Raw genomic sequence first — 139050 nt, 5'->3', positions numbered from 1 at the left:
ACATAAAGGAGGTGCAAATATGGGCTTGCCCCTTGCAAGATGTAGATGCAAATGTAAAAACATTCTACATGAAGTTATGCAATATTAACTGTGGGTAGAGTATGAAAAGTTAAGGATGTATATTCTAATCTCTACGGCTATCATTAAAAAATAATGCAAAGAGGGACACCTGGTTAAGCATCCAACTCTTGACTTCACCTCTGGTCATGTTCTCAGGTTTGTGAGATGGATCCCAACATTAGGTTCTGTGCTGAGTGCAAAACCTGCTTCAGATTCTCTCTTTCCTCTCCCTCTACCCCTCCTTCCCCTGTTCACACACTTGCATGCTCTATCTCTCTCTGAAAAAAATAATAATCAATAAAAATTATTAAGTAATGCAAAGAAGTATGGGTTTAAAAATCAACAGGAAAACATTTTTTTTTTTTTTTTTGGAAAACATTTTTTAAATGTGTGACTCTTGATCTCGAGTCCATGAGTTCAAGCCCCAGATAGGGTGTAGAGATTATTTAAATAAATAAGACTTAAAAAAAAAAAACCCTCCAATAATCCAAACACCAAGAAGTAAGAAGGGAGAAGCAAAGAAACAATGGCAAAAACAAGTAAAAAACAGAGAAACCAAATAGAACAGAATATGACAAAACGTGTGAGCACAAATCTAACTCTATCTGTATTTACATTAAATATTAATGTAATAAACACTTGAATTAAAAGCCAGAGACCATCAGGGGCAGCTGGGTGGCTCCGTCAGTTGAGTGTCTGACTCTTGATCTCGGCTGAGGTCTCGATCTCAGGGTCATGAGTTCAAACCCCATATTGGGCTCCACAGTGAGCATGGAGCCTATTTAAAAAAAAAAAAAAAAAAAAGGACAGAGAGCATCAGAATCAGTTGGGGACAGAAAAAAAGATGAAACTGTATGCTGTCCTCAAGACTCCCAATATGCTACCAGTGACAGAGTAAATGGACACCAAAAATATGCGACACACAAATAATAAAAGTCAGAGCATGACTCTATTAATCTCAGATAAAATAGGCTCTGAGACTAAAAGTTTATCAGAGACAAACATTGCATAAGAACTGCTCTCATTTCTTGCGCTCCTACTATGTGCCAGGCCCACTACGCAGAGCTTCCCTTTACATAGCAAGCCTGTGAGGCAGATACTCATTTCTGTCCCTGTCTCGTAGTTGAGAAAACTTTTTAACTTATCGAAGATGACACAAGGTAAACCCAGACTGCTGCACACCAGAGCCTTAATTCTCGGCCACCTTGCTGTCTGTGCCGTGGAGCCAGTGAGGGGCTGCCTGGGCACCGCCCTCAGCCAGAAGAGAATCCTTGGCTCCCCTCCTCAGAATAACCTGCTTCCTCCCAGGCCCGCCCATCTCCGACATGGTGCCAACATCCCACGGCTCGGACCTTGCAGCCATCCTTAACCCTCTTATGTGGCACCTGTGAGCCGCCAGCAAGTCCTGCTGGCTGCACCCCCGAGTTAGGATCTACATCTGACCGCTTCTCACCACCTCCACACGCCCGACTCCCTGCAGCCACTCCTGCCCTCCCCGCAGTCACCCTCCACCCAGCAGCCCCTGACTTTTAAAAGGCATGAATCCACCCCCCCTTCCTACCCCCCACTAGAAGCCCTTTAACAGCTTCTCATCACACTGAACAAAATCCTTTCCTCCGACCCTGTCTGACGAGCTCCTCCGACACCTCTCTGTACCTCTACTTTCCCCTCCCCCTCTAATTCGCTCTCTCCTACCACAAGCTTGCTCCTGTCTCAGGACCTTTGCATAGACTGTTTCCTCCTCTTGGATCGTTTTCTGGCCGGATCCTCCCACAAACATTGAGGCCTCAACTCCAATGTCACCTCCTCAGAGGGGCTCTCCCTGGCCACCCTGGCTGAGGCATCCTCTCCATCCCACCATCACATAAACCCCCTTTTTAAAACTGTTGTCATAGTCCCTCAGTACCTAGATGACTTATTTCTTTGTGCAACTTTCACAATGAACAAGCGCAGCTCGAGATATCCTCATAAATTGTATCATTTTTGTCACCCATTGTCTGCGAGAATGGATTCAGTGGTGCCGTTTTTCACCCTGGGTGAAAACTTGGACAGACCCTGTGACTTTCTGGTCATCTCATGTGACCAGATACCAGATCCTCCTGCCTATACTTCAAGCACCAGGACCCATGTAATAGTCAAACTCTGGCCTTGGTTGCACGCGAAGCTTCACACCCCTTCGCCCTGAGTCCGCTGCAGGTGGGGAGTCCGCACCCTTGAAGCGGGTCTTCCTCTCCCGCCTCTTTCCTACCTGTGTGGCCTCATCTCCTCCTACACCTGCCCACCGGGCTCTGCCCTCCAGGGTAGGGATGCAGGGAGGAGAGCGAAGAGCAAACCGTCCTCACTGGCCTGGTAGCCCAGCCCCACTGCCCCGTTGGACAGACAGAGGTTTGACCTGATTGTCCCCAGTGGCCCTTTGGAGCCGCCCCTGCCTCCCTGCCTCCGATTGCCGGGGGTCTAACCTGAGGTTCTTCTGCAGAGGGTCCATTTATCTCCATCCTAAGCAGGGGCTCCTTCCTCAGGAAGGCCCAGCGCCCCCCTAGGCTCTTCCTTAGGAAGCCTGTGTGCTACCTCCTGCCCAGGTAGCCTTCTGCTCCGGACGTGAAATGGCCCAGCCTGGCTCCTGCATGTGGTGCTCACTGCTGTCTAGCTCCCAGGACACACTCCACAGGACAAGCCCGGAAGCACGGTCTGCACTCAGATCAGGCGGGGCTGGAGCTCCACTGTGACAACCTTCACTCCCCTGGGCTGGGCTTCTCTTCCGGACTTCTGTCTCCACTCGCCACCCGGTTGCTCCTGGAGTGCTTTCCCAAAAAAACCCCATCGTGTTTATCCTTGCTTTGGGGCCAAGGGCACGAGTGTGAAACCAAAGGGGGAGGACATTGCTCCCCAGCACAGTAGCCACTTGCCACACGCGGCTGTTGGTCTTTGTGTGTAGGTTATTTAAAAATATCTATAAAACTGGTAATTCAGCTCCCAGCTGCACTGGTGCAGGCACCCAGTAGGCCCGCGTGGCCGGTCACTACCATGTTAGAGACAAGAGAGCATTTTCATTAACAGAAGGTTCCATGGCACGGTGCTTGTCCAGCGCTCAGGAAAGAGGCAGGGCTGGGGGTCTATAGGAGGAGGACGAGGCATAAGAGCAGCCCGGCCCCCCATGTGTGCCTCGAGGCCCCGCTGTGTCTGGCCGTGCTCCCTGCGGCCCGTCCAGAGAGCACAGGTGTCCAGAAGTCCGATCCCAGCCACAGCACGCCTGCCTCTCCACGGGAGCTTGGAACCCCTGCCTTCCACTGAGATGAAATAGATCACGGGCGATGAGCGAAAACCCAGAAGGAAAGATGTAGAACTTCCCCCTCTGGCCTGTCAGTCTCATTATTAATATAGATGTGGTCTAGGAAGGCAACCTTTTCTCAGTCCTGAGAGCTGATGGAGCGCACGTCCGCGAGCTGACGGCAGCCGCTCTCCCCCCGGCCCGCATCTGCCTCCAGCTGATGCTGGCGCCGGGCACCGGCCACAGCCCCGCTGACGGATGTCACATGGCCTCACGAAGAGGGACAGCGTGCCGGGGTCTCCGCGGTCACTAACCTGCTCGTGGGGCAGCAGTTGGGAGCCCGCCCGGGGCCCGGATCGCAGGCGACCTGGACAGACGTCATGGCTGGGCCACTCAGCAGCTGTGAGGCTGTGGGCAACCTGCTGGACACCTCTGAGACTCAAATACTTCCTCTCTGGTAGGGGGTTCTCGAAAGCCCTGCCTCAGCAAACCCTAGTGTGGGGACTAGATGGGATGACACATGACAGACAAGCCGTTCCACGAGCACAATGTAAGTCCCTCACCGATGGTAGCTGTCACTTGTGTTGCTTCAGTGAAAGAGTGGTCCGTGGGTCCCCCCATCCCCAGGGGCCCCCAGAAGTCCAGGTACAACAATGCTACTCTGAATGAACAAAATTCAACTCCTCTAGGGCATTTCCCCCTAAACAGAAACCTTCTCCGTGGAGGGGGCAATGTGGGGAGAGGACGTGGGTTTGGCATCACACAGCCCATTGCTCTGGGTGGGCCCTCTGGCCTGTGTCCCAGTCCCTTCAGGGATGATCCCAATGCCCCCTGAGCGCAGGGTGAGGGGTCAGTGTGCAAAACACAGGATGGTGCTTCCTTATAGAATTTCTTCAGAGCTTTCCCAAAAGAGGTAACCAGTGGAGAGCTGGCTTTTCGGCAAACTTGCACAAGAACGTCTCCAGGAAGAGCCCCATGGAGGGTGCTCGGCGTCTGCCCTCTACCTGACCAGAGACGACCCGAGGCAGGAAGCCCCTCCAGCCAGAGGGAGCCCCGGCCTCGCGTGGACACGTGTGCCCACGCCGAGCGCAGAGAGCGGGGAAGTGCCGCTCTGTCCCATAGGCCACGGCACAGAAGGATTTGAGATGAGGAGTCCGTGGCGGCTTGAACAGACCTCTCGGACTCTCCCCCCGCCAACAAGGAGCCGCCTTCCTCTCCCCGAGTGGGGCTGGCCGTGGTGACTTCTCCCAGCAGACGGCAAACAGGCCAAGTCTCTGGGGCACAAAAGCCTCACTCTTTCCCTTTGCTGTTTGTCTTGGCTCACTCAGCCTTGGATAAAATGCCACCACATCATAAGGACACTCAAATGATCCCGGGGTGGGGTCCTCGTAACAAGGACCTGAAGCCCCCCGTGCCGCCCTCCGTTGTGTGAGCCACCTTGGAAGCAGAGCCTCCGGCCCAGGCAGCCCCAGATCACGTCCTGTCGGCAGCCTCGTGGGGACCCTGAGCCAGACCCACCCCAACTGTAAGATGATAAATGCCTGTGGTCTCGAGCCGGGAAGCTTGGGAAACATTTGCTCCACAGCTAGATAACTAATAGAGGCCTTCAGTTGACTGAATGAGTGAATGTTGGCTTTTTTCTTACATGTTAACAAGAGATTTAATGTAAAGAGGGGTACAGTGGGTGCTATCAGCTGCCTACAAGTTCCACTGCCCCTTTTCTGTTCCCTAACAAAATCTTAATTTTGTCCAGGTATCTGCCATTCCCAGGCACCTCTGTTCTTGGGGGAAGTTGACTCCTTCCTCGATGTGGTGATTGGCCTAACTAAGCCAGTCAAGGTCATCCCACCGCCCTTGCCACCAGTTGGTTCACTGGTAGCCTCCCATGTATGAGGGGAGCCTGCGAACAAAGCCAATGTGTGGAGGAGGGCAAAGCCAATGGTGCATAACGGAAGCAGAGCCTTGATCACATCATGCCTGAAGCCCTCCTTCTGGCCTTCCCATTGTAGATACCACATGTCTTTTTTCACTTAAGTCTTATTCAGGGTTTCTATTTCTAGGCAGGTTGCTGATTTCTTTCCTTCATTTAAGCAAAGGTTTACTGAGCAACCACTCTGTGCCAAGGTAATGGAGGGTGAGAGGCCAAAGTCATCTCAGCGACCTTGACCACAGTCATGACCAAAATTCATGGCTATGGGGATGACCTAAGACCAGAAACACCCTTATTGCCTAATAAGCCTGTGCTGTGCTGGAGTTGGGGACACAGAGATAAGTGAGCCCCTAAGAGCCCCAAAGAGGAGACTGACAAGTGGCACTAAGGACCTCTGGACCTGAGCACAAACTTTGGAGCCAGACAGGCCTGGGTCCCCCGGTGGCATCCACCACCTGCCAGCATGTGACCCTGAGTGGACAGCCCAGCCCCACCGAACCTCAGTCTTGTCATCCATAGGATGGAGCTGATACTGGGCTCCACCCCAGTGTGACCCTGCGAGAAGTAAATAACCACAATTTAGCCACAAAGGTAGCTGGGGAAGTAAGGATCTGGTCGTAGGGTGTGGAAGCGGGAGGTGGAATCTGCCTCCCACCGAGATTTATAATGTGGGGGACCCTCCAATGTAAGACGAGGTTCAGACTCTGGGCAGTCAAAATATGACACATGTCCACAGCCCCCTGTGAGGACTCAGGAGTTTGGGACAAGAAGCTTGTGCATCTGAAAAATACGTGTTGCGTACCCACTCACGTGGCTAAAATGGAAAGGGTAGACAACAGCAAGTGTCGACGAGAGCATGGAGCAGCTGGGCCTCGCGTACAAGCGCTGAGTGCGAGCAGTACGGCCACTTCGGAGGACGGGGCGGCAGGGTCTGCTGTTTCCAATCCCGGGAACGTGCTCAGGAGAACGGCACACAGAGGTGTCCAGAGGTGCATACGAGGGTCCTCACAGCGGCACCGTGGGTAACGGCTGGACACACCCCACATGCCGCTCGACAGCAGGAAAGAGCTTCTCAACCCTGCACTACCGGCCCTGGGCTGCTCAGCCTCTGCAAGGGGCGCTCTGGGCACTGGAGGGTGTTAGCAGCATCCCTGGCCTCTACCCACTGGATGTGGCAACCAAGATTGACTCCGGATATTGCCCAATGTCCCCTGGGGAGGGATCACCCCCACACCGAGAAGCACTGCTGCCGAACAATGAAAAGCAAGAGGCGGGGTGTGGGGAGCGACGCTGCGGGCAAGCACATGGATAAATCTCAAAGATGTGGAGCAGAAGAAGCCAGACACAGAAAAGGACCCAGACAGCGTGCGGTTCTGCGTATATGAAGTTCAAGATTGGGCAAAACTGGCTGACAATGATTCAGTAGGAACGTGGTTACCCGGGAGGGGTCGCTGCCTGGGAAGGGCGCCAGGGTCTTCCGGGAGGTGGTGGGCGCACAAGCCAAAGCTCATCAAGCCGTACAAATAAAATTAAAGAAGTCTACTCGAGGTTTGTTAGACCTCAATTAGAAAGTAGTTAAAAAAAAAAAAAGTGGCGGCTCTAGCCCTCCGTCTCCTGGGCCACCTCCGCATCCTCGAGTCTGCCCTCCCGCAGGGACTGGCCACCCCACCTGAGAAGGCCCGTCCCTTCACCCCCTCCTGGGCTGTAGCCCCAACTCCTACCCGCTCACAGCAGCCCAGGGCGCCCCCACGTCGGTGCAGCTCCGGGGAACCACAGCTCGGGCTGCGCTTCCCTCCCAGGGGCCCCCACAAGCCCTGTTGAGCCCACATGCCCCCTGGCTCCAGGCCTTCCTCCCTGCAGGGAGGGGGATCCCCATCTTGTCTTCAAGATCCCAGACCAAGCCATCCCGGCATGATCCGGGGTTGGCAGAACCCTGAGCTCCAGCCCAGGGAGGGGGGCGGATGCAAGCAAAGGGGACCCCGAGCCCCAGCAGGGGTCTGGGAAGAATCGGGGTCCTGCCCCACGTGGCAGGGTAACCAGGCCCCACCCACGCTGGGACGGCAAGGCTCCCACCGCTTCTCTGGCCAAAAGACAGAACCACAGGGAGCAGGTGTGAACCGGGGGCCTGGAAAAGCCCGGGTTTACGCTCCCATCCTTCTGCCTGGTAAGGATGGAGACCTGGGTCCCCACTGGGTCGGTAGCATCACTCTAGCCAAAGGCCATTGGCTGAAACAGTCCTAAAGCCCACGGCACCCGAGGGAGGGGACAGATGCCGCGCCTCTCGGTGGGAGCCCCGGCAGAGAATTCAGGAGCGCGTGTTGCAATGTCAACGCCCGTCCCTGGCCGAGCAGCTCGCGGCCCGGCTGGACCACGGACGAGCACCCAGCCCGGCGGAGGGAAGGAGGTAGCTGGGCCTTCAGGGAGGGCAGAGCGGCCTGTGCGGCACGTGCCACCACCGATGTGCAAAGGAAAGAGGCTAGAGATTGACCCCGAGCTTCCGGGTGCTGACAGTCTCTGCCAGGCGAGGTCGCGGAGGACAGCGGCGGGGAGGTGGGGCTGGGGCGCCGTCCCGAGGGCCGACACTCCGTTTGCACTTTCCTTCCTTGTGCGCAACTTGTCTCGGCTGGGTGCCTGTGTCATAGACGCAATATTTATAAAAAACATATATAAATAAATATACATATTGATATTTAATATCAATATTTATAAAAATTAAAAATAAGAGAATAATTAGATTAGCACTTCCGGGGAGAGATGCCAAGACAGTGTCCAAGAGCTCGCTTGCTTTGCTAAGTGGGCACCTATGTGCACGTTGCAACCACATTTGTACACAAAACAAGGTGATACACACCCACCCACGACCTCCCTCCCACAGGTCGGGAGGGATACACAGCAAACTGTAGGGAGGGGCATAGGATCAGGTGGGGTGAGACCTCCTTATTTTTTGCCCCCATGCTTCTGGATTTTTTTTTTTTTTAATTTATGATGAAAGTCTTTGCAAAAATGCTTAAGAAAATGTTTTGGGTAAGAAAACATATATAAACAAGAGGCATCATCATAACAGTGTGATTTGGGCAAAGGGGGAGCCCAGGGCGACAGGAAGCCTGGAAGAGGGCAGCAGAGGTTGCTGGTGGTCAGGGAAGGCTTCCTGGAGGAGGAGGAGGCATCTGAGCTCTCTGAGGATGTCTCTCCTGGAGTCGTGGAGGGAGTGCCCTAGAGGGGACCTCTCTGCTTCCTCTCACCTGCTTCTCTGCCCCCCTGGGAGGACCTGCCTCTCCCTCCCCAGCCAACACCACTGACACCTGCTGGGGCCAAGACAGAATGAAGAAGCCGTTTGACTGCCTGGGGGCTCTTGCTTCACTTTCCTGCCTCCTTTACAATAATACATGCAGATGAATTAATAATCACCACTTTGTGCCAAGTGCTGCTGGAGCACTTTATTTGTCTTAACTTAGAGAGGAGTCCTACCATGATCAAGGTTCCAATTTTACAGGTAAGGAAATGGAGGCACAGAGAGGTCAAGTGACGCGCCCAAGGTCACACAGCCAGCGGCGGAAAGTGGCACGGCCAGGATTTCGACCCCACGCAGATCCGTCCCCTCTCACTGGGCTGCGAGTCCTCCAGGGTGCTCACCCCCACTCCCCCATGGGCCCCAAGTCCTTCCCCCCACTGCACTCCTCTCTCTCCCCTCCTTGCCTCCCCTGCCGCAGGGCTGGCGCTGAAGGTCAGCTGCTTTTTGCCAACAAAGCGCATTTCAGCCGCTCAGGTTCCTGAGGGTGATCCACCTCTCAAGACCTTTAGAATGTATTTATCTAACTAAATCCCTCGGGAGCCCGGCAGGTGGAGGAGCTGGTGTCTAACCACCAGGCGCGGCGGCCCAGCCCATGCAGGCGGGGCGGCCGCATCCCAGGAGCACCCCCCTGCCGGGCAGGAGCACCCAGGTGACCGGAGCACCCTCCATCCCCTCGGAGTCAGGCCCGGCAGCCAGCTGCGTTTCCGGCCAATGAACCTGCCGCTCAGAGCCTCCTTTTAATTAATTCCATGTCTCAGGCGGCCGGAGCACGTGGGCAAACTTCTGTCTGACTTCACTGCGAAGCCCAAGCACATCCCAGTTTGCTTTCTAAGAATAGAAGCGGGAGGTGGGGGAGGGCGGAGGCCGGGATCTAAAAATGAATTTGCAGCCCAGAGCAAAACAACCCTGCGAGGAGAGGGGAGAGAAAGCCGCGCACGCACCGGCCCAGCCCGGCGGGGGCTGTCTGCTGCCCTCCCGGGTGTGAATCACAGACCTGGCAGTCTGCCCAACTGTCTGGCAGGCACGGGGGTGGGGGTGGCGCTGCTCATGTCAGGAGCAGGCAGCTGGGGACGCCCATGGGAGTCTGGATTTTTTTTTTTTTTTTTCTGGGCTGGTTGGTTCTCCCCGGTAGGCAGAAGTGACTCATGGGCTTGCAGGATGGGCTCGGGGGTACGGGAGAGCCCCAGATGTGGCACAAAGTTTTGGGAATTGGGGGCCCGAACGCCTGGTGGGGGCGGTGGGGGGCGAGGTCCTGCCATCAGTGAATCTTTGCCCCCACCAGGTAGGTGACAGAGGTGACAGAAAAGAGGAAGCCCAAGCCCCACCACTCAGGGGGACACTCGGGAATTGATCAAGGTGACACACTTAGCTGCTAGAAATAACAAAATCCGTAAAACAACAAGAAAATAAGGGAGATTTCGCTCAGCCCATCACTGCTTTGTATACTTTACCCAAATGACCGCACTTGAGCCTCACGACAGCCTTGTGCGGCATAAGCCACCTGGTCCCTGTTCTACTGATAAGGAAACTGAGGCCTGGGAGTTTCTCCCCCACCCAAGTTCACACACTCAGAGAGGTGTCCACCAGGGTCAGGACGCAGGTGAGTCACATGCTCAGAGAGGTGTCCAACATGGTTGGGACACAGAGTGGGTCATATGCTCAGAGAGGTGTCCAGCAGGGTCAGGACACGGGCGAGTCACATGCTCAGACAGGTGACCGGCACGGTCGGGACACAGGTGGGGCTCCTGCAAGGCCCAGACCCCCCTCTGCAGCAGCATCTCCCTGACAGCAGCCCCATCTCTGCTTGTCCATCGCAGGCGCAGTGCCATGTAGGCATGGCCTGTGTCACCCGGGACAGGGGTCGGGACAGGTGTAAAGTTAGGAGGGGTCCTTGGACCCAGCAGCAAATAACAGGCTGCACACAGAAGCTTTTCCCCTTTGCTTTCTCTTTCAACCTTTCCAATGAGATCTGTCATGGAGAAAGTCTCCGCGGGTGCTAGTTTGTCCTTAACGCTCACCGCCCCGGCACTCGCTAGTCCCCCTTTTGAGCCAAGAGAGCGGGCAAGCGCCTGCCTAGAAGTCAATAACACCGTTTTGTTCCCTTTGTGTTTATTTTTCCTTCTTTATGGAGAGTGACCCAGATTTTCCTTTTAACATAGTGACATAGAGTTCACTTTTAAGATAAACTCAGTTTTAAAAGTCAGTCGAACCCTTTAGAGACAAATACTGAAATATTTATGGATGAAATGACATGATGTCTAGGATTTGCTTCAAAATAATCTGGAGAGGGGGCAGTGAGTAGAGATAGAGAGGAAACGAGATTGGCCATGAGTCGAAATTTTTTGAAGCTAGCTGATGGCTATTATATTATACGGCATTTATATTATAAAAATATTAATATCATGTATGAGATAAAATTTTATACATTACAAATTGTATATAATGCTATATTAAATTATATATAACATATTACATATTTTCATATATTTAAATATATATAATATATATTTTACATTATATATTATATGATATAGATGTATTGCATTATATTATCCAGATTACTTTTTTAATTTTTAAAAAAATTTTTTTTAATTTTTTTTTAATTTATTTATGATAGTCACACACAGAGAGAGGCAGAGACACAGGCAGAGGGAGAAGCAGGCTCCATGCACCGGGAGCCCGACGTGGGATTTGATCCTGGGTCTCCAGGATCGCGCCCTGGGCCAAAGGCAGGCGCCAAACTGCTGCGCCACCCAGGGATCCCCTTATCCAGATTACTTTTGTTAAAATTCTCCATAATAAAAAGGGTTTTTTTAATGGTATATAAATTTTTTTTTAACTAAGTCATTTTAAAAAAAAATGGTTAGGTAATGGTTAGGTAAGTGGCACCCAGATATGGCAAAAGCCATGACGATGAAGTGCAAATGAGCAAGGCATGCAGAATGCTGGTAGGCAATGTTTCCCACATTTACAAGTTTATTTTCCTCTCTTGAGGAGCCAGGGGAGGTAAAAACCCCTAACCCCATCCAGAACCTCCTCCCTCTGGCTGGAGGTGGGCCCCTGGTGAGGTCGGCGATCTGCCATCATCCTTACAGATCTTGAGAAGGAGGGCGGGAGGGAAGCACTGCCTTTTTATCTTTTGCCTTCAATGATATAAAAGTGCAGTATTGCTAAAATGATTGCCATCTGGAAATCTAAATGCATCAGGAGTGAACAGGCCTGGATCAGGGAAGGGGGGTCTTGCAGGGCCCTGTGCTGGGGTCATTCCCAGGCCATGCTGCAGGCCCCACCCACAGAACCTCATGCTCAGAGGCTGTGAGAACCAGGAGTGGAAGGGCCTGCTGGTCTACCCAGAGCCCAGCACTAGGAAGGCTACACCCCTCGGGGCAGCTAGGGGAGACCCTGAGAGGCTCTGGGTGTTGGCAGTTGGCCAGAAGGGACTTCACAGAGCAGAGTCCCTGAACCCATCAGACAAAGGCATGAGGGGCTTCAAAGTCCCCACCCAGAGTCCCTTCGGGCCTCACACAAGCAGGGCTCCAATTGTAACTTCAAAGCACAGACAGCGAAATGCCCTCCTTCTTGTGGGCATCCATGTATGCATGTGTTCATTCATTAAGTTAATTAACTAACATCTATGAAGCACCTACTGCATACTGGGGATAGTTCTAGAAGCTGAAAATACCAGAAGGATAATGATGCTTCCCTGAGTCCCAACACTGCCAAGTTAGAACACTTTCATTACCTCCACTTGCAGATGAGGAATCTGAGGCACTCATGGAAGAGGGAGGGGAAAGGGTGTAGAGAGAAGAAAACAGGTACACGAACCAAGCAGCTGACCTTTACTGAGCGCCGACTGCATACTGTGCCCTATTCTTTCCTCATGAAGGGGTGCAGTCAGTAGACACCCTGGCTCACTGAACTAGAGGTGGCTGGGGACTTGCCCAAGGTCACCCAGGTGGCAAGCAGCCAGGCAGCAATTCTAACCCGATGGCCGTGGTGGACAGACTCCTGGCCCCTGGGCCACATACAGCATGTGACACATCAGAGAGTTGAGAAGGGCCCTGTCAGGCTCCTGTTATATGATGACCACTTGGTAACCGAGAAAACCAAGACGCAGGAAGAAATGAGCACGACTCTGAAGTTAACCAGTGCCTGCAAACTGCAAACACAGTGGTTTATTTGATCTGTTTTGCCCAACGTGGCAGCTACAAGCCACGTGTGGCTATCTAGCACTTGAGACGTGGCTGGTCCTAAATGTGATACACCATGTGTATCATTACGTGTAAAACCCTGCGTTTCCACAGCTTGACATGAAAAATGAAATGTAAAATATCCCGATGGTAATTTTTTCCTTTGATTACATGTCAGAATGATAATATTTTGGATATAGTCCATTAAACCTAACTTTTAAATACATTGTTAAAATTAATGTCACCTGTTTCTGCTTTTTTCTCGTGGGATTGCTAGAAATTTCTAAATCATATACGGGTCTAAGTCCATTTTATAGATAGGGAAGGAAACTAAGGACCCGCAGGGTGCTGGCGTCACGGGAGTGCGACCCACGCAGTCACACAGGCACTTGGTCCGATGCTACGCTCCTGCTCCTGCCGTCTGGGAATTCTCAACTTGCAAACAAGGGCCCAGGCCTTCGCATTCTGCAGTGGTGCACGCAGAGGAGCCAGACTGCCCACACCGATCCGGGGGAGGGTACCAGCCCGGACGCCGGGCCCCATCTCTGCCCTGTGGGTTTGTGGCTGAGAGCGGCCCACCGGAAGCAGCTGCCAGCGGCCTCTCGAACACAGGACAGCCCCACACCCCCTCTCCCACGTCCTTGGCGGTTCCTCCACCAGGTTCCTCTTTCTGAGAAGCCCGAATGTGCGTGCACATTTCCCCAGCCTTGCTGTTGAGTTTTCCCAAGCCAGGCATAGCCCCTCTGTTCCAGAAGGCTCCTTCTAGCCTTCCGGCCACCTCCTCCCTCATTCCTTGGGTAAAGAGAAGTGGAGAGGCCTAATTGGGGCGTTTATGATAGGCGGGAATATTATTGAGGCACTTAAGAGGTTATTAACACCTTTTATGAACCTCATTGTTTAAAAGCCTACCATGCTTAATCATTTTAGCACCATTAAATCAGTATTAACAACAACCCCGCGACTTGCACTCCAAAATGTCACCATTTGATAACACTCATGAAATGCAGTGCCTTCTGGGCAGAACAGGTGAGCTCCCAGCTTCCCCCACAAACACATGTCCTCAGCTTGGCAGGCCCCCAATTAGAAGGGGGTGAGCCTCCTGCCTGGGGGCTCAGAATCTGCTCCCCAGTCTACTGTCTCCTATCCTTCCACCCATCACTAGAGCAGATCTGGGATCCTGCTCAAGACCTTCCTTGAAAAAATCACCCAAAAGACCCACTTGGAAGAACATGCTGGTAGGTAAGCAGGGCCTGAGATCAGTAGGGTATCTGATGCAATTGTGCAAATAGAAGCACGTTTCTACCTTTCACATGCTTGCCCAACTCCCGAGGCATTTGTCAAGTAAAAAGTGTTGCTTTTCTCCCCACTGACGAACCTCAGTTTTGCTACTTGAAAGCTGTGTGATCTTGGGCAAGTGACTTTACCTCTCTGTGCCTTTATTTTCCCCCTTGTAAAGAGGGCATCAGACTGGCACCTACCTTATTATTGTAAAATTAAGCGAGAGGATCTGCGTATTCAGCACAGTGTGTAGCACCTAGTTAATGTTCAATAAGGTCTATTACCTCTTAAATTCCAGCGGTAACATTATTAGCAGATGGGGGTCTATCCTTGCCGAGTTTGTGCACCTATTAAATGCACCTGCAGGGAGGTTTCTCCAACTTTGTTGTTCATTGTTATTTACAAAACTGAAACCGTCCTATTTATACTATTGTGCATCTCCTCCCCTCTTCTGGTGTTTTCTCATGAGGCAATAAGTCATGGAGAGACTTCTACCTCAGTGTTTATTGATGGAACAAAGTTTTTCTGGAAAGGGTCAAATAATAAATATTTTAGGCTTTGGAGGCCATCTGGTCTCTATTGAACCTACCCAAGTCTGCCATCATAGCTTGAAGGCAGCCATAGACAATAGGCAAACAAATGGCTGTGTTCCAATTTATTTATAAAAACAAGCAGTGGGCCACAGTTGGCCAGAGTGCTTACCTTCCTAGCCTCACCCTTGTGAGTAGGTCCCTGGTACCTCTGTGCAGCGGTACTGTTACTCACCCAGTCCTCTATTACGGGGCATTTAGGTGGTTTGTCAAGTTTGGCTTTTCAGACAATGCTTCCAGGTCTCACACCCAGACCTCTGGGCACCGATGCCAGGGGATGCATTTCTCCCACTGGGATTGCCTGGTGATGGAGGCGGTACCCCGTGAATGTTACCACGTTGTGTTTCGAACACAGGACGCCTACATGGTGCAAAGTGAGGGTAAAAAGGCACTTCGAGGGAATAACTGGTTGTTTTCTGAGCAGAAACAGGAAGGAGTCTAGAAACATGACCTTCTGAAGGTCACTGGGTAAGGTGTGGGGGAGAGAGCAAGTAGGAGCCGTATTTCACAAGCTGGTGCTCAGCCCTGGACTGACGGACACAGCCCCCTCTCGGTCCACTATGACCCAATTCTAACAGTCCTCCATCATCAGTGTGGCCTACGCTGGATCAAGGGACAGAGGCTCAGCAAGAGGATGCAGAGTCATGGCCCACACGAAGTCATGGCCCACACGTGGATTCATATCTCCATATCATTTATTTTAATTTATTTTTAACTGGTTACCAAAATGTAAACATCAGGACTTTTCCCATAGAAATCAGGATTTTGGCTTCTCTTGAACACTTGGAAGGCCAAACGAATGCAGCCCAGTCCCTCAGGCAGGGGTTGGACCATCTGGGTTGGTGTCCCAGCCCCAGGAACTTGAATAAGCTATTTACCTCTTCGTCCTCTGCAACAACACGGTGGTACTTAAAGCACATGCTTCCTCCTTCTCTGGCTCTGGAACAGGCTGCTCCGGGCTCCTGAAACTCAACTGAGGTCTTGCCCAGCTCAGGCCCCACCTGGGCTGGATGCTCTGGCCCTCAGTTCCTTCCCCAAGGAGACTGCTCAACTCATCTCTCTGGTCTCGGCTCAGAGATCTCATCCTTGGGAAGGTCCTCCCAGACCTGCAAACCAAAAGCCTCCCTCATGTCCCATCTCAGACCCTCCTACCCCATCTCAGATCCTCCCCAGTAGTACAAGGATCTGCGGTTGTTTGATATTATTTGTGTGTTTGCTCCATTTCTGTCTCCTCCCCACCCCACCCCTCACTATCTGCAACAGCCTCATTCAGTCTGTGAGGGGACAGAGCCAGGATTTGAACCCAGCCCCTTCCCCCACAGTGGTTTTTTTCCCTCTGCCTGCATATTTCACCTCCCTCTGCTGAGAACGGGGTGACAGTGCCCAGCTCCTAGGCCGTCAAGCATTGGCTGAGTCTGTGAGGTTAGTACAGTGCCCTGTGCAGGGTAGACAGTACATGCGTTAGCTATTTGCTATGTCATCACAATCCTCCACTTCCCAGCGAATACCAAGATCCCCAAAGCACCCTCCTCACAGCAAATCCAAGCTGGATCTCTGGCTTCCCCGTAGGGAGAGCCAGCACCAGTCATAAGCACTTCCAAACTCATGACTCCTCCTAGAAGCCCCAGGAGGCATAGGGGTTATTATCCCCATTTTAGAGGCGAGCAGACTGAGGCACAGAGAGGTTACGAAACACGTTCCAGATAAAACAGCTGGTGAGGCAAAGAGCCATGGAATTCAGGGCCAGCCCTCATGGCTTCATGAGGCACCACCTGCTGGGTACACCTTTTGAGGCACCCATCCCTCCTGTGCCAACTTATCTCAAGGCAAGAATCGGATGATCACACAACGGGCAACGTGCAGGAGAGTTCTCCACAGCATCGTGTGCCAGGGATGAAACCCGGAAACAACCTAAATGTCCATTCACAGGGGATTGCTCGAATAAGGAATGGCGCATCGAGCATGGATGCTCCGCCGCCAGGAGAGATGAGGATAGATCTATATTCATTAGCATGGAAGGCGTGACAGCTACGTGGAGAAAGGCAAGCCACTAAACAGCATTCCTAGTGTGAGTCTATTTTTGCTTCAATATATTGAAATATGTGTGTGTGTATTTTATATATACATATATATGTGTGTGTGTGTATATATATATATATCCCCATGTGTGCAAATATGCATAGAAATGAGGCTAGAAGAAAAGGCATCAAAATGTTAAAAGTAGTGTTTCTGGGCAGTAAGATTCTGGATTCTTTCCACTTTCTGTCTCCTTATAATTTTCTGTTTTCTCTATTTTTTTCCCATGAGCATGTATTGCTTTTATAATTGGGGGCGAGTAGAGATGTAAAAAACGATTTAGCTATTTTCGTTTTGAAAAATGTACAACTTGCTTTCTGTACTTAGAGATAAATCACGGGCACCTCTCTCCATCCTCAGATAGGAGTCGCACCCTCCTCTATTGTTGCTGTGCTTATTCTATGGTATGGGGGCATCGTTACTGAGCCGGCCATTCCTCTAGGGACAGATGTCACTCTGTGCTTCCCTGTGGATGTGGCCACACTGACAGCTGTCACGGCCCTGCTTACAGACTTGCTCTAGACTCTTGCTCTTCCCACTGTCTTTGAAGAAGTGAATGGCCAAAGATCCCACAGCCCCGAGAGAATCGATTCTACCAACAGCCTGAGGGACTCGGAAGCTCGTTTTCTTCCAGCCCCACACCTTGATTTCAGATGAGACCGCAGCCCCAGTCTATACTTTGATTTTGGCCAGCTGAGTCGTGCCTGCCTTCCTGACCCACAGCTATTGTGAGCTACTGAATGTGCGTGTGTGTCTGTGTGTGTGTGTGTTTAAGATTTATTTACTTATTCATTTGAGAGAGAGAGAGAGAGAGAGAAAGTGCACGCATAAGGGGTGGGGTGGGGGGAGAAGCAGAGAGAATCTGGAGCATACACCCCGCTAAGTGCAGAACCGTATGCAGGGCTCGATCCCATGACCCTTAGATCATGACCTGAGCCAAAATCAGGAGTCAGATGCTTAACCTACTGAGCCACCCAGGTGCCCCTGAATGTGTGTTGTTCTAAGCCACTAAGTTTATGGTAATTTGTTGGACGACGATAGACAACTAAAAGAAATGTATTAATTCGTTCATCCAACTCAGCTCTGCTAGATAGGTTTGCTAGATATAGCAGATGAGAATGCAGGATTCCTAGTCAAATTTGGAATGAAGAATGCTTTAGTATAAGTAGGTCTTATGCAATATTGGGGGCATATTTATACCAAGAAATTCTCCATTGTTTACCTGAAATTCAAATTTAACGAGGCATCCTTTATTTTATCTGGCAACCCTACTAGTTGACCTCGCAAAGAAGATATAGAGCAGAGAGCCGAGCACACCTTACCTCTGCCAGAAAGGCCCATACTGCAGACCCAGGGGACACCCCGAAAACAACTCTACAAGGCCAGCTTGGTAAAGACCAGAACCAAATCCCAAGTTCCTCTTTTGTAACCCCAGATTTCCGGCACCATCTCACTAGCCCTAAATTGAAGGGACCCTGCATTTCGGCTCTCCCGGGCCAGCACCACCCGGGACATGCCTCCAGGGTTCCCAGCAAAGGACAGTGGAGGGCTGGAGCTCTTCACACTTCATGCTCTCCTTTCTCATGGAAATAAGCCATCCCTTCCTAACAGATTGGTCCAAGGCCAGAGACTCTGCAGTTCTTGACACCAACTTAACAAAAGTAAGATACAGTCTTATCCCTCAAAGGGGTTATGGTCTAGTGGGAGGCAAGCAGGAAGGAAAGAAGGCAGGAAGGGAGGTGGGGAGGAAGGAAGGAAGGAAGGAAGGAAGGAAGGAAGGAAGGAAGGAAGGAAGGAAGGAAGGAAGGAAGGAAGATCGAGGGAGGCTTAGAGGGAGGAAGGAAGGAATGTCACAATCGTAGTGTTGAGTGAAGAAGCTGGACACACAAACAGGGCGTGCTGTATGATCCTTTCACACAAAGTTCCAGAACCACCAGCTTGAACCATGAGTTGGAAAACAGGGTCCCCTCTGAATGGGACACAGGGGTTTCTGAGGTGCTGGTCATGTCCATTCCTCACTCTGGGTGCTAGTGTGTTCACTCGGTGAGATTTCACTCGTCGGGCCATGTATGATCTGTGCACCTCAATAAATAATCGCTTTGTAAAAAAAATAATAAGATTTATGGACAGGTGAATGGATCAGCAAGCTGGCACATATTCACAAGGAGAAAAGCTGCCCAGAAATAAAAAGCAGTGAACTATTGCTACACACAACAACATGCACAAATCTCAAAATAATTATGTTGAGTGAAAAAAAGCAAGACCAAAAAAAGCACATACTGTATGATTCCATTTATACAAAACTCTAGAAAATGCAAAGTAATCTATAGTGACAGAAGCAGATCCATGGCTGCCTTGGGGGTGGGGGCAGGAGAGAGGTTACCAGGGGGCGCAGGGAAAATTCTAAGGGTGATGGAGAGTGTCCAGTATCGTGATTGCGAGGGTGGTTTCACGAGTGCTGTGCCAAGGTCAAAACGGATCCAACTGTACATCTTAAATATGTGCATGTCACTTCATGTATGTCAACCCCTCAATAAAGCTATTTTTTAAAATGGATGGGATGTGGGGATTAGGGGCAGGAGGAGGCATCAGAGGGACCCACCTGCTGACTCTCAGACCAAGGAAGTGAAGGAGGGGGACCTTGTGTCACGGTCATCGTCTACTGCTTCATGCCACCCCAGGCTCCTGGAAGGCAGGGCTTGTCTGTGTTTGGGTTCCACTGGCCCCTGGTCCTTAGCACAGGGCCAAGCCCCAGGAAGGACCTGTATTCGGCGGGGGGGTGCTCTTTGCCCAGACGAGGGTGGTCTCTGCTAAAGATGTGTGTGGGCTGAGAGGCCTGACCCCACTGCCCACCCCCGGGAGGGGGGCGGGTGTTTGCTCCCGTGCATTTCCTCCATTAAACAGTCACCCAGGGAGACCAGGGCAGAGAACAAAGTCGGGAAGCCTGCCTCACCGGAGCCCCCACAACGTCAAGAAGAACAGCAGCTGGCATTGGCCGGGTCTACCCCACAGGCTGCCACCCTACCTGCCTCTGCTTCTTTGGTGCCCGGACACCCTGACAAGGTCCCTACTGGCAGTGTCCACAACCTACAGGTGAGGAAGCAGGTGTGGTGGTTAAGAACCTGGCTCTAGAGCAGTGGTTCCCAACCCAGAGTGATTTTTGCCCCCGAGATAGGGTTGGCAGCTACCAGATAAATCCACAGCACACCCAGTTAAATTTGAACAAGTAACTTTTTCATATAAGTATGTCCTAAATATCAAATGGACATACTCACACTAAAAATAATTCATTGTTTGCCTAAAATCCAAACATAACGGGACCTGTATTTGATCAGGCAATCCTACCCCCAGCAGGTACGTGGTAATGTCTGGAGACACTTTGGATTGTCACTACAAGGGACCCCGCTACCGGCATCTAGAAGGACGGCCCCCCAGCACGGAGAGTTACCTGGCCCCAGATGTCAATAGTGAGAACTGAGAAATCTTGACTGAGAGCCACATGCCGGGGGCGGGGGAATTGAAGTTCTAGATCTTCCCTGTGGGCCAAGAAGAGGCCGGGGTGGTGGCAGTGGAGACCGAGGCCAGATCAAGCCTCACTTGGGAAGCTCGCAAACGAGAAGCAGAGAGCCAACCACCCCCGGAAAGAACAGGCCCATCGTCGTGTGCCTTGGACACGTGTGTCAGACGGTCGCATTTGTGGGGAGAGGGTGTAAAATGATACACGGGGGTCTAAAGATAAATAAATAACTAGAGAAGCCCGAATTAGCCGTCTGATGGTTTTAGCATGGAGAGTGGGTACAGCTTGCTCCAAGCATCCTGGTTTCCTTGGATACGTTGGCCGAGCATTAGCTGTCTCAGGCCAAAAATAAAAGATTTTCGAGAAAGAAGCCACAGGACGTTGCCGCCGCTGCTACAGCGTTCGCCTGGGCCCCAGGGAGGGACAAGTGCTGGGTTTCCTCCTATTGCCACAAAACGCAGTGGGTCTGAGTTCAAATTTTGACCCGCACCGTCACCCGGCAGGCATTCTAAGGACCTTATTTAACTTGCCCAAGCCCCAGAGAGGTTGCCACCTCTGCTCACCAAAAGGGAAGATGCCCCCGCCTCGTGGGGCGGTACGAGGTGCTGGGCACTCGACAGGTGCCGAGCGGGGTCCGACCCCCGGGAGCGCCTTCCTACGCTGCTTGAGGGGCCGGGCACGGCCTGCCGGGGTGTGGCACATGGAAACATGCTCCTAGGCCCGGCTTGGTTGCTGCCGGCCAGCCAAGGAGGCGCCCCCTGCCCGCACCCCATCCTCCCAAGCCCACCCGGCTGCAGCTGAGGCACACAGGCCGCTGGACAGGCTGCAGCCTCACCTGCCCGCTTCACACATTTCTGCCTCCTCCTGGAGGCCCCCCGAGCCTGAGTCTGTAAGCTGGGGCTCAGTCTCTCCCCGGGACCGGTGGGGGGTGCAGGGGGGTGTTGGTGCTGGTCTCACCAGTGCTCCAATGCTCTGCACACACTCCGGGCTATTAGGATAGCAAAAAGGAGGAGTCACAATTAACAGCCAGCACCTAAGGTAGTGCTCCCAGCCCTGGCCGCCCGTCGGAACCTTCTGGGGGCTCTCACACACACCCATGTCTGGGCAGCATCGGGGACCAGTCAGAACCTGAGGCTGGACCCTGAGCATGTGATTTTTAAAGCTCCCCAGGTGACTCCAAGGTGCAGTCAGGATTAAGACCCATTGTCTAGCCCGGGGGTCAGGCGATTTTTTCTTAAAGGGCGAGAGAAGAAATATTTTGGGTTGGTTGGGCCATAAGGTCTCTCGCAACTATTCACCTCTGCTGGAGCAGGAAAGTCACCACAGACAGTAAGTGAATGATGAGTGTGTCTGTGTTCCAATAAAACTTTATTTATGGACACAGAACTTGAATTTCACATAGTTTTCATGTGCCAAAGGATATTATTCCTTTTGACATTTTTCCGACCACTTAAAAATGTAAATACCACTCTCAGCTCCTGCGCCTTTCAAATATTGGGCTGGATTTGGCCATGAGCTGCATAGTTAGCCACCCCTGGTCTAGAAGACACCATGCTGAATTTTTAACTCCAGTTGTTTCATTGAGCATCTATCATGCACCAGGCACTGGGCCAGATCCCGGGGATGCGGCAGGAGAGACCACAAAGTCTCTTATGTATAAGTAAGAGGGGTCACATTTTCATCTCTTAACAACCCAGGTTGGGGAGTGTCACTGCCACCAGCTATAAGAGGCCCTGTGGCCTCAGAACTGGCCTCCTCACTGACCTGTGTGCCCGGCCCTGGAGGGGATGCTGGCACTGGACACACTGGGAGCACGGTTCAGCTCCTTCCCTCCAGCGGAGGAGGATGGGCCCTGAACCCAGGCCTTGAACTTCTCAGCATTGCCCGAGAAATCATTTTTACTTTTCTACCCACTTTACAGAGGAAACCACTGAGTCCAGAGCCGTGAAGTCATGTGCCTAATGACCTCACCTGGGTGGGTTCCTGAGAGCAGCTCCCACTGAGGGAGCTGAAATGATCATTTCCAAACGAGTGAGGCCATGGTCAGAGCCAGGGAGCCCACACGCTGCCCCCCACCTTGGGGCTGGGCCTACCCCCTCCACCTGCAGCCAGCCCCGAGGTGCCTTTCCAGAGCCCAACACAGACCTCCCTTGTAGTCTTATTTATTTTCAGTGTTGGTACATTTCAATGACAAATCGCACACGTACATCAATATTTTTTGCTTTATTTTGTCGTTGCCAGAAGTATAAGCCCTCTGCTTCTATATTTGTCTCCAGTCTTCCACCCCACGGGCGTTCCTTCTGGGCAAACATACTTGCTCCTCCCTCCCTCTCCATTTCTTGACTCGGGGTCAGTTTGGGGCGTTTCAAAGCCCCCCTCACATGCGTGGGTCCTGGGATTGCACGAGTGCAAAACGAGGAGAGGGCGAAACGATGGCCCATCAAGACTTTCCCCAAAAGTAACCAGACCTGCCTGGAAACGAAGGAGGCCCTGTCCATCTGCCCAGCAGGACAAGAGAAAAGACCCCCAAATATCAATATTTCCAAGTTCACTTCATCCGGCTTCTCGTCAGGGTGGGTCCTTGCCACACCCTGCAGGGCCGGTGAGGCCCACAGAGGTGGAGCCTAGTGGGGTGACCCACCTTCCGTTTGCGGGCTGACTGGTGGCAGAGGGTGTGTGGACACCCCCAGGCCTGGGCCCAAGCTCTAGGGGCACAGATGGCATGACCTTGGCAAGCGCCGCCCACCTGTGCAGAGTTCACGGATGGGCACAACTCGTTTCCGGGGGTGGGAGGAGACCACCCTCCATCAGTAACTTCAAACATGCCAACCGGAAACATCTTGCAAATGACTCTCTGCGACCAGCATCATTTCCTACAAGAAAGAACTCATTAATGCCAGCGAAACGGAAAACATCTCCATCTTTGCAAAAAGTTCACGCCCCTTCCCTGGGGGCCTTTCACAGTGGCCTGATGGCAATGTCACCCTCCCCCCCCCCCCCCCCGCCGCACTGGAGGCAGCGCCAGTCCTGGGTGGACAGTCACCAGGCAAACTTGCTACCTGCACTTCAGTTCTCCCAAGTACTGCCCAGAGCAGTTCAGGGAGCTGACAAGCACGTCCCTAACACCATGGCTCCTCCCAGGTGACACTGGCCACAGGGAGTGGCCGGGATGGTGGGATGACACGGGGTGCACTCAGCTCTCAAGACAGGCTCACAAGCGGCCGTTATCACAGCTGGGGCGATTTGCAGCATCTGTGTTACTATTATTACTGCCGTTGCTGTTGTTGTCATGATCATTACCCCTCCACTCCAGTCCTGTCTTCTGATTCCAAATCCAAGTCCTTTCACTCATGAGTGAGAGCATCAGTTTTAAAATGCCACGGTCTGGATTCGAATCCTGCCTTTACCACCTGGGCCTACGACTTACCCATTCCGGGCATCAGATTCCATGTCTGTACAATGGGGACAACAGTGAGGTCAGAGGATTCTCATAAGGATCTTGTGAAATAATTCAGCCGAAGACCTCAGAACAGCGTTCAGCAAGTAGTGGGAACCAGTCTGAATCACTGTGATTGTCGGAAGCCGCTGGCTGACTGCAGACCCTGCCCCCTTTCCATGCTGCCCCTCTGCCCTCCCGTCCCCCTTCCCCGCCCCCCACCCAAGACTCTGACCCAGTGATTTCAGGACCAGCAGGTCAGAGTGACAGGCTATCCTCGGCCATGAACACAGGGGCGTCGACTTGCTTCCAGGATGGCCCATCAAGACTTTCCCCAAAAGTAACCAGACCTGCCAGGAAACGAAGGAGGCCCTGTCCATCTGCCCAGCAGGACAAGAAAAAAGACCCCCAAATATCAAACCAGGGAAGCAATTTGGCCGCTGGCTGCATCTTTCTAGACGCTGGAGCCTCACCGGACCAACGGGGAAGGCTGGTTCCAGCCAGGGAAGCATATGGGGCCCTCTCAACTTCTTCTTTTTTTTTTTTTTTTTTTTTTTTTTTGCCCTCTCGACTTCTGACACTCGTTTCCTGTCTCCCACACAGGCTATCCCGGTCACTGTGAACCGAGACGACACCAGAGTGCCAAGGTAAATGGTGCTCTACCCTGGGGCGTGATGACCTCCCTATTGGGGAGGAGGGCTCAGTTTGGCTGACACATTCCTTCTCTGTGCTCGGCAAACAAGCCAGACAGGTCCCTGTCTTCACGCAGCTTACAGTTCAGAGAGGCAAAGTTCAGAGCAAGGAAACAAAGACTCACATAGACCCTCACGGCTCTTGCTGGGGACCCAAGGGAAGAAACAGGGTGATGGAGTGGGTCATGGCAGGGGCGGGGGAAAGGCTTCCAAGGGGAGCATTTGTTGAGTCCTGAATGATATGGGGCTGGCACAGGGGACAGCAAGAGCAAAGGCCCTGGGGTGGGGGTGGGGGTGGGGGTGAGGGTCACGTCCAAGGCCATACGGCTTTGGGTACAGAGGAGAAGCAGGAAGAAATCGGGCTGGCCAGGTGGCAGATGGGTTATGGGCAGGCTGTGCAGGGCTCTGGACTTTAGTCAAAAGCAGGGGGAAGTGTTTAAAGATTCCAACTGCCCCTCCCAGTTGACTCCTCACCTGGTTCACCTGGAGGCGTTTGGCTGACAGGACGTCTGGTCTGTCTCAGAGACTCAACCTGAGGCAATCCTGATTTGTTCGTCAGTGGGAGAGAGGTGATCTTCTTGTCCAGGGTCAACAGGTTTGGAATTTCAGGTTGCCTTGTCTGGCTTTGGGCAAGAAGAAAGGTGTGAGATTTGCGATTCGGTCCAGGGTGAGCATCGGTGTTTTGGCTGTTTCCCTGACAACTTCTGCTCCCAGAGCGACGAGCAAAGACTCAGGGGGACTCAGGAGTCCGTTGTCGCAAAGACTCAGGGGGACTCAGGAGTCCGTTGTGATCACTGGACTGTGTGCTCCCTGAGGTCAGGGGCTGCAGCCGCTCTGCTCAAAACCCAACCGGCAGGGGCCCGAACGCTGACTAAACAAGTAGAACGAAGGGATGAATGGTAAAATTCTGGTGGACGCTGCGGCTGTACTTTCTTCAGAGAAAACTTGCATAGTCCTTCCTAGATTCTAAGAAGCAATCAACATGCCATTGATTCAGTAACTTTTCCAGGAAAGGGAGTGAGCCCTGAATTCAATGTGCCTGCCCACTGCGACTTCTGTCCCTGTTTCAGAAACTGAGGACTGTTGACTTCTGGGAACGGGAAGGTATCTGTTTGAGTAGTGTCCCCCTCCCCGCAATTCAGGCCCATCCCCAACCCCAGAATGTGATCATATTTGGAAATGGGGTCTTTCCACGTGTCATTAGTTAAGATGAGGTCACACAGGATTTCAGTGGGCCTTAAATCCAGTGGCTGCTGTCTCTATACGGAGATCATGTGAGGAGAGAGGCAGAGATTGGATGTATACAAGCCAAGGGATGCCAAGGATTGCCAGCAACCCCAGAAGTGGGAGAGTGGCCTGGAGCCCGGAAGGAACCAACCCCGCTGACATCCTGGTGCTGAGCTTCCAGCCTCCTGAGCTCTGACAGCATAACTCTCTGTTGCTCTAAGTTGCCCCAAAGACCAGGAGCAAGGATCTGTGGCTTGACTATGTGTGTGCCCGCCTCACGGTTGCCCACCGTGGCTGCTGAAATCGGGAGCCAGCCGTGCCAGCCAGACATCAGAAAAAGAGAGTTCCAGACCTTCTGCAAATGATCACCTTGGTGGTGTGGACCAGCAGAAATACCTTTCCTCACGGTTCTGGAGGCCAGAAGCCTGAAATCAGTATCCCAGGGCCAAAATCACAGTGTCGGCCACCCTCCTTCCGGAGGCTCCCGCAAAACAGCTGCTGGTGGCTGTCACATGGCTTGGCTTTGTCCAAATCACTCCAGAGTCTGTCTCTGCTGTCACACGGCCTTCTCTGGGTCAACCTCCTTCTGCCTGTGTGATGAGGACATGTGCAGGCCTACCTGGATAATCCAGTAACTTCCTAACTCCAGACCCCCGACTTAATCATATCCATAGCAGGCTCTGCCCCAAGGGCCCAGAAAGGAAAGCAGTGAGTCCTGGGAACCAGAAAAGGTTCACCTAGAATAACTGACACTTCCACTTCCCACCAGGAGGCCCACCTTGCAGGCCATGTCAGTGCTCTCAGGACAGGCCAAGACCGTCAATGAAGAGAGTGGGCAGTGGGGAAACTGAGGCAGGCTACAGCCCAAGTCCTCTCCTAAAGGGGACAGAGCCCACTCGGTTCCCACCTGGGATGGTCTGATCTTTTGATTTACCAGGAAAAGCCAGAAATGAAAATCTTTTAACGTGAAATATCCTCATTATTAAATAAGCAACTAATTTTTAAAATTCGCAGTCCTCTGAAGATCAAGCAAGACACAGCCAACGGGCCACCAGCTCCCAGTGTTTGCGGTGGACAGAGTCTATCAGAATCCAGCCAGCATCTGGAAAGATCTTCTCTGAAGCATATGAGAGGAAGGTCAACAGCTGAGACTTGGGTTCAAATCCATCCTTCACCAGCTGTGGGACCTCAAGCACATTAAAATCTCCAAGTGCCAGTTTCTTTATGTGTAAAATGGGGCCATAAGCCCAACTTCCTCTGGCCACTGGGAAGTGGTTATTAAGATGCTCAGGGCAGGAAGCCCAGAGCACAGGGCCTCCTGAAGTGAATGTGCTGTAAGGGTTGAGCATTATTACTATTGTGTTTCTGAAATGCATTTTTTCATATTTTAATCACTCAGACATTTGGATGCAACCTACCATCAACCACGTAAAATTAACACAATCAAACAACTGTTCTGCTTTTTTCTCCCAAAAGTTGTTTTTCAACAGATTGTTGAAGCTCAGAGAGCTTCCTGTTCAAGGTGTGGAAATATAATGTACATGACGCTCATGTTGGGAAAGGAGATTAATGAAAGATTGGACACTCCGTTCGAGAGAGCACTGTCCGAGAGCAAGCCCCAGAGCCCTGCCCGTGCTGGGTCCGTCCGGGTCGGCATCCTCACCAAGCACTCACGTGAAGTCTGAGAACCCACGCTTGAGAAATTTGCAAGTGACCCCAAGAGGGAGGGGGAGCTCTGGCCTGGGGGGTGAAGAAGGTCCAGGGCCCGAGAAGATCTCTCACCAGCGGTCAGAAAGGGAGAGCAAGTGTGAGTCCTGTCATTTTGGCTTCCTTAGGTGAGTTGCAAAAGTCAAGGGCGACACCCACCAGAAAAGCTGCAATCAAGAGTGGTGACATCAAGAGTGGTGACAGGATGAAACGCTGGGATGGCTCAGAGGACTGCCGGGGGCAGGGGCGGGGGGAAATCGGTAAGAGCCCCCCAATTACTGCCTGGCCATGTCTGCTAGAGCATTCCCATTCCTGCCAGCAAAGCCCGAGCAGGAATGGGTGCACACGTGTGCAGGGAGCACGTACAGACAAGCCCCAGAATGCTCAAGACAGCCCCAGCTGAAGCAGCCAACAGCTGGGGGGAAAAAAAAAAAACAAAATTAACCAGAGAATCGGCAGGAGAATGGCTAAATTGTGGTATGTCATGACTGCTCCAGAGCAATGAAAAGAAACAAACCTCTACCACACTGAGAACGTGTCTCCCAGACTGCACGGCGCGAGAAGTCAGACACGCAAGAGCACACACTGTGATTCTGTCTCTGTGAACTTCGAGAAGAGGCAAAGCAAACCCACAGTGGAAGAAGTCAGAATGGTGGTTACCTCTGCAACAGGGTGGGGGAGGTCGTAGTGGGAAGGAACAGGAAGGAACTTTCTAGAGTGACGGAAATGTTCTCTATCTCAACCTGGGGGGTAGTTACTTAGGTGCACGTGACATAAAAAGTCACCCAGCTATATACTTCAGATTTGTGCACTTTAGAGAGAGATTCTATAACAATAACAAACGGTAAAGCAGGGATAGAGTTAGCGGCTACAGTAGCAGGTGCAAGATAGGATCTTGGGAAGCAGGACTCTCTAGGGGAGTTAGAGATACAGACCAGGTGCTGGGGCCTTTCCTCAGGCCCAGCTGGAAGCTCTCAGGATCTGATCTGCTCCGGGTCAACCGCACCCAGCCATGTGCGCTTCTGGGGGACATCGCAGGCCTGTGGACCACGAGCGGGAGCAGGGCCCCTTCATGGGGTGGGACATGTGTCACATGGGACTCTGGCCTGAGAAGGAGCTCTGAGCTCTGCTGCTGTCGCCTGAACTTACAAATGATTTTTGAACAAGAAGCCCTACATTTCTGGTTTGCTCTGGGCTCCACAAATTATGTAGCAGGTCTCGAATGGGAAGCTGTGACGTTTAGGAGGGGTCCTCACTTTCCGAAGCACTGTTCTATGGAGAGAGAAGCTCATTTATGGTGTCAGGCGCATGAATTGACGAAAGTTCCAGGCGGGCAGGCCTCAGCCTGACATAAGGAAGAGCTTGCTGCCCATGACAGTGGCTCTCGATGACCTAAATCCCGAAGAAGCACCAACAATCTATGAGATGAGCACCTACTTTGTGCCAAGCGTCTTCCATACTTCGTCTGACTCTTTGCAACAACCGGATGAGGAGGGAACTATTGCCATCCCTGTTTTGCAGAGGAGGAAACCGAGGCAGGCTTTTATTGCCAAGCATCCCTCAGCTGGGTTAGCAGTGAGGCTGGGATTTGAATCCAAGTCTGACTGACTCAGAGTTAGCATCCTCCACCAGGGTTTTCAGACACTCCAGCTGAGGGTTGTAGGACATCAGGGGCCAGAGAAGGAGCTTTTGGCTCTGGGAGGGGCTGGACTTTAGGGCTCAAGGTAGAGACTCTGGGATTTTAAACACAGCAAGCAAGGCGAAGGGTGTCCAGAGGGCTCATCTGAGAGCCAGCCCTGAGGACGCTGGTCTTAGGATACCTGGCCCCACCTGAGGGCTTCCTTCCTGGTCAGACCAGGGGATGAGGACACTCAGGTGTGGCTGAGACACGTAAATAAAGCTACCTATGTGTGATGCAGTCAGGAGGCGTGGGAATTGCGCCAATTTAGGCAAAAAAAAAAAAAAGCTTAGAAAAATGTTAAGCATTATGGAGGCAAAACCGAAAACACTTCAGCAGGCCGCCCACAGGTCACCAGCAGGGTTGCTGGTTTAGACCGCCAGCCCGCGGGACAGGTCTGTCCCCGTAGCCCAGCAACAGGGCCTGGCAAGCCCCACGGCAGCTACCCAGCCCCCTACACCTCTGCCCCCCAGAGCTGGGCAGGCAGTGGGTGGCAGGGCCCTTGCTCACTTGGCTGTGCCTCACCCAGCTGGTTCTACTCCCTCCCCTTTCTCTCCCTTCCCAGTAGCAGGGCCTGACTCATGAGGATTGTCTTAAGAAAGAAAGGCTGAGACCTGGATCAATATTGGGATCGTGCACTGGTTGAGACCAAGGCCTCTGGAAACAAGCAGACCTGGTTTGAATCCAGCCACACGATGCCCTAGCCCAGGATCTTAGTTACCGGGCCACCCCGGGCCGCCCTCTCCATGCCTGTAAAACGGGAATGACGATAGTAGCTAACTTGGGTTTTCTGTGAATATTAAATTAGGTGATACATGCAAAATCCCCAGAACGCCTTGCGCATGATAGACATTCACCCCATATTAGCTGTCACTCTTTAGCACAGGGAACAGTCGCATCTCTCAAATTCCAGCGCTGTGCTAAGAACTGGTGCAGACCCTCCACGAGGCACACCTGCCCCTGTCACCTCTTCCCCTGCAGAGCTGGGACAGCGTTAAGGGCCGGGAAGGAGCAGAGCAGTGGGGGCCGTAGGTGAGGCCGCCTGCACACGGTTACACGGAGGGAAGCGTGGGTGCCCCCGCCCCCGCCCCCACCCCCACCTGCACCTAGTAGGTGCTCAGTAAACGTCTGTCACTGGATGCACGTGCCACGGCACCGCACTCTCCCCTGGAAGGCACCTGCTCGCACCCGGGCGCTGGGCGAGGCTGAGCCGTCCCCCCTCCCCCTCCCCCCCGCCGCGGCACCTGCTCCGGGTCCCCCGCCGAGAGGACGCGAGCCCTCCCCCCCCCCCGGGCGCCGCCCCGCCCTCCGCTCACCACGTGGATTTAAACCCCACGCGGTTGGCAGGCTCCTGCCCCCCTCCCGCCATTGGACGAGGCCTCCCGCACTTGCGTCCAATCGAATGGCGGCTCCCGGAATCCGAACTTCGGATTGGCCCGTCCGCTGTGTCATTTCGGGCGGCTCGTGACGCGCCGGCCTGACGCCCCGCCTCCTCCGCGGCCGCACTCCCAGTTAAAGGAGCCGCGGGCGGAAGACGCGAGAGTGGCTTGCGGGAGGTGGGGGTGGGGGGTGGGGGGTGGGGGTGGGGGGTGGGGGGTGGCGGCCCTTGGAAGTAACCTTAAAAAATTTTTTTTTTTTTTAATTAACGTACGTTGTAGAAAATGCAGCAAACAATATACGAGTGAGGTCCATTCCACGCAATCCATTCCACGAAGCTAACCACTGTTACACTGTTCTGGCGTGTATCTTTCCAGTCTTTTTTCTAGTAACACAATTTTATTTATACAAAATTGAGATCGGTTCGGCAGCCTATTTTTAAATGTATTTTATAAAGGACTTTTCAAAAAACCATCAAATCATCTTGGGAGACATTTTTAACTAATGCGTTTTCTTTGATCTTCTTGACCTTACTTAACCAATCCCCTCTTTCCCCCGCCCCTCAATTTAGTTGCATTTTTATTATTAAAAGTGAAGATAGGATCAATATTCTGGTCCATTAATAATCAGAGGCTGAGCATACCTATATCTTAAGGCCTTAATACAGGTTGCAAAATTGTTTTGCATTCCCCCATTCAGTGGATTTGCATTCTAGGAGCCCATTGATGCTAGGAGCCCATTGATGCTAGGAGCTATGGATGCAGCAAAGAAGCAGACAGGTGTAGCCACGCGGTTGCCTCTGGAGCCAGCTGCTGGACACGTGTTCCCAAGTTCCCATATGAGCACAGGGCTCCTTGTGTAGAGGGGAAGGGGCCCTATCTCCAATGCTAGTGGGGGCCTGCAGAGGGAGGGCACAGGGTGTTTTCCAGCTGCCACTCCCTTGTGGGGACTGTCAGGGCCCCCGTGGTGCCCCACAGCGCTTGTCTGGTGTTCTAGAGGCCCTGGGGACATCTGAGCATCTGTTCCCAGAACCAGACATTGAGAACACACAGGGCACAGTCCAGCTGGGGTGAAAGACGCTGAACAAAGCAACTAAAGAGTCATGAGAAATTTCACTGGGGGTAACTTCTCCGAAGGGACAATTCTAGGGTTGGTTTATGTTTTATATGAGACTGCGAGTTGCCAGGGCACAGAGCACGCAGTAATAACACGCTTTTTTCAAGAGCTTATTCCTGCCCGTGCCCCGTGCTGAGTGCCAGCCAGAACGTTTCCCCCTGTTTCATCTTGCCTGTAGCTCTCTGAGCAAGTCTGTTTCTAATCCCCATTTTAAAGATGGGGAAACTGAGGTCAGGATCAGTAATGAACTTTCCCAATCGAGATCAGGAAGTTAGCAGTGGCGATGTGTACTCTCAGTTTTGGGCATGCAGGATTCAATGTTTGGGGAATAATAGGTCAATGAGTAAGTGAGCTCCCCAGAGGGCAAACTCTGTGAAGGCAGCGCCCAGCTTGTCCTGGTCACCATGTGCCCCCAGGGCCTGGTGCTTGGCTCTGGAATAGTCTGTGTGAACTAGGTGTGGGTGCGATGCCCCTCGCTGGACAGACAGCCCTCCCTCACATCCGGCCCCCTTTGCATCAGGTCCCCCTCAAAACCAGCAGCAGAGGCAGCAGCCCAGCTTGGCTCCAAATGCCTTTCACGCCACCGAGAATCACGGTTTTACATTATTAATCACTCCTGACAACAGTAGAATGTATCCCTTCACGAGAACAGAGACACAGAACATTTCTGCTCTGGTGTGTCTGGCCTGGGAAACCAGCTTGAACGACGCACCATTCTTTCTGGAAGTGTTTCAGACAGGAGTTGAACATGTCTGAATGAGCCTGTGAGGGGAAGGTCTGCATATTACGCTATTTACGATAACCAAAGACCCTGCGACCTGAGCCTGGAGTCAGGCTCCCCTGTGCCCTTCACCAGCACCTTGACCCTAGCCAAGTCTTGTCTGGGCCTCAGTTTACCCATCTGCCAGAAGACAGGATTTGGCTCTAATGTGTCTTTCTGTCCTTTCCTTCTATCCTTTCCACTCTTTATCTTCCTGCCTTGGTCCCAAAGCCCTGTCTTCTCTATAGAAACCAGTTTCCTGCTGGAAATAAGAAACAGAATCAGAGGAAAGAGATGTCCCCCTTGGTGGGGGGTGGGGGTGCATCTATGACCAGTTTAGCCAGCTTTCTTTGGCTTGCTGCTGCAGGAGAGCTCAACCATGTGACACACCTAAGCACACATGATACCACCCACAAAACACACATGCACCCACAAACCCACAACACACACACGATGCATACGCACACACATGCGTCTTTATGGTTAAGACCTCTGGCTCTGGCCTGGTACCAGGCAAGTACTTCTTTGTAGATACTGGCCCTGGTTTCTGGCTTCCAGATGCTTGGTTAGAAGTTTGTCATGAGGTGGGCATCCAGAGCACTGACAAGAAGTGTGGGCGTGGGGGGCGGGAGAGAACAGGGGGGAGAGAATTGTCAGAAAGTAGCAAGGGCAGCCCAAGTGTGACTTGCACGTTATTATTAATAATAATAATTATTATTATTGTGGTGCCAGTCATTTCCTCCACAGAGGTTTGCCAATGCCCACTGCAGGCCAGACCCCATCAGACGCGCACTGGGGCCTATCCGGTGACACGCCCACCGAGCTGCCTGTCTACGGTTGCCAATCAAGGGGAGACAGGCCGTGAACAAGGTGTGTGTCCACTGCCGCTGGTCTGTGCTGAGGCCTTGACACACACACCACCCCGCACTGTGAAATACTGTTGTTTCCACCCCCCGCGCAGGGGTGGAGATGCAGGTTCGGCAAGGTGAAACCACCTGCCAAGGTCACCAGTGTGGGATTCTGAGTTGGGTCTTCATCTCCCCTCTCCCCCTTGCCTGGGCTCCCTGCAGAAGGCAGCTGCTCTTTATCCTCCGAGGGGAGATGGAGCTGGGGGAAATTCCAGGAAGCCCAGGGAAGGGTGCTGCCCAAACCCAGCACCCTTCCCAGGCAGACCCAGGTACCACTGAAGGTGGTAAGGATGGAGGAGGGGAGCAGGAAGCACCATCTGCTGAGGTCTGCCTGTGGGTTCCGGGACCCAGGCACCTGCATCCACATCCTGCCCCACCTCACGGGTGGCGCCCTGAGCCTCGGTGCCCCTATCTGTCAAACGGGAATCATATTAGCTGGGACCTCACAGGGCTGCTGTGGGGATCCAGTGAACTCACTGTAGACCTCGATGCATGTTTGTGGAATGATTAAGTGAGTGAATCTGAAGAGTCTAGGACAGGGCCTGGTACACAGTCAGTGTCCAATAAACATTAGGTCTTATTAGTGTTTGGACACAAAAAGAGACCCCCTCCCCCCAAAGTTGAAAAACACAAAGTCCAAAGACGCTAAGCGGGAACGTGGACAGGCTGATTAGGCCACACACATAGGATTTGGGGACAAGCAGACCCAGCTAGAAGGGGTTTCCAAAGGTGGCCAGTTGAGAGGAGAGGTTGTTAACCCACCCCTCTGGCTGCCGAAGCTGCTTCTGCAGAGGCAGACCTGTGCGGCAGGCCTGGTGGCAGGAGGTGAGGGGCAGGGCTGGACCTGCGGAGCAGAGGCTGGGATCTGCCAGCCAGGGCAGGCCCTTTGTTGACTCAGTGGGACACTTTCCACAATGCCCAAGGGACAGAGTCAGGACACGGCCAGCCACCCTCGGCCCAGCCAAAACCCACGCTGGCTTCCCTGGGTTCCCAGCTGGCTGCCAAGGCAGGCCTGGCACCTGAGCAACAACAGGATACGCAGGGCCCCTCGTTCAAAAGTTATTAAGAATTTCAAGATGATGACAGTAGAGGATTCACCCAAGCTTGGGGCCCTTTTGAGGGAGGAGCCCGGGCACCTGCATGGATCACACATTTGTGAAGCTGGCCTTGTACCTAAACCCAGCCAGCAGGGATATGCCACTAGGAGCCAGCCCTCCTTACTGGCATGGATAGGATCTTTTCTCTCTAAAGATCCTCCTGTGGTAGATCCAACCCGTGATCAGGACAGACAGCAGCACTGTACCGTCTGGAGGCCCTGAAAGGCCTGTCTTGGCGGTCACCTGAGGACATATACCCATTTCACAATCCTATGCCCTGTAACCAGGTTGGGAAATGCATCTCAAGCCCCAGACTTCATAGGACTATGAAGATCCCTTTGCTCTTCTTCCCCTCAAGGGTTTTCCTTGGGCACCTGCTGCTCCCGGCCTTGGACTCCCGCCTGCTGTCCCCTCTGCCCAGAGAGGCCACTTCGTGGGCTCCAGCTATAGCCGGACCATGTCCCTTTGTAACATTTCTGGCTTTGAACTCAGTGACCCTCTCAATCATCACCTGGACGTATATGTTTCCATATTCGTTGTCTGTTTCACCTACAAGCAACAGGAGCCCCAGGAGGGAAGAAGGGGTTTGTACCTGGCTCTAGGTAGATGTTCAGTAAATATGAATTGAATAAAATGCCACCTCCTCAAGGGGGCTTTCCTGATCTCCAACCTGGCCTCTAGCTCATCATGACCATTTCTGAAGTGACCTAAGTTTAACTATGGGTTTGTGTGTGAGTCTATAATCTCTCCCGTTCCTGCCCCCTATCCCATGTGACCCATGTGACACCCCCTCCCCATGTCACATGAGGGTGGCTTTTGTTTTGTTTGTTGCCCTGCATCTGGTACCCAGCACAGAGCCTGGCACTGAACAGGAACACAGTATTTGCTGAATGTATGAAGGAAATCTCTTTCCCTGACTTATGGCCTCCCTCCCATGGACTCAAGCTGGTCCAGCAGAGGCGGCCCATCCTCCCGTACCCACACTCCCAGTAGGGGGAGTGCTCCCGCACGCACTGCACCATTCACACCTTGGCTCCCCGGAAAGAATCCGTGGGTCTTCCTATGCCTGGCCTGACTGTGGGCCCTGTTCCTCCTCACTGAATCCCCAGCACTACAGTGCCTGGTACACACAGGGCAGTCAGATTTAGCAAATAAAGATACAGGCATACAGTGAAATTTGAATTTCAGATAAGCAACACACAAATTTTTAGTATAAGTCGATCCCAAATATTGCACAGGATATACTTACACCAAAAATTATTTGTGATCTATCTGAAATTCGCATTTATCTGGCAGCCCTAGGCACACGCAAAGCCTCCCATGAGTGTGGGTTCTCAAGCGTATGCTTCTCCCAAAGCAAGTCTGTCCTTTCCCATTAACCACCTTAGCCAAGGATGCTGTCATTGGGTGAAGCCTTCCTCATTGCCGATCCTCTCATCTGCAAACAGGAGGATAAAATGACGCCAGTTCCTCCCCTCCCCAATATGCCATGAGGATTGCACAACAAGACCACCAGCACATATTCAGCCTCTTACACACTTTCACGGCACTGACTCCTTTATTCGTCACTCACCATCACCCCAGTCAAGGACACCATTAGGGAGGCAGGCCATTTTGCAGAGGAGGTAACTGAGGGGACAGGTGAAAGGACTTGCCAAGGTCACGTGTCCCACCCATCTTTAGAGATGCAGTTGTGGCCACCGTGCCCGACACCCCACTTCAGACCCGCAGCAGAACCAACGTTGGAACCAGGGCACAGACCACGAACCAGTCCCAGGGCCACCGTTCGAGCAGTGATGGCATACTGTAGGTGCTCAGTAAATGTGGCCGGTGCTGTTGTCTCAGGCAGATCAACCAGAGGTCAATGTTGTGGCTAAGGCGGTTTTTTTTTTAATCCATTGAATTCACTGGTTATTTTTGTCTGCTGGTGGTTCAGTCTTGATTGAGTAAATGCTGCTTCATTTCCAAGACAAAGTGCGGGATTTTTCACTGCCAGACAGCCTTGGAGCCTCTGCGAGAGATTTAGAGGGCAGGGGTTGTTCCTGGCATCCTGAGTGCCCAGCAGAAAGGGTCCAAGCTCCTGAGAGTTTGTCGATGGGCTGAAAGAAGGAATAGCTGAAAGGAGGGGCTGTGATGGTGGTCTTCTTTGGCCCAGGAGGTGAGTGGGACCCACCGTCATCCCCAGGCCCAACCTCCATTGTTAGGGTTCCCCAGGCAACCATCAGGACACCCTCCCCCCAGTTTTTCCTCCAAGATGCAGAGGCCAAATTGCAGCAAGACCTCCCTCACCCCAGAGCTGCGGGTGAAATCGATCCCTCCTCAAGTAGGGGCTGAGACTGTCCAGGCATCCAGGCCCTGAGCGCTTCCCCCCTCCTCCTGGTCCCTGGGGTTGGGCACAGCTCTGAGAGCGAGCCTCTCTTCCCAAACAAATCAGGGTCAGAACCTTTGAACCTCCCTCTGTGTGGGCACCTTGGGCTCCTCCTCCGTAAACCCGGAACACTCAGTCACCCCTGAATTTGAATTCCTTCACAGAAAGTGCTCTGTGACAGCAAGGGGCATCCCTGGGACCAGCTGCCCGGAGAGATGTCACCCACTTCCTGGGCCGGCTTTCTCTGAGTTCTACGAATCTCTGGTCTGGTTACAGTCTCTTAAAAGGGAATAATTTTTAAACACCCCTCCCACCCTGCCCAACACGAAAGGAGTCTCTGCTCCTTCCTAAACCCCAGTAATTGCGTGGATATGTGGATATTTAAAGAAGGAGGAAACTATGTGGGGGTGCAGATACCCCCCCCGGGTGGGGGGGGAGCAGCCTTGGATGAGGACCAGGCTCTTGCACTGCGTGGCCCTGAGCAACCAACTCCCCAGGCCAGCTCCCACGTCTGTAGAATGGGGCTCACAACATTCCCGTCTCGGGGAGTAGGTACCAGGTTGAGTTCCTATTTGGCGAGTTTCTGGCACTAGGTAGGCGCTGCCCAAGCGCATGCAAAATAGAGACTGGAGCAGAGGTCCAGGAGGGGCCACACCACATTGTGGAGTCTGGAGGTGTGCCAGGGAGAGGACCTCTGACGTAATAGCTCCGTTCCTTTTTAAACCAGGAGAATGTGTTCTTGTAACACTTGTGTAATTAAAACTTAATGAAATAAAAGGACACCCCCGCACTTCCTCCCCCTCCCCCCGCCCCCCGCCCCCGTCTTTTGAACTCGGGAGGCGCGCCCCCCAGCCGGCGGCCCCTGGGGCAGCAGACGACGGCAGGGGTTTCGCCCCCGGCCCTGCCGGCCGGGTCGCAACTCGAGTCCCAGGACACGTATTTACATGACAAGGGCTCCCGGGCGTTTCTCGGAGCCGTCCGGGGCGTGTCTACACGAATTCCAGCCTTCCCCGGGCGACCTCCTTGGGGTCGGGGTAAAGTGCGCAGCGGGGGGCGCCAGGGGACCAGAGGCCTCGGTGTTAGGTAACGGGTGATGGGGGACCCCCCTCATCTTCTCCAGTTCCCCGTGCCCTGAGTGCAGGGACCTGCTCCGGGAGAGGACAGGCTTCCCCTAAACCTGGGGCGAGGATCCCGGGGACCCAGGACGCACCCGCAGCGCGCGGGGGCGAGGGTGCCGGCGAGCCGCGCTTCCCCGGGCGCCCCGGTCGGGCCACCGGCCCCCAACCGGCCCCAGGAGGGGCGGAGGCGCTGCGCGGCCCCCCGCCCCCCGCCCCGCCGGCCCCGGGTCTACGCGGGCCGCCTCGCTCTGGCCCTTTAAGAGCCCGCCCCCTTCCCCGTCACCCCGCCCCGCGGCCCGGGAAGGGGGTGCGGGGGAACCTCGGCGGGGATTGGCGCAGCGCGCGCCCCCTCCCCGGCCCCCGCGCGGTGGGAACCGGCAGCCCCGTCTAGCGCTGACGTCAGACCGTCTGCCTGCCTCCGACCGCGGTCTCGGAGCGAAACCCGATCTCCTTGGACTTGAATGAGGAGGAGGCGGCGGCGGCGGCGGAGGCGCTCGGCTGCGGGAAGCCAGCGGCGGAGGCTCAGCCCCGGCGGCCGCGCGCGCCCCGGCTGCCGGCCCATTTCCCGGACGCCACCCGCGGGCACTGCCGACGCCCCCGGGGCTGCCGAGGGGCGGCCGGGGGGCGCAGGGGAGCGCGGCCGCGCGCACTGAGCCCCGCGGAGCCCCGGGAACTTGGCGGCGCCCCGAGCCCGGCGAGCCGGTGTGCGCCCTCCCCGCCGCGCGCCTCCTGCATGCGGGGCCCGAGCGCCGGGCGCCGGCCGGAACCCCCCCCGGCCGCCCCCGCGCCCCCCGCGCCCCGCGCCGCGCCGCCGCGCCGTCCATGCACCGCTTGATGGGGGCCAACAGCACCGCCGCCCTCGCCGCCGGGCAGCCCAATGTCTCCTGCACGTGCAACTGCAAACGCTCTTTGTTCCAGAGCATGGAGATCAGTGAGTGACCCCGCGCCCCCCTCCCCGGAGGCCCCGTCGGGCTGGGACCCCGAGGCCGGCCGCAGCCGCAGCCGCAGCCGCGGGCGGGGGCGGGGGCGGGGGCGGGGGCGGGGGCCCGGGCCGTGCGCGCCCCCTCGGGCCGTGCGCCCTGCGCCCGGGGCGCGCCCTCCTGGCTCGCGGCAGCTGGCGGCCGGCCCGGCTTTGTCCCGCGGCGCGGCGAGCCTGGCACGGCCCCCGCTGCCCGCGCCCCGCCCGAGGGGCCTCGGACCCGGGGCCGAGCGGCCGGGAGGGCGGCGGGGCGCGGGGCGCGGGAGGGCCGGGGCGCCCGGGTCCGCGAAGTTTCCATTTTATTTCCCCGAGGGGCAGTCTCGGTGGAGCAATTAGGCCGGCTCTTTATCAACTTTGGCTGGGGGGGGGGGGGGGGGGCGGGGGAGGGGGAGGGGGAGGGGGGGGCGGGCGTGTGAGACGCTGTCTGGCCTGCGGGGTGTCTGGGGCCCCGGGTGTGTGTCTGGAGTGTGCGTGGCGCTTCTGTCTCGGTCTGTGCGAGTGGGTTTCCTCGCGTCTGTGGAGCGTGCGTGTCTGTGTGTCTCTGTCTGGGTCTGGCGCGTCTCCGTGGCTCTCTGTGTCTGTGTGTCTGGGTCGCAGTCTGTCCCGGGCATGTGTAGTCTTCCTGCGCCCCTGCCTGTGGCCCGGTCGGGGTGCCTCTTCGGAGCGTGTGCATCGTTCTGGGGGCTTGGGGACCGTTTGTGCCCAGGTGTCTGGATCCAGGGCTCCGCGCCGGTGGGTCTGGCCCAAGGTGGATCTGGAGTGTGTGTCTCATTGTGTGAGTGTCTGTGTCCCCGACGCACCTATAAATAGCCTCTGTCTGGACAGCTTGGCTCAGCCTGGCTGGGACCGTGGTTACAAATGAGTCAAAGTTTGGGGCTGTCTGTGTTTGGGACCGCCTGGCCCTGAAAGGAGGAGATAGACCGAGGGTGGGGAGGGGGTGTTGGCAGCTTGGCACCAACTCTCCCTGTGCACCCAGAAGTTGAGACAAATAAGCCTCTACTTCCGCCATTCGGACCCCACTCGGGTAGAGGTTGGGTTGGGTGGAGCGCCGTCTACCCTGTACCCCCACCCCCCACCCCCAGCCCATCCTTTGGTGTGTGTGGGGTGGGGGGTCTTACCTCTCTGGGCTTCGGTTTCCCTACCCTCACCCCTAAGCACCGAGGCAAGGGAGCACACAGCCCTCCCCTGCCAGGGCCAGCCTTCTTCCAGCTGGGACCAGGAGCCAGAGGCGGCCACCACTGAGCAGGGCAGTCACTGGGTGACTCATAAGCCAGTTTCCGCAGGCGGCTGCCACAGTGCGTGGCCCCTGAGCCTGTAGAGTGAGGCACAAGAGGTAAAAATAACCCGTGACCGGCCCTGCCGGGGCAGGCAGGCCAGCTTGAGTGGTGGGTCCTTCCATCCGTGAGCGTCCCCTCCCTCCAGCCCCGGGACGGAAAGCCTGCTTGTCCCCAACCACCCCCCACCCCCAGCCCCCAAGCCGCCCTGCGCCAGGCCAGCGAGGTGCCAGGAGAACCTGCCCAGAGCCAGCATGTGCGGAACTGAGTTGCATTAAACCAGATTGCTTCCCAAAGGCCCTTTATGAACTCAGGAGGCTAATGAAATGCACGAGGATATTATTAAAATATGTTCGCACATGTTTGGAGAGAGCCTCGCCGGTGCTAAACGGATTGCTGTTTAAGTACCCGAGGTGCCTCATTTTCCCTCTTCTGTAAAGCTGCCTTAGGGCGCTCCCCACCCCAGGGGTCCCCGCTATTGTGTTGAACCTATGGAATCTGTCTTTAGGAGGACTGGACACAGGCATTTTGCTCTTGTCCTTCCTTTGTGTTCAGGACTTTTTTTTTTAAATTCATTCTTATTCCTGTCCCTCGTTAGGCTCTTCAGCCCTGATGGTATTTTGGCTGACACCAAGGTGTTGTTAAATCCATCGCCTTCAACCCGTGTGCTTCCCCCAGGCGGGCATCTGAGCTGGGCCCTGGAGGTTAGCGCCTGGAACCCTGGCCTGCTCCAGCTGGCCCCAGGGTGGTACATGAGTCACCGTGCACAGTGTATTTTTTACACACGGCCCCCTACTTACTGGAAGAAAGCCCAGGGCAGGAAGGGAAATGATCTTTAAAATGCAGGTATAATGTAACAGTTTGTTACAAGTGCTAATCAGATTTCCCCGAAAGGGTCTGGTGAGGAAGCCTGAAGGCCTGGAGTTTCTTTATACAAAAAAGATGGGGAGGAAAATTTGAAGTGAGGAAGAAAGGCCACATTTCATGTGATACGAGCTGGGGGGTTGTTCGCAAGCAGAACGTCAGAGATGGATTTGGAGCTGGGCTGCGGGGCCTTGTCCAGGTGGCCCTTGGTTGGTTCCTTAAATCGCCTTAGTTTCCTCATCTGAAAAATGAGATCTGGACGGTTGAAATTTAAAAAGCTTACCATCTTTCAAGATGGGGCCTCTGCCCTCCCAAGTCTGGCTGGAGGCTTCCGTGCCAACGGTGGCTCCCCTCCCCCGGAACAGTGCTGGGTCCCTGGGGTGGTGTACAGTTGCCCCAAATCTCAGAGCTGGGTGGAGCCTTGGCCGGCTCAGGCTTTATAGATGAGCCTGAAGGTGGCAATGGGAAGCTTTGCTCCAGCTCTTCCAGCGCACACTGGACCCAAACCCAGGGTTGTTTCTCAGGGAGCGCACGCACTGTCTCTTGGGACTTGGGCCCCACAGTAGGTCCCTCTTGAGCTGGAGGGCTGGAGGATCTCAGCAGTATCCCCATTGCGCTTGGGAGGGCGGGAACTGGGTGATCTCCAAGGAAGCCAGATAGGAGATAATGCCGGCACGCTCCAGGGGCCCCAGTTTTCTCTGAGAGTCAAGGGGTGAGGGACGCTGTCTGATGAGAATTCACTCTTCCCAAGATACCCCACAGAAAAAGAGGCTGTTCTTTAGAAAAGCCAGGGGTCCTGGGGTTAAAAACAGCTGGCTGACACCAGAGCTGACAGTGGGGAGTTGGCCGGGCAACTTTTCAGGAAAGGGCTCCTTCTTGGCATGCCGGTCTCTTGGCGTTCTCTTGACCTCTTCGCAGATCTGTCTCTCTTAGAAATTAGCCCCTGCTTTTCTCTTCCAGCTGCTGCTTGAGGCTTTTGGGGAGGCGGGGGGCAGATGGGTGCTGCCTCTGCCTGGACAGACTGACTTATGTCATATGGCTGTTGGCGCTCGTGCCCCATTTCTGGAGGGCCCTGGGCGGCGCGCCCTGCGCTGGACCCACCCTGGACCCCTGCGGCCAGTATCTCTGGTGGCAGTTTTGCTTCCCGACACTCCAGTGTCACTGAGTCTCTGATTCCTCTTCAAACCCAATTCCAAAGAGATACTCCCAAACACTAGAGACTGAGCTGCAGGAACTCCCAGGATGCCCGGTGCCCCATGTCTCAAATCCGGGGCATTTCACCCATGGCACTAGGACGTCCTTGTTGGGAGGGAGGGGGAGGCTGTGTGCTGTGCTGGATATTTAGCAGCATCCCTGGCCTTTGTCTGCTAGATGACCGTTGGAGCAGGCTTCTGCTTCCCTCTCCACCAAGTTGTAACACCCGTAAATGTCTCCAGACCTCCCCTGATGTCCCCTGGGGAGCGCATTGCCCTCCCTGGCTGAGAACTGCTGTTTTAATCCATTATTTCTCCAAGGGGCTGGGGGGCGGGAGGGTGGAGGTGAGTTGCCAGAAGCTGAACTTCAGTCTGCTTCAGAGATCAGCCCCTGGGAAGACCCGTGGTCGCGCTCGAAGTTGGCGCCTGCCTGTCATTCCTTTGGCCTTTCTTGCACGCCTGTTGTGTGCCACGCAGGAAGGATGGGGAAGGATGGGGCCTCCGAGCGCCTGTTGTGCACCACGCAGGAAGGATGGGGGCTCTGTCTTCAGGAACTTCCCAGTTTTCATCTTGGATTTGCATTTATTAGGAGGAGAGACTCTGGCACCATGCAAGCTTGTATTTTAGGATTTGGTTTAAACTGTGGCTGTCTAGCTGGAGCTATTTCCCCCATGGGCCCTCTGAGCAGGGACTTTTAACCCACATGTTTTCTGACTGTCTGGGTTTTAGGTTGAGGTGCAAATCCTAGACTGGATCTCAGATCAGACAGTTGGCCACAGCTCCCCAGGAGGTCTGGGGTAAGCCAGCCACACCACCCAGTGTGACCCAGGGTCAGGGGTGAGCTGAGTGTTTGTCAAGGCAGAGAGTACGTAATTGCTCCTCCTGCGTGCATGCACACAGATGCACGCACACGCACACACACACATACGTGCATACTCGTGTGTGTGTACACACGGCCAGTGCATGCACACACGTATGCACACACATGCTCCACTGCTGCTTGTCTTTGCCAGCTTCTCTTCGGGTAATGGCTTTACCTTCTGGGCACGTAAGGAAAAGGGGGAAAAAGTGCACACGCACACAGTTGGGCCTTTAAGTTGTGCAGATTTATGCACTCTCCCTTGGAAGGAGAGGGAAATGGAGCGGTGTGCACAGCTGCCCAGGAGAGGAGGCTGTTGGGGAGGGCCAGGGTGGCAGCAGCTTTTCTGGGACAGCTAGGAGCGCTTGCCCCACAGTAGCCCCAGAGCTGCCGGCGCAGGTGCACCCCCGGACCTGCCCTCTGCGCGTCCCGGCCCGCGGCTTGTCAACGTTCCTGGTTTGGTCAGTGGTTCAAATGTACGAATGTGTTGTGGAGGAGGTTACTGGTGGTAGGGCCCGAGCTGGAGGGCCCACGTGGCTTTTCCTCTAAGGGTTTTATCATCCAAAGGCCAGGTTTGCAGGCATCTCAGGGTCTGGGATGCTACCCAAGGAGAAGGAGCTCCTAGCAGTGGAAGTCGGGAGGCCGCCAGCCTTGGGGTCTTGCTTGCATGGGGCACATGCTGAGGAGGTGATCAAAGCCAGGGGCCTGTTTTGTGTTTTTTAAAAGGTGTCATGTGCATATAGGCGTGCACGTGTGTGTGTGCATGCGCGTGCCAATGCCCAGTTAGGGGCACGTGTGGAGGCCCTGTGTGCTGGCACGTGCCCACTCTTCTCTCGGTGCCCGGGAGCAATGAGGATGGCACCGTGCTGTGCCCGGGGCTTCCCGAGGCCAGCGAAGCGTGGCACGGGGTGGCAAACTCAGCTTTCTGTGGGGGTGAGTCCTGCCATGGTTGGGGGGCAGCTGCTACGCGGGCCCAGTGAGGCCAGACCTTTCAATTTCCGGGACCTGGACAGCCGGATTTTGATGTAAAACCCTTGGTTTTTAAGTACTGGCAATTCTTTTTTTTTTTCCTCTCACTTCGAGGGTCCTGCAAAACCCGCCTGCAGACCCGATCTCCTTGTGGGTTGCAGTGGGTTAAGTGTGGGATTGGGGGCCAGGGAGATGGAAGCCCAGCCCAGCTCCAGAACTTTCTGGCTGTCCTGTGGTCCAAATGAAAACGGGGTACCGACAGCTCCTGTGTGCTGGGGGGTTGTGTCTCTTCAGAGAAACCTCTGTGTTCCCGGGGGTTGGTGGTGACAGTTGATGGGGGGAGTCTCAGCTGTTCACTCTGTCCTGCCCCCCGGCGGTCGCTGCCTGAGGAGGTCTGCGCTGGAAAAAGGTTTCCCCGTCCTGGGGCTGGGGTGCTGGCAGGGCCGGGGACGTCAGAATAGGCAGGCCCACGTGGGAACCGTGACCTTGAAGGTGGAGATGCTTGAATATCTCCCTCTCCTGGTCCCTGCCAGGCCCACCGCAGGCCTGGCTGGGAGACCCCCAGCATGCCCACCCCTGGGCAGGATGCCCCCCAGGCTCTCCTAGGGACCCCCTCGGGCTCCCGCAGTCCGCTGCCAGCTTTGGAGGCTGGGGGCCAGCTGGGGCTGTGAGGCACAGACCCATGAAGTCAGCAGCACCCCCGACCTCCAGACCCCCCACTAGGTCCAGCGCAGAAGACCCAGAGCACAAAGCCCAGGAACTGGTGATGCTTTGCGGCTCCCATTTTTTGAAAATTAATGTCAGTTTTTTTTTTAACAAATAAGGGTGTACAGGCCGTGAACCATCAAAATAAGAGCCTGATCTTCTTCGCCGATGGGGGCGGGGGTGGGGGGGGGGCGCATCTTCTGCTCCACGTCTCCGAGCACCTGTGTCTTCTGTGCTGCCCTGCCCCCTCCCCGAGGTGGGCTGCACCCCTCCATGAAGTCATGACAACTCGGAGCATTGACAGTCAACCTCACTTTCCCTTCGGGTGACACTACAGAGCCAATCTGTGACACCTCTGTGTCTCGTCAGGGCCTTGTCAGGTACCCGTGCGAGTGCCTGTCACCACACTGGGAAAAGTCCCAGAGCGGCTTGCTGACGAGAGCAGGGGCTTCGGTGCCCTGGGATGGGCCTGGAGAGGGTTGGGGCATCCCTGGGCTTTCCGAGAGCCACAGAACGGCGTTTCTCTTCTGTTTCCAGGGTGACTGATGGATTTTTTGCTTCCACTCCCTTTCCTAGTTGGATATAGAGAACTTATTATGTGCCAGGTACTAGTGACGCATTTTTCTTAATCTTCAAAACAGCTCTGCGAGAGCTAACGCTGTCGCCAATTTGCAGATTCCAAAATGGGTCCAGAGAGGGTGAGACACTTGCCCCAGGTCACACAGCCAGGAACTGATGATCTGTTGGAATTCAGACCTAAGCTCCCTGACCCCCAAGCTCGGGCTCCTCTGATTTCTAACCCCACAACACCACATCGACTCCCTGAGCCCCAACATTATCTTTGCAAGACTCGACCCGGCAGTGGTAGTTTAGATTTTGTCCCGAGACTGCAAGCGCCCATCGGACCGTTCACTAAGGAAGAACGGGAACAGATCTCGGGTGTGTGGTCGGGTCCATTCCACTCTGGCCGCACACTAGCTATCTTTCTTTGGCGAGATGTCCCCCAGGCAGGTGTCCCTTAGGAGGCTGCACCGGGAGCTGGCATCAGCCTGTCTACAGCCCCCTCCCACCACCACCACCATCAGATGTTGGGGCAGGAGATTGCTGCATGGCCATGCAGACATGGAGGGACCATGTCTGTTAACCTTACCCTGATTTCCAGGCCATCTGGGGTCTGCACTGCCAGGTGAGGAAAATGCAGACTTTCCGGGGGCGGGTGTGGGACACGTGGCATCCTTTAGGTGCTCAGCCATCCAGCGCTTCGTCACGTAGTTAGTGACTGTGGTGCAGAATGCCCGCGACCGTATAGACACAACCCTGCCCTCTGAGAGCCGCCCTTCTAGTGAGCAGACGCAAAGTGAGTTTATTCCAGGGAGGGGGCCGATTGGGATTGGACCCGAGGCGACACTCAAAGCCTCTCTCAGGCAGGCCCCCCCAGGGTCTCAGACCTGTTATCTGGTTTCGACTCCAAGAGCACCCCGGGCTCTCCTGTTGCACTTGTCGTGTTGTGTGGGGTACCGTTCAATTAGTTGTCCGTTGTGTTGCTCCTGGTCCCCAGACACTGAGGGGTTGGGGACCGTGCCCGTTTTGCTCAGTATATCCCCCGAGCCTGTGGAAACCCTGAGTGTGAATGAGGTGGGGAAGGAAGTGGGCATGGGCAGGGCGGTGGGCAGCCTGGAAGAAGAGTCCAGAGTGGACAGGACGCGGTCAAGATAAAGACTCTGAAAACCATCTTTTTTGGGACAAGGGCCGAGTCCCTCCCGGGCCTCCACTAGCACGTCTGTGAAATGGAGAGAAGGCTCACACCTGCTTCCTAGGTTGGCAGGGCAGTTGCCTGAGCAATGAAAAGTGCCTCGGGCACCAAGTAGTATTCTGAACCATCAAGGAAGTTTCCACTGTTTGGGGCAGGAAAGGTGCCTCAGCCTCCGGGCTACCGTCACCTCGGGGGAAAGGTCAAAGCCGCACTAAGGGGCAGGCGGAGAAATGCCCTGCTGCAGACCTGCCTCCCCTGCTTCAGCCACGGTGGTCCCACGAGGTCGAGGTCTCTTCCCTATTGCTTCAGTCCTCAGAGTATCGAGATGACAAAGGTGCATTGCCACCGCCCCGGCTGGACAATGTATAGGGCAGTTCTTTTCTGCACAGACCTGCTTCAGACCCGGGGTGTTTTGGAGGGTTACTCTCCCACCCATTGTCACCCGCGAGCGGAGCTGGAGGTCGCTCCGAGGAGACGGTGAGACGCCACGTGTTGAAAGGAGCCTGGGTGGCTCCCGTGACTCACCTGCGGAGGTATCAGGGATCATGGGATCTTCCTGATGTCCCGGCAGGTTCTAATATGTATTTGTTTTCTGTTGGGTCGGGGGTGGGAAGAAGAAGGGGTGGGTCCTTTGGCTTAGAGTTGGTGCCTGCAGTGCCTGGTGAGGATGTCAGAAGCCTCAGGGAACCTGGAGTCTTGAGTTTCTTCCCTTTAGACGTATCGGAACTAAAATCCATGAGTATCGTGCCAGTGGGTTTGGGAAATAGCTCTACTAGCAGAAGAGTTTTAAATATTTGGTAGCAAGTGTACCATCCCCCGTGGCCTGGGATCTGGAAGCTGGATAGTTTGCTTCTGGCCCTTAGGAGCCGGCTCCGAACGCTCCTAAGGCTCTTCCGTCCCCTACAGAAGCCCCTGCCAGCTCTCCATGGCCTGCAGCACTGGGCTCCCCCAGGGCCGGACCGACAGACACACCTACAGCTCTGAACAGCCGTGCAGGTTCAAGATCCCACCTTGCCTTTTACGTTTGGAGACCTCGTCCTGTGTCTTTTGTCCCTCGTGGAGATTTTGGCGGTGATGGAGACGGGGACGGCGGTGCCGAGTCCTGGTCAGTTTTTGCATGCTCTTCGGCTCAGAGTAGGTGTTCAATAAACAGTGAAGCAGCTGGCGAGGGGATGGATTTACGATGTCCCTCACTTGCCCCTGTGACCACTGGGTGCGTGGGTGATATCCTGTGAACTGCTGACACATGATGGGGTCTGTCGGGAGCAGCCGCCGTCCTTTACTGTCACCGATGGGGAGTCGTCGATCCCTGGCATGCACATCACGTAGGCTGCAGGGGTCCGAGAGTCCCTGTTGGTCCTTAGGTCTCCAGGACATGGTGGTTCCATCCCTGGCTTTTGGGGGGGCGGTAAAAGTGACAAATCCAGCTGCGGATTTGTTTGGGTGTCAGTGGTTAAAAATACCGCAATGTGTGCTTTAATATATAAAACCGCATATCTTTGGATCTATGAGAGATACATAAATGTTTCATGATACAAAATACGCATGTTTTAAAATGTGTGTGTTCCACCCACCAAGGCTTTTTTGAGGTCCCTTGACTGGAGGCCCCTGTGGGGACCCTGCCTCCCACAGGTGTGCCCCGCATCGAGCCTGAGCCTTCCTCTGGCTATGCCCGGGTCCACCAGCGTGGGTGAAATCGGGGTTCCCAGGCCCCTTTTTGAGAAGAAAGAGACGCAGGGAGCTGAGTCAGATTTCTAGCAAATTTTGGGGAAAGCAAACAGTCCTTTCCCAAAAGAGGGTTTTCTGCCCCAGTGGCCTGCGTGACCTGGCCACTACCAGGGGCTGGCGTTGCCCAGGGCACCTGCTTGCTGTACCCATGAACGGTCCAGGGAGCCGGTGGTTAGAGGGCCGGCTGCCTGAGAGCATAAGCCAGGTGTAAGCTCGGTGTTATCCTCTCCCGCGTCGGTTTGCCCACAAGGATCTGACATTCCTGACGGCGATGCTTCTACACTTTGCAGAAGTTTGTCCAGGAAGCCTGGCCGGCAAGCTCTAACCCAAGGCCTGTGGGCTGACTCATCCCAGAGGTCACACTTCGTTAACGGAGAGGCTCAGAGTTTGCATGTGGCCACAGCGAATGCTCTTTCTTCATCTACCCCCCAAGTTTTATAATAGGTAAAATAGCTTTGATCTGAACTATCTGCAGTCGGTTCGCATGGAGAAATTGGGTGAGCGTTTGGTTGTGGTAGATGATGTGTTTCCAAATCCTGGTCCCAGAAGAGAGGATCTCTATGTTCTACTGTGGCTGCTGCATTTAAAGAATAAAAATAAATAAATAAAAGTTGATACCAAGGTTTCTACAGGAACTGTGTGTAAATGTGCCTGCCTCCTCTACGTCGCTGGTGTGGCTACAGGTTTTAAGGATTTCACGGAAGTCTTAACCCGCCAGGTGGAGGCAGAAAGGGAGGTCCCCGGGTGCCCTGCAAGACTTTGGGGGCTGCCCTCCTCTGTCCCATTTTGCAAATTCCCATGTCGATAGGCTGATGATGGTGCCGGAGCAGGTCATAGCTCTAATTGCCTTCCTAAAAACAATTTCGTCGGTAATAATTCTGTAAACCTATGAATCAACTTTGCGCAAACACCCTGAGTAATTTCTTTGTTCTTTTCTTTCTACTTTGTAATTGGTGTCTGTAAAAGCCAAAGGTTTGGTCTTGCGGAAGGCATGATTCATTTATTGGTGTCTGTACCGCCCCGTTATCATTCAGTCATTTGAAATGCCGTCGCGGTGAGCCCGGAGTGATTCATACCAGGCTGAGCTTGGCAGCCGATGGGGTCACGGCCATAGCAGGAAACTATTTTTTCTAATCTATTTATGGTATGGGAGGGAGAGGTGGGTGTATTGAGATGATGGAGAGGGTGTCGATTACGTTGGTGAATATAACCGATTAAATAACACCAACAGGCCCTTTAAACGCCACTCCATTTGCTGCTGGTGATCGTTACGATAGATCACAGCTAAATACGCTCCTATCTCGGCTGTATCTGGCCCGTGTTTATGGATCCCGGTTCCCGAGCAGGCCGGCACATAGGGACGCCCCCGTCGGCGTCCTGGAGCCCTTTACTGTTGAAGACGTACAGATGCAGAGAATGTTGTCTTAAAAAAACGAACAAACAAACAAAAAAACAACAAAAAATACCGACGGGGGTGGGGGGCGTCCACCATGCAACATTTTAAATGTCCAGGCTTAAGAGTCAGAGGCCATTCCCCATCGTCCCTTCAGTTTTCCTAACAACGACAATTATTAGATGTTTGCAATTGTCAAGCCTGTCATTTCGTTATTCTGCAAAGTGTGGGGACTTAACGCGTGGAGTGGCTCATTCTGCCTAATTTTATTACTTACTTTTGGCCCTAAATAAAATTGTCACTACCCTCCTATCTAGAGGCTAATTAGAGTTGCTCGCTGCATGGCCCAGAGGTGTAATTACAAGTCCAGCTTCCAGTTGTCCGTGTAAATCCAGGCCCTGCCTGCAAGTGCGTAATCCCACAGTCACTTACGCGGAGTTGACGAATATTTCTCCCCGCAGTCTGCTTCTCTGGTGACTCTCCGTCAGCCTAATAACTCACTCCGCTGGATCCTGCGGTCTGGCTCGCGAATTTGTGAATCCCCAGCTCCTGTGACCCTTTCCTTAGACTAGGAGAGCCCAGCTGGTGTTCATTGAGTGGCTTTGTGACTCCCAGGGTGTGGATCAGGGATGAGTGCGTGGCTGTCGGTCCCGCACTGTCCTTCCCGCCCCGTGACAGACATTGCTCCTGCATAGCAGCGTCCACTCTTGGTGGGGCTCGGGGAGGGCTCGACGGCGATGTCGACGATCCTCAGGAAGGAAGCTGAGAGTTGTCTGTGCAGGGAAGTCCGGCCGGGAGAGGCGTCAGGGCCGCAGGACTCCCTCTCTGCTCCGAAACAAGTCAGTGGTCGTCCGTTCTGTGAGTTCTAGGAATGTGCCACCACCTTGGAGTGGCCCAGGCCCCTGACTTCAGCTCTCAGGTTGGGTCCCTCCCAGACCTCCAAGCTCATGCAAGGTGAGATCTGCAGAAAGACCCATCCCTGTTACTCCCCAGCTCCCCGACGGCACTTCATTTGTCTTTCTTTAAAATCGGGGTCATGAGCCTACATGTCACAGAAGCCTCCCCTTTACCTCAACAGCCTCTTTGCCCTGGATATCCTGAGGCCTATGCTAAACACATTGTAGCATTCCTTTACACTCTAGTAAGAATGAGCTCTGGACCCTTTCCCCAGAATAGACTCGGACGAGGGGGGATGAGGATTGGGAGCAATTTTCTCTGCGTCCACCCATAGTGGCATTGTGGCTTTTCACACCCCGCTCTTCCTCTTGTGCATGCCCTGCCTCACTGTCCTTGGGGTGCCCCTCGTGTGTACCTGAGGAGGCCAAACCAGGTCACGTGCTGTGGTGTGGGAGATCACAGGGAGCAGAGCAGGATTTGAACCTGGGCCACGGGGCTCCGAAGCCTGTGCTTGGCCTGCCATCCTCTAGACTTCGGAATCACTTGCCCCCCACTGCAAGGGTGTTGGTGTCCCTGCCTTTGCTCTCTGGCTTCTCCAGCCGCCTCTCCACATCCCTCCTTGTAAGGGTCACCTGGTGGCGATGCCTGGGGCACAGGCCTGAGATAGCAAGGGTTTGTCTGGCATTGAGCTGCAGCTGAAGGGAGAGAGGGGTGACTGTGGCCTCTGGGGTGCTGGGCAGGCCTGGGCTCCCGAGAGGGGGTGGAGACAGCTTAGTGAGCCTCATGGTGGGAAGGTGCTCCTGCAGCACCCTCTGCACTCAGCCGTTGCCGCGCTGGCTGCACAGGAGGTCCGCCTCGAGGCTCATAGTCGGGCACTCAGGTGCACCCCAGGCCAATGACTGGGGACAGGGCAGGCAGCCAGGATGCGAACCCTCCGGGTAATTCCAGCGTGTGGCCGCAGCTAAGGCTGCTCCAGCAAGGGAGAGGAGCAAACCAAGGCCAGTCTTCAGCCCAGAGCCCCTCAGTTACTAAACGAGGCCTGCTACTTATACTGTTGTCATCACAAGGATACGTCATACCAGCAGGGACTCTGGGTGTGCCGGCTTGGTGCTCCCACTCATGTGCGTCCGTCCTCAAGGCAGCAGCAGGATGCCGGGCGGCCTTGTCTCCCAGCACGGGGCTCACCTGTGTGTTGTGTTCTGGACCAGGTGCTTGAAACGACTGAGTGACCCCGGAGGCCTCTGGCCAGCCTCGGGGTTGGGGGGATTACCTGGGGTTTGATGGACACCATGGTCGGGATGGGCCCTTGGCATCCTGACTTCTCTTTCCACGCCCTGTGGCTGGCCAGAGACCTCGATTTCTGGCAACCTGTGTGAGGCTTTCTGCCTCACCGGAGGTGGCACATTGCTTCTCTGCAAAGGTCTCTTGGCACAAGGTGCCAGAGGGGAAGAAGACACGCAGAGACGGCACTGGCGGGCCCCCGGTTGAAGGCTTTCTGGACAGGAGGTTTTCTTGGCCCTGATCCCCTAGAAGAGCCTGTGCTGGTCTCTCCTATCATCTCCTCCCATCCATTTTCTTCTCTGTCAAATGGGCACAGTCAAACCTAGCCCGTTGCAAGAAGGAGCCCATCAGACCTCACCTGTGCATCCCTTCTCTTCCCCTAAATTGTTAGCCTTCCCCTGGAACCCATGTCTTCCCTGCTCTTATGTGTTTATTGAGGTATAACTACAGGCACCAAGGTGCACAGACATAGCGTAGGCCGTGATGAGTTTTGGCAAACATGTGTATGGGACACTCATCCAGACTGACCCGACAGCCCCCCATCCCGGGACAGGTCCCCCGGCCCCCTTCTGGTCTGTGCCCACCCCCTGGAGCAGACACTGCCGGCCGGTCTTTCCTAGTGGAGAACTTTGCATAAATGAAACCACACTATATGTTTGCTGTGACTGGCTTTTCCCGCTCATTCTCCCGACTTTGAGCCCCATCGCGTGGTGTGGATCCGTAGCGATGCCTTTTTATGGGTGCGTCCTATTCTCTAGCGCAGGGGAAGCTTGGGGGGGCAACGCTCACCAAGGCAAAGGAACTGTAAGGGGCCACGCTGGACCCAGAGAATCACCGTCCACTGGTGGAGCGCCAGCTGCCGCTGTGGGGGGGAGCGTTGATAACCGGCATCTGGGCCTCGTAGACGGGTACCCCAGACCCGGACGTCTGTCTGTCCAGCCCCAGCCAGGGGGGACTCTGCAGCGGAGTCCTTGAGACCCCGCAGGCTGCACCTCTGGCGCCGCCCGGCACCCATGCCAGCCCGCCTGCTCGCCTCACCTGGCGTGCATTCCTTTGCAGGGAATGAGGATGTGGGTGACCCCAGACAGGTATGAATCATGTCTGGGGGAGGCGGTTACTCAGAGGCCCTAGCAGTGAGGCCGCGTTCCTGCCGGCTGACGGAGGGCTGGGGCCTCGGAATGGGGCTGTGGGTCGGGGGTTGGAGCGGGCCCCGCTGGGGAGTGTGGGGCTGGCACCTTGGGGGCCCTGGCTCGCCTTCTCTGCGGGAGGAACAGATCCCGCAGAATGGCTTCAGAAGCCGGGGCCTCTTCAGAATCGTGGTGGCATCGCTGTTGTGGCTTTTGCACCCCTGGTCCTTGCTTCGGCTGTAAAATGGGGGTGTTTGCAGTGTTCTGGCTCCCTGGGGCTGTGTGTGGTGACACGATTCGGTCCTGCCGTCGCTGATGCCAGCCGCCGCGTCACACGGAGCCCTAGTGGGAGCCGCTGTGACTAGACCTGTTTTCCGGATGGGCAGACTGACGTGCAGAGGACAGAAGGCGCTTGCCCAAGGGCATGCATGCCCACCATGAATTGACGGAGCTACATCTGGATTCTGTTGAAACCACCTGTGTCCTCACTGCCCTACCTTGTAAGTTCGGAGACGTCGACAGGCCCACGGCAAACCAGGAGCCCGGGAGACCACTTTCAGTGGCATGTGGATGGGCGTTTTAAATTTCGCCGTTACACGCTTAGGCTGATGTATGTTAAATGCATGTCAGGATAAAACGGAAAAAGCATGGCCCTGATTTCATGAGGGCTACTGTTTAAGACGAGAGTATGTAGTGAAGGTGAGTTGATAGGCTAGAATTTAAATTTTAAAAATTAAAATATTTAGGATTTTTAGTTCCTTTAAGGGGTATTTGGAAGTGGCCGAAATCGGGAAGCCTAGGGGAGTGTCACGTTCTAAGAGGCTCCTGTCGGGGACTCCGCGGGGGTCCCTACTAGCAACCACAGACGGGTGGCACCTCCTGCAGAATGGAAGCACCTCGCCCTTTGGTCTTTTGAGGTCACCCAGCCATTTGAAGGTTGGGGTCAGCTCGATTCTAATGAGATCAAGGTTCAGGGTTGCGGGGTCCTCTGAAGGAAGGGAACCCAAGGTGGGGGAGCAAGATCGGGGGTGGGAAGTTAGGGATGAAGGGGAGATCCACATCCTTCCTCCAGACACAGAGCTTGGGGCGGCATCAGGCAGGTGACAGGGCTCCAGGCTTGTTCTCGGGATGGTGCCGATGATGGGGAAGCCAAGCCTTTGCCCCCTTGGACTCTTGATGCACCCCACGCAGTTTGCAGGGGAGTGCCTGTCGCAGCTGTGTGTCATCTGGATCTCTGTGTGTGTTTTAACCGAGATCTCTAAGTTCTTTTTCTGTAATGGAAAAAAACCTCCTTAATTTAATTGTCCTACGGTGCCTGAAATGGTTTGATGCTTTGCAGAATAGATCTGTGATTTACTACCGAGCCTCCTAATGCACAGTTTTGGCTCTGGGGATAAGGGGACACAGTGGGAAGCAAGTGAAGCAAAGGGCCTAGGTGTGTCGTAGCTCTGGGCCTCTCAGGGGTGCATGGGCACGTCTGCCGACCACGCTGCATCATCCCCGCCGTCGCTGGGTCACTGCTGGGAAAGGCTCCGGTGGCAGAGGCGTTGGGGGAAGTTCTGCTGCCTGTCTGGCTCAGGCTTTGGCAGAGCTTGTGCTTTATTTCTGCTACTTTCAAAACAGTTGGCGTGTGACAGGTGCTGGAGGGAGCTGTTTGAGGACCCCGCAGTGACACCACAGTCAAACCTCCTCAGAGATCTGAGAGTCCCTTGAGGGACCCACCCCGTGAGGCTGGTCTGGCTGGGGTGAGGCAGGCTCCTTCCCAGGGGGCTCCTGACTCGCTGACCTTCCTGGACCTGGAGCCCAGGCCTCAGACCCCGGGTCTGGGTCTGGTCCTAGGGAACCGTGGGGCACAGGCGAGGAGGGTACCCCACCAGCCACACTGGGTAAGGCCGAGGAGAGCTCATGGCGCTTGCCCCCTTGCTCCTTCTCTCTGTTCATCCCAGGGCCGGCCTCCTACCTGACTACCTGTCTAGGAATTTTTATTGCAACCCACAGAGGCATTGCAGCTTGGCTGGAATGTGAAAGGTCCTGGCCGCACGGGTGGGAATGCAGAGGCGGAGGCCCCTGGCCTGCTCACAAGAGGAGTGTGGACGTTGTGGTGGTGTTGCCTCGGGGCCTGCCCAGGCTTTGTGCTGTCTCTTTGTGCCCTCAGTCTGCCTGGTTGGTTCTGGTCAGATTCGGGGTTGACCACTTCCCCTGAGACCTCGATGCACAGTGGGGCCTGAAGTAGCAGCTGAGGACGATGAGGTGTGAAAGCCGGGAAGACAGCCTCGAGAGTGGAACGGCTCCCGGGCAGCCCCGCTGTGCCCCTGAGCACATTGCCCAGCACTCTCCTCCCTGGGTGTGGAATCCTCCCAGCTCGTTGGCAGCCTTTGCTGCCGTTAGACCCATTGTGCAGATGTGCACACCGAGGTTTAGAGGGTATTTGCTTTAGGTCCCATGCCTGGTAAGTGGCAGAGCCAGGACCTGAACCCCTAGCAGCCTGGCTCCCCGGCCCACGCATTTAGCTGAGTGTGGGCTGCAGGCTCCGCCAAGGGATGGATCTTCACGGCCTCTTAGGGATCGGAACTGCCTTGCCAGTCACTGGGGGAGATGGAGGCTCAGGGCTCCCAGAGCTCTTCCTCTCTGCCTGGAAGAGCGTAGAGGTGACATGGGGGCTGCACCCTGGAGAGGACTTGGAGCTCCAGGTTGACTCTGGCTTCCATGGGCCTCCCTGCCAGTGGGTGCCAAGCCAGCAGCGCCAGCCGGCGTGGGAGAGGCCACTCTGCCTCTTCTCCATCTGGCAGCCTCAGCCCTCAAGGAATTCGTCCTGGGGCCAGGAGTGGCCTTGGCCGCGCCGTCCTGTCCTCTGCTGGCTGTAGGCCAGGTGCAGGTTCAGGCTGCTGTGAAGCAGCAGCGGCCTGAGCAGAGGAGGGGTCTTCTGGAGAAGGACCAGGCCCGGGGGCACCGGGCACCAGGGACGCCGAGGTTGGGGGCTCCAGCCCTCTGTCGCGGCCCTGAAGCCTGCAGCCTGGCAAGGTCCTCGGAAAGGCCAGACCCCCGTGTCTGGAGTGGGCGGGCACTGCGGACCCAGACCCAAGGAGGGGAAGGCAGCGAGGGCCTCTGTGGATCTCCACCGCCAGGGGAGTGTCCCTGCGGTTGCTTCTCTGCTCTGGGCCTCTGTTTCCTCATCTGTAAAATGGGGATCCTAAGAGTCAGTCATTTCGTAGGATCATAGTGGGGATCAAATGAGGAATATGTGCTTAGCTCAGTGCTCCGTGCCTTGTAAATGCTCAAGAATTGTAGCGTGTTCTGTTATTAAGTCGTGGTCCCGCGGGCAGCAACTTCACCCTTGCCACAACCTGCCCAGAGACCCTTTGTGACTCAGCCCTGCGTCACCGCCCCTCCCCCTCCAGAGCCTGCGGGTGGGGGGGGACCCCAGCCCAGCCCCCTGCTGGAGGCACCTCTGTGGATGTGCTCCTGAGGAGGAAGAGCTAGGGAAGGAGGGTCCCCTTGTGACATCCTAATGGGGGGGGGGGGGCAGAGGTGAGGGCGGGGTGTCTTATCCGTAATCTTGCGCTCATGTAGGAACCTTCCTGGTGGGTTATCTCCCTCCGTATTTTACTCCCTCGTTCACAAACTCATTCACCACATCTATTGAATACCTACTATGTGTTGGGCTGAACATTCTAGAAGTATACGACCCTGACAAAGAGAAACTTGACTATGGCCGCCAGAAGATGCCTCCTCATTCATCAGGTGCAACGGTTCACTTAGATATGGAACTGAAAAGGAGACGCTTCCCGCCTCTCCCCCGGGGGTGCTGGTCCAGAAACTTGGCGTAGGCCAGGAACCTGCATTTTTGCAATTCTCTTGTAAGGAGATAGGGATTCAGGAACGCGGGTCCTAGATCCCAATCAGCCGGGGCAGAAGAGAGACTGCTAGTTCTGGTGGGTGGGGGCATCCTTGAGACTTTGGTTCCCTCTCTGAGTGCTTCCTAGGACAGATTCCAAGCCGGGGATCACGGGGCGCACCTGCGTGCCCACTTTTCTGGCATCTGCCGTGTATTTCCAGCCAGGACCCCTGAGGACGCCCAGAAGCGATGCACCCCACCCCGCCGGGGAGAATGGGCAGTTCTCCTTTTGTTTTGCCGTGAAAATAGCGCAGTTCTTCTGATGGTAAGGGGTGATATGTGCCCCTTATTTAACAAAAATTCAAAGAATTTGATAAATGACCAAGACAAAAGTCAAAATGCCTGTGATCCCATCACGTGGAGACAGGTTTATGCTGCTGAAAGTGCTCTGCGGGCCGGTCTCCAGGCATTTGCAGCGACGGCTGATAAAGAGTTGGTAGCAATGGCTGGGGAGATGGGTGCAGGTCCACCCCCCCACCCCGTACACACACCAGCAGTTTGGGGAGGGGGAGGGACGTGTCACACCTCCCACCCCCCGCTGTCTGTTCTTGCACAGCTGCCCAGCATCCCTTCCCTGGGACGTGTGGGGTGGGAGGCCCACGTGGGGACTCCTGCTGCCCCCCTGGCGCAGCTCTCTACAGACAGGTGGCCTGGCCTTTGAGCCTCTGCTTCTGCCACTCAGAGCCTTGAGCTCCTGGTCTGTCAAATGGGCTGATGCCCAGTTTCAGTCTCAGAGGCAAGGGGACGAAGCCCACGGGTGTTAGAGGAGGCTCAGCCGGCATCCGGCACGTAGTAAGTGCCCAGTAAACCTCGGCCACTGGGTGCAGAGCCTCACACCCCTGGGGCCGCAGGGCAGTACTAGCAGGGCTGTTTGTTTCTGTTTGATCCCTGGAGTGCCCAGGTCCACCCTTCCAAGCCAAAGGCTTCTGCTGGTAAGATAATCCTGAAAAACCACAGATCTGATCTGAGCCCCTCTTTATACAGACGACGGGGTCCCTGAGACCCAGAGAGGGTGAAGAGGGGACTGGGGTCACACAGCCGGCAGCCAGGAAAGTGTCCAGGAACGTGTCCCCTCCTCCGCGTGGAGCAGGGTCTTCCAGACTCAGGAAGACTCTAGGGTCCCTGCAGGGACCTCTCCCCCCGCGTCACCTCAGCCCAGAATACACATGAAGCTTCTAAACGGGTCATCCCGAAAGACCGCTCGTGTTTATGGGTGCTGCCCGGTCTCAGGCACCGTTCTGAGGGCCTCCCGTGGATTTGTTCCTTTAGCGATGAGCCGAGGGATTCCCCACTTTTCACTTGGAGGCAGCGCGTCCAGCCTTGGCAGCGACCCAGGCCGGATTCCCGGTGCAGAGCTCTGGCCACGTCTCTTCTCCAGGACGGACAGGAGGTGCGTGGGACCGGAGAGGCGGGCCCGGCCAGAGCCACCCTCTCCTCGCCCCCGCGCCCCGACCTTTCCGCCTGGGAGGCCAGGCCTCCGTCCCGGTCACACAATGCCCCCTTCTCACTTTCAGACTGGCGGTCTAGACGCTCACGCTCCCTTTTGTTCTGCAGGGTCAGGGGTTGGGGAGCGGCCCCAGAGAGTGGGATTTGGGCCCAGGCAGGAAGAAATCTTCCCCAAACGAAGAAGGGGGTGGGAGTGAGCTTCGGAGGAGGCAGCCCGTTGTCCCCGCCTGCCCGTCGAGTGACCAGCCCTCCCAGCAAAGCACGCACCGCTCTGTGACGATGGAGGCAGCTCCCGACAAACGCGCTGTGAAACCCAATCGAGTTACGCCCCCTCAGGCCTGCGCGCCCGGAGCCGCTTAGCTGACACCGTCTAAATAAAACCCCACAGCCTGTGCCAGGAGGCCTGTGCCAGGCTGCCAGCGGGAACCCCAGGGCCAGAGGCAGTGCTCGGCCAGGCCCGAGCGCAACAAACTGGGAAGGGATGCAGCCCAGCCACGTCCCCTCGGCCTCCCCCGCTTAGGGGATGTCTGGGTGCTCCTCCGTCAAGGGCAGGGCGGATGCACACAGCCCCGAGATGCGAACCTGGAAGCCATCTCGCCTGTGCCACTGGTGGGGCGACTCTGGGAGCTGGCGCTGGCCAAGGAGAGACACGGAATCTCCCAGTTTGGTGCTCTGGTTCCAGACCCATTCTTGACCGGCGAGGTCTATAACCTCTTAGAGTCTCATCTGTAAAATGGGGACGTGAGTGGCCACAGTGATTCCTCACAGGGCGAGTCATTGTGGGGATTTGGTGGGATGATCACATTCCCAGCCGGGGACGGAGTGAGTGCCGTCACTCTTGGGTTGGGGGGGAACATGCAGGCGCCCCCTCCCCTGGTGAATGCAGAGCCAGGAGAGAGCATGGGGGGCGGCCGCTGAGGCCGGGCTGATGGCGTGGGCAGCCGTGGAAGCTTGAAGCTGGGGCGGGGGCGCATGCTCTGACCCGCACTTGGTGCTCTGTGATGTCGCCCACCACTTGTCTCTTTGAATGGCCTGTTCCCACTGGAGGGCCCCTCCCAGCTGGTGCAGAAGAGCCCCCAGAATTGGGGTTGGCAGGTGGCGCTCATCACCCATTCGGGCCCTGGTACCTGTTGGCCCAGCCGTAGGGAAGGAGAAGCAGGAGAGCTGCTAACATCTCTCAGGAGCAGCTCACGAGGCCCTGTGGGTTTGAGAGGAGTTTGGGAAAAGCAGAGCAGGGTCGAGAAGGGCCGGCCACAAAGGTGCTGAGAAGTGCCGGACCCTCTGGTGGCTGTTCGTGGTGCCCCCTGGTGCCCCCTGGTGCCCTGCCCCTTCCGTGCCTTCCCCACGGCCCTGATCCCGCCCTGCAGGACTTCTCTCATTCCCGTTCAGGCCTGGGACTCTCCAGCACTGCATTTGGGGGAGATGTTGGCAAAAACGTTTCATGCTGGCTTGGCTGACACGGGGTGGCTGGGGAGAAGGAGCTCGGGGCTGGGCTCTGGGGTCGCTGATTCCCGTCTGCCGTGGTTTCCAGGTGAGAGTGGCCGCAGGTGTCGGGGGCCTGGGGGAGTTCCACGTGCAGGAAGGAACTAACTGGGTTCTTTCTGGGCCTGACTGGGTCACCTGGGCAAGGCTCGGCCCCGGCTTGGCGTCCGGCTGGTAGATGGCACGCCGGCTCGGCTGGCTTCGGAAGCTCCAGCCCAGGCCCGGGGACCGTGAGGACCTCCGTCGCCCACCGCTGCGCCTGGACCCTCTTGACCCGCGAGAACACTGTTCTAACTCCCCGAGTCCTGTCCCCGGCGGCGCCTCCACTCCGCGTGTCTGGGTGAAAGCAGGGGCTCTGCCCACAGACAGGGGAGCCGTGGGCCGTTCCCCGTGGGAGGAGCGGAGATTAGCAGCAGCTTTTTATTAAAAATGAGCGTGTGGAAGGGGGAGCGCATAGCCTGCGATGCCCCCCTTTATGTGAGCAGTTTTTTGTTGCTGTAACCCCTGGGGAGGTTTCAGGGTTTATGTCACCAGCACGGTGATCTCCCAGTGGACTGGCCATGTGTCCAGCCCTGGGCTCAGCTCGGAGCGTGTGGATCCCCCCCGACCCCGTCTCCTGCTGCGTGTGAGTGAAGCGGCCCCCTCTTCCCGCCTCCCGGGGGCAGAGGCCAGTACACGACCCGGGCCAGCAGCCAGTCACATTAAATGCTCACAACAGCCCTTCAGGGCTCATGGCCAGGACCCTGTTTCACGATTGGAGAAACTGAGGCTGGAGCCCCACAGCCTGATGGGGGCACGCAGCTAGAGTTTGGTCTGTGGCTGTCTGGCTCCAGTGTCTGGACTCCACAACATTTGAGGACGGGAGGGAGGGACGCAGGAAGGGAGGGCAGGCGAGTCTCAGAAATAGAAGCTGCCTCCGGCGGGGACAGCCATGCAGAGGAAGTGGCTGTTTGGCCAGCACCCTGGCAGGGAAGGCCGAGAAGGTTGGCAGAAAGCATGACCCCTTTGGACACCTGGCGGGCACGAGGCTTTGCTCCAGAAGCTGGCAATCCTGAACAGAAGAGACCAGAGACCCACATCTAGGGGACCCAGGCCTGTCGGGCCGCCCCGGGGGGTAGCCTGGCCGAGGGGTCTGCACACGCCCTGTGCTCAGCCCACCGCCTCTTGGGGGCGGTTCCTCCTCCCTTTGACCTGGCCTAGCTGAGTAGAGGCACGGCCCGGGTTTAGGATCTGTTTGGGTGACCCTGAGTGCGTCCCAGGGATGCCCCCTGCGGCCAGCCCACCCCCGCCACTGTCCTTTCCTGGGAAGGGAGCAGCAGCCCTTTGTGAAAGCAGGCCCAAGAGCCTCCTGCAAAACATTAGTCGCAGGTGACACCGAATTTCTGCCCTGCCCCCCCCCCGCCACGCATCTTATTTTAACCCTTTTGCCACCCCCTTTAAATGAACAGCGCTGCGGAGAAATGGCCCGCCCCAGGTGTTGGGAACATGCTAGTGTCGGCGTCTCAGAACAAGGGCGAGAATTATCTGCCGGCCAGCCACGTACAGGCCCGGAGCAGCCTGGAGCGTAGCCCAATCAGGGAGGATTCGTTTTCTACTCCTCCGGAGCGGCCGGCCCCCCGACGTCCCCCCCACCCGGCCCCGTCCACCGGCAGACCCCAAACCAGACCGATAACTTAGCATTTTCATTTAAGTCCATCTGACAAATCGTTTTAGACGGAGAAAGCAGCACTGCATCTTTAACTGGCTACTTTGTCAGCGCGTCTCTGGGCACTGTAAAAAGTCCTTTGTTATCTGTGTCTAGACAGCACGCCAGCGGGATATTTGGTCTGCGTGAGGGAGAGAGATCTGACAAGGTTGAATTCATTTACCGGCTTATTTAAAGCAGAATTTCAAAACACTTGCTCATAAACTGTTTTCGGCCCAGACTGCCCCAGCCTCCCCCTAGCCCACACTGGCTTTTCTTGTTTTATATAATTTTTCGCCTGTTCGGGCAGTTCTCGCAGGTTGCAGCCGATGCCCTGGCGAGGAGGAGACGCGGGGTGACCGCGGCTTGCAGCTTTTTTTTTTTTTTCTTTCTTTCTTTAATTGTCCTCTTTATGACTGTCTAGACGCCCTGCAGATGGACGTTCGCAGGGAAATGGCTTTTCCCTCTGGTTACGGGACACTAAGTGGGCAGGTTGCGGCCGCCACCCCCTCCGGCCGTTTGACCGCCCGCCCCCTTCCCCCCCAAACTGTTCTCCTCGATTCTTCCCTCCCTGAAACGGAGGCACTTCGCCTCCCGGCAGCGTCTTTGTGTTTATAACACATTTACTTGACTGTGCTAATTTTATACCATCACCAAAAAAGAGAGAGAAAGTGACATTCCAGGCGTGCGTCCTCCCCTGTGCGGGCGGCCAGAAACCCCCTGCGGCCCCTGCCCACAACTTTCTCTACTTCTTATCACTTTTGCATATTTTTTTTTTCCTTTTCTTTTGGTGGCACACGTAGGCAAATAAAACGCCGGAGGTTGGCTTTTTAAGGATGGAAATATCAGGGCACCTTGAATGGGTCCCACGTTGTAGTTACACCCAACAGATGCATTCATTAACCTTGTTGCCATAGCGACTAGGTGATTGTTGTGGGGTGAAAAGGGGGCAGAGGGTGGGGGCGCCGGCCCCCCCCAGCCCCTCCGCCACTCATCGCTGCCATCCCTGGAGGAACATCCCTGCAAACGGCATTGTCCTGCCCGCCACCAGGAAAGTGGGCCACTCTGGGCTTTCTCCCGACTCGGTGATGTGTGGGGGAGGCTGCTCAGCTTCCTCCCTCCCCTGGAGGCGGCCACAAAGCCAGTGGATTTAGGAAATTGAGTTGAGTTACGGTCCCGTTATGTTAGGGCCGCTGGGAGGGGGCAGACAGCAGCGCTCCCCCTTCTGAAGTGGGGGCCGCAGGATGGAGAGGCATGGAGGCTGCGTGCCCTACACCCCCCCCAGCCCCCTGAAAACTATTGTCATTGCTGTTGACCCGGCTGCAAAGCCATAAATTTCCACCCTCCGCCCAGCAGTCATCAATCTGCCGCAGGGTTTTACATGGTAGGAGGCACAAAAGGTGGGGAGAGGGTTGGGGGCGGGCAGCCGACCAGATGTCTCCTGGGATCCCGAAACTGCATCTCATTTCTGCCAGGCCAAGCAAATCCAGCGTATCAATCTGCTTCCTTGGGGGTGGGGGGCTGGGGGATTGGGCATTTCGTCTGCAGGAGATAGGACACGGGGAAAACACGTCTCAGCGCCCTGGGCTTCTTGGCCCCATCCTTTTATTTCTTTGATTTCTGCTCCGCAGACGGATCGCACCCACAGGGCAGGAGCAGTGTGTTGCGCCGCTGTTCCCATTGTGCCCGCACGGGTCTGTTACTATTACCGGCTTTGTTTGGGCAGCGACACAATGGGCTGCGGGGAGAGACAGGGAGCTGTGGGCTCTTCCTCGTCCCCCCACCCAGAACCTATCATTCCTTCTCCCTGGAAGGCAGAGGTCGGGTGCCTGAGTGTGTCATGTCTCCGAACTCACCCTCCACCTCCCCACCCCCCCAAGGCCAGCATGTCCATCTTTAAGGAGAAAAATCCAAACTGAAGAAAAGGAGGTCTTTCTTTAAAAGAGAGGGAGAGAGAGACCAGAGCAGCATCACCAAGTTTGTGACGCGCGCAGACAGTCCGCTGGCCCCGCTCCCTCCGCCAGGTGCCCCCGCCAGGTGCCCCCGCGAGAACGGGCCTCGAGGGCGGGCAGCCGCGTCTGTGGCTGGGTCTGTGTTGGGGTAATTAAAGGCAGATGATTATATTAACCCAGTCACCAAGCCAGCGTGGCGTAGAGAGATGAGTGGCACCAGCATTGATATTCCCCTCCAGAAATTGTCCTTTCCCAGCGTATTAGGAATGCGCTCTTGGGTTGAGTCTTGGGGGCTTTTTTTTTTTCCTGCATTTTTAAATAATCGATCACGTCCCCCAATCTTCTTAAAGAACAGCGGAGGACCCCCTGCCCCCGGATAAGAGCAGCTTCGGTTCGTGCAGGGACACGTGAGCCTTTGCAAGCTCCGCTGGAGCGTGTGCGTGGCCCAGACGCCCTAAGAGCCCGCAGCTTGAGAGATGGGATTTTAAAGTCGACTTTTCAGAGCTCCAGTCTGGGAGGCCTGACCTTATTTCTCCCTCCTCTGAAGAGTTGGAGAGGCCGGGGTTTCAAGGCGGCCTTGGTGTGCTGCCTTCTTTAGGAGGCGAATTGCTGCTCATTTGTCAGGCAAAACAGATGTGGCGAGGAGACAACATCTATTTTCATAATTCGAAACAAATCTGGTGAGCCGCCTTCCTTTTCAGTGGGGCCCGCTCATGCAGAAAGCCCCACTCCCGGCAGCATTTAGCAGAAATATTTATAGTTCGTCAGTTGAACTTTCTTTCCTCCAGGATGAGTTCGTTTCTGCTGGCGGCTGGGACTGGGACCGTGGGCTCTCCATAGGTCATGGGTGCTCTTGCAAGGATGTGTGTTTTGTTTTGTTTTTTAATTTTAAACAGGGAGAAGTTGGGGGCCCCAGCCAGTCAGAGCACCTTGTGCTTCACCTCATCGGTGGGTCCTTTCCTCTCGTCTTCCAAATGTGGGGGGCTATTGGCCGAGGCGTTCTGTTTCCCATCATTTGTCAGGGGGGCAGTTGGTGGCTGGACTTAGAGACATTCCGCACCCCCACCCCCACACCCCCCGGGCAAGCAGCTGGCTCCCCTGATGCTCCAGGAAGACCCAGGACCTGGGTCCCTAGTCAGTGGGGAGCTTGTGCTTTGGTTTGCAAGGGAATTTGGGAGTCATCCCCCCTCCCCCCATTTTAGAGATGAGAACACCGAGGCTGGGAGAAAAGCAGCTTGCCTGAAGCCACGTGGTGACTTGATGGTGGAGGTGGGGCCCTGCCTTGGAGGCAAGGCCCAGAAATGACTCGACCTGTCCAGATTCTGCTCGAGCCTTCATCCCCGAGCACAGCTGTCGTAATCTCCAGCTCATTGTAGCTGCATAAACAGGGATATGGGCCCTGCATGGGGAAGAGCCATTACCTGTTCATCACTCAGATAGCAGAGCTCCTGTTTTCCTACTGGAGGAGCTGGGGGCACTGGAGATGCTTGCGCTCCCGGAGCTCAGACCCTAGTGGGGAACAGACAGAGGATGTGGTTGCAGATGCTGGTGATGCCAGGGAGGAGGAGGAGAGACAGGGTCACTTCAGTGAGCCAGGGGGTGCATGTAATGCAGGGGGTCATGATCCCAAAGGTCCTCGAGGGCTAACACATGCCCAAGACTTGAGGGGTGGGATGCAAACAGCGGGAAGCTCGGGGGCGGACAATCTCGGGGAGGGGAGTTGAGAGGGGCGCAGCTCCTCTGGCTGTGGTCCTGGAGGAGGGGCTGCCCAGGCTTCCGTCCCCTGGTCTATAAAACAGCAATTGAGTGCACAGTGTGGAAGTTTCTGGAACAGACACAAGTGGCACCATTTTGCAAGATGCTACCATTGGGAAACTGGGGTGCTCAGTTGTTGGAGATCTTCCTGTACGATTTCTTATGACGTATGTAAATCTAGTTATCTGAGAATAAAATTTCTTTGGGAAAAAAAAAAGGTGTGGGCAGCCCTAGTGGCTCTGGTTTAGTGCTGCCTTCAGCCCAGGGCGTGATCCTGGAGACCCGGGATCGAGTCCCACGTCAGGCTCCCTGCATGGAGCCTGCTTCTCCCTCTGCCTATGTCTCTGTCTCTCTGTCTCTCTCTCTGTCTCATGAATAAATAATTTTTTTTAAAAAAGGTGAAAGGTCTGGGAGGGCCTTTTTGCTTCTCGTTGCTGGGACCACCTGGGAGCAGATTGTATCCTTGTCATCGTGGCTCAGGATGGGAAGACCCTGGACCACCTCTCTCATTTTCACCTGCAGATTATAAGAGTGAGGGTCTAGGGGATCAGGGCCCTTTATTGCCCTGGCAGGAAGGAGACCCATGCTGGGGTCCAGGTGCCCTCATGGTCTTGGGCAGGTTGCTGGTTTGTGCGTGTGTGTGTGGGGGGGTCTTGGGAGATCCCCATGGCAGTGAGGACTTCTGGAGGCTACAGTGTCTCGTAATCCCCTGTGGTTGTTCACCTCGAATGGATGGAGTGTGTCCCACTGGCCCATGAGCTGGTGAACGTGGTGGGGGCTCCCGGGCGCAGGGCTGTGGGGAAGCCTTGTAGCTAGAGAGCCGGCGGTGAAGATAGCCCTGCAGAGTTCCCCAGCCGGTCAGGGGGCACATCTTTATCATTCAGAGGCCCCCGAGCTCCAGGCCTCCCATGGGCTTGGGAGAACGGGCTCTCAGATGGTGACCGCCCTTTGCACAGAAGGCAGAAGCTGGAGGTTGTCGCAAAGCCTGGTTTTCCTACAGGTGGACACTCCCATTTCAGAAATCCTTCTCCCCTCTTTTCTCATTGACCTGAACCCCACAGATGCTTGGCATCCTTCTCCTGCCTCCAGAGACGGGCCTGTAAACAGCGGCTGCTGTTCCTGCCCGCTCGCTCGTACTCTCTTCATACGCCTTCGTTAAGCACCTACTGTGTGCCTGGCGCAGGCGATGCTTCTGTGATCAGGCTGGCTATGGCGGCTCCGGCCCTCAGAAATGTACAGTCGGTGCCTTTCCCTGAATTCTGTGCTTTCAAATCCAGTTTTTAGACTGAGTTGTTTTATTTTTCTTCAAACCGATCATGTGTGATTTAAGTCTTTGCTGCTGTCTCCGTACAGGGGCCTAATTAGGACTCTCTTGGTGCCTGGCGGCGCTTCTTGGGCAGCCACTGTGCGCCAGGCACTGTGCTTTTTGGGGTCGCCTGCTGCCTACTTCATCCACGGCTCCTCAGCCTCAGCACTGTCGACATCTGGGCGGGATCATTCTTGCCCGTGGGGTGTCCCAGGCACTGTGGGATGTTTAACAGCATCCCTGGTCCCACTAGATGCCAGGAGGACCCCTTCCAGCTGGAACGACCACAGACGTCTCCGGGCGCTGCCAGATGTCCCTCGTGGGCAAAAATGTCCCCAGTAAGAACCATGGCTCTAACCTGGAGGGTCTGCCCTTGAGGTAGCTGAACGGGTGCGGGGAGGCCTGGTGTCTCTTTGTCTGTCAAATGCAGGTGATGACAGGAGTCCCCACAGTGGCTGGTTGGGAACCTTGAATGATGAACGCACCAGAAGCTCTTCTCGGAGCCCCGTGGAGCCCAGCAGCTGAAACCCTCCCCGCCGGCCTGTCTGATGGGCAGGAGTCATTCAGTCCACTCATCCGTCCGGGCTCCTGGGGTTTACGGTGGGAAGAGAGCCCGGCTCCACGCTACATGCTAGAACCACCTTGCGAGGACGGGCAGGCCCTGGCGCTCAGCCTCTGTGGTGGTGCCTCCCCCCGACCCTGACCATGCACACCACTGTGGCCGGCCTGTGCCCCGAAGACCGGGAGGCCGGTGCCGGCTCCCCGCTTTGCCAGGGTGACTTTCTCTTCTCCGGTCCACCCTTCCTGCATGCGACCCACGCTGGGGCTCTCCCGTCCAGGAGGCTTGCTCCTTCCCCTCGGCGCATTCAGGCGTCCAGGCGGGGGTCGGGGGGTGAGGTGGGGGTGTCTCTGAACCACTCCAGGTGTCGAGTGTCCACCCTCTTCGTCTTTTGCACCATAATCAGTTAAATATTAGGTTCCAGCATTTGTTTTTACATCTGGGACGTCGGCTAAGAGTTTACTTGAACAAGCGGTTTGTCTGCTAAAGGAGTGAAAGCCCGACAGAGGTGCATGTCGTGGATGCACCCCTGCAAGACATTGACTTGGTCTGTTGGACATGGGGGACGCGGGGCTCCCATGACAGCTCTGACACGTGGGCTCGTTTGCACCATCGCGTGGAGAGTGGTACCCGAATCGTCTTCAAACTCGCATTTTCCGTGCTGCCTCTGTGCACACAGCCAGCGCCCGGGGGTCTTACATGCGTCTGCCAGGCCCCCAGCAGCTCACCCCTCATCAGACCCGCATTCCATCTGTGTTTCTTGTCCTTGAAGGTGACACACGTTCCCACCTCGGGGCATTTGCACAGGTCAGCCGTTCAGCTCCGTGCCGTCTTCCCCCAGCTGTCCTCACCTGTCAGGTCTCAGGCAGGTGGTCCTGACGCCCATCCAAGGGACCGTCCTCCCTGATTACTCGGCTCACCACCCTCCTATGTTCTCTGCATAGCATGGGGAGCTGTGGGTGCTCATTTGCATGGTTGCCGGCCCAGCTTTGGGTCCCCCCAGGTGGCAGGAGCCCCATGGGGCCAGAGGTTGGCTTCTGCTGAGCTAGCACAGGGCTGATATGGCCTCATCTCATGTGGAGGGACCCACATTCCTTGCAGGACCAGCTGCAGCCTCGGTTCAGGGTTCCTGAGCAGACAGGTGAGCGTCTTTGGAAGGAGGACACTCAGGTATCTTCAGAGATGCCCATGTCATTGGAAGGTCCCTGTGGCTGGGCCTGAGTCACGGTCCCTGCAGCAGTCACGGTCGCTGGCTGTACGGTGACACTTTACCATGATACTTTACCTCGGGGACACCAGTGACCCGCTGAGACCTTGTATTGGGGACATTTGATCGTTTGGGGGGTGCAGTGATACTTTATGTTGGGGGAACCCAAGCTGCTGTCCCTGCCTTGGGAGAGAAGCCAGCACTTCCTTGCCCTTTGCTAGGGGGAAGCCGCTAGCAGCCGGCGCCTAGAGGTTACTTAAATTCTTCTTTCTTCATTTCTAAATTTTAAATGGCATGTTTCGAACGTAATCCTCAAACCTGGGAGCCAGACCTGCAAGTTGAAAGATGACAGCCGAGAGATGGTTTCATTTGGCTGGCTGCAGCAGCCAGATGGCAGATGCTGTGAGCAGGAGAGGGGAGGCGGCTTCTGTTTCGGCTCCTGCCCCCCCCCCCCCCCCCGCCGCCCCACTGCCGCAGAGCACCCTCCTAGTGCCAGGCCTGGGCTGTGCCCCGGGGATCATCACTTGGGGCTGCCGGCCTTGCCCTCTGCCAGGGCGACCCAATGCTACAGCCCCAAGAGACAGGACGCCCCCATACTTTTCCCTTTTAAAAAAAGAACTTTTTTTGTTTTGATACAATTATAGATTTGCAGCATTTGCAAGAAATAATAGAGAGCTCGTGTCCACAGCACACAGCCTCCCCCGGTGGTGATGACTTACGCCGCTATAGTACAGTGCCACAGCCTGCAGACCAACATTTGGTACAACCCATCGACCTCCCTCAGATGTCCCCAGCTGACGTGCGCACATCGGAGCGAGTGTGTATTTGTGGGTACATGTGTGCGTGTGCTTGCATGCGTTTAGCTCTGCGCAGTTTTATCACATGTGGAGGTTTGTGCAAGCCCCCCCCCCCCCGTCCAGACACAAAACAGTCCCATCAGGAGGACCCCCTCGCCCCTCCCTTTGTGGCCACATCCACCTCCCACCCGCTGCCTCTGTAACCCCTGGTGGCAACCTGTCGTCTGTTTGTCTCTATAATTTTGTGACTTTGAAAGTGTTACATAAATGGAGCCATACAGCATGCGACCTTTCTTCACTCGATTCTCTGACGATGCATCCAGGTGGTTTTGTGTACCAACAGTTTGCTCCTTTTCCTTGCAAATAGCCTTCTGGGAGGTGGACGCACCATGGTGAGTTTAAGCATTCACCTGTTGAAGAGCACCTGGGGTGCCTCCAGGTTGGGGCTGTGAACAGTCACGCACTGATCTTCGTGCAAAAGTGAGTCTTCATTTCTTTGGGATCGAAGCCCAGGAGTGCAGCCGGGTCATCCGGTGGTTGTGTGTTTAGTTTTGTGAAAGATCCTTCCCTTTCCATCAACTCCCCTGTGTCCTCCGGCCTCGGGGGAGAGCTGCGAGACTCCTGCAGGACAGCCTTGGACATGAATGCCTTCCTGCTTCAGGTGGTCACTGTGGGCCATGCCCTGTGCCAGGCCGGCGTTAGCCACCAGGGATGCAGTAAGACTGGGGTCGGCAGGGGCCTTCTCACGGGCTCCCTTGCTGGTGAGTTGAAATCGGCAACAGATAGACAGATGCTGTAATAAAGGAGCTAGGCACTTCTAGCCGCCGACCCTCACACAGTGCTTCCCTTCGAGCCATGAGCTCTCTGGGTATCTTGCGATCCTCCAACAGGCCTGTGACATGGGGCTGTCCTTCGCCCCATGGTGCAGATAAAGAAGCAGAGGCACAGAGAGCCAGAACAAGACGAGCCAGGAAAATCCAGGCCTTTGTCAGTACACTGCGTTGCCCCTCGTGGCCGACACAGGCCATCAGGGGATGCAGAGGTCAGAGGTGCAGCGTATTTGGGATGGGGCAGCTGGGAGGCCTCCCTGACGTGGTAATGCGGAAGGCTGTGCGAAGATCCCGGGACAAGACCACAAGTGCAAAGGTCCTGGGGTGGGAACAGGGAAGACGCCAGTATGGCTGGAGTGTGGTGAACGAGGGAAGGAGGTGGGAGGTACAGAGAAGAGGTTGAGCAGGCCTCGTAGGGTTTTAATCTGAGCGTGAGTCAGTGATTCAATCCATGTTTTTAAAAATTGTTCTGGCTGCTGGGTGCAGAATAGACTGGGGAGGGGAGTCCATGTGCCATGGAGGAAGCGGGGATATGAGGAGGACATGTAGGCAAACCCTTTGGTCTTGAGGGATGACTCCTGGGTGTCCCCCAGCGCTGCCCTGCGAGGGCAGGACCCCAGCCAGCCACCCCCCTTGGGTGTCTGGGCTCCCACGTATGTGTGTCCCCCAGTGGATTTCTCTTGTTGTTTCTCCTCTCCCTGTCTCCACACTAGCTGTCATCATGCAAATTGAATTTACGTGCTCAGTGTCAGCCACTCCAGATCATTTAATAAACGAGCACTGACATCTTTGTACCCCTCATGCCCTGCCCGGTCAGGTGAGTCGCCTGCTTTTTAATCGAATGATGGCCCCCATTTGTGAGGCCCTTGCTGGGTGCTGGCCAGCGCTGAGAGAACTAGTGGACCTCTCCTAGCTCAGCTAATGCCAGCTGTCCTGGGCCGCTACACATTACTGATCCATCCTTATGACGGGGAAACTAAGGAAAGTGGGCCAAGTGACTGCCTGAGGTCACATGTACAGGATGTGGCCGCGTCTGGATTCGAATCCAGAGCCGGGCGCCTGGCCTCCCACGGCCTTGCCACGTCCCCATCTCGGAGTGCAGAAAAGGAGCACCTCCCTGAGCTCCTCCTTCAGAGAGCAGTTGCTCAGGACCTCGGTCTTCCCAGCCATTGGGGTTTTCTGCTTCTGGAAGATGCTGTTTCAAAAGGAAACGCTGCTGAAGGCTGAGATAGCCTTGCCTGTGGGGCGGGGACCGGAAGAGGCGTCTGGGAGGCTCGTAACTGCCCGCTGGGAATGTGTTTCAACTGTCGTCTGAAAAAGAGTAAGAGCTCGTTCAGAGTCACGGGGAAAGATTCAGCAGATTTAGACCACGGTCAGCCTCTCTCTCTCTCTGTCTCTCTCTGTCTCTCGTGCACACACACACACACACACACACACACACACAGGCAGGAAACACCCAGAAACAGAGACAACATCCTGAGACACAAGCACACAGATGATCATAGGTGGGAGGCAGACACACAGACACCCCCAGACACCCAGACTCCCGGACCCTCGGGGAGAAGCAGGGACTGACTTTCTGTCTCACCTGCTTGGGGCAGGGGGCGGGGGGAGTGGGGTGGGGTGGCCCTGCAGGGGTGACGTCACTCCCCACCTGAGCGCCTCCCAGGCTCAGGCCCTGCCCAGCCAGGTGGTCCATGCAGTGGCCCACTGTCTGCGGGTCCAGCCTTGTTTCCTCGAACCTCCCCTGCGAGGCTTCAAAACAATCTGGCGTCAAGGAATGCCTCGTCCCGTGCCAGGGTCTCTCCTGCAACCAGCAAGTTAGTGACCTTCCAAGGCCAGCCTGGCTTCTGCTGGTCTCAGGCCTCTGCCGTCGAGCTGCCCCTTCTCAGAGATGACCAGATGCCGGAGGGAGTGAAGGGCGGCGGGGCTGCCAGGAGGTGGCGGTTTGAGGTTGTGGCTGTCGTACTGACTCTCTTGTTGGCTCCGACAGGGGAAGAGTAGTTAGGACACCAGGCTTCAGTGTCCCGGGCCCTGTCACACAAACCTGTGTGCACTGGGCATGTGGCTCTGTCTCTCCCAGCCTCAGATCCCTCGTCCTTAAAATAGGAGGACATAAGACCAGGGCCACCCCGGAGAGCCTCTGGAAGGGGCAGGAAGCACAGCAGGTGTGTGCCCTCCTGGCAGGCCTTCACTTAGAAGGGCTTTCTGGGTCTGCGTCCATCTGTCCCACATACAGATCCAGCCAGGTTTCGGGGAGCACAGAATCAAATTGTTCTGCCTCAGAAAGGACACATCACGGTGGGATTTGAGATGCCTGCGGCCCTGGAGAACCTCGGCTCCAGGTGGCCCTGGCACATGGTGGGGGCAGGGGAGTGTGTGCTGCTCGAGTGAACGAATGGGAGAAGCCCCTGCTGTCGTGCCTGGAGACCGAGGCCCGGCTGCGGGCCGTCCTGTCCTGAAGGGGGTGCATGTGGGACTGTGTCTCCCTCCCTAGGTCCTTACCCCCACCTTGGACAGGCGCCTGCACAACTGGTGGCTGAGTTCCCTGCACTCGGCTCCTCTAGGTGGTCAAGGTGTCCTAGTCGGCCGGAGTCGCTCTAACAAAATAGCCATAGTCCAGGGGCCTAAAGAACAGAAATTTCTTCTCTTTCTGTTCTGGAGGCTCAAAGTCCAAGTTCAAGGGGTCACCAAGTTCAGTTGATGGGGAGAGTGCTCTTCCTGGTGGGCGGGTGGCCGCCTCCCCCATGTGAGTGGGAGGGAGAGGAGCTGAGCTCTCTGCTGTCTCTTCTTTTTTTATTTTTTTTAAAGATTTTATTTATTCATGAGAGACACAGAGTGAGAGACAGAGAGAGAAACAGAGACACAGGCCGAGGGAGAAGCAGGCTCCATGCAGGGAGCCCAACACGGGACTCGATCCCGGGACCCCAGGATCGCGCTCTGGGTCAAAGGCAGGCGCCAAACCACTGAGCCACCCAGGGATCCCCTCCGCTGTCTCTTATGAGGACACTAATCCTATAAACCCAGGGCCCCACCCTTACGACTCCCCGTAACCTTCCTTACGTCCTGAAAGACCCACCTCCAAATACAGGGAGTGAAAGCATGGACATAGGGTTGGGGGGAGACATCCGGTCCGTGGCCCGAGGAGGCCCCTTCTGACCCAGGGGATTTGGGGAGGCCACTGAGCCCCGCCTGCTCCACAGGCTCTTGGGTTAGGAACAGCCCCTGCGGCAGCGGTCTCCTGCAGGGTTCACCGGGAGCCTGGCACCACGGGGGCCAGTATTCTGGGGAATTCAACCCCCAGGTTGGTTCCAGGAATGAGGCCCCATATGGCGGTGAGGGGGCTGAAGGGGGAGGAAAGAGCCCAGAGACGTGTGTGTGGTGTCTAGGTCCACACCCGGGGCTACCCGGCTACTTGGTGCGTGGCCTCTAGTTTCTTTGCTGCCTGAGAACCGCGGTGGCCCGGACGCCAGGGAGAGAAGCCAGTCAGGGGGATGCTCTGTCCTCGGAGCCGGAGTCCCGCGTGACCGTGGCCTGGGCTAGCGGCATCGTGGTAGGATGTGGAAGTCGCCCTGGGGCGGCCAGACCTGGGCTTGACCTTGGTCATCAGGCCACCTCCCTGCCCAGGCCCTGGGTCAGCGCGGCGGCCGCGTCCAACGGGGCCCCCGGCACGCGGCCGGGGTGACAGAAGCGCCCGTGACAAGTGGCTAAATACGCACCCGCATTGCCGCTCCCGGACGGTTTTGTCCGAGAGGCTTGGAGAGGGAGCCTGGGTCACTTCTGGGCTCACTTCCCCTCTCCTGGGGCTGCCGTCCCGGCTCCCGTCAGGAAACACCAGGCTCTTGAAAATTGGTAATTGAGAGAAACATCTGCTGGTTTTCAAGGAGCACACGGTGCCTCCCAAGTGGCGAGGGCAGGCGTGAGTGGCCTTGTCAGCCTCTCTCGGCAACACACACCCACAGGCACGCACGTGCCTGAATTGTTGTTGTGTGTGAAGATTTTAAGAATTAGAACGGTCAACGTTTGCCATAAAAATGCCAACAATATACGGACACAGAGAGTAAAAAAAAAGCATAGTCTTCCTCCTCCAGAAGTAGTCCTGTTGACAATTTGATGATTATCCTCATTTTTGCAATGAAAATGGGTCCGCATTATATGCGCTGTTCCAGTTTCGTTATTCCTGCTCGAGAATAATTGTGAACGTCCCTCCAACATCAGACCTAGACCAGTAGTCCTCAGCCAGGGGTGCTCTGCCTCCCACCCCCCACCCCCAGGGGACATCGGGTGATGTCTGGAGACATTTTTAGTTGTGACAACTTAGAGGTGATGGTGTGACTGGCATCCAGCGGGTGCGGGCCAGGGATGCTCCGATGCCCAGAACGGCCCCCACGGCAGAGAATTATCCAGCTCAAGACGTCATAATGCCAAGGTTGAGAAACCTTCTGGTCGATTGAGGTGTATTTTGAATGGCCCCATTGCATTCCATAATGTGATGTACCGGGGTTTGTTTAGGGGGATTTAGGTGCTCTCTGATTATTTACCTTTAAAAAAAAAATACCCTGCAGAGATAACCTCATACATATATGCTTTCAGGGTTTCTGTGAATGTTTCCGTTGGACTCGATCCTGGAAGTTAAAATTGCTGGGTTGCAGGGTAGCTCGCATTTTTAATTTTGATGGGTATTGCCAAAATGCCCTCCGAGAAGATTATGGCCAGCAGCACAACCACCGGCACACAGACTCACTCACCCGTGCGACCCGCTCCCCATTTGTTTCCTGTTCTCCTCAATTAACAAGACGCGTTTGATTTATTTTAAATAACTTTCCCTGGCACCTCCAACATGTCCAGTGGCAGAAACGGGTCTCTCCCCGTGAATCCACTCCATTCTGCCAATAACTCTCGAACGGTGATTGATATTTTGCTGACAGTGGGTGTTTAAAGATGTTCGATGTCAGTGACAATAGAAAAAAAAATCTCATTAGTTCTTTCCATTTGGTTAATAGCAAAGGAAGATAAAAGGCACGGCTTTGTCTTTTCTGAGTGAAGGAGCCGCGGGTCAGGAGGTTCTGCTGTCCCTGGGGTTCTCAGCTCACGGCCTGTTCCCCTGCTCTCAGCCCTGGGCTCGCCCGTTGGGCAGCTGCAGCCTCTCCAAGGCAACCCCCAAAAGGTGACCCAGGGATGCGTGGGGCGAAGCCCCAGAAACAGGTGAAGTTCCTCGCAGTTCTGCTGCTTTGAGCTGCTGCTCAAAGTGGAGAAGCACTTTGTCCCCTCACCTGAGTGATCCTTCACAAACTAGGACAAGATGCCTTCCCAGTGAAAAGGAGACGTACCCACAGCGGGGTATGTGGACGGAACTGGTGGCCACTCCAGGGACCAGTGTCCTTTTGGCACGTGTATTGTTGAGACAAGAGATGGTCCAGGCTGACACCATTCCCTCGGCCTGGAGGCTACCTCCGGCCTTCCCCCACCCGGCTGACTGGCTCCCTCCCTCCCTGGTCATATGTGCACCTGCACACACTTCCCTGCCGGGCATGTCCCCCTGCCATCACCCCCACCCCCACCGCCACCCCCACCAGGCTCCGGAACACGCAGCTGTCCCCCACCGACTCTCACCTTCTGGCTGCCCTCTGGCCAACTGTGTCTCAGGATGGGCGTGCAAGGCTCAGCTCTAGACTCCCCCCTCGCCCCCTCTGTGGGTCCTTCCCAGGGTCACCATGCCAGTCCGTTTCATTTTGCAGGTGGCCTGCTGGTCCCCGGTCTGTGAAGACACAGATAGTCACCCATAGGTGTGCATCCCAAAAGTCACTTTTATTTTAAAGATTCTATGTACTTGACAGAGAGACACTCAGAGAGCATACAAGCAGGGGGAGTGGCAGGCAGAGGGGGAGAGGGACAAGCAGACCCTCCCACTGAGCAGGGAGCCTGACTTGATCCCAAGACCCTGAGATCATGACCTGAAGCCAAGGCAGATGCTTGACTGACTGAGCCACCCAGGGGCTCCGATTTACTTTTATTTTAAAATATCTATGTTTCTTATCTTTTAAACAAAAACAGACTTGTCCTAGCTGGTGGCTTCTCCTCTTTCTCTCATCCGGGCGTCTTTGGTGCCAATACATACAGATGTGCTGGCTGTGGCTTCCTGGGTTGTGTCGGCCCCTCTGGGGGCCGTTTAGGTGGTTCCCGGTGATTTTTTTGCCCTTCTGCGCAAACCTGCAGTGGGCCTTCTTGACACGCATCTGTGCACACGAGAACAAACGTGATCATCTATTCAGCATATTCCTCATGTGTGCTATCACGGGAAGGTGCCGGGGACATAGGAGAAGCAGAGTCACCTCCGGTGCCACTGACCTTCTAGTAGGGAGAGGCAGGAAGTAAATGGTTACAGAGGTCACAAATAGCATTCCAGAGGAGTGCTTTGGGGAAAGGAAAGCAGGCACAGGACATAGGGTCCTGGGGCTTGGGGCAGAGCACCCTTCCCCTGAGGAAGGGACGTTGCAACAGAGGCTGAAAGGTAAGGGAGGGGGCAGGCATGTGCATGGGGGAAAGATCATCCCAGGCAGAAGGGAGGGCACATGCAAAGGCCCTGAGGTGGGGCTGTGCTTGGTCCTTTTACAGAACCCGTGATTACAGCCCTGTGAGTGCGAGGGAGAGGCCCAGCAGAAATGCACGTGGAGATCCGTGCCCGGAAGCTGACATGCCAGGTCAAGTGTTCACACTTGAAAGTTTTGAGAGCTTGTGAGTTTGACTCTACGGAAGTGTTTCCAGTTTGTACCGTCCAGTAGCTACAGCGCTGGTGGCTGGCGGGGTGGGGGTGGGGGACACCCAGGGAGGACACCCACCTGGTTGACCCACAGCCGCTATGGATTCAGGGTGCCCCAGGCCAGGTGTGTGTGAGGAGACGGGGCAGGCACTGCGCTGGGCTTGCAGGTCCTGGTCCCAGGGATTCCTTCCTGGCTCCAAATTAGCTGAGGTGATTCTCACCGCAGCCATGGGAAGGAGGGACGAGGCTACCCCTCTCTTTATCTCTGAGTGATAGGCCTAGGGTCACAGTATGTGGCAAGGCTGGTACTCGAACCCAGGGGCCTTTGGACCAAACACGTTCTTAACGTGTACCCTGGGATTTTACCGTGACCGGCAGGGCAGGGAGCCTCAGTCCTCACCCCCTCGCTAGCCAGCATGTGACTTTTTTCTTGAGGCCACCAGACAACACCAGACAGTATCGCAGGGCTTACATGTTCAGGTAGCGGGTGCCAGACACCCAACTGCGTGCTTGGCACCGAGTAGGCACTTAGTAAGCGGTTCGGTCTGTTTTTAAAAATGAGAATACTGGCCTAGATTTGCTGCCCACCTCTCAAACCTCAAAAGAAAGACAGATTCATTTTTTTTTCTTTCCCCTATAAATGGTCTTACCCTAAGAAATAAATGTGCCGTTGGGGGTGTTTGAAACGGCACCAGGAGTGATCAGAAAGTTATTCCTTTGACGTCTGGTTCAATTTTATTTGACATCCTAGGTGGGGAGGGAGCTGGGTTCTTATTCAAATGCAGGGTGGGGGGAGGGGGGGCCGTAATGATGTGGCTGGAACCCCAGGCAGGCCGGGGCTCTGCTGAATGACAATGAAGCCCGCCCCAGTGGGTCTCATCCAGGCAGGTCTAACAAGATTAGATTTTCATAAATTTCAGACAGTGCCAATTCCTAATTCCTTGGTGTGCGGCCGGGAGGCCAGACAGGGCCGCCTGCATGGGCTGCTTGTTAACCAGGAAGCAAACTGGCTGCCCCTCCGCTGGGAGCAGACACAAGGGGGGCGGGCGGCGGGGGGTCGTCTGGTCTGGAAACCTCCTGGGGGCTGGCGGGAGCCAGGTGGACTCTGGCCCAGCTCTCCAGCTGAGGAAAGAGAAATGAGCTCCAGCACCCAACTGCTACTCCGATGATTAATCGAAAACTTAGTGACAGTCACACTCCCTTAGAGTACCTGTACGGGATGCGTGTGGTTCTCACGCATTGTGAGAATGCAGAGGGAAGAGCGCGTGTCGGCCCAGGTCCGCCCGGCCCCCTCCCCAGGCCGGCTGGGAAGTGGCTGAGCCGGGCTTTGCGCCCAGGCTCCCGAGCTTCCATCCGGTCGAGGCTCTGTCACCGAGAACAGGGGGGCCACAGCCTTGGATGCCAGACAGTCGCGTCTTTACCTTCACTAACGGGATCAGGAACCAGGAACGCCAGCCAGCTCCAAACCGCAGAGGCCTCAGCAACCCCCGCCCCGTGGTCGCCGGTGGAAACCATGGATCTCGTATCCCCTCGAAATCCTCCAGGTCCTATTTCACGCCTTCCTATCCCCGAGCCACAAGAACAACTCCGTCCGTTCTTGCCGTGTCACGCATCTGGTTGAGAGTTCGGGAACGGTTTTTGATGCCATGGGCTTCCTTTTACAGCCTCGATTGTATTTCACTTTAATTTAATTTTAATTGAGTCTTCACTGAAAACCCATATTGTGTGAGAGGGCGTCCCGGCCTCCCCAGTTGCTGGGGTTCCACCACAGGGAGGAGGAGAACCGGGCTCGGCCTGGGCCCAGGACTGCGCTCCGACTCGGCTGCTGGCCTGTGGCGCGGCCGATGCTCCCTCCCCGCCGGGGGCTGTTGTGGGAATTAGAGGGGGAGTCCTGTCCTGCCTTGGCCCCCCCCACCGCGCTTGGCGCGCAGGTAGCAGCGGAAGAGATGGGAGCCGTTAGGATCTCTGCTCCGTGCCCAGAGCTCCGCCGAGTGCCTGGGATGGCCTTCCTGACCCTCCTGTGATATTTCTCCACTTTAGGGGCAGGGGAGGGGGAGGGGGGTACCACCTGCCACAAATCCTGCCCACAGGGACCGCATGGCAGGTGATGCTCCCAGCAGTCCTGACCCAGCCTGGTGACCAGTTCCATTCCACGCGAGCCCTTTGCTGGAACCCGGGCTGCTCCTGACCTGGAGCCGCAGTGCTCAGGCCCGCCGGGTGTGGTTAGCTGGCTGAGCCTGGCCCAGAAAGCACGGGCTGCGGGGGTGGCCCTGGGCCTCGGCGTTGTGTGGCCTCTGGCCAGCCATCTCCTCTGTCAGCCTCACTTTTCCTGGGCCGTAGAGCAGGTGCGGGCCGTGGGCATGTTGGCACCTGCTTTACAGAAGGACGGTGAGGATCCACTGAGGCGATGCCGGTGAGCGTGCGGGCCGCACCTGGCATTTAGGGGGCGGTGGGCGCACGCTGCCTCCCCAGTGTCAGGCGGGCTGGGAGAGGACCCGCGATGGGCGTGCAAACATCTCAAAGTGACTGTGTCCGTCTCTGGAGGAGAAGACAAAAGGGAGGGTCAGGCCACTCCGAGGAGGCAGACGAGCCTGTTAATTTGAAATTATTCACCAGGAAAGAAGACGCTAAATTAAATTAGAGTGACCTTACTTTGCATGTGGAAGATGGGCTTGGCCACCCCCGAGAGCCTGCTGCATCTATCACCCACCCCAAGGGGGAAATTAGGAAGAAAAATGGCAGAGCCGCTCCCCGCCCTCCCCACGGCGAGCAGACCCGGCGCCCGGAACAAAGTGTTCTTCTCCCGGAGGCTCCTGTTGTAGCCAGGCCCTTGGAGCAGGAGCAGGACAGGCGCCCCGAGTCCCTCGTGACCTTGGGTCTGGCTGCCACCCAAGGTGACCACGCTGGACACACCTGACTCCAAACCCCCGACCCCTGGGCAGAGGCCAGTTGGGCACGCCAGCCCCAGGCAAACAGTGTTTCTAGAGCATCGGCCTGACTGAGGGGTGTCGGTGACATGTGAGACATGGCGACAGGGGAGCCCGCTGTGTCCTGCCCACTCTGAGCTCCAACGTTTGCTTCACGTCCACCACGCCAGGTTGTAACTGGGGCTCTCGGAGGTCCGCGTGCCTGGGGTCACACAGCTTGTAGCTGGCAGATGCAGGGAGGCAGCACCAGCCTTCCTCGCAGGTGCTCGGGACGTGGGGAGGGGACACTAAGGATTGCTTTAAGTGCTTTATTGCACTAAGGATTTAGTGCAGCAAGACCCTCAGGGAGGCTCTGGGCCGAAGTCCCGGCCCTGCTCTCTCTAGGCGCGTGGGCTGGTGCCTTCTCCCTGCACCTCAGTGTGCTCATCTGCAAAATGGCAGAGGGGGCGGCCCCCACCTCCTAGACGCTCCTAGGCAGCGGGCTCCGCGTGGATGTCGTCGCTGCTGGGATCATAGTAACGGCTCCAGGGACTGTTGACCAGCCCGCCCACCCCTCTTGCTCGGTCCCACTCCGTCTGTGAGCGGGCCTTGGCTGTGACTCCTGTGGTCACGGGAGACTTGAAGGCAGGGAAGGGGGAGGGCGGGCAGTGATAGGACCCGTTCTGCGTGCACCGTGCTGGGCACCTGGCCTATGTCCGGGTGCAGGGGCGTCTGTCGGAGTGAAGAAACAGAGACAGCATCAGGGTGGCCCCATATCTGCCCTTAGCAGCTGAGCGACTTGGGCCCGTCTCGTGGCTGGAAACCCGCAGGCCACCCTCCCTGCAGGCTTGGGCCGCCCAGTGCTTTTAAAACTCTTGCATGTGTTGCCAGCGAAAGGCCAGCGAGCTTCACGGGTGGTTTCTGGGTTCTGGAGAGATCGGGAGGTGTGACAGCACGGGGCCGGCTGCCTCGGGCAGTTGGGGTTCCAAGGAGTCGTGCCTGTCCGGGGGTAGGGGGCTCATGCTCAGTTCACAATCCTGCCTGGACCCAGGAGAGAGGAGTCGGAGTGCACAGGCCCAGGCCGCCCGCCAGGGCCCAGCAGTCAGCACCAGCCTGTAGAAGGAAGGCAGCCCCCCTCAGCTCTGTTCCCGTGGGTGGTGGGGGGCGCTGTGGATGCACCTGCCGTCTGCCCCCTCTCTAGCAGGTGGTTTCCTGGCACATTTCCTGGAGAAGGTGTGTTCGGCCCCCAAAGGTGGATTCTTCTGGAAGCAGCCCCCTGAATGAGAGCGCACGGAGGTGCTGTCGGCAGGACCACAACCCCCTCGCCCCACGGCCGAGGCCAGAACACCCAGAGGTGTGCTCTGCCTTGTGGGTTGGTGTGAACCAGCTGCTGGCCGGAGGCTTCTGGACCCTCAGTGCCTCCACCCACCCATGCCGGGGCCGGGCCGGGCCGGGCCTGGCCTGGAGTACCCAGCACGGCCAGCTTAACCTTCTCTTGGTCGGCATAGGGGCTTGGGCTTCCCTTGTTTTGCCGTCCTGGAGTGCTGGGAGCCCCCCAGTAATCGTGGTCACTGAGGGAGTGCTCCCGAGTGCCGAGCACGTCATCCACACGCAGCTCTGCCACCAGGTGCCCTCTGCCTCCTTTCCCGTGGGGAGGCTGTGGGGGCCCCGGCAGTGAGGTCCAGGGTCACACGGAGCTGGCCCAGGAACCCTCGGGGGCCTCCCTGCTCTTCTGGTCCTACACCCAGGCCTTGGGCTTCCCAAGTGCAGCCCAGACATCAGTCGTAGCGTCTCTTCCTCTGAGAGGTTCTCCCTCCCGTCACCCGTGTGGATTTCCTGGGTCCTGGCCGTCCCGGGTTATGGCCCAGGGCCCTGGGGTGGTCACAGTAGTGCTTTTAGGATGCCATGCTCATTTCTGGGGGTGATTCTCTCACAGAAACGTGTTCTCCTGCCCTGTTGGTCCGGCCTGGTGGGGTCAGGAGAGCGGTGGAGAGCTTGTTACACCCGCTGGGGCCTCTCCCACTGCCCCCTTGCCGTCCTGCCACAGCTGCTGTCTCGCTGCCCCACCCGGCCAGGGACAAGGACAAAGACAGCCGGCTGTGCACCTCCTTCCTCCAGGCACCTCCTTCCTCCGGGCTGGTGTGGGCAGGGCCCGAGACAGCAGCCGGAGGGGGCAGAGGGGAACCCACCGACCAGGGCGACAGGCCCTGGTCCCGGTTGGGGTGAAGAGTGCACAGGGCCGGGGAGGGGAATCGTAGGCCCCTCTGAGGAGGGAGGGCGTGGGGGTTGCACAAAGCAAGCCTGTGTGTCCCCTGAATGGGCGGCTTTATCCTGGGCCCTAACAGGCAGGGCCGGGCCCTGGGGAGTCAGAACAGGCCGCCAAGGCCCCGGAGCAAACTGTCTGGGGAGGCAGGAGGTGTGGCCACGGTCGCTGGGTCTGAGGCCTAACCCAGGCCTTGCTGCCCGCCCTCCTGGCAGGAAGGTGGGGGTGTCCCTCCTGTGGGTCCAGGCCTGGTGATCCGTCTCCTGCTGGGCAGGGCCCAGCGCTCTCAGCACTCATGAAGTCTCACCGAAGTCCCCGGCCGGTTCGTCCGCCCTCCGGGGCCCTCTGGGGCAAGGTGGGTCGCACTCCCACCTGGGAACCAGAGCCAAGGCCCAAGCTCCAGGTTGAATTCCTGGGTGCAGAGGAGGGCGGCCAGCACATGGCTGACTGGGAGGAGCCGGCACGTAGGGCCCTTGGGCTGAGTCTGTCACTCGACCTCTGGACCTTGCTCTCCTGGCCCGTGAGATAGAATGATGAAAGGGCCCGAATGTACGCTCAGCCCTGGCGCTGTGGACCCGTCACTGCCTGTCGTGGGGCATCCCCCGCGCTGTAGCAGCCCCCACCCAGTAGATGCCCAAGGGCCCCCAGGTGCGACAGCCGCCAGTGTGCCCAGAGGTCGTCCCATGTCGCCCGGTGGGGAGGCTCACCCGACTTCCTAAGAGCCGTAGGTATTAGAGGCGTAATCAGTAAACACCGGTCCAGCCGGGCACACAGAACGTGGCACGAGCGGGCGGGCATCCTGGGGCGCTGGTGTGCCGGGATGGGCTGGCCAGGGCTTCGGAGAGGAAGTTGAAGTGTGAGTGTCGGGGGGTTCGGTGTGGAGAAGCTTCCACCGTTTTGCAAACAGTAATCTTCCCACCTAGGATGCGTTGCTTTCCTGCTGGAAGCCATAGGGAAACTGAGGCAGGAAAGGCTGGCTTTCGCCCGGGTGGAGTTTGGGTGGTCCAGCGTGAGGGCCCAGAGCCCTTGAGGCCACACCACGTGCAGCCTGTTGCTCCCCCCCCACCCCTCCAGCCGCGGTCTCTTGGAGGAAGAAGCCTGAATCCGTGGCCTTGAGCTTGAACCTGTGCCCTGGGGAGCCCTCAGCTAATTGCTCGTTAGCAGCGGGAGGTGGGGGGCGCTGCCCCCCGTGGGCAGCTGTGGGCTGGGCAAGGCCGGTGGGGCCGGGCCCCAGTGCTGCCGACCGCTGCCCCGTCTGCCCCGTCACCCCCCGGGTCCCCGGCGGCCCTGGGCGCTGGCACCTCGCCCATGGCTGGGGGCTCTGCTGGCACCGGCCGCGGGCAGCTGCCGAGCCGCCTCGACACGGACCCGCTCGAGTCAGCAGAAACCGCCCCGGCTCTGGCAGGATCAAAATAACCTTCTTCCTTTTCCAGCACTTGAGGGTTTTTCCGCCTTCGAGGGGAAAAACAAAACAACATCAAAAAAAAAAAGAAAAAAGAAAGAAAAGAAAAGAGAATGGCAGCATCTGCAGGCACCCGGAATGTGGTTTTTCTGAGGCTTCTCTCCTGAGAGCTGGGGGGGGGCATCCTCACACATTCCTATCCTGTTGGGGGGTGCGGTGTGTTCGTGATAAATATGTTGGGGGGTATCTGTGGTTATGTTTGTGTGTTATCTGTGTTTATTTGTATTTGGGGGAAGGTGTGTGTCTGTGTGTGAGTATTGGGGTGTGAATGTGGGGGTATGAATGTTGGGGTGTGTGTCTGTGGTAAGTGTGAATGTGGTGTGTGAGCATTGGGTTGTGTGTGTTGTGGGTGTTGGGGTGTGAGTGTTAGGGTGTGTGTCTGTGGTGAGTGTTGGGGTGTGTGAGTGTTGGTGTGAGCATTGGGGTGTGTTGGGATGTGAGTGTTGCATGTGTGAGCATTGGGGTGTGTGTCTGTGGTGAGTGTTGGGGTGTGTGTTGGAGTGTGAGTGTTGGGTGTGTGAACGTTGGGCTGTGTGTATGTGTGAGCATCAAGGTATGACTGTTGAGGTGTGAGTGTTGGAGTTTGTGTCTTGATGAGTGTTGGGGTGTGAGTGTTGGGGTGTGTGAGTGTTACAGTATGAGCGTTGGGGTGTGAGCATTGGGGTGTGAGCACTGGTGTGTGTGAGTGTTGGGGTGTGAGTGTTGGAGTTTCTCTCTTGATGAGTGTTGGGGTGTGAGTATTGGGTTGTGTGAGTGTTGCAGTGTGAGCGTTGGGGTGTGAGTGTTGGGGTGTGAGCACAGGTGTGTGTGAGTGTTGGGGTGTGAGTGTTGGAGTTTGTATCTTGATGAGTATTGGGTTGTGTGAGTGTTGCAGTGTGAGCGTTGGGGTGTGAGCATTGGGGTGTGAGCACTCGTGTGTGTGAGTGTTGGGAAGGGAGTACTAGAATGTGAGCATTGGGATGTGTGAGTGTTGTAGTGTGAGCATCGGTGTGTGTGAGCGTTGTGTGTCAGTGATGAGCGTTGGGTGTGAGCGTTGGGTGTGCAGGGAGGGTGAGCGAGCGCTCACAAGGGCTGGGCCCTGAGCCCGTGGCCTGCTTCGGGGTCCCCCAAGGCTCACGCGTCTCCCCCGGTCTTGCAGCAGAGCTGGAGTTTGTTGAGATCACCATCATCGTGGTGGTGGTGATGGTGATGGTGGTGGTGATCACGTGCCTGCTGAGCCACTACAAGCTGTCTGCGCGCTCCTTCATTGGCCGGCACAGCCAGGGCAGGAGGAGGGAAGACGCCCTCTCCTCGGTAAGTGCCCTGCCCCTCCCGTCGGCACGGGGAGCCCCGGGTCAGGGTGCTCGGGGGACGGGCGGAGGGCAAGGTGCCCGGAGTCTTGCCGCCTTGGCCCAGACGGGCGGGAGGTGGCCCTTCCCTCTTCTCAACGGCCCGCAGGCATCTGGGCCGGGGACGCACAGTGTTTTGGACACCGCAGGTCACCCCGGAAAGGCCCTCCAGCCCCAGGGGGCCTGGCCACTCCACCCATGAAAGGGGGCTCCCGTTGCCACTCGTTGCGAGAGGGGCCCCGATCGGGCCGCTCCCCGGAGGCTGCGGGGGCGAGAGGCCGAGCACTGTGGGCCGGGACGGTGCAGGCTCCTCCGTCCCCTCGGTCGCTCGTCCCTCCGTCCCTCACCCGCCCGTCCGTCCCCGCCCCCCGAGAACGCCAGGGGGCCGAGTTTGGTCAGGATGAGCCTCTTAGGCCAAACCCTGAAGGAGGAAGTGACGACGGGTCCAGGCAGGTGAGGCAAACGCTGGGCTGGGAGCGTCCTTGCTGTGAATACTGCGTTTTGGTATCTTACTGGAATGGTGAGCTTCACCTGCATCCTGGAAGCCCCAGAAGTTGCCCCAGAAATTGCCCCTCAAGACTCCACAAAGTGGGGGCCCGGCGGGGGAGGGGAGGCCTGCCTTTCTGCAGCTCTGAGCGCTGGGCCCCCGGCTCCCTGCACCCTGGGCGCTGCACTGTGCACTGCCGCTCGGCGCCCTGCAGCCGGTGGACCGAGGTGGGGGCGCAGCTCACCCCCGAGTGGTTTCTGCCCCCACACGGGCGCTGTGTGACTTCGCCTGGCAGGAGCAGGCTGTCTGAAGGGCAGGCTGGGATTTGCAGGGAGAAGCTGGCACAGGGGTGGCCCCAGGGCCGTGGCCCGAGCACACCTCTGAGCCTGGGAGGACAGCGACAGCAGGGAGGGTGGCACCGGGGGTGGCCTCCCAGGTCTGGGGATGGCCGCCCGGGGTTGGTGGCAGTGCCCAGAGCCTGCAGGGCTGAGCCGGGTCGAGCCGGGTCCCCGGCAGGTTCGGGCGTGTCCCCCCACATCAGGCTGCGGCGCGGCGGGGCGGTCAGCAGGTGGCCAGGGCGAGGAGCCTCCGCTGGGTCCCCCGGCCCGAGGCTCAGCAGGCATCCGGAGGGCACTGGGCGCCGCTGCTCCGGCCAGGGCTCACCCGTGTGTCTGCTGTGCCTGTCCCCCAGGTGGCTGTGCCGAGGGTGTGCCTCCCCGGCTCACGGCAGCCCGGAAACCCCATCCCACGGGGGAGAAACCGGGGCCCAGACAGGTGGGCGTGTTGGCCTGAAGCCGCGCAGCTTGTCAGCGGCGGTGCGAAGAGCCCCGGCCCCCTGTGCCACCTCACATGCTGGGGCAAGGGAGAAGATGCGAGCCGGGTGGCCCGTGCCCGGGGTGGGCCTTCTCGCCCTCTGAGCCCCACTCTGCCAGACGGGTGGAGCTGGCCCTTCTGCTGCCTGCCCCTGGGTGTGGTCACTGAGGACACCGCTCGCCCAGCGGGCTGGGGCCGTGGCGCAAGTTCCAGCGTGAGGGATCCTTGCTGCCACCGGGGGCAGGGAGACAGCCCCGTGGGCAGCACCTGGGACTTTGTGCCCAGACAGAGGGTTAAGATCCTGGCCCTGATTCCCAGACACCTGGAGCCACAGAAAAGTCCCCGCCCCATCTACCCAGCCACCTGCATGGGCCCCTGGGGATGCCCGGCTGGGTAAACACAGCCTCGTTAGGCCTGCAGCAAGTGTGGCAGCTCCCTTGGGGACCCCTCCCTGCCAGACAGCCTGCGTCTCAGGAGTCTCAGGGCCCCGTGACCTCCCACAGACACCCCAAACCTGGGCACTCTCCGCCTGGGGCTGGGCCTGCCCCTGGCCTGACTGTCCTGCCTCGGTTCCTTTCCAGGGGGACCCCATTTGCTCATCTGTCCGAGAATAAGGCTCAAGTGCAGGTACGCCACTGGCCCTAGAACGTCACTTCCCCGCCCGGGGCTGTTCCCAGGGAAGCCACACTATATTGTGTTGTGGTAACAGCAGTGGTGATCTTGCCCTGACGGCGGCACGGAAGATGGGTCTGCAGGGGCTTGTCCTGGAGTTGGCGGGTGGGGGGGATGTGCCCTGTGAGGCAGGTACGGTGCCACCTGGCACAGGTAAGCAGGTGTATAGGTGCCACCAACCCCACCCAGGAAGCCTCCTGCTCATTTCTGAGCTGCTCCTGGGTCCCTGAGCTTTGTTTTCAAACATTCCCTGCTTTGAATTCCTCCCCTTATCAGCTTATTCCCCCAAAGTTTATGCATCTTGAACAGCAACGGTCACGTCACCCATAGGTCTCTTGGAAGACGGTTTGTGCGTGAAGCCTGCTCAGCATGGGGCAGGATGGATGCAGACTAGAGGCTCAGCCAGGAAATTGGATGGGGCAACCCTTTGTTCATTTTGTCCCCAAATCAGCCCTGGCATGGGTCTCCCGCTTCCCGAGCGGCTTCTGCAGGCACAAGGCTTCTAAATCAGGGACAGGGCAGCCAGCTGGACGTTCGATTACTGTACAGCGAGCCAGGCCGATATAGGAGCTGAGATGCCATGGGAGCCTGGGAGGCAGGGGTGGTGGTGGGTGGTTCCTGGAAGGCTCCCTGGAGGAGGAAGTGACTTCCAGGTGCACACGTTGGAGGTAGTCAGCTGACGAGGCTGGTGGGTGGTTTGGGGCTCTATGGTGGGGCTCCTGGGGCATTGATGGGTGTTTCCTTAAGCTTCCTGGGTGGTGCCAGGTAGCTAACCACTCTGTTGGGACTGGGAGTGGCGGGGGGGGGAGGGCAGTGGTGGGAAGAGGTTGTTGGCCACGTCATGCAGAGCCCGGGACAGAGGGACTCGTGGGAAGGTTTTAGGCAGGAGTGTATCTGGGTCACCTCTCATCCAAGCTGGCCTTAGCTGCATGCATCCACCACCCGGGGCCCCTGACCCTAGTGAGGAGCGGGTGGACGTGCCCATCGGCTTCCTGGCACGCACATGGGCCATGCCAGTGGCCCGGCCTGGGGCTACACAGCCAGGATTGGCCTGAGCCCAGGTGGGTCTGGAAGCGAGCAGGTGAGGGTTTGGATCCCAGCACGGCCTCCTACCAGCTGGGCCCACTCAGCTCTCGGTGCAGTGTCTGGCACCGAGACAACGATTGATAACATGACTAATATCAGTAACAAAACGGCCTTTGACCACGCCAACAGCAAGGCTGTGTGGCCGCTTGCTGCATCCTACCACCTGGAACCTACTAGAGACCACAAGGAGAGCTCATGGGTGCTTTCCCGGTGGGACCGTTGTGAGAGCCACAGAGCCCCCCAGTGGCCATGTAGGCAACTGCACTTCTCTGGGCACCCAGCCCCCTCTCCAGGTCACCCTACGGCCCCAACTGGGTGAGACCGGGAACCCCCAGGATAACGAGCCCGGAGGAAACCTTTGGAGCGCTAGATATTTTGATTGTAGTCACGGGTCTCTGGTGTATGCACGTACCAAAACTTAACCAAATTGCATACTTTGAATATGTACAGTTTATTTATTTATTTTTTAAAGATTTTATTTGTTTATTCGTGAGAGACACAGGCAGAGGGAGAAGCAGGCCCCCTGCAGGGCGCCCAATGAGGGACTCGATCCCAGGACCCCGGGATCATGACCTGAGCCGAAGGCAGAGGCTCAGCCGCTGAGCCACCCAGGCGTCCCCACGTACAGATTATCTCCATCTCTAGAAAGCTGTGAAATTCAGAGACGACATCCTTCCCCCCGGGCCCAGGGCTATCCGTCACCACATAACCAGCATTGTCTGGGTTTGCCTCTCAGACAAACTGAGCCTGGTGCGGGGTCCCACGTCCCTTGGGTCTCTCCCCGAGGCCTGAGATGGCACGTGGCATGTGCCCAACTCAGCCCATGCGGCCCGGCCACCCGTGGGGAAATCTCAGAGCAAGAGGGTGTGAGCTTCCTGAGGTGGCAGCTACACACTTGGTATGGAAGCGGTACCACCTTCCGCCTTTGTTGACTGACCCCATCATTATTTGGTGGCAGAGCAGCTGCATGGGGGCACTTAGCTCATTAACTAACTTTGTCCAGTATTTCTGTACCCGTGAACTGGGCTCCTGGTATACAGGTTGAGACAGGCTGTAAAGAGGTAAATAAATAGAGACAAGTTGGTTACAGGTAAGAGAGCTGCTGGGAAGGAAGTTAGCCCATGCCAGGATTGTAAATGGGGGCGGGCCCTTTAGACGGCAGTGTCAGAGGAGGTCTGCGGGGCTGCTGGTGCAGTGGGGCGGCCGGTGCAAAGGCCCTGAGGTACATGCATGACCCTTTGCATTAGAAGGTGCGTCAGCCTGGCCCCCAGCACTTTTGTGTAGTCACAGAGGGCCACGTGCGCTCCTTGGCATAGTCTACCCCTCAAAAGTTCTGGAAGTTTAGTAACTTGCCAAGATCACGCTGCAAGCACGTGGTCCAGGTCAAGGTCGGGAGGGCCAGGTCTCGCCAGGCTTCTTCATCAGCCTAAGGCACGCGGGCAGCTGCTGGAGGGTCTTAAGAAGGCGGAGCCTACAGGTCAGCTGTAGGTGGTTGGGGTCACATCTGAGAAGTGGTGAGGGCCCCAGGCCGGGGTAGCAGAGTGGGGATGGAGGGTGGCCGATGGCTGCCAGATGCGACTCCAAAGAGAAGATGTCAGGCTCAAAGCCAGTTGACCCTGTGTGCGCTCACCTGTGCTCAGACTGCTGACCCTGCCCCTCTCGTCCCCACACAGGAAGGATGCCTCTGGCCGTCCGAGAGCACGGTGTCTGGCAGCGGAATCCCAGAGGTGAGCCCCCCGTGCGGCCCCAGTCCCCTGCCTGCTGCCCCCCGCCCCCCGCCCCCCGGGGTGCTGTAGTGGACGCCTCCGGCCATCTGCCCGGCAAGTCCCCTCTCCAAGCCGGAGGCGCCTCCCCTGGCCGCAGGAGTGTGGCTGCCAGGCTCACCTCTGTGCCCTTCTCTGAAGAATTGTCCTTGGCTGCTGGCACCGCCCGCGCCAGCCGCTCACCCTCTCCCACCCCGCAGTGGGGGGCCCACAGGGTCCACAGGCTGGAGGACAAAAGTTGCCCCTCTTCCAACTCGGTGATGAGGATCCCATCCAGGGCTCCCCAGTGCACCCCTCCCTCCCCCCCCACCCCCAGAGAGCAGAGGGTCCCCCCCAGGCAGCCAGACCCCACCGCCTCGGGCTGCTTCGGGGTGGAGGACCCTCACTCTGCTCTGCCCCCGCAGCCGCAGGTCTATGCCCCTCCGAGGCCCACCGACCGCCTGGCCGTGCCCCCCTTCACCCAGCGGGACCGCTTCCACCGCTTCCAGCCCACCTACCCGTACCTGCAGCACCAGATCGACCTGCCGCCCACCATCTCGCTGTCGGACGGGGAGGAGCCCCCGCCCTACCAGGGCCCCTGCACCCTCCAGCTGCGGGACCCGGAGCAGCAGCTGGAGCTGAACCGCGAGTCGGTGCGCGCGCCCCCGAACAGAACCATCTTCGACAGCGACCTGATGGACAGTGCCATGTTGGGCGGCCCCTGCCCCCCCAGCAGTAACTCGGGCATCAGCGCCACGTGCTACGGGGGCGGCGGGCGCATGGAGGGGCCGCCCCCCACCTACAGCGAGGTCATCGGCCACTACCCGGGGTCCCCGGCCTTCCAGCACCAGCAGAGCAGCGGGCCGCCCTCCTTGCTGGAGGGGACCCGGCTCCCCCACGCACACATCGCCCCCCTGGAGAGCACAGCTGCCTGGAGCAAAGAAAAGGATAAACCGAAAGGGCACCCTCTCTAGGCACCCCGGGGCCGGGGCAGCGGTAGGGAGAAGACAACACGCTCCGCACCTCTTAGACGAGAAGACAGAGGAGGACCGGGCAGCAGCCACCACACGCGGCGCGTAACCATCCTCTCCCCCTCTCTCTGTGTATAAATATTTACATGTTCTGTGTGGTCTGAATGCACAAGCTAAGAAAGCTTGCAAAAAACCACGTTTCTTTGTTGAGCTGTGTCTTGAAGGCAAAAGAGAAAAAAAAAAAAACAAAAAACAACACACACACACACAAAATCTACCCTAGTCTTTTCTGTTTCTAGTTGAGCTGCGTGCGTGAATGCTTCTTTTCTTTTGTTTGTTTATGATGATTTCACTTAACTTTAAAGACATATTTGCACAAAACCTTTGTTTAAAGATCTGCAATATTATATATATATAAATATATATAAAATAAGAGAAACTGTATTGTGAGGGCAGGAGTATTTTTGTATTAGAAGAGGCCTATTAAAAAAAAAAGTTGTTTTCTGAACTAGAAGAGAAAAAAAATGGCAATTTTTGAGTGCCAACTCAGAAAGCGTGTATTACCTTGTAAAGAAAAAAAAAGTACAAAGCAGGGGTTTAGAGTTATTTATATAAATGTTGAGCTTTTGCACTATTTTTTAATATAAATATGTCAGTGCTTGTCTGATGGAAACTCCTATCATGTCTGTCGAGACTTTTAAGGGAGAAATGTGGAAATTTCACAGTCGGCGTCAGGCAGAGGGCGGGCTCGACACGGAGTTTGGAGAGCTTTCCGGAGGGGCCGCTTTCCTGCGAAGTGGAAGCTTCTGGCTAGCGATAGGTTGTTACCTCGTTATACATTCCCCACCGAAGGAGACAGTTTCCCCCTCTGGGCCAGAACAGCCTTGGGATGGCAAACCCAATAGGGAAGTTACTCTAGGCACCAAGTTGCAGGTGGTGGCTTTGCCTTTCCCGAGATGAAAATAAACTTCTGGAAGAATCTTAGTTTTTCCTCCTGGTTTTTTTTTGTTTTGTTTTGTTTTTTTTAAAGCATGAAGCCTCGCCCCCGCCCCCACCCATCTCCAGCCGCAGCTGCTCCCCGCGCGTGTTGCCGGGGACCCCCCCTTCCCTCCCCCAGAGGGGGCTTGGGTGGCTGCTTTGCCCAGAGCACTTCGGGGCGATGCGCTGGCTCCAGGATTTATCAGCTGAGGTCGGTCGGTGGAGGCCACTGACAGGTCAGAAAGGCCCGGAGTATTAGGAATTTGACCTCGTTCCTGTCTTTCTCTTTACGTAGCAATTCTCACCTAACAGGCCAACAAACGGAACCCCAGAGATGAAAAAGCGACATGCCCCGATTTCTCCCAGGACATGCAAAAGGGTTAAAAGGACAACAAAAAAACCAGTCGAACCTGTGCTTTTATGTTTTCAAAGCACAATTCTTTACCTTCTGCTCTCCCGCATTTTCGTTCCCTCTCCCCGTGGAAACAATCATGTTCGATGTGCTTATTTATCTGTGTTTTCACAGCCTCTTTAGCGGATACGAGTCTTGTCTACCAGGATTTTCCTGAGTAGGCTGCGGTGTGGCGGGATCCCCTGGTGGTGCGCAGGTGAGGGCGCGTGAGTGGCGCAGGTGTATGCGCGGTGGCGACAGGTGGGACATGGAGTGGGGGTCCCTGGGGTCGACCAGGGACAGTGGCTGGAGCTGCAGGTTCTTCCTCCCACTGAGGACTTGTTCACATTCCATGGGGTGATCCCCCAGATGGAAGAGCAGCCCCCCGCCCACCCACCCCCCCAAGCCCCTCCGCATGGAGCTGTCTTTTCATTTTGGCAGAACACTAACTAGCAGACTAACATAAGAGGAGGCATCCGGGCAATAACTCTTGTTTTTAAGCAACTTTTTTATTACTTAAACGCCTGAGAACAGTTTTGACGTTCTGACCATTTGGACTCTATTTCTACGTACCCTTCCCCAACACGGTGACCAACAGATAAACATGGGGTCTGAGTGGCCGCCGGCCAGCCTGGCGGAAAGTTCTTGTACTTTGACAATAACACCTGCCTCTCCGTGGCGAGGTCGGGGTGGCGGTGGTGGTGGTGGTGGTGGTGGGGTGGTCTTCAGCCTAAACTTTGCTTCTCAAAGAGGATTCTTTTCAGAAGTCGTGCAGAAACATCGGTATTAATTTGTCCTAAAAGGTACAGGGACACATTTATAGATAAAATTTTTAAAAACTGTAGCTTTCCTCTATGTGAAGAGCCTCCCTAGTGCCTTACTGAGGAAGGAGTGCCCTCTTGTCACCAAATGGGGGCATCCCTGGACAGTGACACCGAACCCCCATCCCCACCCCCTCTGCCCCTCTGCCCCGGGGACTGACCTTCCCACTCTAGGTCAACAAAGGGCTGCAGCTTCTCAAATATCCCCATCGCCCTGCCCTCCCGTGTCCCACCCATGCACCCACCCACCACCGTCTTGTCAGATGTGGTGTTTGACTCCCATGTGACTTGTAAGCCTAGAAATGGCCCCGGACTGTGCAGGTCCCCAGGTCTTGAGCCAAGCTGTTGGAATCCCGTTGGTTGGTGGTGTGGTCTGCATTTGCCGTGTTTGGAAGGAGGCGGGGGAGTGGCTCCCTGACCTCAGCTGGCTTGAGGGCAGAGCACACCCCTCCAATTGCACCCCAGGATTGCAGTCCAGGGCTCGATGCTGCAGCGCCCCCGGGCTTCATGCCCGGCAGATGCCGGTTGCAGAGGCTCAGGGCAGAGCAGCTTGTCCAAGTCGGGACACATCCCCAGAAAACCTGGGGTGTGTGTTTCTGGAAACAGCTAAGCTCTTGGTTTCTCTGCTGGACCCCAGAGCTGGGGGTGCACTCATTCCTCTGGATGTTGGCTGTCGTGCCGTTATCTTTGAAAAGATTCCGAGCACCCCTGAGGAGACCTCCTTTTTCCAGTAAAAAGTTTGGGGGTCCTCAGCTGTGGCTGGTTGGAGGGGGACCAGGTTGGGCTTCCTCTACTCCTCATCGTTTCCGTGCTTGTCCATCACATTTCCTACCCCCCGAGGAAGAAAGAGCATTTCTCCCACAAAGGCCAGGTCTCCGCAGACCAACTTAGGAAGGGGCACTAAGCCATCTCTGTCCCCCCCGAAGCCCCGGTGTTCTTTGCAAAGAGCTGAAACTCCCCCCAGCCCACCCCCACCCCCCACCATCTAGCGAACCCCAGGGCAGGGCAAGAACCGAGTCCAATCCCTGTCCTCGTCTCCTCTCTGAATTGTATGTTTCAGAAATCGTTCTCTACACGCACACAAAGCTTCCAGATCCATAAAACATCCTGATGATAAGGAAAAAATAAAAGTGTTTTTGTTTTGTTTTTGTTTGTTTGTTTCCTGGAAACTGCGCTTCAAATTCTGCTGTACTATAGAGCCCAGAAGGACACGCGTTCTCGTTTGCCTGCCTGATTCCATGGTGGTGTGCTGATGGCACGCTTTTATGTTGCATTCTTGGCGTTGGAACCGCTCACCTTTGCAGCCCTGTTTTCCCAAGTTCTGTTCAAGTTAAACTCATGTAAATTCTCCGTGGCACGCTGGGTGCGGCGCCCACGTCGCTGCCGCGTAAGACTCTGTATTTGGATGCCAATCCACAGGCCTGATGAAATCGCTTGTTGTGTATCAATAATCATTAGTGGCAATGATGACATTCTGAAAAGCTGCAATACTTATACAATAAATTTTACAATTCTTTGGAACGAGGCTTTTTTACTTCTTTGGCTGTATTGCCTTCCCCTGTCCCCCACCGCGCTCAGCAACGGTCCCAGGGCCCATTTAGTGGGGAGGGAGGGAGGCTGCTGAGCTGCTGGGGGGCCCGAGACCTCTGTTCCAGTTCAAGCAGCATCCCTGGAGCCCAGTGAAAACACTAGCTCAGGCAGGTGGTTCTAACAAAGGGGTTTAAAATTAACTCACCTCTTAAAAAAAAATTAAAAAATAAAAATAAATAAAATTAACTCCCCTCTTTCATTAATTGGGGTTAAAAGAGTTTGTAAGGTGTTAACCTACTTTTCTTCCCTCTTGGAAAAATCGTGCTAAGGCTCTGATAAGGTCTGCAAGAAAGAAACTGGCCTTATGTGAGTCCCTTCCAGAAGGAAACATTGAGGCATGGATTTGTAAGAAGGGACGTATGAAGGGAGCGCTGCCACGGGAGACGGTTAAGGAAACTGGGGAGAGGACAGAGGAGGAAAAACGAAGCAAAGTAGCGAGGGGGTTTAGGCAAAGTCCCCGCCACAGCCTGATCCCAAAGATCCCAAAGGGACTGTGGGGAGCTCTGGGGTGTGAGGTGCTTCTGGGTGAAAAGTAGACTCTGAGATGCTCCTGGATTCTCGGGTGTGAGAGCGCAGCAGTGAGGAGTTTCCCAAGCCCCAGGGTGGCCCTCAGAGAGGTTCCCAGGAACCAGCCATTCGCAAGGCCCGTGCAAGCCAGGAAGGGGAGACAGGAGTCTAAAAGGGATCCCCTGGGTTCCGAGTGTGCTCCCCGCAGTGCCCACTACAGAAAGTCGCATTTATTTCTCTAAACAGAACCATCTTTGACGTCTGGTCAAGGTGTTTTAAAGATCAGCGCCCCAACAGTTGATTCCCCGGGAATGACCATCCTGCAGCCTCGACCCCACGGTTCTGTAAGCTCTGGGAGTAGAGTCCTATAATCAGGGCAGAATGTGAGGCACACATCGGTCTTGCTTTCTCCCTCTCTGGTGGAGGAAAACCTAGGAGTAAAAAAGAAAGGAAAATTGATGAGAAACCAAAGGAGCTCATTACTCTCCGGTGTTGGCAGTGGGACCCCACGGTGCGCTCCCAGCCTGGCTCCAGAGCCCCCGGCCTCTCATGAGCGCCCACTCTCCCGGGGGCCTGTCACTGTAGAAAGTGTTGCCGCAGTGCCTGTGAGGTTGTCTGAAGGACATCCTGGGTCGAAAAGGAGACCCTCCCCGCTCCTCTGACCTGGCTCAAGCACATATCACTGAATCGGTCCGGAATAAAGGCGGAAATCGGAGTATCTACTATTTGTTGAGCACCTACTAGGCGCCAAGCACCATGTCAAGGTCTCCAGTGAGGTTGGCCGCTTGTCTGGGGAGATCTCATCTCATTCATCTGCCTCTTGGTTTTCTGTTTTTTTGGTTTTTAAACAGGGTCTCATGCTGGGCTCTGCTCGGGGGTCCCAGCGCCTGAAGCCCGACCTCTGACCTCAAGGAACCCACCTCCTGGTGGTCCAGACAGACTCACAGACGGCAGCACAGCACAATGCCTCGGGGGCAGGACCCCCAGAGGCTGGATTCCAGTCCCCCCCCCCCCCCCCCCGCCCCAGAGGTCAGGGAGGAGAGGGGCAGAGAGTGAACCAGGGCCCTGCACGAGCAAAGGCCTGGAGGAGACTCGGCGGGGCCCCCGCCCTGGAATCGGCTCTTCCTCCGCCAAGCGAGCCAACGCCAGCTCGGCCGGGGTTTGCAGGCCTGGGGGTTGCGGATTCCTGCAGCTGAAAAGCAACAGGTGGAGCGGGGCCGGGCGAGGCCACCAGGCTGGATGGGCGACTGTGACGTCACCGAGACGTCTGCCCCCCGCCGTCAAACGCTCTTCCCCTGACGTCCCTCCCGCGCACGTCCCCCTCCCCGGCCGCTCGCCCGGCTGCCCCGGAGCAGGAGGGAAGAAGCCGGCTCCCGACGCCCGCAGCCGAAGTCCCAGAATCGAATCCCATTGGCCTGGCTTAGGCCACGTGGCCGCCTCTGAGCCAATCACTGCGGCCGCGGGGAGGCGCGCCCTGATTGGCCGGGGTTCCGTCACGTGCCCCACCTGGACGGGGGCGGGGCCGCCCCCGCGCTCCCCCCGCGCGGAGGAGGGGGGCGGGGGCCGCGAGGGAGGGAGGGAGGGGGGCGGGGTCGGCTCGCGCCGCTGCCAGTCGCGGTGATTGCGGCGGTTCCCGGGGGTCGGCGAGGCGGGCGGGAGCAGACCCGACCCGCGGAGCCTGGGCCCGGCGCGCCGCGCTGCCTTCACCCCTGCTGCCGGGGATAACACAAGACCGCAGAGGCCTCGCAAATAATTTGGAACAAATGGTGCGTTTGGATGTGCGAGTAAATTTTAAAATAAATATCCACGCGTGTGCGTGTGTGTGCGCGTGTGTGCGTGTGCTGGCACGCGCCGCCCTCCCCTCCAGGCCCTCGCCCCCTCCCCTCCCCTCCCTCCAGGCCCTTGACCCCCCTCCTCTCCCTCCCCTCCCTCCAGGCCCTAGACCCCCCCCTCTCCTCCCTCCCCTCCCTCCAGGCCCTTGACCCCCCTCTCCTCCCTCCCCTCCCTCCAGGCCCTTGACCCCCCTCCTCCCCCTCCCCTCCCTCCAGGCCCTAGACCCCCCCTCTCCTCCCTCCCCTCCCTCCAGGCCCTTGACCCCCCTCCTCTCCCTCCCCTCCCTCCAGGCCCTAGATCCCCCCCTCTCCTCCCTCCCCTCCCTCCAGGCCCTTGACCCCCCTCTCCTCCCTCCCCTCCCTCCAGGCCCTTGACCCCCCTCCTCCCCCTCCCCTCCCTCCAGGCCCTAGACCCCCCCTCTCCTCCCTCCCCTCCCTCCAGGCCCTTGACCCCCCCCTCTCCTCCCTCCCCTCCCTCCAGGCCCTTGACCCCCCTCTCCTCCCTCCCCTCCCTCCAGGCCCTTGACCCCCCTCCTCTCCCTCCCCTCCCTCCAGGCCCTAGACCCCCCCCCTCCCTCCCCTCCCTCCAGGCCCTTGACCCCCCTCTCCTCCCTCCCCTCCCTCCAGGCCCTCACCCCCTCCCCTCCTTCCAGGCTCTCACCACCCTCCCCTCCTTCCAGGCTCTCACCACCCTTCCCTCCCTCCAGGCCCTCACTCCCCCTCCCCTCCCTCCAGGCCCTCACCCACTCCCCTCCTTCCAGGCTCTCACCACCCTCCCCTCCTTCCAGGCTCTCACCACCCTTCCCTCCCTCCAGGCCCTCACTCCCCCTCCCTTCCCTCCAGGCCCTTGACCCCCCCTCCTCCCTCCCCTCCCTCCATGCCCTCAACGCCCCTCCCCTCCCTCCAGGCCCTCACCCCCTTCCCTCCTTCCAGGCTCTCACCACCCTTCCCTCCCTCCAGGTCCTCACCCCCTCCCCTCCCTCCAGGTCCTCACCCCCTCCCCTCCCTCCAGGTCCTCACCCCCTCCCCTCCCTCCAGGCCCTTGACCTCCCTCTCCTCCCTCCATGCCCTCACCCCCCTCCCCTCCCTCCATGCCCTCACCACCCCTCCCCTCCCTCCAGGTCCTCACCCCCTCCCCTCCCTCCAGGCCCTTGACCTCCCTCTCCTCCCTCCATGCCCTCACCCCCCTCCCCTCCCTCCATGCCCTCACCACCCCTCACCTCCCTCAAGGCCCTCACCACCCCTCCCCTCCCTCCAGGCCCTCACCCCCCTCCCCTCCCTCCATGCCCCTCACCCCCTCCCCTCCCTCCAGGCCCTCACCCCCCTTCCCTCCCTCCAGGCCCTCACCCCCCTCCACTCCCTCCCTCAGGGTCCCCACCTCACCATAACTGATAAGCCTGGAAGTGGGGGCCTGAAATCATGATGTTCATCTTATTAAAAGGCTTTTATTGAACTCAAAATAATTAAATTTGCCTTTAAAAGCATCCAACTTAATTGAGTGAACAAGTTTTAAGATGAAATTTTAAAATTCATAGTTAGACTCCTGCCTGCTTGTTATAGACATGGGCAGATGCAGGCGAAGAGGCAAAGCATGGAGTCAGGGCTCCGTGGTCATTTGGTCGTGGTCATTTGATCTGGATTCAAATCTTCCTCTGTCACCTTTCTGGCCAGTTAACCCCTCGGACCTCAGTTCCTGAGAGGAGGAAGGTGTGCAGAGAGCAGTAGGAAATGTCACCCAGGCCCCACCCATATTGCCTTGGCCCTTTTCACTTCTGTCCACATGGGCCCAACTTCCATCTAAAAGCACTTGTGTCCTGTTGCCTGAGGTTTCCTCTGGCTTCTGGAAGCTTCTCTGCCTGTTATGTAGCAGACCAGAAGTGCAGGGAACTGATGCCATTGGGAGCAGCCTCTATGGGTGATGGGAGTAGGGGATAAACACCCCAGCTCCTTCGCCTTTGGGTGGGGGCGTGGTGAGCAGGCCCTGAGATGATTGTCCGCAGGCTCCCAGTGTTCCTGCGAGCTTGAGGCACCGAGCACCGAGCCCAGAGACCCACTAAGGTCACTTGCCTGATGGCACACCCCCGAGGAGCTGCCCGCCTCCTCACTGTCCTCCCAGCATTTCCTGGCATCACCTTCCAAATAAACGGCTTGCACTCTGATCTCTGCCTCCAGGCGTGCTTCTGAGACCCCCAGTCTCAGACCAGACGTGCAGTGGTGGTCAGCAAAGTGAGAGATTAGAGCCCCTCACAGGGCAGAGGGCACAGGTGGGCTCGTGTGTGTGCGCGTGTGTAAGTACAGGCGTGTGCACGGGCATGTGGGTTCAGGGCTGTGTGCACCTGTTTGGCTGTCTTTTTTTTTTTAACCCAATATATCCAAAATATCATTTCTACACGGAATCGGTATAAAAATTGTTAATGAGAAAAAAATCTTTCAGGTGTTGGACTCTCTTCCAACTTGCCAGGTTTCACGCCCCTGAGTACTCAGCACGGTGCCCTGCTTATCTGGGCCCTGGTATGCACTGAATGCCTGTGCCCTCCTAAGTCCATACACTGAAACCCTATCCACCCCACACGGTATTGGGGGTGGGGGCCACGGTGGGACCAGCGCCCTGTAAGAGTCACAGGGCTTGCTCTGTGCCTCCCCCACCACGTGTGGACCGAGCGAGGGGGTGGCCATCTAGGAACCGGGAAGCAGATGTCACCGACGTGGGGTTGAACTTGTTCTCTTCCACTCACTAGCCTCGACCTTGGACGTCCCAGCCTCCAGAACAACGTTTGTTGCTTCAGCCCCCGCCCCCCCCTCAACACCCCAGCCCAGTCTGTGCCCTTTGGTCATCGCCACTGAACTGCTGAAGGCAGGCATACTCTGTCGAAGAAACCTTACAAAGCAAATATCAACTTTCCTTTTGCTGACAGGCTTGATGACGTGGAGGTGACGTAGAGGTGTTGAGCAGAGAAAGGGCTGCTCCCTCTTCTTGCAGCGCTGGGACCACGCACCTGTTCCCAGTGATGGAGATAGTCGCCAAGAGCTTGGATGCTAGAGCCTGACATTCTGGGCGTGAACTTGTTCTCTTCCACTCACTGGCTCCGTGGTCCTGACCAGTTTACCCAGACATCTCTCTGCGCCTCTGTTTTCTTGTCGGTAAAATGCAGATTTAATATTATTTGCCTACCTTACAGGTTTGCTAGGAGGAGGAATCAGTGAAATAATGGAAACGGAGTCCATAATAAGCTCTAACTAATGCTGTTGAACTCTGATCAACACGGGGATTAGGGGCACGGAATATCCTGTGAGGTCGAAAATCCATGTGTAGCTTTGACTCCCTAAAATACAACTAGTGACTAGAAGCCTTACAGATAACATGAGCAGTCGGTTAACGTGTTTTGTATGTTATGTGTGCTATGTCCTGTATTCTCACAATAAAGTAAGCTAGAGGAAAGAAAATGTTAAGACGATCATAGGGAAGAGAAAACACATCTATAGTATCGTACCGCACTTATAAAAAAAAAAAAATCCACTTATAAGTGGACCCGCATCGTTCAAAGAGGTTGTTCAAGGGTCGATAGTAGTTGCCACTCAGTGCCCCCGGTCTTTTAAGAAACACCTTTGGGTCAAATTTTAGAGCGGGATATCCGTTTAAAATGAAAAGAAGTTACAAATTGACGGGTAAAATTGTTCTACTCTGGACCTGTCCCTGTCCCCACACTCGGCAACACCCTTACCCACAACTCAGCGGGGCCACAGCTGCAGAAGAGCAAGGACCCTGGCCCTTGGGATGTGGGTCTCCCCATTTCCCCATCGTACCTTCTAGGTACAGGATTCTTAGCACCTCAGGCCTATGGATGCTTCAAGAGCCTTTGAAAATGTGTGAGCTCCAAAATATGGGCTGGGGGGCAAGATGTCGCAAAATCAGAATCAACAAATGTTAAATGCAATGTCTAGGAAACCTAACATTATGTCGGGTTCATTAATCGTTTCATCTAGTCGTCACGAAAATTTCATTACACTTCACTATATTTGAAACGAATTTATAGGTGAAATCTCATTTTGCCAGAATTCCCAAGAACCCTGAATGCTCAGGGAAGAACTTGTGGCCAGTTGTAATTAATGAATGTCTCATAAGCAAATAATTTGAGTGGCAATGTCATCAAAATATCTCTTGATGGGACGCCTGGGTGGTTCAGTGATTGAGCATCTGCCTTCAGCTCAGGGTGTGATCCCAGAGTCCAGGGATCGAATCCTGCGTCGGGTTCCCTGCATGGAGCCTGCTTCTCCCTCTGCCTCTGGCTCTGCCTCTCTCTCTGTGCCTCTCGTGAGTAAATAAATAAAATCTTTTAAAAAATATAGCTCTTGATTATAAAAATATAAATCAGATGTGAATTCATTTCAATACATTTGTTGGGATGTGGGGGAGGGCCCCCTACAGAGAGTTGGCGGGTGGGGAGGAAGAGAAACAGCCTGGTGCTGGCCACCACCGGCCCTTGCCCACCTCTTGCCAACCTTCCTCAACCAGGGCTGCCTTTACCCAAGTCAGCTTGGATGAAAATCTCCCTGTGGCCCTTCTTTTGCTCCCAAAGATCTCAAGTTTCTACCACGGCCATCCATGCCCCGGCCCCTGCCCATCCCCGGGGCTCACTTTACTGGCCAGCACAGCTGGGCGTGATGGGCCACCCTGGACTCAGCCTGAGCCACCTGTCAATCCCCGAACTGGGCAGTGTGGCCTCTTCTCCAGCTGGAGAGAGAAGTGGATCCAGGGAGCAGCGAGGAGAGCTCTCCCTCCACCCTCACTACATGCTCCAGCTCGTGGTCCGGATAAAGGAATCACAAAACTCTATTCGATGAGAGACCAGATGAAATGGGACGGCTCGACCATGTGGGAACGGGACGGCTGGGGACCCGGCAGCGACGACGTGACTCACTCCTGTTTATGGAGCGCGTATATATGCTCGTTGCTCTTGCAGGACCTCGGTGCATGAGCTCGTTTAACTTCTGCAATAACCTCGGAAGGAGCTGCTTTCTGAGGTGATCTCCTTTCCCAGAGGGAGAAACTGAGGCTCGGAAAGACTAGTGACTCGCTCCAGGCCCACAGCTAGGAGGTAGAGGTGCCAAAAGCAGAGCCCCAGGTCCGTCCAACTGCAGTGGACACAGTGACCATGGGAGTCCCCTGAGCTCTGCCAACAGAGCCAGGGCAGGTCCCCACGGGGGGGGGGGGGTGCAGGACTGCTGCCTCTGAAGCAGCTTTCCCCGTCTTTGTGTCTTGCCCTCTGTCGACAGCTCTCATGACCACGTGCAATCCCGGTCTCCTCCGGCCACCCCTGGGCCTCCGATCTTTGCCCCTGACCCAAGACACATTAGTACCCAGCTCCGGCGCCGTCAGGCCTTTCCGCTCCCTCCCCCGAGGTGAATTCACAGAGGAAAATGTGAAAATAACATCCAGGCTGCCTGGTGGAGAGGAGACCGGGTTTTGCCAACACAATGTGCAGTAAAAATATCTCTCCTTTAAAAGGGAGAGACAGAAATGTAAAGACTGGAGATCAGTAACGTGTAATTATCATCTGGTTTGGGTGGAGAGTTCTAATAGTTTCCAGAAAAACACAAACCATGGAAAAGGAATGTGCTTTCCAAGGCAAAAAGAGATTGGGGCTCGGGCAGGCGGTGGCCCCGTCCTGGATCTCCTGTGGCTTTGAGGCCCTTCCCTGGCAGAGGAGGGAGGCACCTACCCCCTTCCTCTGCTGTTTTGCCTTCCACGCTGGGCAGGAGGCCCCTGGAACGTGGACGCTGCCTTCGAATCTGCTCAATAAATAGGCTCCTGTGAGTGGACACATCTGCAGGCACAGAGGAAGGATCCGTGCTCCTCCCTCGGGGGGGGGGGGGGGAACAGCAGAGTCTCGAAATGGCAGCGACAGCTCGTATCCTCCAATATCTGTTGTCTTCTATTTCTAACTAATAAAACTTCCTATTTTAGCTCAGTCCGTTGTGGCACAGAACAAGTACCATCGTTCCCCCACCTTCCTGGCTGGGCCATGGAACCACTGGGATGTCAGTAAAATGTGTGTGCAACTTATTAGTGTTCTTAAAGGGGGAGATCACTGCCCTTCTCTTTCCTCCTTCCTGCTGGAAGGAATGCAGATGTGAGGGCTGGAGCTTGTGCAGCCATCCCGGAACATAAGGCCAACCTGCGAATGCAGGCCACAAATGACAGAGCAACAAGATAGAAGGTGCACCACCCCACACCTGGACCACCTACCACACCGTTATGGGAGAAAGAGAGAAGCAGCTGCGTTGTTTAAGCCACCGTTATGTGGGTCAAAGATAATCCTTATGGTCAAAATTACCTTGAAAATCTCTTAACCTGAGAAATGAAATACAAGATAACCCAAATCTTTAAAAGTGCTGAATCCCACTGAATCCCACTCAGTGTGGTGAGGCACTCACAGCAGGTCCGTGGCTTCCATATATTCCAGACATGTGACGGAATGCTTTGGAATGCTTTGGGAGTCTTGTTGGGTTGTTTGTCTCCGGGTCTTTTTGTGAACATGCTTTGTATCACGTTTTCCAAAGTTTGCCACTTTTGGGAGCACCGACTAGGGCATGATTTTCCTTATTTGTTACCTCTGTTTAATCACTAAAGAAACCGAGGCTCAGAGAGGTGGTGACACAGAGCTAGGGAAGGGGCAGGGCTGCCCTGAAGAGGAAGGCAAGGCAGCACGTGTCCAGGTGGCACCTCCCAGGGGCCCTTGGCCTTCCCGGCTAGTGGTTCCTGCTGCGGGCTCCGAGGCCAGGGGACAAGCCCCAGATGGCTTCAGGATGGGGGGGGGGAGCTGCGGACTGGGACACAGCAGGTGCGGGGAGTGAGGGGGGCAGAAAGGGGCCATCCAGAACTGTCCAGACAGACACCTGCCATGAGGGTGCCCGCCCGCTGGTCCTTCCAGAAAGGATCTGCGCCTCGGGATTAAGCTCAGGCTGAGCTGCAAGCCTACCTGGCACCTGGGTCAAAGCCAGGGCCTCATCCCCCCCAACCCTAAGAGGTCAGCAGCGAGCAGGGAAGGAGACAAGGAACCAGGGTCAGAGAGGTCAGGAGGGAGGGCAGGGCGGGGATGGGCGAGGTCCCCTCCCTCAGAGAGGCAGCCCAGCCCAGTCGGTGAGCGGTGGTGTCCCCTGGCAGCCAGTCCCAGCTCGCGCCCCCCAGCCTCTGCGGGGTCTCCGCCCACCCCACCCGGCGCGCCTCCCAGTCTCCCCAGCAGCCACCCCCACCCCGTTACCCCGCATTTAAAATTGATATCACAGGGAGAAACACGTTTTCTCAGCTTTATATGAAAGAGAAACGAAGTGGTTTCCTGCTGCTCCCGAGCTGTGGGCCCGGCGGCCTGGCGAGCGGATGCACTGGGACCTCACCTGGGACCCCACCTGGGACCCCACCTGGGACCCCCCAGGGGCTCGGCTGTGAGCGGCCTGGGTGCTGACCCGGCGGACTGGGTGCACACCTGCCCCCCTTGCTCTGCAAACACTGCTCCACACCTGCCGGCCCCTCCCCTGGCCCAAGGGCGCGGGCAAAGTCCTCCGAGGCCCTGGGACCCCGAGCCCGGGGAGTTGCAGGGCTGCGTCCAGGACCCTCGCGGCTGCCTGGCCCGAAGCCCTCCACCGCGGCGGGCCCCGGTGTCCCCTCCTGAACGGCAGCTCTGAGCACCCCCCCCACCCCCCTGGGGTCGTGGCTCCTAGAGACCAGGTGGACCGGGCAGGTGCCTCTTCCAAGTGTGTGGGTGCCCCGCTGTGCTCACGGCTGGAGCTGGCACTTGCTGGGGGAGGGTCTGGTCAGGCTGTCCAACTGGATTATCCCCCTCCGCCCTCTCCAGGACCTCCTGACATAGCTCCTTTTATTAGCACCATTGTACAGATAAGGAAACTGAGGCGCAGACATGTTAAAGAACTTGCCCAAAGTCACGCAGCCAGCAAGTTGTGGGCTGAGTTAGAACCCAGTTTTGGCCAAGTGCCTGCACCAACCTAAGCCTCAGTTTCCCCCCCACCGAGAGAAGTCTTAGCCCCGACCTCGTAGGAGAGTCAGAGGGGCATTCAAGATCGGAAAGCACACAGTAGGTGCTCACTAAAAGCAGCTGTCATGTTGACACACACAATGGTTGCAAGGCCTCAGCACCCCCACCCCTCGGGGGACCTCAGCCTGTGTGGGGGGTGAGGGTGGGCAGCGGTGGGTACCCAGAAGGTCAGGGAAGTCCCATGGGTCCAGAGAATGCTCCTTCCTACCAACACATAGTCAGGGGCCTTGCTCAACAAGTCTGCTTTCAATTTTGTTTCTCTCTGAGGCCACGCACAGGAGTTTCGTTTTCTGTTTCTCCCGAAAGCTGGTCAGGTCAGGCTGACGAGGCCTGTTTCTAGAGTGTGAACAGCAAACACCCACCGGCTGCCGCCTCCTCTCACAGCTGCCAGAGTCCAGCCGGGCAAGGGCTCGCTGCCTGCACCAGCCCATCCCCTCCACGCCGCGGGCAGAGCAGGGGCCGCGGCTCCAGGCCTCCAGCCGCTGCCGCCGGGATGGCCCAGGCCCCGGGCGACCCTGATGAGAGAGGTACTTCTTCCTCCCAAGGAACAGCAGGTGCTCCCGGGGGTGGGGGGGGTGCACCTCTGCCCAGCTCCTTTCCTGGGCTAGCTGACAGCAGTGATGGCCTGCGGGGTCCCCAAGAGGGGCCCCGAGAGTAGAGGGGAGCCCAGGGCCTGGTGGGGAAGGCTGGCTCTGCCTGGGCACCTGCCAACACCCTCTGCACGCCTTTTAGAAGACCTTGGGGGGCAGCAGGGGGGACACACGTGATGCTGTTTCCATTTTATACATGAGATTCCTCAGGCCCTGCGAGGGGGACCCGGGGCCTCGCAGCTGATGCTGGGGTCCGAACACCTGTCCTCACACTCATTTTAAGAAATAAGAGAAGCTGCTTTGCTTCACTCCCGGACGAATAACCCATAAAAGTGAGCCGTGTATGGGGCCAGGGCTGTGTATTCTAGAGAGCCTGTGGGCTGTGGGCCACATGTGTGGGCTGTGGGTTGACGATGGCTCTGATTTGGGGATTTTTGGTTTTGCTATCCCTAGCTGGTTTACTACTCACTATAATCTTTGAGATAGCTGCTCCGATCCCCACTTCATAGATGGAAAAAGTGTGGCACGGAGAGGTCACATAGCCGGTGGATGGCAGGGCGGGGGCTCAAACCCAGGAGAGGTGCCGTCAGAGGACAGAAAATAAGTCAAGGGGTGGCCTGGGGAGGGGTGCCATCGGGGTGCGCCCAGGGCCTGGGCAGTTTCCCCGGTTTCTCTTCTGCTTCTCCAAGGGGGAGGTGCAAGTACTTGTTGCTCAGTGCCTGAATTTAACTTCTCCCTCTGAGGTTTTCCTCTCCAACCTGTCACTTACACGTCGTCCAGTTTACAACTTCCCATTTACAGACGCATCAGCCTGAAGACTCGGCGCGCGAGGCCAGCCAGCCCTATGGGCTTGGCCCTCACTCTGGTCTCTGAGGCACGACCCCTCTGCTCCTTTGGGGTCGGTGGGGGGGGGGAATGGAGGAGGAGGGAGGGGAAGGCTCACCCGTGGGCAGGCTTTTCAAGAACCAGAACTCTTTTCAAGAGGAGGCAAAGCCAGGCTTGCAGTTGATTGGATGGGGATCCCCGGCTGCTGGGGGTGAAGGAGTAGATGCCCCCAGGCGTCCTAACTGCACTTCACCTGCACCCAGCAAGGATGAACATGTCCTGATCATAGGGCAAGCCTCAGAGCCCAGCTGCAGAACCAGCAAATAAATGCCTTATCCCTTCCCCCACTAAGGGAAAACCCAGAAGGCAAAGGATCAGGCTGCTGTCCCACCAGGTGCCCCAAGTCTTCCCTAGAAGGGCCCCACTTTGCATTTCCCTCTGGGCTCTTGGGGACAGACATTTCCTGGTAAGAGGCCGGGCTGCCGGGGGGGGGTGGGGGGCCCTCCAGCTCCTCAGGCACTGTCTGTGCCCTGTTCTCCGCTCCCCAAAGAGCTGCTGGCTTGGATTTGTGAGATCCTGTCTGATTGGAACGGAGGCGTTCAGAGAGCTCCTGGGATTCTGCTTAGGGTCATTAACCTCAGGTGGAGAATTAGAGACCTAGTTGCTGTCCACGCCCTGCCCTGGGTCGTCTGGGCTGACACCTGTCCCAGTGGTGAGCAGATCCACTCAGACACTCATTCATTCAAATGCTGTTTCCTGATCGTCTACTGTGTACCCAGCACTGAGTTAGACACCAAAGATACTACAGTGGACCAGGCAATAACAGTAGGGGAGCTTGGAGACATTCTGCAGCCCCCCTCACACACAGGGCACCCCGATCACTCGGGGCACCTAGGATGGCTCCCCAAGAGAGATGGTGTTTGAGTGAGGTGTTGGGCAGGTGGAGGTTGAGGGTTGAGTAGGTGTTGGGCAGGTGGAGGTGGGGGGGGAGAGTGTTCCTGATGGAGGGAACAGTGTGTGCAAAGGCCCAGGAGTGAGTGGGCTGGAAGGAGCACACGGCTGGCTGGTGCTCGGAGGGAGGCTCTGGCTGCCGAGTGGAGGGTGGGCTGGAGGGATCCCGACTGCCGTCGGGGGAATAGCTGTGGTCACGGAGGTGGTGTACGGGGGGAGGCACAGAGGGGAGAAGATGGGATCCCAGAGAGCCAGGCACCATGTTCTCAGGACTCTCCATAACCCGGCAGCAGGGAGGAGGGCCTGTTTCTGAGCATCTTTAGCTTTCTGGCTTGGATGGATAGATGCACCACTGGCGTGGACGGTGAGCCCCCGAGGAGGGGCAGGTGCTGCAGGGAGGCGGGGACCACAGGCCTCCCTCGCAGCCACTTGGCCTCCTCCCTCCCTCCCTCCCTCCCTCCCCTTGCTCTCCTGCACTCAATCTACCCCACGCTGCCACCCTCCGCTCCCTTCTGCTCTGGGACATCTGAGGCCTGAGCATCCCCACCTCACCCTCAAGCGCTCACACCAGGCCGAGGATGCTCGGGAGGCTGGGGCACCTCCTCTGGTCACCAAGGTCATTTCTGACCAGCATATGTGTCCCTCCCTGGACAGCCGTGTTGTTAGCGTCTGCTCGGGTCTCTGCCCCTCCCTCTGGCCTGGACCCCTCACGCGGGGACACCTCCCTGCCTCCGAGTCCCCGCTCCAGGCTCGATCCAGGGGAGAATCAGTCCCCTCTCCGCCATTCTCTCCTCCGCCCAGACCTCGAGCAGAGGATCCTGCAGGCGCTGAGGGACGCCGGCTCCCCCATCAAGTCCATCCAGTTGGTCAAGGAATGCCAGGTGCCCAAGAAAAAACTCAACCAAGTCCTCTACCGGCTGATGAAGGAGTCGAAAGTCTCCCAGGAAGGCCCGGCGACGTGGGCCCTGGGCACCGGCAGGATGGGAAGAGTGGTGCCCGCAGAGCCGGCCCAGGCCAACCAGGGTAACCTGCTCCCCGGGGGAGGGGCGGGGCACCCAGGCGAGCAGCCCTGGCAGTGGACAAGCAGGTCCGGGCCTGGGTTCGAACATGAGCCCTGCCGCTTGAGGGTGCGTGGCATCCCCAGGCCGTGCCTCGTAGGTCTGCAGCCCAGGGCTGCAAGAGGGTGAGATGCGGAGGGCGCAGCCTCCCGCCTGCACACAGCAGGCGCTCAGCAAAGCACTAGCAATAACACTGTTGGCCAGTGCAACCTAGTGGTGACAACGGAACAGACTCGGCTTCGCACTGGGTCCTCCTTCGTAGTTCTGTAGCACAGAGACCAGCAGAGCTGGCGCTTGTCAGGTGCTCCCGGCGGCCGGCGGTGCCCGCACACAACCTGGACGTAGGTAGGTGGCCCTCTTCCTCTTGCCCCGGAGACGTGAGTCCGCAGCTCAGCTGCACAGCTGGGGAGCAGCGGGGCAGGTTTGGAGGCAGGTGCGTCTACCTGTGGACTCCGAGTCCAGATCTCCCACGCGCTGGGGGCCACCATGGGGCGGCCCACCGTCACCAGCAGAGTTCCTGTACCCTCTGCCGCCCCCCATAGCCCCTGACCCATCTTTCCTCCTCCAGCAGGGAGGTGCCAGCAAGACATAGTTGCAGTTCCAGAGGAGCCCGGCCTTCAGCTCACTGACCAGCGTAAGCATCCCGCTTTCCCCAAACTCTCCTTGGCCACTCGAGATGTTACTCTTGCTCCACCCACCGGAGGCCCCCACAAGGTGTCCAGGGGCGAGACTCAGTCTGCACAGTGGGAGAAGCTAAGTGGCTGAGAAATCCTCTCTCTGACAGTGGTTGGCATCCCTCGTGCACCCGCTGTGTGCCCAGCGCTGTTGGGAGCGCCGTACGCTCACCTTAGAACATCCTTAGAACAACCTAGTGCCTTAGAACAACCTCTGCGGGGTGCTAGTCTCACATCCCACAGTCTTCAGATGGGGAAACTGAGCACAGGGGGTCTGGGGTTGCCCAAGCTTACACAGCTAGCCAGCAGAGGAGCAGATTCAAACTCCGGGGCCCTCCCTCCTCATCCACCACCCTGCCTCCCAGAGGAAGCCATCTACAGGTTTCTGGAAGCCCATGGGCCCTGCAAGGCGCTGAACATCGCCAAGGGGGTGGGAAAGAAGATAGCGAAAGACGTCAACCGCGACTTGTATGATATGAGGAAGCAGCACAAGCTGGACTTTGATGAGAAGACAAGTACATGGGCAATTTATCAACCAGGTAGGTAGGTGCTGACCTGCTGCCCATGCTTGGATGGGGCAGGGCTACGAAGAGAAGCTGCAACATCTAACGCTTGGTCCTTGCTGGGCGCCCTGCCAGGCATTTTGCCAGCTCCACCTTCCTCGTCAGACCCTCACAGTAGCTTGCAGCGGTCTTGCTAATGGGTCACTAAAAGGGGGTACCAGGAGAGCGGGTGTGCTGGTGGGAGTAACCAAGGAGGGCTTCCTGGAGGAGTGGCCTAAGGCTGTAGTTGCAGAAGGCAAAGGGCTGGGATAAGAGGTGTTCATAGGATGCGGAGCTCAGCTGACACAAAACTGTTAGCACTTTGTCCAACTTGGAGTTTGGAAGTTGCAGGAAGAGAAGGCTGGGCTCAGACACCCGCAGGGTGGGGTCCCAGGTGACTTGTCCATCAGGCGCAGCAGGCACGGGGCCTGGCATCAGAGGTCTACAAAAATGTTCTAATTTCTCTTAAAATCAGAAGAAAAAATGAGTATTATAATAACGGTGAAGAGTTAACCGTGACTCCCACCTAGATTGCATTTGTCTTTATCCCCACAGTGTCATAAAAGGTAATTTTGAATATTTTTTTTAATGGAGGAAGGGACCCACAAAAGCACAAAAGGTGGGATGTGGCTCTGTGTGTGGAGCCGGCAAAGCCCCAGGCAGGTGCTCACCCGGCCCTTGAGATGACGCACAAGCTCACAGCGCCCAGGCGGGGCTCAGCATTGCGGGCGTGATAGCAACCTGTGACGGCGGCCAGGTTTAAACACTGGAGGAAAAAAAATCTAAATTCTTAAAAAATGCCACATGAGCCCAAACCAAGCTGCTCTGGTGGCCAGAAACAGCCCATGGACGGCCACCCTGCAGCCTCTCCCTCTGCTAAAGGAGAGGGGTCCTGGGGCTCAGTGGTTAGGGGAGGCCTCTGACCAGGGACAGAAGGTGAGCAGCAAGGCACCCAGGATCCCCCTGGGGTGGCAGAGGACACACGAGTAGGTGACCTCTGCGGTGACTTCTAAGCAGGGCTCATCTGGGCTCCTCGTTGACCCGCCTTGGACCCCCTGACTCCGCGCCCCCGTGGCGAGCACCTGTGCCTTAACAAGCTCTGCAGCAGATTTAGAGGGCTCGAGTGGAATATGATTTTGCAGATTCGAGAGGAGGAAATCGGGCCACCGCAATTATTTACCAGAAAAATCCAATCAACATGATCTGTCAGAACGGACCACATAACCACATTTCCATTGACAATTCTGAAAACATCCAGATTGGACAAGGGAACGTCATGGTGAGACAGGTGGCCTCTGGGGAGAACGGTGAGTCCCTTGACAGACACCTGCCCCCTGGAGGGGTATGTGCTCCAGGTGGGTGGGAGCAGGGAGGGGGGCACTCAAGCTCCGAGGACACAGGGCGGCTTTCAGATCCTTCCTGAGAATGAGGACGTCTTCCTTCATGCCTGGATCAAACCTCTCCTGCTTTCCCTTCACTCTGATACCTTTTGCCTCGCTTCCAATGCGACCTGATATTTTGCCTTGAGAAACAACTCAGGGTTCCCTCAGTAGAACATCTCGAGGGGTCACTGTAGTATTTTGTTTGTTCTGAGACATGCCCTTCCCCCACATTTTAACATCTTAGAAACTGGGCATAACCAGTGACATCCTAGTTTTGTCAAAATCCAGCCCCGCAAAGGGGTGCTTACTCCCTGCCAGGCACTGGGGCGGGAGGGGACAGGGGCCAGCCTTGGAGCACAAGTGACAGCACCAGCTCGAAAGCTAGAATACCCCCTGTGACCTCAGGAGAGCCCTGCCCCTCACTCCCACCCCCCACCCCTGACTCTGGGGTTCAGTTTCCCCAGCAGTGAAGCCAGGAGCTTTGTTTTAGAATCTAGATCAATGGTTCCCCATCCTTCGTCCTCTGGGTTCCACATTCCCCAATTTGGGCCGTGCCCATGTCTGATTATTTACTTAATATTATTAAACGATTTACCTTTGTATTCTACTCAGATTTATCTTAAAGTTCAGGTTACTAGCATTGTCTTAAGTTTAAAACCAGGAGGCTTACCATAAAAATAAATACTGAGAAGAGAAAAGGATGTCAAGGCTCCGAATGCTCACGGCTGAGGACTCATGCCCAAGGAGATTGGCCCTAGGGAGCAGAGGCTGTGCTCGCTGACTGGGTTTCTGGGCACCCCAGGGACATCCCAGGCACCAGTCGTAAAAACCCGGGAGACACCCCCCTCACTGTTCTGCTTCCCCATCAATAGTCTGAAACACTCATCCCCAGTCCCTTAGAGCCCACAAGGAATTCAGAGGCCTGTCTCCCAGGGGAAGTCAGAGGGCTCAGAGGTCACGTTGCCGTGTCCCCTGCCAGGCTCCATGGCTCCCCTCCCTCCCGTGATGCCAGCTGATCCCTCCACTCAGGGTTCCCCAGCTGCAGCCTGGGGACCCCAGGACATCCACTTGGAGAAGACTATGCTCAGACGGGTACAGATGGGACATGACAACATGATGAACCTCAACAGCACGCCAACCAAGGGCCCTGCCGCCTGCAGCCCCTTTGGCAGCTCCTCAGGTACCCCACCCTGCCCTCACCCCACCCCATTCATCTCCTCCCTGGGCAGAACTTGAGCTGGCCTTGGCAGGGAGAGAGGCACGATGGGAAATTCCTTTCCTTCCACCTGGAGGCTGTTACGCTGTAGAGCAGGTGGGGCTGTAGAGTCATCCCTCGGGATCCTGTGTCCTCATCTGTATGACAGGCAGGGGCCAGCCAGAGCAGGGTCAGAGGAGATGGCCAGACTGGAATGGCATCTAAGGAGGATACATCTAAGTACCTGGTGACCCACCAAGTGCTGTCGACAGTGACCAGAGAGCCCAGGCCAAGTCCTCTTCAGCACTGGGAACCCAGAGACAAGCTGGGGACAGAAAACAGCAGGGAGACCAGGGAGGCCGGGGACACCAGGAGGAAAGTTTCCAGAAAGGAGAAGCCGATGAGGTCAGGGAGCTCCATGGGGTCCAGTAAGAGGGGTCCGAGACAAGCTGAGGGGACAGGAGTAGGAGGAGGGGAGACTGCACAATTCTCGTCCGAAGTTTGCATGGGAAAGGAGCCAGGTGGCAGGTGCTGGGGACCGGCTATGGCTGCGCGGAGGTTTTAACCAGAGAGGGAGATGGTATTGCAGAGCTTCGGGCAAACCAGCGGCACGAAGGGAGCAGCCAGTGGTGGGGAGGTGGCGGGGAGGTGGCCGAAGCCCAGGGGAAGGGCCTGTGAAGAGGTGGCACTCAGGCTGGCTGACCTGGGTGGCAGAGAGGGCCGGTAGCCCAGGCCATGTGCAGAGATGCTGAGGGGGGCAGGGTTTTGGCCGTGGGCCGAGTCTAGCCTGGCTTCAGGGAGGAGAGTTGGCCGGGGAGAACTTGGAAGCCAGGCTGGGGGTCAAGGCTCGAGGCCACCATCCAGCTGCCCGTGCGGCCCCTCTGACATCTCTGTCTTTGGCTGCCCGACAGCCTTTGCCACCCCTGGTGACACAGAGGCTTCGTTCGAAATTCGAACACCCAAACCAGGACCTTCCTCCGAGGGGGATGTGGCCCAGAGAGTCCACATCAGTTCGTGCATCCTTGAGGACACTGCCATCGGCAACAGCAACAGAATGACTGTCAGCTCAGGGACAGATGGTCCAGGAGGAGTTGCAAGGCCTGAGGACGCTGGGGAGCCAGGCAAGGATGCAGGTGAGCCTGGGGCAAGGTGGGCCCTGTGTTCCCTCCCTTTCTCTCTCATCCACCCATCCACCCACCCGTCTACCCACCAGCTCATCCACTCACCCATTCATCTATCCATCCATCCACCCACCCGCCCACCCACCCATCCATCCACCCGCTCATCCATCCATCCACCCATCAATAGTCATTCTCGAATCTCCCATTTCCCGGAGTCTGGAAGGCAGTAGAGGATCACAGCAGAGAGCAGCCCAGGAGCTAATGTGTGGGGTCCAATGTTTTTAGCCTAGTGACCTAGCCCAGCATTTAGCTCTGAGCCTCTGTTTCCCCATCTGGGGCATGAGGATGATAATTGCCCGTAGCTCCTAGTTGTGACGAGGACTGGGTGAGCTGTGCAGGCAAAGCCTCGGCACTGTGCCTGGCCCTGCGTGTGCCTCCAGGCATCTGACGCGTCATTACCATTGGTGTTATTTGAGGCCTCATGGGAGGTGCTGAGGTGCCACAGTGAGTGAGGCTCTGTCTCAGGGAGAAACTCACTTGCTGCAGCAAAGAGACCCCTACCCAGAGTGGCTCCCACCTGCCGGAGGCGCAGCCCACATGCAAGGGGGGCAACCGTCAGGGCTGGCGGGAGGCACAGACCCGGTTTCTTCCAGCTTGGTCCTGGGCCATCCCGAGGGCTCTGCACTCACCCATGGGCAGAGAGGCTACGAGGGCCGACCGTCCCCCTTCCACCAGGCACACCCACGCTCCTCATCTCAGCCCAAGGACCTGCACTTGGCCTCAAGAGGAGCTGGGAAATGTCACTGGAGCCCAGCTCCCCCTCAGGAGGAGGCCCCATGGCCAACAGGAGGACACTGGGGGTGCAGTTAGCCACCGGGCCGCAGCTCCTGCCCTCTGGTGGTGGAGCCAGGTGACTCCAACTCTGCTGCACAGGCAGGAGCAAGGTGGTGGTGGCAGGTGGGGGGTGCATCCTGCGGGTGGACGAGTGTGTGCGACAGGGGAGACCAGGACGGTGGGCGGACAGAGTGCGAGTGTGACCCATGCGTGCTTTGAGGATGGCAGGGGCCAGAGCACGGCTCCAGCCAGGGCGGGACTTTGGCATCTATCCCAAGGCTGGCGGGGGTCGTGACCAGGACAGGGTGTGAAGGGACTTCTGCCTTCCGTGTGACGGCAGGACCGGCCCGAGGATGCAGGTCCTGACTCTCTGGGATTTGCACAAAAGAGTCATGCCAGGCCCCCTGTGGTGAGAAAACCTAGCCTGGGGACCCAGCTGGCGTCCACCGGCCACCGCCCAAAGGCCCGTGGACATTTGTGCTGGACACCGAGTGTCCTCCCATCCTGACGGCCATGACCTTGAACTCCCAACAGCAAGAGTCCAGAGAAAGAGGGCGCCCTTTTCCCCTCTTCCCAGAAACCTCCCAGGAGGCAGGCGGGGACCCCGGGGTCATGGGCCCCACCACCTGGTCTTAGGTGGGACCAGCCAAGACTCCTCTTGAAGGGAAAGAAACACAGCCCTCTGCTTTTGAAAAATCGTCGATGCCCCCTCCCCTGTCCCCCCCACCAGGGGCTACGCGGTGGCGCCGACGTGGCCTTTCTCACTCCGCACCCCTACCCACCCTCCTCGCTGGGCTGAGCAACACCTAACTTCTTACTCAGGTGATGGGCAGGACCCCATCCTGAGACCTGTAAGGCCCGGCAGGTTTTCCTTTTGGGGGAAATGATGGGTCAGGGTCTGTCAGCACTATACAGTGTGGCACCCTCTTCGGGGTCCCTGTGAGCTGAGGCACCTGGACAGGTGGCCCACAGGGGTGCTGGGGGCCCTCAGCTGCCCGCCTGCCCGGCTCACTGCTGAGACACCCCGATGGCACCGGGGACACGACTCTGGGGGCCTAGTGCAACACGGAAAAGTGGGGTTCCTGATTCCGCCTCATCGGAGTTTCAAGAGCGGAACAGAGCTTTGCACTGAGCGCAGGGTCCCTCTGACTGTGGGCTCAGGCCACGTGCCCGTGAAGCTGGCCCTCCTTGGGGTCTTCTGGAGCAGGACCCCTCCCCTAGCCGTACCCCCCGCCCCAGTCATTGGCCAGTTCTGGCCCCGTCCTTGCCCTGAAACACACCCTCACCTGGACATACAGCCACGAGCAAGTCGGAGAAATAGTCCAGGAAGGAGGAGGGGCAGCTCACAAAGCAATCAGGCCTTTCGAAGAGAGCCCGGCCCTGTAAAAACAAACAAAAAACCACAATAAAACCCAGGGAGGGGTGGGCAAGGAGCTGCCGTGGCGGGGCAAGGAGAGAAGTTTCCAGGAGGAAGTGGCACCTGAGCCGAGTCCTGAGGGGGCGGAGCCAGCTCAGCAGAGACCCAGGGACGGCCCTGCAGGAGGAGGGAGCAGCAGGTGCATGGCCCCCAGGTGCAGAATGGGGTGCAGGAGTCTAGGGAGCTCGGGGAGCGGGTTCAGTGAGCCAGGGCTGCGCCTCTCAGAGCCGGCAAGCCCAGAGGAAAGGTCTGGATCTTGTTTTAAGGGCGCCAGGGAGCCCCTGGTGGGTTTTGAGCAGAAGCAAGTGTTAAAATGTCACCGAAGACAGGCAGGGCACAGAAGCGAGGCGGGCCCGGGGGAGGCGAGAGCCCCTGCTCGGTCCCGGTGACACGGGACAGGGCCCCCGCGACCGTGAGCCACGTCGCTTGGGTTATTTGAGGCGAGGGGGCCCCTGTGCTCCTTTGGCAACACCTTCTCTTCCCGGGATCCTGTCTCTGAAGGTGCGGAGTCCAGAAGCCACGTCCCCCACGACCGTGACCAGGCTTTCCGCGGCAACGGCAACAACTTCACTGAGTTCATCTCCCACCTGGAAGCTGTGACTCTTGAAAGCAGGGGTCCCCAAGCTGCCGAAGCCGGCGGCCGGGTGGACAGAACCGCAGACGAGGACCCGCAGGGGCAGGGGGAGTCCAGGACAAGCAGCCAGGCTCTCTCGGGAGGAGAGGACGAGCACCAGTGACCCTCACCGCTGTGCTTTCTGTGTCCCCTAAGTGTCATTCCCACCTTCCTGCCTCCTGACACGTGGCCAGCGAGAGTCGGCATCTGGCCCGACGTGGGGACGGGCCAAGGCACCCCTGTCCCTGCTGCCTCCTTGGCCCACCTTCCAGCAAGGCTGCCCATTCTCCTCCCACTCAAGACCTGACTTCCTCAAGGCCCGTGATGGCTGCCTGACCTCTTTCCCGCCTGACCTCTCTGGAACCTTCCTACTTCCACTCTGATCTTGCAGGATTTCTTAGCTGAATTTCCAGAGAACAAATCCCTCCCGTCCGGGCCCGGCGGAAGTCACCGGCCAGCTCGTGGGTCAGGTGGCCTCGGCTGGCCTGTCATCAGGGAATGCTTGTCATACGGCAACGTGGGCTGGTGGGTGGGCTGAGTTCCCTCGGAGGGGTGGGGGGCACGGCGGCATTTCCAGAACAAAGGAGTAGGGTGGGGCCTGGGAGACACGTGGGAAGGGACGATGGGAGGAAGATAGAGAAAGAGGGAGGTGGTGGTCAGCCAGGCAGGGCCACTGTGGAAGAGGACATACATCCCCCACCTGTTGTGTCCATAACACACCCGCAGCTACATGCCCACGGCCCCTCCCAATGCCACACCCGCACCTCACTCTTCATTGTGTTTCCTCCGCCGCGGGACCCTGCATGTCCAGTGTCCCGGACCCACGTGCCCTGGGGCTAGTGTCTGCCTTGGTGGAGGAAGGGCTGGCTCATCACGGAGCCTCAGTAAAGAATGTCATTGGACAACATTTTCTCTCTTTTCAACGTGTCTGAGAGGATCTTGAGATCCTTGACAGGACGGTCAGTGCCCGGACCAATGCACTGCATTTAGGGTATGTCCCTTAAAGGGGAGTCCTAAGGCATTGTTTGAGCCCCTGGATCCAGTCGTTCCTGAAGCAGGATCTATCTCCGCATCAGTCCATCAGAGCAGCTGGTGTCTATCCCCTCAGTGCGGAAGCCAGCTCCAGTCGATTTCAGTTTCCCAGTGTGGCACGTCTCTGTCCCGTTCCCTAGCTCGATGCCAGCAGGTCTCAGCTGAGACATGGCCTCGTCCCGGAAAGCTTCCCTCTGCTCCCGAGGCGCCTGTGCTTTCCTGTCAAACCCGTGTCTCGCTGCCCTGCCTTTGTCTTGTTACTGGTCTGTCCCTCCGTATTCGTCAAGACTCATTTTGTCGTAGGTAGAAAGAAAGCTGGGACCCTCTCTGCACAAAAGGGGATGGATGTATGGGCTCTTCTGATAGAGTCACGTCCCCGTATAAATCTGGCTTCAGGAATGTCCCCATCCAGGAAGTCAGACCATGTCTTAGGACGCAGCCCCCTTCCTTCCATCTCTCTGCTCTGCTTTCCTCCGCGGGCAAACACGGCCCCTGGAGGCTCCAGGCCACCGTGCCGCCGACTTAGCTGCTCAGTGGAAGGACAGCACCTCTTCCCAGCGGCAAAAGCCAGGTTGCATGGCTTTGGTCCCGTGACCACCTCTCAGCTGGTCACCGGCCAGAGTGGCGGAATGCTGTGATTGGCCGACTGGCATCACATGCCCTCTCCCTGGAACCAGGAAGGGGTCAGTCACCCCGTCACCTGGCTTGAGGGCAATGGATGGGAAGTTCTCCAAAGTTACAGAAAAGGATGTCGCCAGACAGGCAGGAAGCTCAGAAGTCCCCGTATTTCCCCCGCATCAGCCAGTGAATTCACGAGGCACGGAGGCCTTGTCTTTCCACTTTGCATGTACCCCCAACCCCCGGTGCATGCTGGACAGGCCCGCGGGCCAGGCCCTGGGCCTGCTGACGGAGGGAGAGCCCTGCGCCTGGGGGAGCAGTCACCGTCGGCAGGAGGTGGGCACCGACGTGGGTCTGGAGCAGGACTAGTCCCAGGGAATTAAGGGAGGACGGAACAGGGGCCCACACGCTGCCCGGAGGGTCCAGGAGGCTCCAGGGGAAGAGAAAGCCCAAGAGCTCATTCTCCCACATCCGGCAGAGGGAGGCCCGGGGGGATGGGGATGATGTTCAGGGCAGGGGCACAGCCGCAATGGTCAGAGCAGGATGACCCAGTCAGCCCCACAGCCGCTTGGGTGTCAGGGGAAAGCTCAGTGCGACAGAACCAGCGGGAGGTTGGCTGGAGGGAAGCAGGTGCCAGACCTCGTGGGCCTGGGAGTTTGCACTGGACGCTGCGCTCTGTACAAGCACGCGCCGCCGCACCTGCTCACGTCTTCCGGGGAGGACTGGGCAGGTGCACACGGCCAGGAAGCTGGATTCATTAGGACGGGGGTGTCTTGTCCCATGGGCTGCAGTGGCCCATCTCCTGGGGGCTAAGTTACCTCGGCCACCGTGTTGACCGGGGCCCCCCGAATCCTTCTTCCCTCATGGGACATCCCATTTGCAAAATGCCAGCAGGTATCAGGGGCTTTGAAATGGGGTCGGGCTCAGTCCTCCTGGCATTGTCTTTCCTCGGCGGTGAACTCAACACTGCTCGCCTCAAAGTTTGCCCAAGGTCTGTGGTTAACCAGGCCGTGTCAGGGGAGGCTCCAAATGCAGCTCTGAATTCAGCCTCAGCCCGCACCTCCAGCCCAAGCCGGAATGTTCATCTCCCTGCGAGATTTCCCCTCTCCGTATAATTAATTTGTCATAAACACGCTGACAAAGCATTGCCAGCAGTTAATGGGGGCTGGAGGTGAAGGTCACCGCTGGTCTTTTCAGGAAGGAAATTAAGTAGCTACCATTAGCTAGCAGGGAATGATTAAGTCCGTCCACCCCCAGGCCTCTGTTCCTGCTCCCTCCCCAGCCACCCTCCCTCCCCTCCTCCATGTTTTGTGCAAACGGGGCTGCAACTACAAGCTCCGTTGGCTGCTTGCGAGTCCGAGGTGGTTTTCCCCAAACCACCGTAACCTGCTGACAAATGCAATCCTGTTCTCTCATCCCAGCCTCTCTGCTTGTCTCAGGATGAGCCTGGGTGGGACCCCCCGCCCGTGGGGCTTTAGCAGGCAGCCAAGACGAGAGGCTTCGAGCAAGAAAGAGTCTCGGGAGTAACTGAGGAGCATTTTGGGGGCAAGTGACAGAAACGTAGCTCACTTAGGGCTTTAAAGAAAGAATCTATTGCACCTGGGAAATCGATACTTAGCTTCAGGAAAGGCTGGCTCCAGGGGCTCAAGCATTATTTTCAGGCGTCTTTCTCCCCATCTCTCTGAGAAACTCCTTTCTGTCGCTGCCAGCTGTGCAAGGCTTAGGGCCTGTCCATTTAGCAACCCCAGCAGAAAGAGAATTGGTGCAGCCACACGCCGCTGGTAGTGTCCCGGGGAGGGTTCTGATTGGTTAAACGTGGGTCACGTGCTTGCCCAAACTTGTAAGTGGAGCCCGTTCCACGAAAGCCTTCCAGATTCCGAGTCAGATTTCTCCAGCCCCAGTGATACACCCATGGTCCAGAGGCAGCCTCACATCCAGCGGCCTCTTCGCTCTGATGGGTGAGACCAGGATGCCACCCACCCACGGGCAGCCATGCCGTATCAGACGAGAGGACGGACGGGACCAGCACTGTGTATTCTGTGAAAAGGTCCTGCGAGAGGTTCTGTGAACTAAGAGTTTGCTGAGCAAATAAACTGGAGAAGAACAGTAGCCGCCCTGGGTCGTCCTCAGGAGCCTCCTGCCCAGAGAGGCTACCAGGCTCTGGAAGTTTCGCCAATTGGCCCAGGGGAAGAGACAGGATTTGAACCGAGGCCACGGGGCTCCCGAGCCAGTGCTCAGACACCTGCTGCTGAGGAAGCAGTTTCAGAGTCAAAACCTGGCTGGGCTCTCACTGCCTGGCCTCACTTTCTGGGACACACACCGTCGTTCCCTCCCTCCCCCTCACCTGGAACCCGGTGGCTTTTGCTGCCATCCACGGCGGGTAGGGGGGCCACCAGCTGCCGGAGAAGCAGCCCGACCCGGAAAACCCTGTCGAGGATGTGGCCCGTGGTTCCCCATCAGGGCCCATGTTACCCACATCTCCCCGCTGCCAGTGACATGTGACATTTTTGGTTGTCATGGGGGCAGAGGGTGGAAATGGTTTCCTGTTAGTTGCAACAAATTGCCCCCAAGTGGTTTAAAACCACACAAACTTATCTCGCAGCGCCGGAAGTCCCGCACGGGCCTCGGTGACTGAAGTCAAGGTGTTGGCAGGGCTGGCTGCTCCCGGAGGCTCCGGGGGGAGAATCGGTCTCCTGGCCTTCCCAGCTTCCGGAGGCCACTTGCGTTCCCTGCTCATGGCCCGTCCTTCACCCTCAAATCGAGCATCACAGCGTCTTCCAAACCCCATCCCGTTCTCGCCGTCCTTCCTCTTACAAGGACACTTGTGAGGCTGTGGGTCCACCTGACACCCCAGGACCACCCCCTACCTCCAGACATTAGGCATGTCTTCGAGGTCCAAGTCTCCGAGGAGGGTGTGGAGTCACAGCTTCCAGGGACATGGACACTACTGGGGGGGCTTCACCACCCTGAAGCAGGACAGCCCCCCACAACAAAGCCATGAAGCCCCAAATGCCTGCAGAGCCAGGGTGAGAAAGCCCCCCACAGGCGATCCTGTTTTCATCATTAGCATCACGAAGATCAATGAATGAGTGGGCTGTGGCATCGCAGCCCTACGTGGGCCCCGAGTGTCACCTCAGGTAAGTCCCAGCAACTCTGAGCCTCGGTGCCCTCCTCTGTAAAACGGGCAGGAATCAGGACAGCACCTCATCCGCGGAGTTCATCACGAGGTCTTACACTGTGACCCTCAGTCCAGGGAGCATCTAACAAATGCTGACCCCACACCCATCGAGGACAGTCGCCAGGACAGTCTCCACCCTGCCGGGCCTGGGCAGGTGTATTTTTCAAAGCTCCTGCTGTGGTTTCAGGGAGCCCACTCCCCACTGAGATGTCCAGGGCGCCCCCAGCTGGGCACTCCCCGGACACCAGCGGGCCACAGCCATCGCTGAGACCCCTGCAGCACTCGCTGGCCCCTGTGACGGGAGGGCAGGGCGAGGACAGGAGGACAGGAGCCCGCGGCCGCCACCAGCTGAGCCAGGCCAGCATTTCACAGCCTTGGGCCGAGCGCCATCTGCTGGCCGCGGACGGGCCGCACGTGCGGGGCTTGGGACCGTCGGGGATCCAGCCTGGGGACCAGGCCAGGGTGGGGAGGCCGCCGCCCCATCCCCTGCCCCCCCAGACGCGGCCTTCTGCACGTGGTCCCGACGCAGTGCCCAGCATCCAGGCTAAATTCCTGCTCTGCTTTCTCACCTGGCTCTCCCTTCCCACTGATGCGGGCACCCCAAATCCCACGGGGAGCATCCCTGTCAGCCGGGGCCCCTAGAAGCCCCCAGCCCCCACGGGAGCCCCAGGGGCTTACTTGCCACCATGCCCGTGGCCTCGCTGCCCCAAACCCCTACCGTAGCTGACTTTTTCAGACTCCTGCTTGTACAGTCACGTAAGCCTTCCGTGCAGTCCACGGCGAGAGGGATTCTTGCCCTTCCCACGCGGTGGAAATACTGAAGAAGCACAGACGAGGTGAAGCCACCCCCCCCCAAGGGCACACCGCCAGGGACGAGCCCGTAGGGTTACACCCAGGGCACCAGCGAGGGAAGACAGCCCTGATGGGAGCCAGAGGAATCCTTTGGACCCCGAAGTCCACCTCACACTTGGAGATGCCTCCCGGCGGAGACGTGGGCAGGTGGGGTGGGGGTGACAACCCCGCCGAGCGCACAGTCAGCCCCCGTGTCTATGTACAGGGTGGGCCTGAAGTGAAGCAGCCCAGGGCCACTCTGGGGTCAGAGCTCAGCCCCCCGCTCTCAGCCAGGTGACCTTGGGGTGAAACCTGGCTCACAGGAGACCCCGTACCAGTGTCCCCGCTCACTGTGTGCTTTGGTCACCACGTTCCGAGCCGCCCCCACCTTGGAGCTCCGCCCCCACCTTGCTCTCCCGACCCCTTCTTCCTCCTCCGAGTCCCCCTATAGCCGCTAAGTTTCCCTGACAGTCGGCCGGGACGGGATGGAACGGGGAGCCACCCTGCCCCGGTGAGGCCCGTCCGGGCCTGGCGGGCAGCGGCTGCCCCCTCTGGGCCTGCAGTAAGTGCTTTACGGAGGTCCCCTGTTTACCCTCGTCATGGCCCTGTGACATGGACCAGCCGAGATTTTGCCCATTTCATGGACAAGGAGACTGAGGCTCGGGGTGGGGAGTAATCCTGGCACCCAGGATTAAAGGGAGATCTGACTGGCCCCCACCGTGCGTCCAACCCCCGTGTGCCCATTACAGGCAGTCAGGGCCCTCCGATTCCAAAGGGGGCCTGGGGTGGGTCACGGGGCAACTTCAAGCGGACACCAGGAGGCCAAACTGGGCTCGGTCCCCAGTGCCATGACCTTTGCCTCCAAACGTGGGTTTATCAAGGCCCCCTTTGCATCAGAGCACCAAAGGCTTTGCGGTTTCAACTTTCTTTGAGGGAGGCAAGGCAAAACCAAAAACATTCTAGAAAATTCGGTTTGCTCCCATAAACGCACCCGCTCAGCAGCCCTGAGTCAGCCGGGGCCACTCCCAAAGGGTGTGCGCGGCTGCTCGGATTCCACTGTACGAGAATATTCACTGACGCAGCACGAGACCCACCACCCAGCCGTTCACGGGGAGCAAGAACCTTCCGTGGCGGGGAGGGCCGGTTCACTTCTTGGACGGGAGTCTGCCTGGACGGCTGGAGAACACTCTGGGGGCGGCCGGGCACGGCCGGAGCGGCTCGCTCTGGGTGTGGGATTCCACGTGGTCAGTTTCTCCGGGCGCTACGGGGTCTCGGACTTCACCTGCAGGGCGCGTGTGCTGCGTGGGTGACCACAAACATCCACAGGAGTACGGACGCGGGTGGAGACGGGCCTCCTGCTCCCCAGAAGTGCCGGGCTGGGCCGGGGCCGGGGCCATGGCTCTGGCCACCAGGTGGCACTCCCGATCTTTTTTTCTCTTTTCTTTTTTTTTCTTTTTTTTCTTTTTTTTTTGCAAACAGAGCTCAAGCTTGGAACTAACTGGGTGGTGGGACAGGGGGTCACAGGATCCACTTCTCTACCTCAACTGGGCCCAGGGCCCCTGGGGCAGGGGTCAGCTCCTGGGGTCCTTTCCAGGGCTGGAACTTTGCATGTGAAGACCCCTCCACCCCATCCCCACCCTGCCTCTGTGGACAGTGTGGCGGGTCCTCCACAGAGCAGCGGTGACCACGCTGCACATCTGTCACCCCCAGCCCAAAGGTACGCGCCCTCGAGACGACCTTTGGGTGCCTTCTTGTCCAGTCCCTGCAGGGGTCACTGGTGTCTACCTGCCCAGGCTCCTTCTGTCCTGGGGAAACCCTGGCTCCCATGGGGCTCCTGACTCTTCCTACCACCCCCTTACCCCAAGGCAGCGCCTGGGCCCCTGACAGCTCTTGTCTCTTGCTGCCCGTCACTCTACGTCTCTCTGGTTTTCTCTGTCTCTGTCTCCCTCTCACCATCCCCTCCTACAGGATGACATCTTTGTTCCAACAAAGCCCCAAATACCCATGTGTTTGCACAGGCAGATTCTCAGGCGCCTCCCCTGCAGAATTCAATCCAATGGGTCTGGGTAGGGCCCCGGAATCTGCATTTCATGTAAACCTCAGCAGACTCTCCCCTGCTGAAAACTATGTGGTTAGTTCACAGCCCAGAATCGCTCCTAAGCTGGGATGGAGGACTGGCCTAGCGTTGCTGGCCTTCCTCACCTCCCGACCTTCCTGCCTCCCTCCCTAGCCCTAGCCACACCAGTCTTGAATTGACTTAATGTCCTCCTGTCCCAGGACCTTTGCCCATGTACTCCCTGTGGCTTCCTTTCTCAGTCTTTTCTGGCTGGCTCATTTTCAGGGTCTCCTCTCAAATGCTTCCTTGTCAGAGAAGCCCTCCCCGTCACCCAGGCGCTACCTGTCACAGCTCCTGAGCTACATCCTGAGCACCCAGAGCAATCTGCCACCACGTCGTTTCCTTCTTCCCTTAATTCATCTCTCTCCCTGGATGACACTAGGCTCCAGAGGTGTGTGTCCTCTGTTCGTCTGTCCGCTGTCTCTTCAGCGACCTGAGCGAGGTCTGGCCAGCAAGTAGAGACATAGTATATGTTTCATGAATGAATGAATGAGTGAGCTCCCAGAGGTGACCGAGGTCCAGTAGGGATGAAGACCTGGACAAGTAGCCTATCATTCCGACCCTTTCAAGGTCTGGCTCCACCTCCCCCCTGCCCCCTATGGTCCCCCAGACGTGCTCACTCCAGTCCAGGAACATCCCCGTTCCAGCCTGTGGGCCTTAGCTTGGGCAGTGGCCTCCCCCTGGATGCCCCCCCCCACCAACTCTGCCCACAACCCTATGTTAAGGCCTCACCCAACCTCCGTCTTTGCATGAAGCCTTCCGAGTCCCTTCCCTGAGTCAACATTTACCTCTCTGTCCTATAAATTCCACCCTGTGCTTGATGGGTCCCTCAGGGTTCAGCCCAAGGCCATTGCTGTCTTCTCCAAGGGCAGTGCCACGCTGGGACCCAGCCTGTCCCTACCGTCCCCAGATGCCAGAGCGGACTCCCAAAGACACCGGCCGGCTCCAGGGCCCCTGGCCCAAGGATGCCATGGCCGTGGGGACAGGTGTAGCCCGGGAATCGGCATTCTGCAGCCCCTTCCCCACCCCGGCCCACGCTGATGCAGGCCGCAGGGGCTGGACTCTGACTCACCTGAGCCCAGGGCCCATGCGGCCTGGCAGGCCCGGAACCGAGAAGGCACAGCTCGAGGTGTCCTGGTCCACCTTGTCCTGAGGGCAGAGGCTTTGCCCCAGAGCTGCCTCGGTGGTGGTTCAAACCCTCCCCCAGGCGGCGCTGCTGTGGGCAAGTCTGCACCTTCCCTGTGCCTGCTTTCCCACCTGCACCCCGACCTTGTGGGCTGCTGGGGGCCGGGGGGGGGGTGGTGTTCAGGGACCCTGACACCTGACGCCCTTGGATAGGCCCTACAGAATTGAGAATTGCTCGTCTGTCGGAGAAGTCGGCCTTGGAGCCGAGAGGGAGCGTGTGAGCCGGGCGCTGTCCCCCCTCAGCAGGTACAGGGGTGTCGGGAGAGTTGGCGGCTGTGCAGGTGACCCTCGGCCTCGGGCTCCCGCTTACTAACGGGGTCCGGTCCATCCGGCCTCACACGCAGGCAGAGGTGAGGGACCCGGCTCACGGCCTGTCCCTGCCATCCCGCTGTGAGCTCCTAAATGTCCTGGCTGTGCCGTCACCCCTGCGCCCTCATTCTGGGGCTCCAGGACGTCAGCCCTGCCCCCTCGTCCCCCGGTCCCCTTCCTCGTGTGAGAGGGAACTGTCACCCCCCTGGTGCGGCCCCCTCAGCCGGCCTGCGTCTCCGACTCCCCCAGGGCCCCGGTCGGGCCCCTCACTGTCCTCGCCGCCTTCCCTTGGGCCACTGCCAAGCGCCCCACACGGAGTCAGGCGCACGGCCTTGCGGGTGGACGGGCAGGGACCTCACTCCGGGCCGGGGTATTTACAAAGACCCGGGTCTCAGTCCACATGCTGACGTGGTGGCCAATGTCCCTGTAGGAGTCACCAGGTTAAGCATTGATTTTTCCGGTGGATTCTGGCTTTCAGGCAGGGCACATCCAGGGGAACTGCCAGGTCCAGAGGTTTTCCTGCCGCAGCTGGGGGCTGCCCTCCTGGCCCTGCCCTGCCCTCTCCCTTGCTGACGCTCGAGGCCCAAACGTCCTGTGTGCCCTCAGCCCCCAGGTCCCAACCGCAGGCTCGCCATCAGCACGGGCCAAGCACGCCCCCCACCCTCTGCTAGCCCGGCCCTCCACCTCTAGCTTGCCCTCCCGCTGCCCTCCTGGGTGAGACAAGAAGTCCTCAGAAGCGAGAAGCAGGTCTGGGCCTTAGCCCAGGAGCAGGGGAGGGCCCGGCCAGGTGGCTCTGGGCATCCCCAACACCTGCTCATCCCCGTCCTCCCCAGGACTCAGGCAGATCTCCCTGGAGGAGTCTCCCTGGGAGGGTGCTGAATGGTCCCTCGTTAGAGCCTCCCTACCTCCAAAGCCACGCCAGGTCTGGCCACGACCATCCTTCCCTGGACCCTGAAGCAGCCTCCCCCGACCCCCTTTCCAGTCACCACCAGCATCCTGGGCAGTGGGGGAAAATGCAGCTCCAGGCACCCCCCGCTGCATGCCGCAAGGGCTCACCATTGACCCCAGGACCAGCCAAACCCGGCCCCCAACCTTTCCCTGCTCTCCGCACCTAGTTCTGCACACCAGACTGCGCTGCTCCTCTGCTGCTGGGCGTGCTTCGGCCCTGCCCTGGACGCCAGGTCTTCTACACGTTTCCTCTCATGGGACGCCCTTCCCGCTTCTTTGGGGGGCTCCAGGGTGCAGCCCAGGTGTCCCTCTTCCAGGCAGGAGGCTCACACCTCTCGTTCCCCCGACACTGGCTCCAACCCCCACAGCGTGTGGCTTTGGAATTGGCACCCACCTGCTGGTTAGTCCCCATGGGAGACAGCCGTGTCGGGCCGTCGTGGGCCTGGGGTGACCGAGGCTGCGGCAGCAGGTGGGTCCAGCTCCCCAGTTAGCTCTCCTCGGGGCATATCCCACCTGCTGCCCAGCAACCCCTCCCTGGGAAGCCCCGCCCCTGTCCTCTCCAGCTGGGTCCTGGCCCCCAGGTGGCCTCTAGGTTCTGCACATCCCCAAGGGTCCCCAGCCATCCCATGCACCACATCATGGAGGAAACGGTCATAGGACTGGGGTTGCTAAGGGCCACGTGTCCTTCCCCATCTCCACCACAGGCTTGTCCCACACCTGGCTCCGAGGTGGCTGAGGGGCTCAGAGCTCAGGCCCTGGAGCTAGACACCTGGTGCAAGCCTGCTCTGCCATTGTTAGCGTGGGCCCTGGGCAAGGAGCTAACCCTGCTGAGCCTCCATGCCCCCTGCCCTGACGTGGAGGTGGGTGACAATCGTGTTTAGCACTCAGACGGGCCGAGCACTACATTGGCAGGTGCTGAGCACTCAGGATGCTGCCTGAGGGACTAACCAGCAGGTGGGTGCCAATTCCCTCCGTGAGCACGAGCACTTCTCTCTTTATCTCACCATCCTATATCATGGTTTTATTTTATTTTTTACTATGTCTGCAACCAGCACTTCCCATACCGCCAGGTGGTCAGTAAATGTTTGGTTAATAAACAGCAGCACCCAGGGCTCCGAGGAGACCCCGGTCTGCTTTACAGGCAGGAGAGCTCACCCCTGCCCCACAGACCTGGCACCTCCTCCTCCCTCGGGCAGGTCACCAAGGCGCCCTCATTGTAATGTTCACGGCCAGGGTCTGGGCTCTCCTGTGGCCTGGAAAATTCACTCAGAGAGTCAGCTCCACAGGGAATGATTAACAGGGCCAGCTCAGGCTGGATCTCTTGCTAGAAACTTCCAAGCTGCCAGAGACACTGGCTTTGGGTTAGCGGGGGCAGCCCCACCCTGTCTGAGCTCTGCCCCCACCGCTCATGACTTTGGGAAAGAAAAGCCAGGCCTTGGAAAGCCCTGTCCAAGCAGGGAGGAAGGCAGCGAAGGGGAAACCGGGCTGACCCTCCCCGCCACTTGCCAGGACAGCAAAACTGCCCAAAGCTCCCTGAGGCCAAGTGCAAGTGCGGGCGGTGCTCCTGTCAAGTGTGCCATTTATCTCTGTCCTGGCCTTGCTTCCTGGCTGGTTTCGGACCTGGAGGCATTCCTGGAGAAGTGGCTGCTCGTGCCAGGCAAGCCTGGGAGCCCAGGGAGCCCGAGGCCCCAGCTCACGGAGGCCAGTGGCCCCAGCTCAGACCTCTGCCCTGGACAGACCTCCCGTGAGCTGAGGCTCTTGTCCCGGTCCAGGCCCCAGTCGGAACTCCGTGCGGGGTCAGGAGCCGGCCACCGCCTACTGTATGCCCAGCTGGGCCGGGAGCGGTGCCGGCATCGCCCCGCTCCCCTTCCCGACAGCCGCAGGGGGACGGCGGGGTGGGGAGAGGGAGCGGGGACAGCCTGGGAGCCTCACGGGCTGGGTTCAGCCTCACCCACGGTGGTCTCCGCACAATAGGCACAGTCATCCAATTCGGGGAGCTGAGCTCAGGCCAGGTAGGCGACTGGTCACTGCCACTTGGCTGGAGAGCAGCGCTGCAGGATTGGGGTCCCCGCGCTTCCCTGTGGCTCCCACCCCCCCGTGGCCCTGTCCTCTCTGGTGATGCTGCTTGAGCTACTGTCGCCTCCGGGTATGTCACGGGGTGTCAGGGCAAAGGGTCAGAGCCTGTCTTTTCTGCCCACGAGGCAGAAGCAGTAAGGATGGTACTGTGTGGTTGCTAACACTCATACTCTACTGTTTGAGAGATCCGAGTTCAAATCCTGCTCCCCCGTGTGGCCTCAGGCAAGGTCTCGTCTCTCTGGTCAGACTATCCCCATCCATAAGGAGAACAGTGACAGCCAGTCATTAACGGAGGGTGCTCAGAAAGCACCTCCAGGGGGCCGGCCTCCAGGAGCATCTCGTTTTTATCATTCGCGTCATTCACCTGATTCCCCAAAGGGTCAGGGTCGGTGTCCAGGGTTAACATCCAGGGTTCGGACCAGGGCCGGGGGGCCCATCATCACTCCCAGATTGATCACTCATCCTCCCCAGCCTTGATGTCCCCATCTGTTAAATGGGGGACTGACAACAGGCTGCCTTTCTCAGGTGTTTACCAAGTACCGGGCCCTGTTCTAAGCTCTTCATGTGTGTCCGCTCATTTACTCCCCACGAGTCATGTGCAGGGGTGGGGCAGCTGGTTCAGTCCTCCCTGGGCTCCGGGGAAGAACACAGCAGCACCCTTGGCCCACAGGGACCACCGTGCACGGGCAGCTTCGTCACCACTCCCATGTGGGGCCACGATGCTTGGAGCCTCCCCAGGACATCCTGGCATCTGCAGAGCCAGCCCGAGGGTCCAGGCCCCCTGGGGGAAGCACTTTTCCCTCCTTCCTGCTTCTTCTCTCTCCCTGTTTAATACTGAGCAACGTCAGGAGTTCTGGAGGCGAAACCCCAGGACCCTCCTTGGAACAGCACATCTGTTGCAGGCATCGGGTTAGGTAAAGCCAGTGTGGAGCAACCCGTCCCAGCACTGCAGGACCCACAAAAGAATGCTGGGCTGTTTTTATCACGCGGAGGGTCCCTTCAAGCGTTTTCTGAGACAAACTCAAAGCCCATGATGACTTAGACAGAGGCTCATGCTGTCGGCACCGTCGGGCAGAGGAATTCCGCAGCTGCATGAGGCAAGTGAGCTCCCCATCCCTGGAGAAAATCAAGTGGGTGTGGGCGTCCCCTGATCTGGGGTCCTGGGGACGCTTGCCCCCCCCCCACCGGCTGCAGGGTGGACAGCTGGACAAGGGGGTGGGGAGTGAGTGAGTCCAGGTCAAACACTGAGAACAGTGTCTGGCTCACGGAACCCAACGCTCACCGGTTACGCTGTGAAGGCCCCTCCCGGTCCTAAGCTGCGGCAGCCTGTGGCTTTGTCTGTATGCCCATGTGCACGGCATGAAGGAAGAGCACCAGGCGAGAAGTTGCTGAAGGGTTAAGAATTAAGTTAGAGGCCAATTAAGGAGCAAGTCTGCATGCATTCGTGAGCCCCAGCTGCTCCAGCGGCCGAGTACCCGTGGAAATGTGACAAATTGGAGAAATTCATATTTATTAGAGCTCCTCTCAGGGAGAGTGTGTCTGTGATTGCAAGAAATCTCTGGACAAGGCACATGCTCTGGGGATGAGACCTCGTCCCCAAAGACACGCTCGCGAGGCCCAAGGCTCCCCCTACGCGCCCTCTAGGGAAGTGCAGCCTTGCTCCCGAGGACTCGGGTTCAGCTGAGCAGGATGGGCTGGAGTTGGAGGATGAAGAAGGAGGTTACATCCTGGCAGCTGCCTTCTGCATGCGGGGGGACACCCAAGGGAGGGGGGGCTGCCTGGGGCCCCTCTGTCCTCTAAGAGTCAGTCCCAAACTGAGGAATCCCCTTCTGGATGGAGAAGGATAGGAGATAAACAGGTTCCTATGGCAGCAAGAATGTGTCTGTCTTCCTTCCAGAAGAATCCATGTTGGGGAGCGGGGGTGGGGGGAGAGAGGGAAACCACTTCACTGCCCTTTGCTGGAGGTGCACCCCAGGGCCCCTCAGCCTGCTTCCCAGAAGTGTCTGCTCAAGGATGACCTCACATGATGGTCCCTTGGCCACCCCCCCCAGAGCATGTGCCCCTTGGGTGGGCCCCACGGGCAGGGGCCACGTCGCGTCTGGTTCCCCATCGTGCCTTCACGTGCGCAAAGTTCCTGTCCATGATGGGTCCTCGATTACTATGTGTTGGATCACATTTAATAAAATCAAAGCCCCTTTGAGAGGTAAGCATCGGTTTTCATTCCCTACCTGTCATCCCTGAGGAATCATGCTTCTGCATTCTGCGAACCCATATTTCCTGTCCCTGCCTGATTGGCTTCTACCTCGGCACCCCCTCCCAGGGCATCTTCTAGGGGAGCTCAGAGGGTCACCTCACCGGCCGGTAACCAGACATGGTCACCCCACCTCCAGCCCTTCGTCTACATCGATCCCCCGCCCGGCATGCTCTCTCCAAGCCCTTTCCCTCCTCAGCTCCCACTTCATTCCCAACTTCCAAAAGCCCTAAACATCCTCCTTTCTCCCCCCACCCACCCCATCCTGCGTGAGCATCCTTGGGCCACGTTGAAGCCTGCTTCCCTGAGCACCCAAATATTGAGTGCACACAAGGGCATTATTTGAAATTGCTTTTTAAAAATGATCGTTCATTTAAAAGTCCGTTTCTGGTGTGAGCATAGCCGTTCCCTCCTGCAGACGCTCGCGGTGAGCCCACGGGCGCCCCCCGCCAGGCCCCTGTGGCAACACCAGGATGTGGCATCCTTGGAGAGTTCCAGGCTCAGGGAAGCAACTGTTGTTCTAAAGCTTCGAGTGCTAGAGTGGAACATGGCTGGTGACTCCCGGGGGACTTCGTATTTGCAGTTACAGTATCAGAACCAAGACCCTTCCGTGGCGGGGGGGCGGGGGGGTGGCCCAGCTCCAGCTGCCCCTTCCTGCTGGATCTCAGCCCGATGTGCTGGGAGCTGAGCCTCTGTGGGCAGAGCTGCAGGCACCCCAATCTCTGCTTGTCGCAGGCCTCGGGCTGGACTTGGGGGTGAGAGTACCATCCACCCACCCTCCTCTGCAGCCCAGCTGCAGCCTCCCATCCCTCCCTGTCCCCCTCCCCAAGGCTGCTCCATCTAGCTCTCTCTCCCAAGCCCCCAGGTTCCCAGAGAGAGCCTGGATTCTGGAAGATGCCAGGTCAGGAGGGGGACGCAACTGCAAGGTGAAGCCCACTCAGACGCATCCTTACAAGGACCCCACTCGCACCCCGCCTACCTCGCTTCCCGGCAGAGGTCCCCACACCGACACCTATTCCCACCTGCTGCTTGAAGCCAGACACAAAGGGGCTCTTTGCGTCCTCTCTGCCTCGCAACATACCATCTGTCTCTAGGTCCGTGGGCCCCACCCCTCAATGTGGCCTGAATCTCACACCTCCTTCCACCCCCGTGGTGCACAGCTTTCCCCCAAAGCCCCTCTTCCCTGAGATGGAGACCACCCCCACCCCCCTGCTGCTCCCATCCATTCCTGCATGACAGCCAGAGGGAGCCTTAAAAATTCTAGGTCAGGTCATGTCTACGCCATGGGTCTACACCAGTGGTTCTCAAAGAGGAGTGTGCCCCGGAATCCCCGGGGGGAACATCCCCAGAGCTTCTGACTCAGAAGAAGGGAGAAGGAGAAGGACCCCAAACGCAGCCTTCGCAACAAGTTCCCAGGGCTGCAGCGAGCATGAGGCCGCAGCTGAAGGATGCAGGTCTACACTGGGCTTTGTGCTGCCTTCAAGTCAAAATCAAAACCGAACATAAACTGTGCCACAGGCAGGTGCTGACACACGGGCTGTCTGGATTCAAGTCCTGGCTCTGCCACTGCCTGTGTGTCCTGGATCAAATGACTTCGCTTCTCTGTGTCTCAGTTCGATTTTCCTCTCGGTAACATGGGAGCGATGACCGTGTCTCCTTCCCGGGTTTGTCGTGAGAATGAAACAAGCTGATGCTGCGACCGAGTCTGGGGTCTCCCAGGAGCAGGTGGGGAGGCAGGGGTGTGCGTGACCCCAGGAAGCCCTGTGGGAGGGGCCTGAGGAGAGCCGGTGCAGGACACACCATCAATAACCCCGACATCGAGTCTGTTCCAGCTGGGAGGCAGGGGACAGGGGGTAGTCATCCTCCTGCCTCGGCAGTCACGGGTTGAGGACTGTGCCCGCTGGAGGCAAGCGGGGTGCGGACAGCCCGCCCCATGTGCAGCAGGGCCACTCGAGCGGTCCGAGAAAGCCGTCCAGCCCCCGGAGCCGTGGGCAAGTGCCCGGGGCATGTAAGGAGCTACGGAGAAAACCAGCCCCAGCATGCAAAGCACTGGGTAAGAGCTTGTGCGGCTCCAGAGCCCTGGCTGATTCCCTGGCATGGGCCCCCTTCACCTGAGCCCCTCACCGAACCACCTGCAAGCCTGGCCCTCCCATCCCAGCCCACACCCCGGGCCACCTAGCTTCCTGTCCCCACCACACACACCCCGTGGGTGCGCCTTTGCACAGGCTGGCCCCTCGGCAGCCCTCACTCCCCTCTCGCTCAGCCCTCAGAGAGCACTTTCCTGTCTCTCCCACCCGATGCCGCCGGGCTCAGCCGCTCTCAACTGCACCTCCCTTCATTCCCAGCCAAGCAGGCCACGCTGATCTGCACGTGCGCTTCCCCGTTCACTGGCTCGTGGTCTGGTCTGTCTCCCCCAGCTAGCTGGCTCTGCTCCAGGATTCCAGAAGCTGTAATGTTTATCATCCAGGCTCCAGCCTCTAGCAGGCATAGAGTAGCATTCACTGAATGAATGAATGAATGAATGAATGAATGAATGAAGTACTTGAGTGGGAGGCAGAGAAGCAGCAATGTCATCTAGGAAACACAGGGATGGTAAAGCCGGAAGCCCAGATCATTTCTCACTCCCAGGTCCTTCCTCTGCTCCTCAATGCTTTGCCTCTGTCCCAGGGCCACAAACACCCTTCTGACCGTGGGAGCCGGGGAACTGACTGATGGTGCAGGTGGGAGCAGCCTGAACAGAATGAATAGCGTGGGCTCCCTCCTCCATCCTGGGCACTCCCCAAAAGCCTAGAACATTGCTTAGGATTCGGTGTGGTACATGGAACAGAGAAATAAAACCAGAAGTCCCCAAAGCCCAGGTGCCTACTACCTCGTTGCCCCTTCATCCTCAACACAGAGCTTCTACTTCATGGACTAAGGTGGCTGCCTGGTGCTCCAGCCATCACATCTCCATTCCAGCCATGAGGAAGGGGAAAGGAGTGAGGAAGGGCTTGCTCACTCTCGGTAAGGATACTTCCTAGAAGGCCACACACCAGACTTGCACTCACATCCCATTGGCCAGCCCTCAGTCTGGATCCATATCATCCAGATGCTAAAAATTAGGGTGCTCGTTCCTGGAGAAGATGGGGAGAGCAGATGAGGGGGAGCAGTCAGCAGCTCCGCCCTGGCAACTTTTCAGGGGAACCATTCTATCATTCTGACCGTGTGCCCTGTGCCAGGTGCTGGTGAAAGAGCAAGGACCTGGAGAGAGAGAGAGAGAGAGAGAGAGAGAGAGAGAGAGAGAGAGAGGAGAGCCCCAAGGGTTGGCTCCCAGGGAGACAGCCGAGCCCTCATCATCTGCGAGGCCCTGGGAAGAGGGTGGCAGTGTTGAGAAAGGGCCTCGGGGGCAGAGGGGTGGAAACTACCCTGGCCACGGGACACGGGGCAGGCCTTTCCGGGGAGGCAGCATTGGCATAGAGGCTCGAGGATTGAGAAGGAGCCATGGACCCTTCCAAGCAGCAGGGAGTGGCTTGCACACCCCAGTGCTGCCGAGGGCCCCCGGGTGGGTCCCCGTGCCTCCCCGAGCCCCCTCTGCCACCCACAGCTCGGGGGCAGCAGCCACTCACTCACTCGACTGCAGAACGGGGTCTTCGTGGAGAGACTGAGGCCCAGAGGGTCCGAGGACGTTGCTCTACACTGGTAGTTCTCAACCGGGGGGAGAGTGTCCATTTCCGGAGACATTTGTGATCATCACAACTGGGGAGGGGGCTGCTGCTGTGGGCACCCAGTGGGGGGAGGCCGGGGGGTGGGGGGGCTGCCGGAAACATCCTACAAGGCCCAGAACAGCCAGTCATCCAGCCCCAAACCTGCCCTCTGCGGCCACCCAGCCAGAAGGAACGGGGTCCGGGTCTACACGCGAGGGGTCCCTGCACCCAAAGCCCCCTCGGTCTTCTCCAAACGTGTTCCAGAACCGCCACCCCGGGCCCCTTCCGTGTACCCCAGACGACGGGGTTTAGATGTCTGCTTTCTTAACAAACAGCCACAATGACTCAGACATTTGCTAAAGTTTAAGGGGAACTAAACTATGTGCTTGTAAAGTACCAGGCACGTAGCCGCCACCCCCCACACCAAAATCCATTACCAGTTTAAAGTACAGCTGTTATTTTTACAGCATTGCTTAGAAATGGCTTGCAATCTCTAATTTGCTAAATTGATGTGTATATTGACTAAATAAATATTCGGCACGAAGCCCGAGTCCCCCTCCACACTTATTAATCCTCAGGAAATGGAAACACAAGACACGAAATGAGCTTTTGCTCCGAGCTGCAGACAGGAATACATTATGTTGTTTTTCAAGCGTTCGGGGGCCTGACTCGCTGCAGCAAAGACGATCCAATCACCAGGCTCCAGGCTTTCCATGACGCACATGTCTGCCAGCGGACGTGCCTGTGTTGCTAAGGCTCTTTCTCGGACTTTGAAAGTCTAGAACAAGAAACTTTTAACTCAACGGGGTGGGGGAAAATCTGGGGTGACTGCCTTTGGGGGAGCTGATTTGAGGGGTTGGTGGATGACACCTGGGTTCAGGAACAGAAATAGGGGCCACCGGCAAGACCACTGAGCGATAAGGTGGGACCGTCCCCTTCCCCAAGGACTAGGCTGTTGGTGCTCTCAGCGCTGGGGACCGGAGGCAGAGCTCCCTGGGGCAGGGGAGGTGGGGGATGGGGTCCTCTGTCAACACCCCTGCCCCAGGACGGAACAGTGGGCAAAAGGGGGTGCAGGTCCTGTGGACAGAGTGCCTGTTGGCTTTTCCCACCCTGGGGCTCTGACCTCTGGGATGTTGATGGATGGGTCCTTGGGGCTGGCTTTGCACCAGGGTGGAGGGGGGAACGGACACGTGGGGAGACGCAGAGTGTGTCTGCGGAGGTCCCTCGTGTATTAACTTCTAAAGGTTCCCAACTCCATGGAATATTTCCCTGTGGTGCCAACTGATACCAATGAAGCAACAGAGCCCAGAATTAGCAGAGAAGTTCATCTTAGGAGCCGGGGAGTGAGGAAATGTTCTCCAGAAGAAAAGGCAAGAGCTTTCCTTTTGCCTTACTGGGAGGAGGTGAAGCCCAAGAGGGAGGCATTTCATGGAGACTGGCCTCTGCCCGAAGCCAGTGCAGGGCTCCTACCAGGCAAGGTGCCAGACCCCTCAGAGCATCCCACTTTGCACCCCCCACCCCCAGAGAGGCCGATCCCACAGGCTGGAGACTGAGGGGGCCTTCGGCATTACAGTGACCTCAGCCTCCCGGTCTGTCAGATGAGGTTCATGGTGGTGGCACCCACAGTGACGGCACCCAGCGCCTGACCCGCAGCCAGCAAGCTCCCTGCTGCAGAAGGCAGTGGTGACCCCTCCCACAGGGGCCCCAGTCTACTGATGGATGCGACTGGCCGATGGGAGGGCAATGGGACTCTCTGAAGCCTTTGCACCTTCAGGGGGTTTCCCCCAAATGAGCCTGTGGGGCCCCAAAATGGTGCAACTACCGAGGATGCAGGAGTGAGAGAGGAGGAAACACAGACCTCCCCTCTACCATTCTGCAGGCAGAAGGAGCAGCCAGTGTGGTTGACCCCAGCCGGTAGGCCAGAGCCAGGTTTGCAGGGACTGTGGTCCGAGATGAGGGCAGAGGGTTGGCCAGGGTCGGATCCCACAGGACCTCGTGGCCACCCACAGCAGGTATTGGGGCTGTAGCCTGGGGGCAGGGGGCAGCCACCGGGGAGCTTTGCGAGGGACATATCTGAGCTGAGCCTCAGCAGCCCTGGGAAGAAGCCTCAGCCTCATTTGCAAGGTAGATCCTAGGCTTGCAGCTCCTGAGCTCGGCCAGAGCTGAGCTGCCTTCCCCAGCAGCTCGGAAGGGAAGGAGAAATCTGTCCTCTTGCAGGACCGCCGGGGACTCTGAATGAAACAGAGGGTGGGGGTGGGGGGCTTTCCCCGTGTGGGTGCCACCACACACCTGCCCAAGCAGCTACAACAAATCCAGTGGCCCATCAAGGGCTGGCGAGACCGGGGAGGGGCCGCTGGTCTGGGCTGGCGCGCGCCCACAGCACAAGCACCCGGAAATCTGGGCGGCAGATCCTTGCGGAGTTCAGCAGACATCTGCCCTGGACCCGGCCGCTCCAGGCAGAGGTATTTACCCAAGAGGAAGTACCCAGAACCAGAACAGGCATTCCCAGTCTCCTTCCCCCAACTGGCAGAGCTGCCAACAGGCCAGCTGGCCACGATGGGGGACGGGCTCAACCCACGGTGCTCAAGGTTTCCGGGGGCGGGGGGGGGGGGGGAGGCACACGGCCACGCGGAAGAGGGTCGTGGCAGCACAGCCTAGGAGGATGAACCGTGTCCGTCACAGCAGTCCGCCTCTCTTGGATAAGGCACGTCTCCCCTAGTGATGGAAAGAAGATCAGTGGTTGCCTGGGGCTCGGGGAGGTGAGATTAATAGGGCAGGGCACTGGGGAACTTTCTGGGGGTGATGATAGAATGTTCTAGATCTTGACCTGGGAGGCGGTTACACACGGGGGTCCAGACCCCGTCCCACCGGCCACCGAAGACGTGTGTATTTCACTGCATGTAAATATCCGCTAATAAAGGCCCATGTTTAAGAGGGGGTCTGCTCCGGGGCTCGGGTGGGCGATCTGCGCCCCCTGGAGCCGCCCGAGCTCCCCAGGCAAAGCACAAGTCCTGGGCGAGTGGAAAGAGCCGCGCGGGGGCTCCTGAGGCCACGGCGCCCGCCTTCCCGCGGCGCATCCATCTTGCTGCTGCCGGAGCCCGAGAATTGCTCCCGGGGCCGAATCTTGAATATTCATCTGATTTACGGCCCGCTGCCGACAGCTTTATGAATCCACCCACCAATACCTGCAGCCGGTCATCAATCTTCCCCCGAGATTGTGCTTCTGCCAGTAACTCATGAATTAAAGAGGCCCCCGGCGGCCCCCACGCCTCCCTCCCCGCGCGGCGGCGGGATGGAGCAGGGCCTGACCAGAAGTCAGAACACGCCTGTCGTCTTGCGGCGGCGGCGGCTCTGGGTGACCTTGGATGACTCGCTCCGAGTCTTCGGCCAGCAAGGGAAACTTGGGAGCCTTCAGATCCGCCGCTTCCCCGCTGCGAGCCTCAGTTTCCCCACCTGGAGAGACGGGGCGGGGTGGCGGCAGCGCCTCTGTCCGCGTCCCCGGCTCCGGGGTGCGTGTGAGCCGGGCGGTGGCCGGGCGTCCGGCCGGGTCTGCGGGAACCAGAGACGCCCTGGGGCTCACAGCAAAGCCCCCTCCGTCTCTCGTGCGCGTCCACGGCGTGAGACTGAAGGCGGCGTTTCCCTCCAGGCCTTCCGGGAGGGAGGGAGGGGACCCCAGGAGGCCACCGAGAAAGGACTCCGCTCGGGCTGCGCACCCGGCAAGCACTTGAGGGGGTGGCGGCGGGTGAGGATGGTTTGTCTGGGGAAGGAGCAAATGTCACAGGCTTAGCTCTGGGCCAGGAGGCAGCTCCGAAGTGCTGGCGCAGCCCACCCAGCAGCTCGGACCCCTGGCACAGGCCTGCTGCCCGAAGCCTAGGGCCCGCCGGGCTGCTTGCCCAGGAGCCCCCCGAGCCCCCCGACCCCCCCGTGGGGATAGCCCTGAGCAAATGCTCCCCGGTTGCTCCGACTTTCACTCCACCATTGGTAACGTCTGCAAAGCCCTGGCTCCACCTGGGCCGATAGACGGCTGGAGGGCACAGCATGGACGCAGCCCCTCTGGGCTCCGACTCCTCGGGGTTCAAGCCCCACCCTGCATCCTGTGACCTCGCAAGTCACTATCCCCTGTGCCCCATAAGCCCAACCTTGGTGTCGTGGCTGCCTTGGCGCGGCGGCTGGGGGCTCAGGGGGGCGGCCTGCTGCAAGCACCTTCTCTGCCACAGGGGAGCCTGCGGGAGTGTCGGCTCCAGGGGGTGTCCCCCAACATCTGCTCAGCACCAGGCACCGCTCGGGGCACCAGTGGGTGGGGGGGGGCAGTCAGTATGGATCAGCCCTGTTCCTCGGTGGCTCCATCAACAGATGTTCATTAGTCCCTTCAGACCACAAGAAACTCGTAATGCCTGTCCCCAAGGACACACTGACACACTGAGGGGCGGCCCTTCCCCGAGTCCCGGCTCCCACCAGTCCCTGCAACGTGGCAGCGTCCCCGGGGACTGAGGCTCGCCGCAGCGGCCTCCAGGGCACCCCTCGCAGATCAACATGACGGCAGATGGGTCCTCCCCTCCGCAGGGTGCCGCAGCTCCACGGGCGCGGGAGGTCCTGCCGCGTGCACTGCAGCATCCCGGCGCAGGCTGCACAGCTCAGCTCCTTCGTCCAACACACTCTCCCCGGCGGAGCCCCTGCACACAAAGGAGGCAACCATCGAAACGAGCTGACATTTATTGGGCACTTACTGTGCGCCACGTACACTCCGAACACCTGACACGCATCCCCTTCTTTGAGCCCTCACCAAGAGGAAGGCTTTGTTATTATCTCTCTTGTACCAAAGAGGGAGCAGAGGCGTCGAGAGGTGAGGTGGCTCGCTCAAGGTCACACAGACCCAGAAGTGGCTGACACCGGAGTCTATACTCTCACCCCCTGCAGCAGCTCCTTGCCCCAGGAAGTGTGCGTGGCAGTGTCAGGATGTAGTGAGACTCCGCTCCTTGAAAACAACTATCTGACCTGGGGAGTCACGGCACCACTCTGAACCTCAGGCTCCTCTTCTGCAAAATGAGAACAAGTGAGCCCACTCCCAGCTGGAATGTTCGTTCGCCAGGCCCACTGTGAAGAGGCACCTAAAGCCCCAGCATGGTGCGGGGCCGTGGGGAGAGCCCCACAAACACACCCGCTCTCCACTTCCCGCCACTCTGGTACGCACCCTGTGTCAGAAGTCCACCAACAGCCAGCCCAACTCTGGGAGAAGGGTACTTTGGAAGGAGGTGAAGGGGGAGGCAGAGGCCAAAGCTGGGGGCACAGCTTGCCTACTTGGCATTGCCTGCAGAAGGGTGGAGGGTGGAGGGTGGAGGAG

General features: G+C 57.4%; 2 protein-coding genes and 3 long non-coding RNA genes across 17 annotated transcripts; 2 read left to right on the top strand and 3 right to left on the bottom strand.

Moving 5' to 3' along the window:
* Nucleotides 1-22414: 22414 nt before the first annotated feature.
* LOC144298591 (uncharacterized) lies at nt 22415-39918 on the bottom strand. Its single transcript, XR_013365523.1, has 3 exons — nt 39783-39918; nt 24804-24952; nt 22415-23074 (listed from the first exon to the last, which is right to left on the bottom strand). It is a non-coding gene; the product is annotated as an uncharacterized LOC144298591 (long non-coding RNA).
* Nucleotides 37497-93821, top strand: PMEPA1 (prostate transmembrane protein, androgen induced 1). 10 transcript variants are annotated; one of them, XM_077873699.1, is made up of 4 exons: nt 37497-37650; nt 84150-84304; nt 89071-89124; nt 89565-93821. In XM_077873699.1, exons 1-4 carry the CDS (start codon nt 37512-37514, stop codon nt 90111-90113), a joined length of 897 nt encoding a protein of 298 aa, XP_077729825.1. In that variant the 5' UTR covers nt 37497-37511; the 3' UTR covers nt 90114-93821. The 10 variants fall into 10 exon arrangements, with proteins under 10 accessions (XP_077729825.1, XP_077729826.1, XP_077729827.1 ...); XM_077873700.1 differs by lacking the exon at nt 37497-37650 and adding an exon at nt 38458-38616; XM_077873701.1 differs by lacking the exon at nt 37497-37650 and adding an exon at nt 38459-38616 and having other exon boundaries at nt 84153-84304.
* Nucleotides 93822-94564: 743 nt separating this feature from the next.
* LOC144298590 (uncharacterized) lies at nt 94565-95735 on the bottom strand. The gene is made up of 2 exons (XR_013365522.1): nt 95318-95735; nt 94565-94828 (listed from the first exon to the last, which is right to left on the bottom strand). It is a non-coding gene; the product is annotated as an uncharacterized LOC144298590 (long non-coding RNA).
* Nucleotides 95736-104560: 8825 nt separating this feature from the next.
* ZBP1 (Z-DNA binding protein 1) lies at nt 104561-116389 on the top strand. 4 transcript variants are annotated; one of them, XM_077873696.1, is made up of 8 exons: nt 104561-104834; nt 107448-107669; nt 108276-108338; nt 108744-108917; nt 110063-110227; nt 111282-111482; nt 112409-112630; nt 115371-116389. In XM_077873696.1, exons 1-8 carry the CDS (start codon nt 104774-104776, stop codon nt 115604-115606), a joined length of 1344 nt encoding a protein of 447 aa, XP_077729822.1. In that variant the 5' UTR covers nt 104561-104773; the 3' UTR covers nt 115607-116389. The 4 variants fall into 4 exon arrangements, with proteins under 4 accessions (XP_077729822.1, XP_077729823.1, XP_077729821.1 ...); XM_077873697.1 differs by having other exon boundaries at nt 104562-104807; nt 108273-108338; XM_077873695.1 differs by having other exon boundaries at nt 104562-104834; nt 108273-108338.
* Nucleotides 107252-112736, bottom strand: LOC144298586 (uncharacterized). The gene is made up of 2 exons (XR_013365521.1): nt 110973-112736; nt 107252-109384 (listed from the first exon to the last, which is right to left on the bottom strand). It is a non-coding gene; the product is annotated as an uncharacterized LOC144298586 (long non-coding RNA).
* Nucleotides 116390-139050: the final 22661 nt, after the last annotated feature.

The sequence above is a fragment of the Canis aureus genome, chromosome 26 (genome assembly GCF_053574225.1).
Source record: "Canis aureus isolate CA01 chromosome 26, VMU_Caureus_v.1.0, whole genome shotgun sequence".
NCBI lineage: Eukaryota > Metazoa > Chordata > Mammalia > Carnivora > Canidae > Canis > Canis aureus.
This window is presented reverse-complemented; position numbering and strand designations above follow the sequence as displayed.

What these genes read in the sequence shown, in the direction of transcription:
- ZBP1 (XM_077873695.1), top strand. Translation starts at nt 104,774, where the DNA reads ATGGCCCAGGCCCCGGGCGACCCTGATGAGAGAGGTACTTCTTCCTCC. An exon ending in CCTTCAGCTCACTGACCAGC is followed by an intron (nt 108,339 to 108,743) that starts GTAAGCATCCCG and finishes CCTGCCTCCCAG; the next exon opens with AGGAAGCCATCTACAGGTTT. An exon ending in CCCCTTTGGCAGCTCCTCAG is followed by an intron (nt 111,483 to 112,408) that starts GTACCCCACCCT and finishes GCTGCCCGACAG; the next exon opens with CCTTTGCCACCCCTGGTGAC.
- PMEPA1 (XM_077873699.1), top strand. Translation starts at nt 37,512, where the DNA reads ATGACAAGGGCTCCCGGGCGTTTCTCGGAGCCGTCCGGGGCGTGTCTA. An exon ending in ACCAGAGGCCTCGGTGTTAG is followed by an intron (nt 37,651 to 84,149) that starts GTAACGGGTGAT and finishes CCGGTCTTGCAG; the next exon opens with CAGAGCTGGAGTTTGTTGAG. An exon ending in GGGAAGACGCCCTCTCCTCG is followed by an intron (nt 84,305 to 89,070) that starts GTAAGTGCCCTG and finishes GTCCCCACACAG; the next exon opens with GAAGGATGCCTCTGGCCGTC.